We start from the raw sequence: 144179 nt of genomic DNA on the forward strand, positions 1-144179 counted from the left end.
TGCTCGGAGGCCCAGAAGTCAGGGTTTTACATCATAAACGAGCAGTTTTAAAACAGCATCTTGTCAGAAGCACGAATGTTTTCAAAATTACACCAACTTAGGACAGACTGGTTTGCTGCACACAGGAAAGGAGAGATCTAGATAATGATGAATAACAAGTTTCTTTGGGCATCATATGTATTTCCCAGCTTCACTCTAGAATACTGTCTATTCTAAAGTGAACAAATATACATACAGCTATATAAATACCACATACAGCTTTAATGGCCCAAAATTCTTATCATGATTTTCCCTAACCGTAAAAACAAGAAGACAAAAAGGAGGGGAAAGAAAAGAAATACCACAAATCTAATATCACCTATCTTAAACTGCAAATCAAATCACATATCAGGACTAGGCCCAACATTTCAAAATGGCCAGGCTTTTGGCTTATAAAAATTAAAGAGCCCATCTTCAGATATACTGGAGCAGCATAAGAAGCAGAAGTAAAATATGACCAGAACCACAGCAGAATCTAGGCAGCAGTGTTCTCTCTTCGCTGACTAAACACATGACTGTCTTCCTCTCAGTTGCTATTGGAGCAGCAGGGAGAGTATATCTGAACTGATTTGGTAAGGAGGCTTCTTTATTCCCATCTAATACCATCCACTTCCCTCACCTCTTCTCAATCCCTCTTTACCTTCGTGCACTCCCATTTTGACACATCAACCCAGAGACCCCTTTCTCTCACATCTCTCCATGGGTGGCAATGTCTGGTGCTACAGTGCATGTTTTGCTTGCCCTTTCACAAAACAATGACTCCACGAAAGAGAAGATGTGTCCTAAGATGTTGCTGTGTAGAGAGGCAAAAAGCTTGCACTAGGCTACACCACAGATCCACTCTTTCAAAAAGGGAAAAAAGGGACTGTGTGTAGCTTCCTTATCGAAGTAGAACAGGCTGGGCGATGTAGGTTAAGTGGAGTGAGGTTGCACAGAAGCTGAAAGCCAGAGTACCTCTAGGAGAAGCAGTGGTTTTAGAGCACAGATTACCGTCCAGCTGATGAGAAAATGTTGGTTTTGTGTCTCGTTAAACGCACTAATGACGCTAGATACTAATTAACCTAGCTGCTGCAGTAGACAATAGTGTTAATGTGTTTTCCGAATGAAGAACAGTGATTATTTGTGATTGCGATATTTTCAAAAAAAAAACAAAGAAAATAAAAATAAAAAGCTGCAAAGCTGAAGTGGAGGGAGTGATGGAAAGTGAGTGCCTCCGCATTTTAGAGTGCATCTGCGTCTCGCTCTTTAACCATGGTGCAGACATAGACGCCTATGAGCAAACACACCAGAATCGGAATCAGTCACTCTCACCATAAACGGCCCACTACACACACGCATACACATACACAAACACACAGACACAAACACGCAGATATTTTGTTTAGGAAAAAAAAAGGCTTCATTAATTACACAGAAATTCGATTAAAATAAAGAAAAGCAAAGATATTACTGTGAAATTTCAATGTGAAAACTAAGAAAAGGTGCCAACATAGTGTGCCTAGGAGCAGCTTCCTGTTTTAGTTTTTTCTTTGTTTTTGTTTTGGATTTTTATTTTTCAGTACTTGGAGCGTATTATTTCAAGGAGGCATTTGCATTTTTCTTTTGTTAATAACTGGGGAAAAAATGTGATAAGTACTGGAAGCAATATACGTAGTAGCATGTCGTCCTGTCTTGTCTTTTATTATGTCTGTGTAGGAGCTTTCGATTTACCTAGGTGTTTAGTAGGTTTGCGTATTTAATATTTTTAAGTTGTGAAGATGCTGCTATTGAATAAGTGACGTACTAAAATTTAAGATAAACATATCTGGTCAGTTCTTTAGCAAGATGTGCTAGTTCTAAGAGGTGTAATAAATGCTACATGATGAGATAATTGCTATGTTAAGCAGATTAAATAAACCTGTGCCAAAATAGATCTTTACAGATTCAGCAACTGTAAATGTATGATTTCAACACCATTAGGTAAAAGCAGAAATGCTTTTATAAATGAAAAAAAAATGTGAAAAGTGCCAAACAAACCACAGTTAAGATATAACTAACAGGGGTGAAAGTGAACAGACATAAATAGACATTAGTGCTATTAAGTTGGAAGTTTTCTAACCCCTCAAACTAAAACAAGAGGAAGGTATGAGGGAGTCATCTTGCTCACCAAACAAAAGCATATAGTGCCATGTGGCCATTAATGCTACATTAATGGGGCTAGAAGACTGCCGTAGACATAGGCTAGCATGGTTAGAGTTTAATAAGTTATCAGCATTCTTAATACAGCCTTTTCTAGTTCTGAAAATGTATTTTGTGAAGATAGATGTTATCTTTTTTGCACGTCTATATTGCATGATATCAAAGTGAAGCGTGGATTTAAAAAACTTCAAGAAACAAAAATCATACAAAAAAAATTAGGCAATGTTCGTTCATTTTGAGGACAAATCTTTGCATGCCAACATTTAAAGCATTGGGATTTAATTTACACATTCTAAGCTGTCTTTTAGTTCTGCTAAAGCCAAGGTGAGATGTTTTGTTGTCCATCTGCAGGAACCAAAATCATTCATACATAAAGTCGTAGTTTGTGCATTTATAAATTTATACGTTTCTGCTCTTTTTCGCCTGAGAGATGTAGTGTTTTAAGAGGAAAAAATGTCCATTTTGTTATTGCGATTTGTAAGACTAATTAATTCATAGCAAAAGTAGCCTAATCAAAATTGGGTGAATAATTTACTGTTTTTTTTTTTCTCACTAAAATCAAGGTCTTGTCCTTGAATGTGCCCACCACTGCATAAGTTTGCATATCACTCTTTCAGTCATGACTTTTAAAGCATGGTATGTTTTTGTATATTGTGTGCCAATACTAACATCATTTAGGCTACATAATGCCCTGTGCTTTCTTTAGCTTGTTACATCATAACTCTGAATTGGGCTCGATCCTATTCTTATAATGATATGCACTTTATTACACATTTGCAAAGATGGCCTAAATTGTAAATGACAGTGAATGAGTTGCAGAGTCTATCATTTGAGCCCTCTGTCACTGATATTCAGCTTTTGTGACTTGTATTCTCTTATGTCTCCCCAAACCCTAAAACCTGATCAGATCAGTAGATATTTTATATGACATGTCAGCAAATGCTAATCTCTGGCTATCCTTCACTTACAGTTTCCATTAATAAGTGGAGAATGTGCAAATGTTCTCAATTTGAGTATATCATCGAGGTGCCACAAAGAGAATGCTGATTTTGAGGTAGTGCTGTTAGACTGCATGAAAAGCATGAAAAATGTCCCAATCATCCAAGCTGTCCAGGAACAGCAAGATAGTTTCTGCAATTCACAGAAATTGGAGATGCACCTTGTTTAAAGTTTTTTGATAAAAATTTGAAAAAAAAAGAACAACAATGTTCCAAAAAAGAGGACAAGTACAAACCCATGATAGCTTTTTTTAGTTCCATGTCAACACATATAATCAAGTCATTGCACTGCGCACTGCCATGCTTAGTCTCAGACATTTTTTGTGGGAAAGTCTTCTTGCAGAGTTTGAATGAGGGTTTCTGTGTTCGTGCTCACATGCTTTTAGCAGCTTTTTGTGTGTGGACATGTCGTGGCTCTTCTCTGTCGGTGACAAGTTTGTCTCCATGTTACTGAGTTTGGCAGCTTTGTCACATGCAGTAGAGTGAAGATAAATGCAAACTTATGGTTTATCTGGTGTTAAGAAGGTCATTGCTTTTATGCGGGCAAATGGCTAGAGCAGTTGTGCGCTCTTCCAGCAGCCCACACGCCCCCAATCCAACCCAACCCCAATCCTTCCGGGCCCCCCACCATCAGGAAACAACCCTGGGGTCACTCTTAAGCTTGTACCCATCGAAGCACCAGCAACGTTAGAACACATTTGTCATATCACTGTTCTTTTCTCTCTTTTTGATTTACTTGTTCTTATTTGTATGACACTCTCTAACCTAGACCAAGTATAACAAAAAAAATCATTCATATGTATCCTGTTTACTCCCCCCTTTCCCCCTTTTGCACTTTTCACTGCCCCCCTTTTTCCAACCACTACCCACACTTCTGCCGAACCTCTCCCTCACACCCTCCCAGACTTTCTCCTGAGTGCCAAACAACAACAGTACCATTCCAAACTTTTTGAGTTCTCTTGTATGTTGGACATCCATCGGACGCACCCATGAAGCCAGCATGTTCCTCCATAACATGATGTCAGTCATGACGCCTCAACATTACCCAAAAAAGCAACCAATAAAAGCGAGACCTGGAATAACACGGTAAAAGGCTGGCTACCTCTCATAAACTGCTTTTCCTAATTCTCTGTCATCTCTTCAACCTCCAGGACATCACTGATTGTGTGCCATAATGTTGGGGGCACTTGTCACTCTCCTCACCCCCAAGTCTCTCCATTTGATTTTCGATGGGAAACATTAAAACAACAACAACAAAAAAAATCATTTCAATGACAGCTTTTTCTTTAACATAGAAACATGCTCAAAAAAGCTGAGGAGTGTAAACATCAGCTGCGCAGCCATCTTCTGTCTTCTGAACTTTGAACTTTTCACCCCTCATGAACTTTATTGACCTTCTTCCTCCCCTTCTGTGTTCATCAACTGTTTGGACTTAAAATCTCCATTCCATCTCCAACCTTTTTGAGACTGTGCAATTATAGTTGATATGATTGGATTTATTTCTTTTTGTTAAAATACACATTGGGGACAATTCTCAGAGTTAAAGAATAAAAACAAAACAAAAACAAAAAATATATAAACAAGCTCCAAACTGCTTCTCCACAACTTCATTTTTTCCTCTCATTGTAAATATTTTTGTCAGATTTTGTTGAACTGTAACCAGAAGCGTGTTCAACAGAATGGGGCTGGCAGCATAAAATCAGTTTTGCGGAGCATGCCAAAAGGCAGTGTTAGAACAGACAAATTATTAACGATGTGGCATTCAAGTTTGATGCTAATAGAACGTGCTAATGCAGCTCTATTTAAATAAATAACATGCATTTTTTATTTTGAAAGGGCTGCTTTGCACTAAATCCTAAACATTTTCCATAATGCATTCATATGCAGCAATATCACAGCCCTGTAAACTGGACATTATTCATAGCGATTGCTTTTCAAACAGTTAATGTCAGCACCAGTGCCCCGCTCCTTTTGCTGTATCACACGCTTGCTAAGATTAGTTTCACTTGTGGAGACAGCTGTACCTTTGTCACATTTAGCTAGTGTGCAAGTTATCATTTATCACAGGTGTTGTTCCAGATTGCTAGATAATTGCTTACCAATGTCATAACAAGTACGGTTCACATCAGTCCATATCAAAAACATGTTTCTCTCTTGAAACTCATCATGTTTTGTGTTACTAACATTAAGGTAGACTAGATTTCAAACCTGAATTGATGGTAGCTACTGAGGTCACTGTACATATCAGATGTGTTGAGTAAACTGTGTCCATTAGATGTCTTAGACTTTAGGGGCATCAGTTTACAGGTGTACTGTTTCTGCTGTGATTTAGAAACATTGGCCATTTCCATGAGTCATGATTAAGCTTTGTGCTCCACATCAAATGTTTCTATGCTGCCAGCTTTATTTTCTGATAACCCTTCATGAGCTTATTTATTTTCAAACTACTATACATTATTAATAAATGACAACAACTAGAAAAGGGGAATGACTGGAAAGATGAATTACTGTTTTGTTTTTAGTATTTTAGTGGTTTCTTTTAACACCATTCATTAACTGACTTAAAAGTATTGAATATTTAATGTAATTGTAGCATTGTGTTTGTAAAAAAATAGTGAGTTGTGTTTCTTGACTTGTGGATTACCAGTGAAGTCAGCAATTTAGTGCTAATATATATTAAGTCGTTTTTTAAGATTTTTTTTTCTTCCGACAGCAACAACGGTCATTATAAATGTTCATTTTAGCATCACCTGTCTTCTGTTGTCTTATTCTTCACCTCCCACTACACTCAATCTCATCAAGTAACACATTGCAAGTTTGTGCCTGAAACCATGTGCTCGATCTTGGAGGGACCATGATGCATGAGCGTGAGTGTGAGTATGAGAGAGAGAGTGTGAGAGAGAGAAAGAGAGAATGGATGCAGCTGCTGTGACAGGCTTGGGTGGGTGGTTGTTATGTCTTCTGTCCACAAAAGCTAAAACGTGTTGGGTTTCCATTTACCAATGGAACCTGCTGATGTTATAGCTGAAACCCATCATGTGAGCCTAGTTGATTTTTGGTCGTCCATAACCTCCCCTTTCCCAACCACTCTCCACCACTACCTTCCCCCTCCGAGTCATCCCCTGCCACGCTCTCCACACCATGTGATGTTCTCATTGATAACATACTACTTGACCAGATCCACCTTAACTCTGTCTCCATGCCTCCAGAGGAGGCGGTTGCCAGTCAACCTCTCTCCTCTCATGATTCGCCACCATCCTTTTATCGGCTGCCGGGGCCACGCCCAACCTGACAATTCTAAATAAAAAAAAAACAGTAAAAAAAAATTGTGTAAAAAAGAGAAAGTAAGATAAATACAGACCAGTGATTCTCAGGGTGTCTACTTGATCTACCTTACTTTTGTGATTTCGCAGAATCACAATCCAGCTCTCCCTCATACTTTTTAAGGAGCCCAAAGACAATTACGATGTATGATTGCTTATCAAGTCTTCGAAAAGAATGATATGCACCCATCTAAAGGAGCAAAGCAAAATGCTGTAATGTTTACAACCTTACCGAGACCAACGCTGTTGAAAGAATGTGTAGGAGTTTAAAAAAAGTTCTTTAATAATGAAAAATTCCAAAATGACTTCGTTTTAAATGATTATTTCTATGTGACATGGAGTAATGTGATAATGACGCATTTTTGAAACATTGCATGTTACTATTTTTTGCAATGACACATTTTTTGAAATGTTAGAATGGATGGTACAGTGTAAAGTTAGAGCTACATTTAGTTGCTAATAATAAAAAAAAACCATTGGTGTCAGTGTTTGTCACCTATCTTGAAGAAAGTTTCTGGACCATTGTCCAAAATATGTGATTGCTACTCTACTGTACAGATTTTGTTCATACAATATTTGTATATGGTGAAGGTGAAAATAAACAATGTAATATAATTATCAGTCTTAAGCTAGGGTGCGTCTAGTTATCAGAAGGCAGGACTGTGTCCTGTGAGTAAACCCCTAAAAGAGGTAAGTTAATTGATGAGAAAATCTTGAAAACTAGCATGGGAATCCATGGGGATGAACAACGGTACATGTAGGAGGACAAGGAATACAGTTTACAGTTTAGATCGTAAGTGCATAAAAATGTAATGCATGCAAAATACATAGGTTTACACAATGTTCTTTAAGACCATTAGTTTACTGGGAGACTCACCAGAAAATATATCCATTTTCTAAACCACCTTCAGTGTCCTCATAACCATACACATGAAGCACTGATTTTTCTATCAACGGTACACAGAATGTCTGAAGCTAACCTGAATGCTAAGGGGAAATATTACACATGCAGTAACATGTAAGTGATCCTCTTGATCATTTCCATCCACGTACTATTCTCGTGCACCAGTTCATCCAATCAGCAAAAGCCACCCTCACTGCCACAACATGTCTCCCCAGCCAACATGCAGCTCAAGCTCCTAGAAGGATCAATCTTATAGCCTTCAGTCAGTGAGCTTAAACCTGTCCTTGTTGGTTTCCAGCACTCTGACTGCAATGGAGACTCCAGGGAAATCAGCATTATAACATGACTTTAAACCTGTCTCACAAAGCCAATCATACACTAAAGAAGCACCTCCAGAGTTCAGACAAAGGTACTTTAAGAATACAGCACCTGAGGAATATATACTACATATTAAAAGGGAAAAGGAGGATTTATGGGGAGTTATGGTATGTTTAAGGATGGGCAGGCAGCTATGACGTTAAAATAGAGGAACAATCTAAAATGATGCTCTAGTAAACATCAAATTCACCAGGCCTATGAGTCGCATGAGTTGGGGGTTTTAAAATGTGTAATTATGTGATGTCTGTATCAATATCCATTAATACAGGCCAAGCTCTAAGCTCCCTCATCATCACGTAGAATAATTAGGTCATTCAAAAGACTCAAAATCCATCTCTCTGGACTGAAACTGGAGAGCCAGACTGGGGCGAGTTTGAGCTCCATTGTGTCTTATGTAGCCAATCTTACTAATTGTGCACCTTTTCCAGCTGTAGGCCACATTGATTTTCCCTATCCTTCTTCGCTCCTCCCTTTCTCCTTAGTCTCCATCTAAAGCCCAAAAGCTGTTGGAGAGAGTGCACTAGCTCTCCCTAAGCTGGTGTGCAAGGAGAGGGAAGGCAGCAAACAAGAATATGCTCTCAGCCCTCGTAAATCCCCAGAGCAGGAAAGCAGGCCTGTGGAACATGTGCAAAGATCTCCGCTCTCTAGTCCAACGCTGTTAAGAAGTAGAGCATTTTCACAGGAGTTCTTTTTCCTCCTCTGTGGGAAGAGTCTGCTTTTACTTTTATTCTGACCCTAGTTATCAAGAGACATAAAGTTCATAAACTAATCAACTTCTCTCATGAATTAAGTTGGTTATGTTAGTTAAAAATGGCACCTTACACTGTTTATTAAGTTTAGTAATAAAACTGCTCAATTTTGTGTAACACATTTGGAACGGAACAGAACAAAATCTCTTAAATTGATAGGGACAGTTCATTAATTTTGTTATGTAATGGATTCTGAAAAAATAGTATTAGTTCCACCTGCATGTTTAGTCTACTATGTAACTGCAACTACAGACTAAGTAGAACACAAGCACTTAATAGGAACTGTAAGTGGCTACTAGATTTTTATGACCAAAAATGATGCAATTTCAAAGGTGCAATAAATGTTTTACATTCTGAGCATTTTATATGCAATAGAAAAAAAAACATACAATTATTTGTTTGCAGTGTATAGACTGGTAGAATGCTGTTTTGAAGTCACAGAGTGTTTTATTTGATGCAATATGATGAGACCAAATCAGGTGATACAGATCATGGTCTATAAAGAAGAAAATGTCTTTGATCTCTTGGTTAGCAATAAGATGTTGAAAGCTATAATGTATAGCACAAGGCAGAACATTTCAAACAGAAGTAAAACTGAAAACAGGATTACTATTAAACCAAAATGTAACTCAGTATGTCTGTATGCCTGGGATCAAGTAGTTAAATAAAACTGTGAAGCAAACAGATGCTGTACAGTACGTTGAACAAATACGTACTACTCAAGTACATTATCTAATTTGAATGCCATACACATACATGGCTTTTACACGTTCAACTTTTCAGTACTTTTAATATTTAGTATTTTAAAAAGTGCAATTTAAACAGTAATTTTTTTACAAAAGTAGGTGAAAATGCAGTTAGAGATCCTTAACTGTGAAAACAATGCCAGACGATTATTATTATTATTAAATATCATTATGAACATTAGTATATATTTTATTACTATTACATGGTCATCATCAACTGCTTGTGCAAGATTTCTCAGTCTCCACACCAAGACTCCCAAAGGAAAGCACTGAAAAGTGGCTGGTATAGCTCATTCGAAGTATGCAAGTTAAGAAGACGTTAAATGGTCCAGATTTCAGTCCCACACTTTACTTTGAACATCTGCAACTCCTTGATATGCATCTGGTGAAAAAGTGATCTGTGTTTTGTAAGTTTTCATGTGTTAAAAGAAAGCCTGAGAAGTATCAACATTTTTCTCTGGACTGACCAAAATATCTATTTATTCATTATCATTAACTTAATCTAAAATTTTGCTCCAGTTTTCTCAATGACACAAGCAAATACTGAAAATGATTGTAATAGTTTTGTATGTTTTTTTGTTTCTTGCTGTTGTAATATTTCTAACAAATGACGCTGGCAAATTATACTAGTGATTATTCATAATATAAATTCAACTTTAAAAAATCAAAGAATGTTTTATGGTATGTACAAAAGAAGAAATAAATTAAGAACACTTGAAATTGCAATGCAAAGCTGTGATTTTAAAGCACTGTAGCGTGTACAGTGATTTCTTTTTATCAATTTTATGGTACATCTGATATGTTCTGCATTACTGCAGTTGTTCTTTTCTGTTCTTGAGCATATGCTTTAATAAATACAATTTTCTACAGCATACTGACAGAAACTAAGCACTTCTTGGAAAATGATTATGTCATACCATTTCCACATTACTCTAATGATTGACTGCTAAGCTTAGGAATATATTGCTATGATCAAAATCACACTGGCCTGGTCATCTGTAATTTTCCATCCTGTTCTATTTCTACAGCAATGACACGTGTGAGCTTTTTGCAGTGCAGTCTTACGATTAGTGATATAAACAAATAAATGGCAGTGGCTGAATGCGCTAGCACAGATTGCTGTGACTGCAGCCTCAAGCACTTAATTGGGTCACTGGCTGCTGGGGAATCCTCTCAAAAATAATCTTTATCCCCAACTGCAGGGTTTTTAAAAATGTAGCTTCTGGATAAACAAGCAGTGTAAGGGCAGTGAAAATGCTATTTAGGTGTATGGACATCACTGTATCAAACAATGTACTGTTATTGAGGAACTGCACATTAAACAGCTTATTGTACTGCATAAATATATGAAACAAAAGTATTTGTAAAAAAAAGTATTAACAATATACAATAATACTAATACTAACATGATTGTAAACAAATAAATTTTGTTTATATAAATAAATTTAAGCTACTTAATATTCAAAAACATACTGTACAGACTTCAGTCTATAATTGGATTATTAAAACAAATTTGTCTCTAATATGAAGCAGGCATTTCCTTACAAATACAACCCCAATTCCAATGAAGTTGGGACATTGTGTAAAACAGAAATAAAAACAGAATACGATGATTTGCAAATCCCTTTCAACTTATATTCAATTGAATACACTACAAATACAAGATATTTAATGTTGAAATGGATAAACTTTATTGTTTTTTGCAACTATTCTCTCATTTTGAATTTGATGCCTGCAACACGTTCCAAAGAAGTTGGGACGGGGCATGATTACCACTGTGTTACATCACCTTTCCTTTTAACAACACTCAATAAGCATTTGGGAACTGAGGACACTAATTGTTGAAGCTCTGTAGGTGGAATTCTTTCCCATTCTTGCTTGATGTACAACTTCAGTTGCTCAACAGTCCGGGGTCTCTGTTGTTGTATTTTGCACTTTATAATGCGCCACATGTTTTCAATGGGAGACAGGTCTGAACTGCAGGCAGGCCAGTCTAATGCCTGTATTCTTTTACTACGAAGCCACGCTGTTGTAACACGTGCAGAATGTGGCTTGGCATTATCTTGCTGAAATAAGCAGGGACGTCACTGAAAAAGACGTTGCTTGGATGGCAGCATATGTTGCTCCAAAACCTGTATGTACCTTTCAGCATTAATGCTGCCTTCACAGATGTGCAAGTTACCCATGCCATGGGCACTAACACACCCCCATACCATCAGAGATGCTGGCTTTTGAACTTTGCGCTGATAACAATCCGGACAGTCCTTTTCCTTTTTGGCCTGGAGTTACATGGCATCCATGATTTCCAAAAACAATTTGAAATGTGGACTCGTCAGACCACAGGACACTTTTCCACTTTGCGTCAGTCCATCTCAGATGAGCTTGGGCCCAGAGAAGCCGGCGGCATTTCTGGTGTTGTTGATATATGGCTTTCACTTTGTATGGCAGAGTTTTAACTTGCACTTGTATATGGAGCAACGAACTGTGTTCACTAACAATGGTTTTCTGAGCCCATGTGATAATATCTGCTACAGAATGATGTCGGTTTTTAATGCAGATCCACCTCAGGGATCAAGGGTCACGGGCATTCAATGTTGTTTTTCTGCCTTGCTGCTTACTTGCAGAGATTTCTCCAGATTCTCTGAATCTTTTGATGATATTATGGACTGTAGATGATGAAATCCCTAAATTCCTCGCAACTGCACATTGAGAAACGTTGTTCTTAAACTGTTGGACTATTTGCCCACTAAGTTGTGCACAAAATGGTGAAACTTGCCCCATCCTTGCTTGTGAACGACAGAGCCTTTCATGGATGCTCCCTTTATACCCAATCGTGACACTCACCTGTGGAATGTTCCAAACAGGTGTTTTTTTGAGCATTCCTCCACTTTCCCAGTCTTTTGTTGCCCCTGTCCCAACTTCTTTGGAACGTGTTGCAGGCATCAAATTCAAAATTAGTGAATATTTGCAAAAAACAACAAAGTTTATATTTGAACATTAAATATCTTGTCTTTGTAGTGTATTCAATTGAATATAGGTTGAAAGGGATTTGCAAATCATTGTATTCTGTTTTTATTTATGTTTTACACAACATCCCAACTTCACTGGAATTGGGGTTGAACTTTTTTAACTCTGTTTTTAACTGATGTTTTTCTTAGTGGGTCAAAGTGCAATGTTTTTGGTGAGCTGATGGCCATAAAAACAACAAATAGATAAATAAAAGTAGAAAAGTTTTAAATACACTTTAAAACTGTATTTTACAAGAGTGCAATATAGTCTGTTACCAAAATAAAAAAATAATGTAAAATATGTGTGCTCTCTCACTGGGTGAGGGGGTGGGGTTAGGATAACATTCTGGCTACTTAATACAAAAAAGGTCTGATTTTTTGTTAGACATTAACTGCAAACATACAACTTAATCCTTAAATTCTGTTTTTTAAATATTACTTGTATAATTATGTTACTTTTTATTGCTATTATTATTCCAGTATTACATGTAATTCTAAAAAAGCTGGAACAGTTATATATGTGAAGTCCAGCTAACAACAGAAAGCAGTGAACTGTAAATCCACTTAGACCTGTATTAAAAAAAACACAGTACCAGGACAAGACATGTAATGTTTTATCATATTCACTTTATTTAATTTATTTTAAAAAAGTTTTTGTAAATATGCACTCTAATGCGATCCAAAACCCCACCATGAAAAACAGGCACAGAAAATCGCATACCCTGCCCGAGGGAGGGTCACCGGGACCTATCCCTGAAGCCAGGCCTGCGGGTAGTGTTTCCCGGCGAGCGCCTGGTGGCTGGGCAGCCCACGTAACCCGGCTGGGCTCAGCCCGGAGAGGCAACGTGGGGAGACCATGTGGGCCCACCACCCACAAGGTCCAGCATGGGGGAGCGCTGCAGTGCTGCACAGGCAGTGGGAGATTGCAGAGGGGCCCTTGGCGGCCTAGGCCCTTGTGGCAGAAACTGGCTCTTGGCGCGTGGAATGTAACTTCACTGGGGGGAAGGAGCCGGAGCTTGTGCGGGAGGTTGAGAGGTACCAACTAGGTATAGTTGGGCTCACCTCCACCCACAGTGTCGGCTCTGGAACCAATCTCCTGGATAGGGGTTGGTCCCTCTCCTACTCAGGGGTTGCAAAGGGTGAGAGGCACCAGGCGGAAGTGGGGATACTCACGAGTCCCTGACTGGTGGCCGTGGAGTTGGAGTTTGTCCCGGTGGATGAGAGGGTCGAATTAAAATCGCAGAGAGGAAAACTCTGACTGTTGTGTGTACTTATGCACCAAACAACAGGTCAGAGTATTCGGCCTTCTTGGAGGGAGTGGGCGGGGTTCTGGAAAGGGTCCCGCCTACAGACTCCAAAGTCTTACTGAGGGACTTCAATGCTCACGTTGGCAATGACTGGGAGACCTGGAGAGGCATGAGTGGGAAGAACGGCATGCACGATCTAAACCTGAATGGTGAATTGTTATAGGACTTCTGTGCCAGGCATGGATTGTCCATAATGAACACCAAGTTCGAACACAAGGATGTTCATAAGTGTACATGGTACCAGAGCTCCTTGGGTCAGAGGTCAATGATCGACTTTGTTGTCATTTCATCTGACTTGGGACCATATGTTCTGGACACTCAGGTAAAGAGAGGTGCTGAGCTGTCAACTGATCACCATCTGGTGGTAAGTTGGATCAGATGGCAAGGAAAACTGATGTCCAGACCCGGTAGGCCCAAGCGAATAGTGAGGGTGTGACTATCGGAGGCCCCTGTTCAGAATGAATTTAACTCCCACCTCCGGGAGAGCTTTTCTCATGTCCCGGGGGAGGTAGGGGACATGGATTCTGAATGGACCCTGTTCAAAACCTCCACTGTGGAAGCTGCCAGGCATAGCTGTGGCCAAAAGCTTGTGGGTGCCTGTCGGGGCGGTAACCCAAGAACCCCCTGGTGGACACCAGTGGTGATGGAGGCCATCAAGCTGAAGAAAGAGGCCTTTAAGAACTAGATGGCCCAAAGGACTCTCTACTCAGCTAGGCGAAAAAGGTGGCAGCCGCAACGGTGGCAGAATCAAAATCCAGGGAGTGGGAGGAGTTTGGTGAAGCCATGGAAAAAGACTTTTGGTTGGCTTCAAGGAGGTTCTGGACAACTGTCTGGCAACTCAGGAGTGTTCAGGGTGGCTGCGCCCAAGCTGTATTCAGCAAGGGTGGAGAAACTCTGACTTCAAGTGAGGATATTGTCAGTCGGTGGAAGAAGCACTTTGAAGGACTCCTTAAAAAGGAAAGAAAGATAGACATGCCTCCCTCATGGGAGTCAGGGCCGAAGACCTCTGGCGTGTCAAGCTCCATTTTCCTGGTGGAGGTCACTGAGGTAGTTGGCAAGCTCTTCAGTAGCAAGGCACCGGGGGTGGATGAGATTTGTCCAGAGATGCTTAAGGCTCTGGATATTGTGGGGCTGTCGTGGCTGACATGCCTCTACAATATTGTGTGGCCCTCAGGAACAGTACCCTTGGACTGGCAGACTGGATTGGTGGTCCCCAATTTTAAAAAAGGGGACCGGATGTTGTGTCCCAACTATCGGGGCATCACACTGCTCAGCCTCCCTGGGAAAGTCTATGCCAAGGTGCTGGAAAGGAGACTTCGACCGATAGTTGAACCTCAGATTGAGGAGGAACAATGCAGATTCCGTCCCAGCCGAGGAACAAAGGACCAGCTTTTCACCCTCTCGCGGATTGTTGAGGGGGTATGGGAGTTTGTCAACCCAGTCTATATGTGAATTGTGGATTTGGAGAAGGCTTACAACCATGTTCCCTGAGATATCTTGTGGGAGGTCCTCCAGGAGTATGGGGTACCGGGGCTACTACTTCGGGCCATTCGATCTCTGTACTCTCAGAGTGAGAGCTGTGTTCGTATACTCAGCATTAAGTTGGACCCTTTCACTGTTAGCATTGGGCTCCGGGAGGGTTGTGCCCTGTCTCAACTCCTGTTTGTGATATTCATGGACAGCCTGTCAAGGTGTAGCCAAGGTCAGGAGGGCATTATGTGTGGAGAGTGGCGTCTGCTATTTGCAGACGATGTTATTCTTTTGGCTGAATCACATGGATGCTTCCAGCGCTCACTGGAGCAGTTTGCAGCTGTGTGAAGCGGTTGGTATGCGGATCAGCACCTCCAATGGAAAAGGATGGTATGCCCACTCCAGGTAAGGGGAAAGGACTTGCCCCAGGTGGAGGAGTTTAAGTATCTCGGGGTCTTGTTCACGAGTGATGGGAAGAGGATTCGTGAGATCGGCCGCAGGCTGGGACAGGCGGCAGGAGTAATATGGTCACTGTACTGGACTGTAGTGGTGAAGAGGGAGCTGAGCCATAAGGCAAAGCTCTCTGTTTACTGGTCGGTCTACATTCCGACCCTTACCTATGGTCATGAGCTGTGGGTAATGACCGAAAGAATGAGATTGCGAATACAAGCAGCAGAAATGAGCTTTCTTTGCAGGGTGGCGGGCTACACTCTATTCAATAGGGTGAGGAACTCTGCCATCCAGGAAGAGCATGGAGTAGAACTGCTACTGCTCCGCATTGAGAGGAGCCAGCTGAGGTGGTTTGGGCATCTGGTAGGGGTGTACCAGGCACGGCCTACCGGGATAAGTCCACGGGGTCATCCAAGTTGGCCTGGGAGCGGCTTGGGGTCCCTGAGAATGAGCTGGAGGAAGTTGCAGGGGACAGGGTCATCTGGGATTCTCTGCTCTCCCAACTGCTACCGCGACCCTATCTAGACTAAGTGGTTAACGACGACGATGATGATGATGATGACACTCATAGTGAAATTTATGCCTGCAACAATTTGAAATTTAAGCTTGCAACCTTTCTTTGCTGTTCATTTACGTGACATTACTTATTAGGATGTGCATCATTCACATTAATATCAGATTTGAGTCTCTTACCTAAATGAGTGTGAACCATCATGTTAGAGAGATCAGATCTGAGCAAACAATCGGATCTGAGCAATGAAGCTTTGGGAATCGTAAAAATCTGTCCATGAAAAGCAAGGCCAAAACAACCAAATTTCTGTGACCTTTGATCATTCGTCCCTCAGACGATACTGCATTAAAAACCAGCATGTTTCTGTGATGGATTTCACCACAATAGCTCATGAGTACTTAAACACATTGTTAACATAAATCAGCATTCACCACTAATCCCGCAGGTAAGACTGTACTGTGCACAGTGGAAGTCACATGTCAACAATGTCCAAAAATGCTGCTGACTTCTCTGGGCTTCAGCTTATCTGAAATGGACTGATGCACAATGGAAAACTATATTGTGGTCTGAAGAGTTAACTTTTCAGATTGTTTATGGAAATAATACTCATCATGTATGTACAAAACCCAGTGTCTTTCATGGCACGGAAGGTATTAGTAATTAACCTGCACATGTATGAAAGCACCATTAATGCTGCAAGGTATACACATATTTTGGAGCAACATACGCTGCCTTTTGAATGTATTCTTCAGGAACCTCTATACTTATTTCAACATGACAATGCCACAAAACATTCTGCACATGTTACAACAGCATGGCTGTGTAAATAAAGAGTGCAGACGCAAGACTGACCTGCCTGTCACTTATTGAAAATGTCTGGCCCAATATACGCAGCTGAAGACTTATATATCTGAATAATGACAAAGAAATTCCAGTTTTAAAACTGGATCAATTTGTGTCTTTAGTCTCCAAAGATTTAAGTGCATGCACATGGTGGTAAACATGCTTCTGTCCCAATTTCTTCTGAAAAAACAAACAAACATGTTTTTGTACTGTTTTCAATTTAATACAGGTCAAACAGAATGTACTAATCACTGCTTTCTGTTTTTACTGACATTTCACAAACTGCCACAAGTTTTTTTGGAACTGTGTTTGTATTATTCAAAATGTATTATTATAAATAATAAGCACAACAGCTGAGGAGCTATCCTGTGACAAAATACACATTAACACACTCGTGAACTGCTCTCAGTTCACAAACTGTCTTACAGTTAATATGCAACTGCAACAACACAGCAACAGTTTCAGCGTAATTGATAAGCATTTAAGAAGGATTAGACTCTCTAGAGGGGGTCTATCTCGATCTGTCTGAAGGAGAGCTTTGCTCACCTCCCCTGACTCATGCCCTCTTGTCATCCAGAGGCTGGACAGCTGTTGGGGGGAGAATGAGTGAAGACGGGTTTAATACTAAGGGGAAACATTTGACTTCTTAGCAGCACCACAAGAGAAATCCCAATGTCAAGTGACCTTTCTGAGAAGCTCCAACCAAGACCTCTGAAGATCATAGAAGGAAGAGTTTGTGGGATTCTGATGTCCTGAGGGAGGAGAAAACCCTTATTAAATCATCCTGGTGCAGAGATAAGCAGCTGAATGATCTGTGAGTGTGTCTGTGTGTGGCAACCATGAAAGTGGCACACAGACATATGTGCTGTTGTCTGAGGCCAGTCTAGCAGGTGGCATAAAACCAGCCAGGGTGACTGCCTGACCTTGACATTTGGTTGCCAATATAAACTGTCCACTCTCAATATAGTCAATAAATCTCATGAAAGGATATGATAGTGTGTGACTCTTTGCATATGACTGGCCTAAATTTAAGTCCTTACTATGTATTAAAATGCACATTTATGCACACGTCTACCAGTAAATTTAAAAAAAAAAAACATTAATTTTCTTTTATAAGTGATATATTTATGTGTGCTTGCAGTACTTCACAACATAAAATGGAAGCAATGGTTCATCCGAAACTCCGTCTTCATGTCTCGTTCCTTTAGCTGTTAAAGGGATACCCACCTCCCCCCACCCCCAAACACACACTCACTTTCTTTTAAATCAAAAGGAATCAACACTGCTTCTAATTAGCCTACTTTACCAACAACTCCATTTTCTTCACAATTTTAGCTGCAACGGCTAACACCTGAAGGTTAAATCCGACAATGTTAGAGTGAGGATATAAAAAGCTCTTCTGACCCATTTTCCACCAGCACATCCCTGATTATTTAGTCCAACCAGGAGTACGTGGAAGACATGGTGAAGACATCATTATTGAGCGTCAGGTAGACAGACAGAGAGAGGAGAAAAGAGTAGGAGAGAGAGAAAGGCTGTGACCCTCAGACAGATGGCCGCACAGCAGGCCTGGCAGAGTCCGAGCTGGCCTACCTCGATGGGTCACGCGGTCCATCTCTACCACAGTGAACCCTGGCCTTCGACAAAACGAGCCTCCGCTAGAAGACTTTCTGCTGGTCCGGCGTCTGGGCCAGCTACAGGGCCACATCAAAAGCAGGACTACTGAAACCAGCCACCAAACTCTACAGGGCCTACAGGGAACCATAGTTGTTGAAAATGTTTGCAAATGTTTTAGCAAAACCAAGGCCCACAGATGACCAAAACAATGACCAGACATTACCCTGGCTGTAACAACTGTGGCTATACTGCTATGTCTCTCAACTTACCTTTCTTTTTTTGTAATTTCTTGAAGATTCACAATTTTGAAATGACTGAAATAACATGACTGATGTTAGCTAGCTAGCTAATTCAGAATGTTAGAGCATTTTATACTGATTATGGTTTCATGTAGGGAAATAATTTTGTCACTGAGTATCAAATTAAAGCAATAAGCCATGCAGTACTGTGATTTTAAAAGGTATTCTTTAAGGGGTCAGGGGTATTCTTAAAGGGTCCATTATCCATGGCAAAATCACTGCTACACGTGGCCTCAATGGACTTGCTTTTATAAAATGATAACATTAAATACTCACATTTTCAATAAATCATTCCCTCCACCAAGAAATGTAATTGGTTTAGAGTGTGCTATTGTTACTAAGCAATTATGGACTGCTGAAGGAGGACAAGAGGTTTCTGTTGCCCCTCACTCTATACTGCAGTCATGTCATATTCAGTACATATTTAAATGTAAAGCTAACACTGAAAATTAATGTAGCAGCTGTTTAGATACAAACTATCTTTTAGCCTAAATAAGAAAGTTACTTGACTGCCTCCAAGTTCAAGCAAAACCATCTTCTTACCAAGGAAGTTTAGAGGTTTATGGTAAGGTGGCTAAACTTTTACTGAGGTTTGGGGGTCTAGGGAAAGGGACCCCTGGGAGAATAAAAAAAAATGGCTCTGAAATGCCAGTTCACTGTGATTTTTTTAGAGTAGTAATAGGCATAAAACGGATAAAAAATATATCATGTTTGGTGAAGTTCTCTCTTCACAGTTTATATTAGGCACAGACCTAATGACCCAAATGTTATCCATCCACTTACAAAGGCAAAGATCAAGCAACCATACTTAAGTCAAGCAATCCTACAAGTCTGAAATTTTATTCAAATAGAGACTATAGGTTAGTACCTGGTCTTTGTCTGACTTGCTCCTTCTGCCCCGCCAGTTTCTTTCTCTCTCTCCTTGCCTGTGTTTAATAAGATGATATTTATTTATTTACTACATTGTGATTTACAAGAACTTGGATTTAATGTCAATTTGCTCATTTTTTATTTGGAATGGCAAAAATCTCACCTTAGCTGCCGCCTTTTTTAAAGAAATTTTGGATTTCCACCCACAGGCTGAAGAACTGAGGGATATAAAACTGTGACCTGTGTGACCTTTTGACTGACATTAATGACATGAACACTACTGATATGTTTCAAATACTGAAGAGAAACATGAAAACGAATAATATATATCAATATCAGTGAATAATGTTCATGCTTACACAAAAAAAGTTGGCTTGTCAGCTACATAACTTTAGTGTTATCTAGCACAACCCCTTTACTGTAACTCACATAAACCTAAAGTTAGCTAGGTAGCGTTAGCCAGCTAACAAACAACCAAAACATTGATACATGGCCACTTATATTGACCAAAGCTTCACAAATTATAGGTAGGTACCTTCACACTGTAACTACTATTTCACCATATATATATATATATATATATATATATATATATATATATATATATATATATATATTGAATAAGGTCGTATGTTTATTTTAGTAACATTTTCGCCTAATTTCTGTCACACCTTCAGCGGTTCCTGAACTGTACCCCACAGCTCTGCCAGAAACCCTCTTCATGGTTGGGTATGAAAGGCAGTCATATTGACTTACAACCTACGTGCTCTAATTTGATTGTCGTTATACTTTTCCACAAGGATGAACAGTACAGACCATCTCCATTTATGTTAGCTATGTCAGGAAGAGACAGCGGCAGATGCACCTCCTACATTTTTGACTCTGTCAAAGTAAATCCCCTCTCCTTTTATTTGGTCTGCTTAAAAAAATAACAACGAAATAATATCAAATAATAAAACAAACCAAGACATATACTACCAAACTAGATAAACAGATGTAAAAACTTAAGGCACTTAACATTTTTTTAAACGTGGAGTTATTCTAACTTCGAAACAGAGCACCTAATCTGCTGGAAAATACAACAAAACCAGCATTATGTTGTGCTTTGGATGCTTGTATACTGTCAGCAGCATGACAATACTGGATCACCAGCTAATCCACCACCAGACTAGCACTAGACCAATATAACCCACCTTAAACCGCCATTGAACTGTGCTGTTTTTGTCTTTTCAGCAGGGTATAGTCGTGTCTAGATAGATTTTGTCATACCTAACTATGATGCATGTTGATTGTGGATCCGATTTAACCAAATACTTTTAACTTTTTAATTTACGGGGAACCTAGCTAAACATCTAAAGCCCGTATCCTAGCATAACGAGCATGGACACACTCATCGGTTTCCAGCATTTGATTTTTGATGGACAATTAATTATCAAAACTAAAATGATACAGCTAACTAACTTTCTTGGACTGAGTTCCTCAGAGCTAAGTTAGCTAATATCCCTAGATAATTTTCTTTGCTTGTGCTACAGTACAAGCTACACAGCGCTCTTCATGGGCTACATTTGCTATCTAGCAAACCAGCTAACATCTATGTTAGCTAAAAGTGCTATGCAAGATAATGAATGAGCAGACACAGAGCGAGGTCGCCATCACTCTTCCAGTCATTCACCTACATTGGTTCTCTTTTTATTCCTTTTTTTTTGTTCTAGATCAAACATGTTTTTTTTCTTGGTGTGTTTGGTAGTGTAGGATGTTTGTAGTCGTGGTGCAGCTGCCATTGTGTTATTTTCTCTCCCATGTTTCATTAGAACTCAATACATTTGCAGCTTCGCACGCACATAATTGCTTGGTGCAGCCGTAGAGACTGGATTCTCCTGTCCTGACCATCTCTTTTCTTGCCAGCTGTACGAATACGACGAGATTTTCAGCTATTATATAAAAAAAAACATGTTTTGACTTAAAAATCACTCCCACCTTTAAGCTGTGTTTTGGACTGTGCCTGGCAGGTATTACCATTAAATCCAAAGACTTGGACAGGTTCAGTATTGCTGTCTACAAAGACAGATACTAAGTTTTAGACTTCCCTGTATGTTTGCTTAACCATTAAAATACAATATTTGAGAGAGAATACAAGCGCAGGGTGATAAATGACAGGCAGCATCCGTGCACAGCTTCAACCTCCAAACACATTCAGGAAGGTGGGCAAAGCAACAATGGGGCAAAAAATGGCATTGTGGTTGTCATGGAGACTGGCTGAAAAGGGGCCGCTTTCATAACATATGTTGGACTTGACTTGTCTGTAAGCGCATAGCAACAGTAGCATCAGGCCCCCCCACCCCTCCCCCCTTTCACCTTCAACTGAATACTGCTCCGAGATGTGGAACATGAATAGCACAAAGTTGCTTTGAATTTACTTAAATTCAGGCCTAAACATGACATTAATCACAAAAAAATGACCAAATAAAGGAAGATTGTGAGGGATAAAAAAGTAAATTCATATTTACATGTTGGTGCAGTGGTCGGTTTGTTCTGTATCAGGTCCTGTAGAGGCAGCTCAGTGAGAGCTCTGTGAACAGGGGCAGGCTGGGTGCGCCATGTCAGGGCATTAGTATGCAATCAAGTTGCTGGTGCGGCGCACAAATGTGCTTGGTAAGGCGCCCCAATTCTTCACCCTTATTTTCGGTCGCCAACACTTAATGTGAAACCACCATGTCGTAGTAATCTTAAAACATGTCTATAACGTTACTGTGATAAAAACAGACCGTTATAGCGTAGACAGTGGGAAGGAGGAGGAAGAATGAGAGCGCGGTGCTGCTCTTCTTGAAAATGCTCAGTTGTTTAATTTATGATTTAGTGAAGGAACGCCTGCACATATCAATGCGTGCTGAATGCAATTCCATTGCCGTGGCGTTCCGTGGTCCTTGGCAAGTCCGCGTTGCCATGGAAACACCCCCCACCCCCCCGAATGCCGCAGGCCGATGAGAGAGAAGAGAGCTTTACAGCATACAGCAAGGAAGGATTGCTGCAGTGAAAGAGAGAAGAGGAGGGAGGAGGGGAACAGGAGAGGGAGGGATGGAGCATAAATGAGATTGGCTCTAAAAATTCATTACATACCCCCCTCTTCCCCCAAAACCTTATCATTTGCATCAGTTGGGGCGCAGGGGGCTCGAGCCTTCTACTCTGCAGTCTGGACACGTTGCTCCCAAACTTCAGACTGCATTCAATTATTTATCTGCCTTGCCAGACAGCAAGCGGTGCTCCAGCATCTCACACAGCGCCCATGAACACCAGCATCTCCCCCAAAAATCAAACCACATTATTGATGGAGCGCAGTGGGGAAAGAGTTGAGGACAAGCTGCTCTCTGATTCTGTTCAGTAGCCAACCTACTAACTTCTGTGTGGCTCCAGTTTCAGGCTTTGCAATCAGAGCTGACGACAAACGGTCTTTCTTCCACTAAAACATTAGGTAATAAGTTTAATTACCCCATAGGAGACAACAAAAGTATTAGTTGTGAATACCATGAGGTAATTTACTGATAAAGAACAACGCAATACACACACACATACATATATAGCGAGCCAGACAGACGGCAAAAGATGACAAAATAACGTAGATAACATCAGATATTACAATATAGTGTGTGAACTCGGTTCACTGTAAGCCTATAAAGCAGTTTCAGTGTAGCACAATGAGGCTTTTACTGCAGCTAATTACTTAATTTTATTCTCGAAGTAATCCACTTTCCTTACACATAGAATCAGCAGGTGTACGTATTACTGACCTCACCAATCACAGAAAGTGAGGTGATTTTTAATCACTGAAAAAGATTGTTGTGCTGAATAATATAGTATCAAATACTGAGTTCTAGCCATATGTAGGCAGAGGCTGTGAGCAAACGTATTAAACCAGCAGGCGTCAGAGATGCTCAGAGCTCATTAGAAAACATGGCCATACCTCAGTGCAGAACTTGCAGCAAACCTGGAGTATCCTGCCAGTGGAGGGAGCTGTGCGGGTGAGCACCATCGCCACCTAGCGGTGGACTCACAGCACTGCAGAAATGCAGAAGCAACGTTTGATTGATCAGGCTAATATCACGTCAGCCTCTGCCATTTTCACATATGCAGCCAGTACAATAAAAGACGACAATCAGATTGGTTTGAGCAACGGATATGTTTTATGATTTAAGCTGCTGGAAAAGTACATTAAAAAACTGAGCGTTCCCTCATGCCTTGTTAAAGAAAATGATCCAATACATTCAGCAACAATGTCTCTCTTTGTACAGGTCTGCATAACATGACCGCTGCAAAATCAACTTTGCTGACATACAAAAATTAAAAACAACGTCAGTAACACTATATGAACAAAACGTCTTCTTCCAGGATCAAGAGTATTAATAAGGAATTTATCCTCCTTTTGTTGCAGCAACAGCTTATAATTCTTCTGGTAAGGCCTTTACTAGATCTTGGAACATTGCTGTGAGAATGTGACTGCAGCCACAGAAACATTGCTTAGGTCAATTGCATGATTAGTTCTGGTTCACAGATATCACCCCAACTCAACCCAAAAGGTATCAGTTAGAGCTCCATCACTCCAACACTGTAGCTGAAGCTTAACGTTAGGCATGGTGATCTAAGGCTCATGTGCGGCTTCTCCAGAGTGTCCAATTTCATTGGCAGTTGTCGTCAGCAACTGTACCAGCAATGAGTGCACCATCAATAGGTGAACTGAATAATTAGAGGAAGTGTATAAAAACATCTGAACATATAGTGTACCATCACAGTATGTAATGACCCACATCAATTACTTTACTCATCCTGAGTTTTCTTCTTCTTCTTTTTCTTCTTCACTTGAATATCAACATCCCCATATGAAGTGTCCAAGGGTTCCTCTTTGGCAATTATACTGCCATCAAATGCCACCTCGCTCTGCCTGTCCCCTCTCTCTTTCTCTTTCTTTACTTTCTTTTTCTTCCTTCTCTCCACTGACCCATTTTCTTCCGTTGGCTCTGGAGTTTGTAGCTCACCAAAGTCATATGATATTTCCTCTTGCTTGATCTGTATCTCTTCAGTGTTCTGTTCTTTGCTGTGTTTCTCTTTTTTCTTCTTTTTCTTCTTCTTTCTCTGTTCTTCGTCCTCCACTGAATCTAGATTTGCTCGCTTTAAGGGTGAGAGTGAAGTTGAGGCAGTGTTCTCTGCTGTATGAGTGTGTGTGGAGCTGCCAAAAGGCTGGAAGCGTTGCCTGAGGCCTGGGGGGATAGATGGAGCTGGAGCTGCAGGAATGGCTATGGGGCCCTGGTTCTCACTGCAGTCCCCATAACACTCAGAGATACTGAGGACACCCGTAAAAGCTGTAGCAGAGAGAGACACATCCTGGTTTGTAGAGCTGGAGGTGAGAAGGTGGAGATCAGTCGGGCTAGTGCTGCTGCTGGCCAGAACACTGTAGATCTGAGGTGTCGTATCACCTGTAGACTGGGTCATCTCAAGGCCTGATAAGGACATTTTTAAACCTGCAAAGCTAAAAGAGACACAGTTCAATTACTCTCTGTAAAACAGATCAGTTTAGACAGCAATCAGCCTCAATAAAATCAATACAGCAATTATAAACCTCAGTAAATTCAATTAAACAGCTAAACAGTCAAGTATAGCTGAAGTGAGAGGTATTTGTCTGTGAAAACAATATAAATTTTTGTATTGTTATTGAAATATAGTGGAAATAAGTTAGCAAATGTTATCAATAAAATCTAGCATGCACTTCAGCACAATTATTTAATGTATTTAATAGTTTATAGCACTTAAATACTTAATGAACAAACTTTTGCAGAATAATTCTGCAAGCTAACTTCTCAGATTCAAAAATCTGTATACCTGCAGATTTGAAACGACATTTGTTAATGGTGATGTATCAAAGGTCAGAAGATGCTTTAGAGATGGGCAAACTTCATTATATGTTGATGGAAGATTACAATAAAACGAGAATTTTGTTGTTTTTAAATTAGATAACACAACACAATGAAGCAAACTTTCAGGAAGCAGGGCAGGAAGATGAGCATCCTTAATTTCAGTTAATTCCCTCTTAATCAATTAATCAAACAAACAAACTCTACTACTAACAACAACAACAACAACAAAATTTCATGTGCTTCCTATACTCACTGGTTTGGGTCGAACCGAGCTGGAGCTTTAATAAGCCACAGCTCCGTGTGGTCACTGCTGTCCAGGAGGGCACTTGCAGAGGATCTGTACTTATAAGGGACAAAGTCGGCAGGACACTGGTACTTCGAAGCTTAAAAAAAAAGTGACAAAGTCGGCGTTAGTTTCTAATTCAACTTTTCTCGTTCCACCTTAAACGGCGCAGCAGTTTCACTCCAATAGTACAGGCACGTCAGAATGCACCATTTAAGGTGGAACAGGAAAATTCGTATAAGAAGCTGACCTCAGCCTCGCAAAGAAGTGCCAAATAAACGAGAGACAACCACTCAAAACAAACAGGATGCCTTTATTAAAATATAAAGAAAAGCCCCAATGTCCCAACATTAACTGGTTAGTTAGTAACTTAGTACAAACGAAACAGCATTAGCTGTTAGCTTAGCCGGTACTCGCCTCTGTTGCTCTGTTCATGTGTTTTACTGCCTCCGTGTCTGTCGTCCTCGCTGTCGGACGAAGATACAGGACGCGACATGGTCACCCAGCAGCAGCCCTTTTCAGAATATTACAGCAGGTGAACTGTGAGGAGGTTTATTCAGAGCCTGCTCTCCCGGCTGCGCTCAGCATGCAGTGTACTCATGTGAAGCACGACAACAACCACGTGTGGGTCACAAACCGGAACTGCTTGCCGCTATTCCGACGGCTTCATTCATCGATATAAGCGTATGTACTGACAGCACAGTTGTTTTTAATTTTTGAACGCTTGAAAATGTTGAATATAATTTCCAAATGTCCGTTATAACCCAGGTTTCTTATTACCGCTGAATGTAATGCAGTTGTCTTGTTTAGGACACAAAAGCGCGTTATGTAACTAAGTCTCCACTAGATGGCGCACAAATGCAGTTCTTTGTTTTGACAATGTACGACTAGCGCTCAGTCTTAACGCACCTGGGGGTCCCCCCACGAGAATCTCTTGTGAAATAATAATAATAAAAAAGAATACAAATATTTTATAGCAATGATTCCTGTTAAAACGTAACGGCAAGCAAATAATTCAATGCCTTTACGAGAAATTGAAAAGCTAGAAAATATCCCACCGTGAAAAGGATTTGCAGGAATTTCTACAACATTCCTGCAAGAATCAGCTTGCTACAGGGTAATACACAAGTATTACAGGTTATTTAACACATGTACTGTAAAAGACGAAAGGATTATAGTTTGTTAAATACTTTATGCAGCTCTATAACTGTCTTATAGTTTCTTATAATACTACCATAGGTCTTTTAAAAAACTGCTAAACAATATCACAAAAAGTATGTTTTTATTGTTATGCACAAAAACTATAAGTTTGAATAAATTCTCAAAACTGCAGTACAGAATCACTTAAGATGTTAATGGATTTTGCATGAAATGTTCGTTCTAATGTTGTTACTTCACAGGCTACTCTCTTGTGTGACTATTTATTCTGAACTATATATAGGCTTACTGTATATACTAGACTAAACAAGATCCATATGGAGTATTAGATACAAGCGCTAGTTGGATGTCAATGTATGGGAACTGCTGACACAGCCGGGGCGGTTGGTAAAATAATAGTCTGTTTTGTAGAAAGGGAGAAGCACCACTCTGCTGCATCACGTAGATGGTATTCTCTTACCCTACAGTGTTTGTTTTCCCAAGTTCATCTCTGGTATGATACTGTGGGAAAACTGACCGTGCTGCATGTACAGTAGAACCATTATGTAATTTGAGAGAGAATTCTCAAAAACTCAGTGCCCTCTCTGTCAAGATCCATATATTCACATTTACAGAGGCTTCCTCCAGGCTGTATGGAATATTTCCGCAATGGTGGCGACAACAAAAACAAATGTGGAGAAGTCATATGAAGGGCTGAATAATGTATAGTTCAAAATGGCTTAAGATAAGTTGACTTACACGGGCCATTTTTCTTGGGTTTTGTTTGTTTATCTGAGGCCTACTCATGATGTTTGTGCAATTTCATATACCAAAATAAGTCACAATTCTTTTTAAACAACCTCTTTATTCCTTAGAATCAAACAGGCTGTGTGCTGCTGTTGCCTTAAGACATATATGTAAATGACCTCTGTGCTAATTGGCTGTCCTCCATTGTGCCTCATTCAAAAAGCAGTCCAGTATGGGACACTCCTTCAGTATGAATGGCCAGCCTAGTGTGCTATAAGCTGGATGAGTAGATGCATTGTAGTAATTGTAGAAATCCTCCTGACTAGTTCTTCTTTGCTAATCTTTAGAAACAATTGTTGACTTCACTGCACGCAGTGATCATCAGATTTTAAGTGTGATCTGTCTTATCAAGGTTCTGAACAGGGACACAGGAAGGTGTTGGGGTGCTGAAATTTAAAGCAACGTATATGTATTTAAACATATATGTTTAAATAATTTACATCAAACATTGTTAATATTGTTTTTAAAGTTTTTTTATCTTTAAAACAATATTAGACCATTTTATGGCTTAGAAATTGCCCACAAATCTTCTTGAACTTTCACTCTTAACACCTAAAACTGCTTGTGTTTTTACAAAATGCCCCAAATTGGCCAGCAGTTGGAGAGGCAAGTGATTTGGCTCACTGTAATATAAAAATTAGTTTTTCCTTAAATAGTGCATGGCTACCTGCATATATTGAATAAATTATATATATATATGAATAAAAATACAAACTCCACCCTAAAATAAGTGCACATAGGTCTTTACTAGGCTCAACTTTTACATATAGTTCCCTTTTTATTAAGATTAATTTTAGCAGCAAAACAATCCTGAAATCTGGTAAGGTTGCAGCCCCCTCAGCACCCCCTATTCCTGTACCCCTGGTTTCCCTGACTTGTTCTGTCCTGTGCTTGCATATTAGGACAGTATCTACAAAACTAAACTTTATGTTTGCAAATGTATAGGCAACTTGCTTAAAACATTACTATGTCATTTTTTGTTATGATTGAAAGAAGTAGTGAGGTGAAAAAAAACATGCTAAAATCTGGTGTTAATGCACTGCTCTTCTGAATCCCCCCAGAAAAATAATCATTTAAAAGTCAGAAGTGTCGAACAAATGGTAATTTCATCAGCTGGTTGGAGTCTAAAGCCAAAATCATTTTGATGTTACAAAACATTCTTCTGCCAATATGTGCAATTACACATTCTCACCCGAGAGGTCTCCAAATCTCTAAATCTTACATAGTGCAACTTTAAAATGAATCAGAAAAGAACATTAAGCCATACTTGTATGAAAGTAGGGAAGGGCTTGGGCTGACAAAGCCTGTTCTCTAAGACAGGTCTGAAAATAGGGAGGGGCTTGGATTGCTTAAGTTCATTCCAAATGCATGAATTCATCTTTCGTTGTTCCTCAACTCAAGCGTTGGAACACTTTCAGAGGTTATTTACAAAGGGGATGGGAACATGGGAAATGTAGCCACATTCTTCCTTCTTCCAGGCCCACAGAAGGCAAGTCAGCTGGGAGCGCACCCTTCTGCTGACCCAATGTCTCATACTGGACCCCCAGCAAACACCATGACATCAGCACTAAGCCAGACAAACCCCTGGGTGTGATTCCAGCACCTTCCTTTAACGCATCCTCAAAGCACTGTTCTCTAATTGGAAGTATGAAAGTGTAATTCATGTACAGTGGCCCTCACGGCCAAATAGCTAATGCTAAATTAACACCTACACGGTGCAGCTAGATATTAATACATACTGTGTGAATAAATTCAGCACTGAAGGTTTTGCTGTATAGACACTGTGCAGCACAGATTAATGCTATTCTGTTAAAATGGGTGAGCTTTACATTAATCATTTTTATGCATGTTGATTTTCACAGTCATTCTATAGACACAGAAGGGTCCATAAATAACTGGTTCTGTACTCCAGCACATTGCAATTAAAATGAATCAATTAAAGCACAGAAGGTCTGTTTTCATTTGAGAGTATATACATATATTTTCAAGGTGGACCATGTATGAAAAAAAGTTCAACTTGATAGTTATTATTTATTTCCAGTCCAGTGTGGCTGAATCTGACATGAAATAATAAGTCAAAACAACAAATACTCTGCTTACAGACAAAATACAGTCTCCGCTTTGTTTAGTCAATATCCTAAATTAAAATACAGAGAATTATAAAACAGAATTATTAATAAAAAAAGTTAAGAAGACAATTTAAAGGGCCTGTATAATGGAAAACTTCATTTTCATCACTTTTCTTAAAATAAGAGTTTTATATAGTACGTAAACATTGGCTATATCTTAAATTGCTCACAGCTCCCTATATAGTGTACTGCATAGGTCATGAGATTATGGCTTGTACACTAAGACTGACTGAATGTTAGATAGGAAGTTGTGGAGCTTATACCTGAATATAAGTGGCTTTATATAAGACATATAATGCACTATATGAGTGTAGAATCAGTTATGTAGAGTGTAGAAAGAGTAGCGAACTGTTTAAGATTCAGTAATTGTTAAAGTTTATAAATGTTAATTTCCTGGTACATACAGCTCCAAATACAGCCAGTTTTAACTGTTTTTGTGAAGTCACACAAACCACCACATGTACATATATCCATCGATTCTTTCTACAGCACTAAATAAAAATAAGGAGTTTCAGCCTGGACAGCTTTTTGTAAGAAGCACAATATATGGCTGCCAATCAGAACAGAGCTTATTTACATATACGGCATTTTGGCTGATGCTTTTATCCAGAGTGACTTACAATTGGATAATTTTACACAGGTAGGTGAAGGCAGTGTTAGGAGTCTTGCCCAAGGAGTCTTATTGGTATGGTGTAGGCAGAGAAGGCAGAGATCTTACCCACTACACTATACCACTGTCTCCAACTTAAAGGCACAATTCACAAAAACAGCCTGTTTTGCTCTAAAGCAAGGGGGTGTCCAGTCTCATCCACAAAGTGCCAGTGTGGCTGCAGACTTTTTAATTTGAGCGAAAACCTGGAGCCACACTAGCCCTTTGGAGCTCGGACACCCCTGTTCTAAGGGGTATAGAGAGGTTGAAAAATGTAAAAATGAAAGTTTTTTAGGTACATAAAACTACAACAATTTCATAAGTGGGGAAAAAAACTGTAAAAATGCAGGATACAGGCCTTTAAATTCAAAATGTTATTTGTGGAAAATTTTTCATAAAATTTTAATGTTTGCATTTGTCTCTGAAACAAATCTCATGTGCATTTATCTATAAGTCCTTAGACTTCTTAGACTCTTTTATCATTATGAAAAAATGCATATTCAAAGAACTGTGTCCAAACCTTTGACTGGTAGTGTACATTTGTATTTTCAGTCACTTTATAGGCTAGGCCATGAGAAAAACGTGGTATAAACATTTCAGACCAACTATCAGTTGTAAGCAGCTGTGACCCTCTTGCATAGCTCTTATTGCCCTGTGTTGAGAGCAGCTGATGACAGATTAGTAATAAGGTATGCATCTCAGGTTCCTGGCAGTCTATTGCTTATATTGTTTTAGGTTTACGATGCCTCATTGCAAGGACATAGTAAACACTTCAACAGTAGTTAGTTTCTCAGAAATATAACCGAAAATGAACCTGACACATGCTATAGTGTCATAGTTCAAACATAACTGGTACATTCTCATTCTCATATCTTAGCTGCAGTTTATTCCAGACTTTTCCTTTATCACAATACATATTATCAATTGTGATTCACTCCTGAAACTTACTACCTTCTGAAGGTTTACAGAAGTCGTGTGCTTTAACCACAATCTTATTTAACATACAGGAAGACAAGACCACCATCCAATCACATTGTGGATGAAAGCCCACTGCACTGGAAAAAAACGCCCAAAATACCAATGTAACCATTGTTTAACCATTGAGACTAATTATGGCTATAGTTCTTGGTTGGTGAAGCATAACAGAGCAAAGAAAAACATTTTCACACAGTGATGCATTTTCCCCAGATTACTGTATTACCACAAATACACTAAGTAGGAAACAGCTGTGTAGGTATAGTATTGTTTATTCAGTGCAGTAGAGCTCAACTCAACTTGGAGAATGAACAAAAATAGAGACAAAACTATTCCTCTTTTTATTCCTCTGACGTGGAACATAATGAATCACAGTCCATTTTCTCATTATGAATGCGCCGATGTGGATGCCATTCGCACTGCCTCATGTTCGGGTAGTGTGTTCTGTATAAAAGATGGCAATATGTGGGTTGTCTCTGGAATAAAGTCTTTGCTGGATTCTATGTGCAATAAACACAGAATGCATAGATTATATGAATAAATAAACACCAGTGTAATTATCGTGGCTGATTTATGTATGTGCTTTGAGTGGTATTTACATCATTCATTTAAACCATCAAAGTGATAACATCAGTCTGGGCCTAGTTTTTCAAAAGTAGGTTAGTGTACTTTTCATGTGTGCTATTATAGCGCTTTCAGAACATTCAGTACTTGAGAATTTTATGAGGATTCTTGTGCAATAACATATTTACGAATGCAGCCCTTCACTGAACTTCACTCCAATCAGAACTCATAGCAACTTGCAAGACAGTTTAGAAGACTGCAATAACAAAGATTTTCACTGTAACATCGCTGTTGAAATGAATGATATGTAGACTAAATTTAGCTTGCTGTCTGTAAGCAACCTCAGAGCTAATTACGGCATGGCCTTAGCACTGCTCTGGCTAAGAGAGCTTTAATGATTAACCAGCCAGGCTATGTCTTTGCAAAGTTTGCTCTGGCTTTTGTTGATGTCAAATGTGAAACCTCATGAACCACTGACAAAGAACAAAACTTTATAATAATAAAGATAATAAAACAGAGTGAACATGACATCAATAATTCATCAATACATTGTGCTCATTTTGACCTGGTCATGTTGTTTGACTGACACCTTGATCATTCTGATAAAACCTGTTTACTTGCTGCATCACTAATGGAAAACCATTTTCTGTTGAATGACATCTGTATCTGTTAACATCTGATTCTTCCTGTCGAAAGTGCAGCACAAAGTACATCATATGTAGCTATCTTTAGATGAGGGGCTTTTGACCTTGCTCCTTTCCAGGTCAATAGGTCAAATGTACTGAGCTGGCGTGACAACGTAAAGTCAAAATGGCAGGCTATTTTGTTTCAGCGAAGTGAAAGATGACTCACAGACCACAACCCTGAACAGCCAGGCGGTGTTTCCGAGGACAAGCGGGTCAGGAGTCAGCCTGGACACGCGCAAGTTGATTAGCCAGTAAAAGGCTAGAATTGGCCAGAGCTATAAATAGTACACTGAATGAGGTGAAAACATGCCACAAGGAGCTGTGTCCTTTTCCATCATCAGATAAGCACCGCTGCTGGATGATACCTCAAGACGACTATTGATGAATACTGCATAATGATGTGAGCCATGCTGACATGCTACTGGTAATATACAACCTTGAAGACAAATAACTTTGTAGACCCAGCCTTGTGATTAACCCCTGCACCTAATTTATACTACAAAAGTGGTCAATTCATTCTATTCATTTGTGTCCAGCTGGAATAACAGAATGACAGAGTGGTGGAAAAGATCCATGGCAATTAAGACAAAATTCCCAGTTCTGAAATAAAGAAATAATTACACATCTTTCCCCTTACCCAAAATGTTGCCAAGACGTGTCTTTGTGCTAGAGCTACTAAATAATGGGAGCTACAAGCTGGTTAGCATCATGCAAACTACATGCATAAAGACATTGTTAAGTAATCTCAAATAGACTTGCTTATGTGCTTTCTCTGCCACATGCTTCTAGCTATAGAAGAGTCAAGATTGCTGCCACTTCTGTGTTTCTCACCTGGCATCCTTTTGTAACAACATGTCATATGGTGTCGGAAACCACGTTCCCTTGAACCCAAACTGACTGCATTTGCAAATTCAGGTTTGACTGTGTAATACTGAACTACTGTTGTCTCATTTCCATCATTCAGATATGAAAAACAGTGTAACCTTGCAGTAGAACGAGGACACTAAAAGAATGGCTGATGTCATTTATTGGCATAACAGGGACGTTCAAATGAGTTTCAGACCTATAGCTGATGAAAGACATTCAGGATTTACAGTGGAGAGCTCCACAAAGGCATCTAAGAACAAATGTAAACATATGCAAAGTCTATTGTTTGAACAGATTTCCATTCTGGGTGCTTGTGGGTCACTGAACACACTTGACAAACTGCAAACAATAGAGTGACATATGTAGTTTAACACATGTTAATAACATACCCCTGGCCCTCAGATATCATGTACACTGGCTTCAGAAATATCACAGACTGTTTTATTACAGGTATCAACAATTCTGGGAATAGTCACACTTCCAAAACAGTTACTGCAAACCCCAAAACACTATCATTTTTGCAATCGCCACTACAATGCTCTGAATCCAAGACCTTTATCCTTTATTTCACAAGCAGAAGAAGTCAATCAGTACAACTCTGCTACAAAACTGCAATGCTTTGCAACATGTTCTTGGATCAAATTTAATGTGTACCAGCACACTACATGATACATACGCAGAAGTCAGAGACATTCGTTTAATCAATTTCTGGTCAAAACAGCCAAAAAGTTATTTTTCTGGAGATATTTTTGTGTAGATAAGACAAGATGATTGACATGTCTAAAGAAAGTCAATGGAAAATAAGTGAAAAAACAGGAGTTTACAAACCTGTAGTTTAAACAATGATACATATACAATGACAAATATACAGAGAAAATGCAGAGATACAGAAAATCAAGCTTCACTTGTTCTTCAGATCTGAAAAAAAAATCTTTTCTTTCCCTTCTTTCACTGTAAAAAGACAACACTATGAATCTGAAATGATGTATTGCTGTCAAGAAGTTGCTACTGAGAAAAGGAGAAGAAAGCTGCTGGTGTTCTCAGAACAATGGACTGTGTTTGAGAATACTTGGATTGTGAGAAACAGAAAATGCAACCAAATTCTGAGGCTGAAAGCAAGTCTCCTGAAAAGAATGGAAGCTGTAGTACTGGCAAAGAGTGGACATGGTAAATACTAAAATTCAGATATTATACTTAGCTGTTGAGGCTTCTGTGTAACTGACTGTTAAATATATGTTTAGATGCTTGTACTTGTGGCTGTTTTGACTGGAAATTAATTAAATGAACGATGGTATCTGACTTGCACAATATTTGCACATTACATATAGTGCCATTAACATAATATAAATCATTATTTGCCTCAGTCAAAGTTGGATTTAATTTGCTTTAACAATGGAAACCATCACAGACAAGGCATATTATCTTTCTTCAGTATGGAAAAATTATGATCACAGCTTTATAGGTTCAGTTTAAATTGCAGCCATCAGCTACAAATTCCAACACACAAAGTGTATGTAAAATAGTGATTGTACTTTTAACAGTTAACAATTAGATGACTTTCAAGATAAGTCTGTTTCATCTGACACATTAAGAAATTACTCAAGTTTTGCTAAAATCCAGTCCTGTTATGGAGTTTGCAGCATAAACTGTTTTAGAAAAATGAAACATTGTATCTAACCAGTCAGAAGTAATATTTCATGAAAAAAGTTACTAATTCATTAAAACGTCAGAGCCCTGCCATGATGGTCTTGCATCATTTTTGGCCATTTTGTATTTGTTTTGAGCTTCACGGTGGCATGAGCTACAAATAAATAAAGAAACATGCTTAAAACAAGTAATGAATCATCACAGTAGCAATAGTAAAGAAGGTTAAATCATTTTGGAGGGAGAAAACAGTATCATTTGCAAATTATCATCAACAACAGTATCAAACAAGGCATCCTGCATAACATTCAAACAGTAGAGTTTTACACCAACATTTTAAGACAGGCATTGCTGACGGAATCTGTGTGTGCAGAAAAACCTGAGACGCACAGTCCCTGAAGTTCACTTAGCAAAAGTGTGCCTACATCCGCATTGTGTCTGTTCATAAGTTCACTTTTTAACACTAAGTTTGGTCATTTGAAGGCACTCCTCTTTCAGCGCCTCAATGTCATTTTTATAGGAATTTGTCTTGACCTCTCCATAGAGGTCTGGCTTCTTGGTGGCCAAAGGTGTTTCCACAGTGATGGAACCTCCCATCAGTGTATCAGTGTTTTGACCGCGGTGGAAGAGGCCTACCAGGGCGGCCAGTGCACGGCTCACATCGTTGCGGGCTCCTTCATTGACAAAGCAGTAGAGGATTGGATCTGCTACACAGTTGAGGCTGGTGAGAGCAAGTGCTACGTGGTATGCGGCAAACAGTTTCTCCTCTACCCCACAGTCGCAGGGGTTACTGAAGAAGAGCACACTGCGCCACAGCAGTAGCACATGGTAGGGCGCAAAGCACAGCAGCACAATTAAGATGAGGCTGAGGGCCAGCCTCTTGATCTTGGCCTTCTCCTGCCGTTCAGTGGAGACATTTCCACGCACTGCCTTCAGGATGCCTCTATATGCTGCCAGCATACAGCACCAGGGAGCCAAGAAGCCCAGGAAGATTCGGTAAAGATTCATGCCTGCCACCCACTCCTGCATCGGATACTTCTCGAAACAAAAGGTGCGATTGAAACGGGCCTCAAAAAGCTCATCATGGAAGAGTGGGGCTGAGTTGGCCACCACTTCTATAAGCCAGACCAAGACGCTTACCAAAATGGCTGTCTTGACACGACGCACCTTGGCAAACTTGAGTGGATGGGCCACTGCCAAGTAGCGATCCACAGAAATGCAGCAGAGGAACGCGATGCTGACGTAGATGTTAGTGTAAAAGATGAAACCGAAGAGTTTGCAGGACCCTGGCCCATGGATCCAGTTATCATGCTGCAGGAAGTAGTCAATCCACAGTGGTAAAGTGGCTATGTACAGAAGATCGGCCACAGAGAGGTTGATCAAGTAGATGCCCAGCTCGTTTTTTTGCCTCACCTGCAAATAAGCGGCCCACAGAGCCATACAGTTGGTAGGGAAGCCAAGGATTATAACAATAATGTACAGCACTGGCTGGAAGAACTGGTCAATGTTTGAGTCAACATTGCAGGTGGTCAGTGTCACGTTACACATGATCTCTTCACTGTTTTTGAGACTTGATATAATAATCAAGAAATCAGTGAGCGCGCTAAAGTCCTAGGTCAGGCCATATTTTGGAGGAAAACTGAGTTTTGGTACAAAACAAAAACAGCATTACAATCCATAGAGACAGGAAATTCCACAAGATGCATTCCTTGCTGTTTTCAGAGTGTGACTGTGGCATAGAAAACACAGCCCATATCCATGCTGCTCAAGCATGGTGGGCTTAGGGCATCATATGTCTTTGGCACATTTCATGGCTGGTTCTTTAACCTTTCCACAAGAGATACGAAAGGTTGAAGCCAAACTAACAGTTATTCTAGCCTGCCCAGCCTCAATGCTGAAGGTGCTATTAATCCTTGAGAAAAAATCAGGAGTGATGAGTGGATTAAAGAGAGAAAAGGCCTGCTCCTTTAGCAGCATGTAGCAGCTGGGCTCCACAGCATGGCGTCCACCCTCCCTGCTTTCATTGAACACTGGTCTCTGATTTATTTTGGTTGGCTCCATCAGTGATGTCCATCTGGAAAGTGGAAAAGAGATGTTAGATAATGTTAGTTATTTGCCAGGTTAAATATCCTATTCCAGACATTTTTCATCCTTTTACAATGCGTGACACTTATTAAATTGAAATGGAGAGCTTATTGTGACCACATTACAGAGAGGTTTGTGTTGATGAACTCAAATGTTCTAACATAATATTATGTCAAAACGCACTGTCTGCGAAAATACGTTCTCAGGGCACCAGCTTGATGGCACTGTAGCACCAGAAAGTGTGATGGGCATAACTTATAATGCATTTTCTTAAAAGAGAGTGAACATTTACTCTGGAGAAGAAAGTCAGATATCCTAGACATGAAAACTTACGTTAATCCCTAATATTGTCTCTGATTCTGCCATTTAGGATATCCATTGTTCAGAAAAAAGCATTTACTAGTGGTGGTGGTAAAGCCAAGATTTATAAAATACACCATTAAAGGTTTCCTTGAAAAGGCTGGGAACCCCACAAAATCTGTCCCAACAATAATTGATTGTTGTTGCAGTGCTGTGACAGGCAGTCTTACAGTTATTGTGACTGTAGTACTGTACATAGGCTTCTCCTCTTCTGGCTCTTCAGTACCAATGCTTAAAGCCACTGACTGCTGTCAAAGATAATGTGAAATATTTTAAACAATATGAAGCTGTTAAAACTACTGTATGTGTCACGTAGCTATGTGGAGTGAAACCAAGCTCTCTATCTGTTTGCAACTGTTTGTATCTCCCTGGAGACAGACATAGGCCCAAATGGCCAAAAGCTGAGCAGAGAAGATAAAATGAAATGTTGGGTGTGCAGAATTAACAAATGGCTATGAACAAGGCACACCAAAACCAGCTTCATCACCCTGTGTCTCTATACACGCTCACATAAGCATGAGTTTCACTTGAACTATTCATTCATCACCCCAGCAAAAATAGCAGCATGCACAGACTGGACTATTTCCCAAAAATCAATTAAAAGCTTATTTTTAAACTACTCTGCCAAACAGGAGGATTACTGAATATAACTGTTTGTTCTTTTAATGCCACTGTATATCATATTTTATCGTGAGAGATTGTTAGCATTCATGAATTTGTCCACATACTATCTTTAAAACAATGAGACATTTCCAGAAAAAGGTGACTGTCTGGAGACTGTGCAGACTGTTTTTCGGTTTGTGTATGATGATGAAGATTTCTGATTTGAATTAGGCCATCATGGAGATTCAGTACTGTCCAAAATTCCATTTCAAACTCAGACTTAAACTGTAGGATTGAATGTTGTGTCAGCTCAGAATGTGAGATGAATAAACACTGTATGATGCAACAGCATCCACCTGAGTTCATACAAGAACACCTGAATGTGTTAAAAGAATGGGTTTACATTGTCTGCACTGGTCACAAATCTTAACCGTTAGAAGTCAAAAGTTTATTTTAGTTCTGCTATGCCATTCAAATTAAACTATGTAGTGACAGATTTCAGTATGTAGGGAGATACATAATAAGTGACATTTACATTCAGTTTATATTTTGTTTTGTCATGGTCAAGCCTGCACTTCCAACTTATTTTCAGTTTGTTTTGATGTCAAAAAGCGAGTTTTCTTTTCTGCAAAGCACAAATTGAAACTATAATATCTCCTCTTTAATGTTTTGACAGAAATGTGGTTTTGATTGAAAGTGTAAAAGCTGTACTTCCTACAATTTCTCTGCTTGCTTCAATGAGCTATGAGTGAGACCCCATGTGCACCACGTGCAGCTTTACATAGACAAAAATCTTATTATCAAAGGTTCAACAAGAGCACATGCACACATCATCAATAATGCCTGGTTTACAGATTACAGCTTCGGGCTAGTCATGTGCTAAAACACTAGACGTTATCAGTAAACATTTTATTATCACAATCAGTAAAAATAGCAAAACAAACAAGTTTGCCTGAATAGGCTTTGTGGCCACTGTGTGCTCCAGTGACATGCTATAGCTCACTGTGACTTTGTTAAGCCGCTATGAGTCAGATGCCACAAGTGGTGACAAATAGCACGCTTGCTTTTTGTGTTGAGAGACACTGAATAAACCTGACGATCACTACTACTATTGATCTCATTTACTGTATTCAAGCTTCTCTTGACATTACCACAGTCTACCTCATGTTGGCATGCTAGATCAATAGCAACATTTGGCTTAACATAGGTAGAATATACTTCACTTTGCTTCGATGGATTTTAAACTATAATGTATTTTCATTTAGGGAGCCAAAACAAAATCCAGAGTGGAAAATCTGTGATATGATCACAGTGTGTATTACCAAGAGAGAACACTGTCCAAACCAAAAGCTGCTAAAAAGCTGTCTGGTCCTGATCACTTCAGTAAAAGATCAAGATAAGGATCAAGGTTTTCAGGAGTTGGATGTGTGTCACACATGCTTCCAAACGAGAAGAGTACACAAGTGACTGAATACATCTGTGCAGAGTCATCAGTGTCCAACATCACATTTGATCTTGGTTGCAGATCTCATGTGCAAATTAAGCTCTCTATACTTAATGAGTTAATTTAAGTGGATGCAAAATAATATAAAGTAATCAAAAGTACTCCTGTTCTCAAGCACTGCATATTGCTTCACTGCATCACATTAGGACACCTACACTGTTATACCTATTATTTGTCTCAGATTCAAGAGCCCTAAGATCTAAAGAATTAGTATGTAACCTTGGTGTACTAAGGGACTTTGATCTTAGCTTTAGGAGTCGTGTAAAATCAGTTACTAAATCAGCTTTTTATCACCCTAAGGAAATCAACAAGATCAAAGATTTTCTGACTAAAGCAGAACTGGAGAAACTCAACCACACCTTTATATTTAGCAGAATCAATTACTGTAATCATCTCCTAACTGGACTCCCAAAAAAAGACAAACAGGTTCAGATGATTCAAAATACAGCTGCCAGAGTCACCCCCATTTTTAAACCCTTACACTGGCTAACAATCTGTTACAGAGTAGACTTTGAGATACTATTACTGGTCTATAAATCATTAGAAGCATTAGAAGAGCCCCAAAACTGGACACTTTAACATCCAGGCTCAAAATGTTCCTATTTGAGCAGATTTTAACTCTGTTAGTGTTTCTAGGTGCTTTTCCACTGTAATGGCCCTTTTTTATCCTAATCAGCTATTGACTTTTTAATTAGATTTTTTAACTATCCTAATTTAACTTCTGATTTGATTTTTAATTGAATGATTTTCTGTTTAAAATCTATTGTTTTAATCATGTTTTTGATTTCGATTCTTATTTAATTTTTTTAATAACTGTATTTCCTGGCTGTATTTTCTCATTTGTAAAGCACTTGAATGGCAACAGTGTATGAAAGGTGCTTTATAAATAAACGTGCCTTGCCTATATATTCTATGCTAAGCCTTAAATAGACTGCAGTTTCTGCTATGCTCACTGAAAAAAAAAATCATGAATTCTTTCTTTTGTGCAGTCACTGAAGACCATGTGGATGTACACAGCTGAGACTTAACATCAAAGTTATTATTCTAAGTCTTCTTTTTATCAAGCAGATTAAGATTGTTAAATTTTAACTTATCTACCCTATTTTGTGTCTGGTTGAGGAATTCCATGAACTCCTCTATCACAATAAAAAGAGTGTGTGAAAACACCTCAGCACTGGAAAGATCACTGGAGAGATGTCAACAGCTGGGAAGTGTAATATCAAAGAAGGCAAAAGGAAACTTATTCACTACAAGTGCACCAGGGCAGAGGATGCAGACAGGAAGGCCATGCATCTTGACACTATAAACAGGAAACTTTACATTTTTAAACAAAATGGCTCTTCCAGTTAAAAGAATAAGTTTAACAATGGTCAAATGACTGTATTCTCTGCAGGATATGTAAAGTTCAGAGTAAAAAAAACACGTTATAGGCCTGTTTACTAAAATCGAAAAGAAAAAATAAAATTTGCACTAGCCCACACACCTATAAGAGTGTTTTCATTCAGATTCAGATTCCTTTATTGATCCCAGGGGGAAATTGCAGTTGTTACAGTTCCAGCCATTATATAAAAATAAACACTTTACTAATAATTTAAGACAATATAGAGAATTTACAGTATGTACACCAGATTTAAGTACTTATGAATATAGTAAGGTGGCGGTGATTGTGGTAGTAATATGAAACATATTTTCTCAACCCAGTCCATGGAGACCCTCGGATAGTTATTTATTGTTCAGATGTACTGAAAGCAGGGATAGGATTACACAAAATCCTTATAGGAAATCTGCCACTCAGCAGCCCTCTTGGTAACACCCCCTGGAGTGACCTGTAAACTGAAAACAGAAGGTCACATGAGGGAGAGACTTTCCTACTTGCAACTTTACCAGAAAGCTGATTGGGTCTTTTTATTGAAAGGACTTTTCCTGTAAACAGACGCATGTTAAGCTTTACAAGCTTGCCTATTTAGTTTTCAACCAATTGACTGTCTTGTCCTCTTTTATAATATCTCTGTATAAGGTTGGGAAACACTAGCCTGTAATATTGCTAGACATGGCTTTGATTTTCTCCCCATTGCTCCCCATCCCATACATCTGAAATAAGATTATATATGCTCTTTCAACGGGCGGCACAGTGGCGTGGTGGGTAGTGCTATCGCCTCACAGCGAGGAGGGCCTGGGTTCGATTCCCCGGCCGGGCGGCCAGGGTCCTCTCTGTGTGGAGTTTGCATGTTCTCCCCGTGTCTGCGTGGGTGTTCTCCGGGTTCCTCCCACAGTCCAAAGACATGCAGTCAGGCCAATTGGACATGCTAAAATTGCCCCTAGGTGTGAATGACTGTCTGTGCCTGTCTGTGCCCTGCGATGGACTGGCGACCTGTCCAGGGTGTATCCTGCCTTCCGCCTGAAGACTGCTGGGATAGGCTCCAGCATCCCCCCGCGACCCTGACGGAGAAGCGGCTTAGAAAACGGATGGATGGATGGATGCTCTTTCAACATTTTATGATACTATTTTACAAGAAGAAAAAAATCACATGCAAATCAAGTCTGTAATATATCAATATATCAAAGTCTAAAATCATAGTGAGGAACTAAAAACAGTGAGTAACTTAAAACAATGGGGAACATATTGGACACACTCATAATACATGTTATTCGCATAGGAATTTAATTAACAGAGGAAGCTGCTGAGCACATAATCCAGGAACTGTGATTCAGTTCAAAACAATAGAGCCGAGAGTATGAAATACTAAGAAAGAAACCGATCAGCTTGGGATTCATTCTTCCTCATGCGTCAGCAGAAGAACTGAGAAACATCTAGGAAGGAAATATGCTAATATCCTCAGCAGGAATATTTTTACCTAGTACCTTATTCCAGGGATCAACTTCTATACAGAGACCTAGACACTGACATCAAAAATGGAGAAAATGATCACAGCAGCATGACATGCTATGAAATGCATATAAGAGCAGACAGTTAGAAAACAGAGAATAAATCAGAACCCGAATAACATGAATATGAATAACATAGCGTGCATGATTTTAGGATAAACCGGACTGATAAAGGGAAAGACCAAACCGATTAAACAACATTATGCGGAGGCCTTCACAAAAGAGTGAGGAGACCACTAAAGATGGACATTAAAGAGCCCAAATAAAACATCAAGCACTTGTGTTACATCTGAGTCAGCACTGCGCGGGGATAAAAAATGTTCACACTACACAAGGGGTGAAGAGGAAGACTGAAGAAGACTGAAGTCTGTATATGAGTGCTGGAGAAGAAGAATATGGAGATATGGGGCAACAGCAAACCTGGCCATCACTGTCTAGAATATAGTCTGCTAGGCTGCCAGAGGGGATTAGCTTACCTCATAACACAAAGGCTCTGCTGACTCTCAGCTAGTGCTTCAGCACAATGCATTTGCAGTGGCAACCCACCAATCTGCTTACCACACACTTTCCTATTTTGAAACCTCATTTTCCACGATCGTCCACCCTTTTGAATATATTTCTCAAATGTCAAAGGATACAAATTGGATGAATTTCACACAGGAACCCTAACATTGAGTCTAGGCTACAGTGTCTAACCACAGTACCTTAAAGAAAGTGCATAATTTGCATAATTTATTTTGAAAGGCCATATGCAAATATGGGTGGAGAGTGTACATGTAAAGTAAGCAGACATCAGGGCAGACAGTGGACTTTAGTAACCAAAACTCGGGGACGTATCTGCATCAGCTTATATGTACATGAAGAATACTGTATATCTGCATCGGCCCCCAGTTCTCATATCATGCCTAAAAAATACTGATGAAGTGACAACAAGCAATATAATTTTTAAATCAAATTACTTTCTATTACATACAACAATGATATTAAGTTGAAAGAAATGACATTTATTTTCATTAATATTTGTGTTATTGCCTCAAACCAAAATCAGATGTATTTTACTGTTTACATTGTAACAATGTACATAACTATATTCTCCAGTTGTAATGCCATCCTGTCTTTGACCACTGGAAGTTGAGTGAACTGAGGCCTTTGGGGATTATCTGGGTTTTGTAAAGGTGACTTTTTTGAGGCCAATTAGTTTCTACACACCTTTTCATTTAATACAATCTTAGCAGGTTTTTCTGGATTAGGCGTTACCAAAGATCAAGTTATCCAGTGGAATTAAATGATGGACTATGGACCCTTTAATGTATCCACCCATGTGTGTCATCTCCACTGTGCAGCCTACAGTCTTCTTGATGCACAAAGCAGTTCAGTTCAATTCTACATTGTAATTAATGTGCCTACTTTAAACATTAAAGGAAGCCTGCAATCAGTTTCTATGCAAATAAAACAAAACCTGTGTATCTCTTATCAACCTTGATGGAAGAAGAGCAGCCGTTACTGTGACATATTAAGATAACGTGCTGATGAACAGCATGAAGCATCTCCAAGTGTTGTTTCAAACCTAAAGATCAGGCTTAATAAAGAATGTTACTTCTAGCTTTATCAAACCTTCATCACATTTACAATTTAATTAGGGTCATCATCAAGAGTGTCAAACAAGGTTGTTGTTTCAATCAAGTCAGGCTCACTTTGTGAGATGCAGAATGTCAGCCTTGTTAAGTAAGGCCTAAGGTTTTTTGTGAACAAAAGGTCCTGCACTGCGTCAACTCAAATGAGCGATTGCTGAAAAAATAACAAAAAAGAAAAAGAGAAACACTACAGAGAGAGACTTGACCCACAGATGACCCCATCCATCAAGGCAATTACTCTGTTCTACACTGACACTGTGACAATAAGCTGTTTTTACATTATGAGAAGGAATACAAAAGCCACATAAATAAATGGCTCCGTGAAAAACAGAGTCTGAACAGTGCAGATGAAGGGCATGTTAAGGCCATGATGGAACTTTGAGCCAAAAATATTCCACAACATAATCCACATGAGCCAAAAATATTCCACAACATAATCTAAAATATTGAACTCCTTGCACTTCTAAAAGATGCATTTAAATGAGTGCTGGTTTACTTAGACATGTCATATTTCGCTTACTTCATTCCAGTGATTAGATGCTTGGCTGTTCTCCTGCCATATGGATTGTGTTGAGCCATTAACAGCTTTGTGTTTGTGACAGGCGTCCCTGTGGATCACGCTGCTAGGTCATTCTAAATAATGAGCGTAAACACAGCACTTCCCGACGATGCAACCTCTGAGCCTCTGCCCCCCCCTCAGCCTGGTGGGAAAGACCCCATGTTATCACATAAGCCCGACAACAATAAACATGCAGCCGGCATGAGCAGAGAGGAGCTGGCGGCTTTTTAATCAGTGAGAGCTGAGAGATGGACCTGTCCACTTCCCTCGAAGAGAGAGAGAGATGAGAAGGGAAGAATGAGAAAGCGTGAGGGAGAGAGGAAGAGAGAGAAAGATGAGAAGGGACAAGTGAGAATGAGCATGAGAGAAAGAGAGAGAGAGAGATGAGAAGGGAAGAATGAAAAAGCGCGAGGAAGAGAGGAAGAGAGAGAAAGATGAGAGGGGACAAGTGAGAATGAGCACAAGAGAGAGAGAGAGAGAGAGAGAGAGAGAGAGAGAGAAAGCTTGAGAGAGAGAGAGGTAGGGGAAGAGGGAGCGAGAGACGAGAAGGGAAGACAGAGAGAGAGTGAGGTAGGGGAAGAGAGAGAGAGAGAGTCAAAAAGGGAAGAGAAAGAAAAGGATAGAGGGAGAGAGAGAGTCAAGAAGGAAAGGGCGAGAAAGAGAGAGAGGGATATCAACAGGAAGATCAAACTAAAATAAGTGCCTGATTATTCTTTCGTTCATTAGGGCAGATCAAACATCAGACATGATGACTTTAGGGCAGGGATACTGTAGCCCAGTCTGGTGGGTCTTTGGTGAAAAGCTACAGGGTTAACTGAGGATTATTTTTGTAAAGTCTACCGTACAAAGGAAGGGCAAAAGGACGAACTGCACACTAGGTTAGACTCAACACAAGAACACCAAAGATTCAGGGTTACAACCAGCAAGAGAACATATTTCAGTGGAATGCTAAAAAAATAACAAAAATTGCTTTTGTATTGTTCTAGGTGAGCTATCAGATCTTAATCATTATTATTGGGTTATTGGAAACAAATGATGTTTAATTAATTTAGCATTAATAAAGCTACTATGTATTAATAGTGTTAATTATCCCATGTTTCCTGGGTAACTGTACTCTATATTAAAACAATATCTTACAAACCTGAAATAGCCTTGACTGAGCTGTTCTGTCCTATTTATAGACACAATCTGTTTTCTCAGGTAGGAAATTTTTAGAGATGCACAAATACCACCTTTTCCCTTTGATTACCTATATCTGATTCTTTAGTATTGGCTGATACTGAGTACTGATACCATTACTAGCTCTGTCTAACCTGCTAAGTCCTGATATTTACACAATTACATTTTAAAATATTTTATTGTCATAAAATGTATGTTCTGTGTCACAAATAGACATAAGATGCATAAGAAAACCTATGTTTATTTACTATATATTTTTAGTATTTACTGTTATAATTTTGTATTATTAACAAGAACAAAGTTTAACAACTTAAGCAAACTAAGCAAAAAAAAAAAAGTGCAACACAGAACTGAACAGTATACGGATAAACCTGTGTTGTTAAACATCAGTACCCAGCACCTTCTCTGGCTCAAACACAGAGCTAAATGCTGTTTCACCCCAAAATTTCTAAAGTAATTTTTCTCATACATGCGTCTTGTTCACTCGTGCTGCATCTATGAGCTTCAGTTCAGTTATTATTACTGTTGTTCATACTGTCAGTATCACCGACTTCCAGTGTTTTTTTCCTGGCTTGCTTCATGCTACAGGCCGCAAGACCCAGCTGCGTAGTGTAGACAGCTGACTGATGGCTAGTGGGCTGTTATGCTAAAGGCTAAATCGAGTTTGAAGGCTTTCATTACGCTGAGAGTCCGGTGGTTCCTTCCCCTCTCTGAATAACATTAACTCAGACTGTAAGTGACCACACAGTGGCAGATGAATGATTACTGAAAGAAGCAGCTCAGCCGTTTAGGTAAGCGGCTCTTTTAGCGTGTTCTTAACAGCAAAAACTGCCATTACTGATTCTGCCTAGAGCATTTTTACTGCAATGTGGTATTAAGTTCTGTCTACTGGCGCACATGTACAGGTCAGAAATTGCTTCGTGGTGTCATTGTATTCCCATCAACGATACCAACACTGCGTTTAAGTGCCAGTATAGAAAGCGACACTAGAAATTTGGTATATTGCATGTATTAATACAGTGATGGCTCTGATCCAGTCCAACAAGTTGCGTTTACCTTCTGAGCACCACGTTTATGAAAAATTGGAGTTAAGAGTGAAGCTATTTCATTAGTTTATAGATGGAGTGAGTTTATGTGTGATCCTTAGTTGAGGATTTCAGTTTCCCTTTCACAGATGTAGTTTAGCTCACAGTAGGCTATTAGTTTTTTATTTTGCTGTGGTTAGCACTCAGCAGCTTGCATTTAAGTGGCATGTTTGTAGAGCTGCTTCATGTTTTAGCTCTTTTAAACTAAATGGATAAATTGATTGATACTGTGTGGTATGTGATGTCTTATGTCACTTGTTCCTTTTTTTATTTACTGATATATTTATAGCAACCGACTCTCTAGAAGGCAGAGGTGTTAACCACTACACTATCCCAACCCCTACATCTATTTATTTAATAATCATTACTGTAGATTTTAGCACACATTTTAAGGTAAACATTGCATGGTATATATCGTGGTGCTTATATCGTGAAATATATCATACCATTACTGACAATACTCAGCCCTGAACTCCTACACATCACATTTTCTGTTCCGCTTGAAAGCACAAACCACAGTTACAAACGCCTGTTTCCTGTAAAGACTTCTGATGTGCTGAGCAGGTTAATATGCTAAATGAAATAGGTCGCTATATTGCTGAAAAGGGATTCTGTTTCTTTTTCTTTTTCCTTGAATCTGTGAACTTCAAGGCAAGATTATAGCCAGTAAGAGCTGACGTGCACCAAAGAGAAGACTGACCTGACAAGTTTGTGCGGAGCAGGCTAGTGACAGAGGGCGTGTTTGCGTGATGTCAGCCAGCATTTCTGGCAAATAATGATTTGGAGATTAGTGGAATCTGCCAGAAACAAACTGTGCAGAGTGTCCATTTAGAGAGCACACTGCCAGTCTGAGAAGCAGGAACATGCTTGAAGGTATTTTCCTGAAGAGGGGATATTGAGTTCTTTTCCATCAAAGTGGTCAGGAAGACTCTGAAATACAGTTCCTCCATGTTTGTTCAACATTCCAGAAGCAGTAATGCAGTTTTAAGCCTACAAAGGTCTAGTACCATACAACAGCTCTGACAAATACATGCATATCTAACAAATGTCAAATGTACTTTGCAAAACAACATTAAAACACAAACTTATTTTTCAGTTTTGCCCAAAATTTCTCTTTTGTATATAGACATAAAGATTTCCGAGAGGTAAAACAGGCCATACATGACTGTACTGCTAACATTACAGGAGATGTGTTTAACCTGTACTCAAACATTTGCATTGCAATGTAAAAGACCCACAAACATAACACTACTGTTTGAAATGAGAAGGCTAGAGCCAGCTTGGAGGAAAAACAAGTTCCTAGTGATGCTATCACCTAGAAATCCAGATCAAACCAAGCCCTAAGGTTTGTATTTTCATGTGGAGTTTAGCACTGTGGTGAAAACGATAAAACAGCCTCGGTCAGCATTAGTGGAACAGAAGGCATATCAGTAGCACTGGCCAACAACGCGCATTCTGAGCTAGTGCTACAGCATGATATGCTAAAGCACAATTAGGTGATATGATAAAGCATATTTTCTTTCCTCTCGTTGCATATCTAAAGTGACAGGTACGCACACTCCTGCACGGAAAGTGTTATTATGAAAAGTGCTGTCTTGCACCTGTGCACTGTAATAAACTTGATCCTTCTGAATTTGTTGTTTCGCAGGACTGACAGTGAAAATTCCAGACATAGCGATGATATCATTTGTTCATAGCTTCTGCAGGACATGTTGGTCACATGTGGCACACACTGCAGTAAGGGTCACTGAAGCTTTATACACAGGCAAGCAAGCTCTTGAATTGCATGAGTGGAAGTCAAGAGCTCACCACCAGCCTGCAGTTTAAAATAAACCCAACATATCTCATTAAATTTTGAAGGTTTTTGTATAACTTCAGTCAGTAAACTATCCTCAAATGTTTACATGGATTTTCTCCAAATCCTCTGTGTGAAATGTAACCTCATTATGATAAAATAAAAGTTCACATAAACAGGGAGCTGTAAACACATAACTTCATGTATCTAAATCATCAACATCAAGAAGGTGGCTTCTTCTAAATACATAATTATTTATGTGAATGCAAAACTGTTTACATAATTCTTTTTGTCAATATATCATTTGCTTCACATTTTGTGCCTCAGTGTATGTTTCTGTTTGTTTGTATTTCATTTAACAAAACAATTTGTGATTTTATTTCAGTTATCCATTAATAACTTCTATTATCTCTTAAGTATTGGTATATATATCTGTGGTTTTCATTTTGTTTTTCACTAAAATAAAAAGTTACAGTGTTCCAGTGGGGACCACTGCAGTAACTGTTTCATGCCCATAAATAATCACATTAAAAACTGAACCTGGTTTGCTGAAGGCCACACTAGCCAAGACAGCAGAACCTAAATCTAAACAAAGCCTTGAGTAGTGGTCTAAACAGATACTGATTTGATATTTTTACTAATACCTGGTATCGGGTTGGTGCCAATCACCAATGTCTAATACATTTTCATAATGGCAAAGACATGGTAGGGTTTGTGCACAGAATACTAATACAAAGTATGTAGTTAAAACCCTGTCAAGTTGGCTGTTTTCTTTCTCATATATTATACATACATATTAATATACATTTTCAAGCACTTAACCAAACGTGACAAACCCAACTGTTGCTTAAACTGCTATAATTGAAACCTGCTGTGAGTTTTAAGCAGCTAGGACTGTCCCTCCTTACATGGCTTTTATTGCCCTGTGTTGAAAGCACACGATGACAACTTATGAATAATCAAAGGCCTCAGTTTTCCAGTCTATCAGCACTGGCCTGTTGAAATGACAAGTCCATGTAAAGATGTTGTGCATCACATTCCAGATTATGGATTATGATAACTAACAGCATATAGAAAATGCTCCCTGATAGTGTCATCAGGTATATCTAATTTTCCATTCATCAGCTATTCTCATCTCATGTAATGCCACATATATCTACATTACATTTCTGCTCTGACTTTACCAGTGAGTCTGCATGGAACTACAAAGACATAAGGCCATGTTTTAAAACATGACAGAGAAACTATGACTGACTTTGACACAGAACTGTTCTGGTGTAAAGAGTATGCACCTTAAATGGCCAGGGCCCACCAGCACACCCAAAGCTTTATTACACACTTCTATTACCTCAGAATACCTCAGCCAGTTTGCGTTAAAGTCCCTGTAGTTACTGAATAATAAGCTTTAATATGTAATAAGCCTTGGATTTTTAAGGGGTTAAGTGAATTCCACAGCGTAATCATAACTGACAAAAAGGACATACGCCCTTATTCTCAGACTCTTAAAGATCAGTTATGTAATCACACTAACCTGTCCAGCAGGACACAACAACAGAGTTGTATTTACAGCACCAAGCTAATTTCAATAATACTAGTGAGCTATTACTAATGGGGTTGTCATGATACATCCCTATCAGAGCTTTGACATCAACACATCTATGCTTTACCAAAACCAAACATATCTGAACTTTTAAACGTTGGTTGATCATTCATTAATACCACATTTATTGTACCTAACATCTTAATATAGACGAGAATACTACACTGCTATCATGCCTGTCCAAAAACCCACCTCTATGATATGGTGGACATTTTAGGATATCCTCACACCACAGCATCCGGTGTCATACTGAAAAACAGTCTTGGTCTCAGGAAAGAAAAACATGAGTAAATACATGTCTCAGCCCTTGTTCATCAGGCAAAGCGGCTTTAGAAATGTAGTCAATAGGCTAAGCTAAGCAGCTACAAACTCTCAAATTGTAAAGTCTGTGTGAGATAAAATAATTACTGTCCTGAGGCCTGATGATGTACTGCAAGATTCTCCCTTTTCTTAGCTGATGAGATTAAATTCTCCTCTATTATTTAGCAGTTCATCATTCCATTTTTGTTTTGTAAAGCTCCAGTACTGTATGCAGAAAAGGATGCTCCCACCTCCATACTTTACTGTCAGTGTGGTATTTGGATCATATCCACAACCTTTCTCCAAACACGACGAGCTGAATTATTGGCAAAAAATTCGATTTTGTTTCATCTGTACCTGAGCACAAAACAGCTGTGATTTGTCTAAATGCTAAAGGAAATAATTGCGGTTTGGCTTTCAGGCTATCCTGACTAGGTTTTTATTTGTTTAGCCTACATCAAAGTACTGATGGTTCTAAAAGATGTTATTGACTTGGTTATCACATGCCATAGGAAAACATTTTTTTTTTTAATTATCTCCTTAATACTGTTGTATCTCCCAGACAGCATTGGGATCAGATGGAAAGACAAAGCAGCCTTTTTCTTAAGTCTCCTGCTGCTCAGATGTTGCTCTTGAGCAAAAGAGCCCAGTAATATCACGTCTCCTCTCGGGTTTTAGTAGAGATCTCAATGAAGTCACATATTGTGCTCAGATTTGACAAAATGCTAACACTTATCTTCATCTGCAATTAAACTCTGATCTCTCCTTTCTCTTTCCTGTATCTTTTCTGTCTAATGCTATTTCTCACTGTAAGTTATTACAGGGTTCATAACGTTAGTCCAACAGTCTTGTGCAAAAGTGCACCAAATCGAATGCTTGAATTACAGTCAAATGAAATAAAAAAATAAAAACTCATTAAACTCTACATTTATCAGCTGCCCAACTTACTCTGCACGTTACAGAACAGATAACAGCTGCATCAACAACAGCGATAAATATTACTGTAATTGTCCTTCGGCAGTAACCGCTTTTAAATATAATGTGTTGACTCTGATCAAGCGATGGCAGAGAGGTTTTCACTTGTCCAAAATGTCATTACTGCTGATGTGGACGCTGGTCTGGTCAAACAGCAGAAGCTTTTAAAATGTGAACATTAAGCAACTGAAAGGGAACTAATTCAATTGGGCCACAATCTACTCAACATGATGGATGAGCAGGTAGCAGAACAGGACCCAGACAAATCTTTCACTCTGTATCACCTTACATCACCCTCGTCACTCATAAACCTAGAGACACAAATTTGCTACATCAGTATAAATCAAGCCAAAGACCATCTTTTTAATCATGCAACACTGAGGATGGCATTTCACTGTAACCAAGCACATTATTTTTAGAGCAATGCACGTGATGCAAACAGCCTGGCAGAGTGAGTGAAGGTTTCAGTTCTCATTTCATACAATACAAGACACAGCAGTTAACAGTTAGACTTCAGTGATCAATGTACTGAGTCATACAGTCCCTGTAGGACTGGAAATCTAAATTACAACGGTTCACTTACAGCTGTGATATATACTGAAAGTGTCAACATGAAAGTTTTATAAAATGGGTAGCTCCAGTGGTTGTGTAGCACCCATAGCCTACATCTAACACACCATATTGCTAGGTGAAATATTGGGTGTTTATTGTAATTGACACTGATAATAAATAACAAAGATTACGCAATATACAATTTATTGAACGCTGTTCATATTGCATTTTAACTTATGTAAAATCACTGGAATACACAGACTCTAATGGCTTACTGCTTTATACTAAATGTGTGTATATAACATAGTTTATTATATAAACTGTCTGGCCTCATGCTGTATTGCAATTGCTCTATATCATCATTAAGCAGATTTTGGCTGTGATTTGGCGTGACGTGATTGGCCAGCTTATTATTTTATTTCGGTTGGTGTGTTGCAATTTTATGATGTATATAAATAATGTGAGGCAGGTAAGTACTCTTGTGATGTATTCGAAGGCTGCTGCTACACAGACACCAAAATGTCATAGCATAATTATGCATGACTCATTGTGTAAATGGCCTGTTGATTCTTCCTTTCGATGCAGCAGTTGATTCTTGTTGTATAAATACAAATATAACTTCCTATTAAAGAGCAAATAATATTACTGTCATTACACTGTCTAAGAGAAAGTGCTGGAAATAGTTCTAGTGTGTTTTACGTGTTAGCCTTTAAAGAGTGAGCTTTGGATATTAAAGAAAAATGACCAAACCTGGCCATGCGCCAAGTGTAAAAAGTGTACTAAAATGTCTAAAGTGTACTAAACGCTGTTATTTATAACAGCACTCAGAAGCGCTGTCATTTATAAGGAAAAACATTCTGTGGAAATAGCTCCCCATTATGTCTGTATATAGATAGTCAATTGTTTATTAAAGAAATCTGAAAAAAAAGAGCTCTTTGTTTTACACACTGCAAACTCTTCATCAGCATGCTATTAATGTTTTTCATTCTTTCAAACTTACAGCTAATTTAGTTTCATCTGATCATGAATAAAGTTCACTCATCCTCTATATTAATCACAGTGTAAATATGACATTTAGGACATGATTTAGCTAATAAACAGTGTGTTGCATCTTTAAATGCTGTCCAAATAGCAGGCTGACCCCAGCAGGCCAACGGAGCAGGACCTGTTGTGCTCTCTTGGCACAAACACAAGGCAGGTATTTAATACAGGCCTAGCAGGCTACCTGTTTCACGCTCCGGTGGAGAGGCGGCAGCGTGTCTCTAGAAAGCCCAGGGCAGGCGTCCTGCAGGGAGAATTAATGATTTCAATAAAAGTGCCACATTTTCCACTCAAATCCCTGGTCGAGAGTTTTATTGGCAAGGCTTAATGCAGATCAAACCGCCCTGCTGTGCTGGACATGTGCTCAAATGCCTGGTACTTTTTCTATGAGCTGATGCCAGAATAGCTATCAGTGATATGATATGGATGTGGAGGACAGACGCTGTTGAGTGTGTCTTAAAAAAAAGGAAGAGAATATTTTCTCCTTACTATGGAAAAACAGATTTAATATCTGACTCAGGTGCACTAGTGACACACTTCTGGTTCCTCAGAAACACCTGCACACATGTAAGGTGATGACTGTAGTCTGTTTCATCTTCTTAAGTGTTCACATGCTTAACTTGGCAGTTCTACTGTATACAGCTGGAGGACTGCAGAGGGACACCACCTCCACAAACAGCAGCAAGATGTTGAAGAGCAGCAACGACCTGCAGCGAAAATAATTCAAAGCAAAGCATGACTAAGTCATATGATGAGAAGAAACTGGATAGGGCCACAATGGGCCACAGAAAAGAAAAAAATCACAGATGAAAGGCCTGTTACCTGCACTGTCAGTGAGAAATTGCTCTTAGAATGGAGTTTCGAATACTGAGGAAACTCAGGTGTCTGGCCAGAGGTAACCTTATACATTATTCACAACATACCGTCGCATCTGAAAGATCAACCTCCTCCTTGCAGACTAGTGAGTGTGTTTGTCTTTCTATACTGTAAGGCCACATGGTCTTACAGAGACAGCGCAATGCACAATATTTCACTACATTATGTTGGGCCTAATAGAAAAATGTAATTTGAAAAAAAAAATTGGAAAAGAATTTTGAAAATAACTCTAACCTGTTCACTACTGTTTCAAAGAACTATTATAATTCTGTTTAACGTTACGTTCAAGATTCAAGATTCAAGAGTTTTATTGTCATGTGCACAGCAGAACAGGCAGTTGTACTGTACAATGAAATTCTTACTTTGCAGTTCCTCCATTCACCATATATACTCTTAAGAGAAAAAAAAAGAAAAGAAAATATAAGAATAACTAAAAAACCATAGTAAAAGGTAAAAGCAAAAAGCGTACAGTATGTGCAAAGTTGAAATAAAATTAAAGTTACACGTGCAAATGTGCAAATAAGTGTAGCAGCTGCTCATAAAGTGCATCAAGTGACAAGTGAGTGTTTAGGTAACAGTGGTTAAAGGAAAAGTTCCACGTGAAACCATTTTTACACACTTTCTCCTTCAAAATAAAACTTTAGTTTTGCACTGAAGTTATAAGGTTAATACAACTGAAGTCCATAGTACTGAGAAAAGATTTATAGTAAAACAGACTTAGATTCGTTTTTTGGCTACATTAGCTTTGCAGCTTGAGTGCAAAACCAACCTTTGTTTAAAATAGGAAATTGTGTAAATATGGTTTTTGGTGAAGCAGTCCTTTAAGGTCCGGCTTTATGTCAAGGTCAGATAAGAGCTAAGTTTAGAGATAAAGGTGAGATACGTTACAATTCAGGTCCTAAAAAGAAAACCAAGTGTGACTGTGCATATGAGAGTAAAGGAGGGGGAGAGAGACAGTCAGAGAGAGAGAGGAAGAGAGAGAGAGACAGACAGACAGACAGACAGACATAGAGAGAGAGAGAGATAAAGCAAAAGAGAGGGTGAGAGAGAGACAAACAAACAAAGAGAGAGGTGAACATGAGAGAGGAGAGAGAGAAGGAGAGAGAGAGAGGAGAGAGAAAGAGAGAGAGAGGGAGAAAGACAAACGAGAGAGAGAAAGGGAGAGAGACAGCAGGAAAGAAAGATAGACAAAGCAAGATATGGGTAACAGAAAATGAAAGACAGATAGGGAAAGAGAGAGAGAGGGAGAGCAAGAAAAAGAAGTGAGAGAGGGAAAAAGACAGAGCGACTACATGAGTGTGGGACAGTAAGAAAGAGAGAAAGTGTGAGGCAGAGAGACAGTAAGTGACAGACAGAGAGCGAAAGAGACACTGTGATAGAAATAGATAGAGTAAGTGAGAGAGAATGAGAGAAAGAGATAACGACAGACAGAGATAAAGGCAGTGAGAGCGGTTTTTAATTCTCAGATCAGTCTGGGAAAATGAAACAGGTGTAACATCCACAAGTGCAGTTATCCAAATGCTCTGATGGTGTAAACCAAAATCATTTATCAAGTGAAAAGGGAATCTAAACACTGAATTATATAATCCACTTAACATACACTGAAACAGTGTTTTTAGCCACCTGGACAGAGTTAGTTTTAAATGGCTGTGCCAGTTTTAATCATTCATCATCGAGCAAGGAAATCCTGTTCTTAAGGGCAGAATTTCCTGTGCCGAATACAGCATAGCTTGTAGGTGTATAATTTGGGGAATTTAGAATGAAAAGGTCTTGTGACCCCAATCTTTGCCGTGTTTAACAAGATTCATGGAGCTTTAAGAAGTATTTTTTGTTTTTCACACATTCTAATCAGTCCAAGTCCCATCATGATCTAAGCTGGCTCACTTCACACTTCATTTTTGTAAGATGTCATCATGGCCACTGTGTCAACTTCACTAGAAAGCCTTTATCGCAGAGACCAAGAGGGACTGCAGATTACACCCAACACAGAGCATGCTAAGTTAGAGAGAGGAATACAGAGACAGACATACAACTGTCTGCATTATCTTCTAGCATCATTAATAGTGAGCGATTTTCTTATGAAGTTAGTGAACACGGAGAGAACAGAGAAATATTCAGCTCTGCATATCCAGCCACTTGGAACGTCAACTGTACTTCTCTCATAGATAATTACACATTACTGCAAAGCGAATGGGACAGCAAATGTCCCCCATGCCAGCTATATTACTGTGCAGAATTATTTTAATTTTAAATATATTTGTTGCACCTACAAATTTTTAAAAAACATTGAACAATTATAATGGAAATAAATGTTATTTTTAAGTGACCTTTTATTTTTAACTGATTGTGGAGCATTTGGTTGGACCCCCTTTTGCCACCAGAACGGCCTTAATTCTTCATGGCATACTTTCAACAAGGTGTTGGAAACATTCCTCGAGATTTTGGGATTTTGGTTGGTTATTTGAGTAACCGCTGCCTTTCTATCATCTCAAACCAGTCTGCCCGTTCTTCTCTGACCTCTCACATCAACAAGGCATTTTCATCCACACAACTGCACCTAACTGGATATTTTCTCTTTCAGACCATTCTCTGTAAAACCTAGAGATGGTTGTGCGTGAAATTCCCAGTAGATCAGCAGTTTCTGAAATACTCAGACCAGCTCATCTGGCACCAACAACCATGTCATGTTCAAAGTCACTTAAATCACCTTTCTTCCCCATCTTGATGCTCGGTCTGCACTTCAGCAAGTTGTCTTGACCACCTCTACATGTCTAAATGCATTGAGTTGCGGCCATGTGATTGGCTGATCAGCTATTCATGTTAACAAGCAATTGAACAGTACCTACATAAAGTGGCCGGTGAGTGTAGACTTCAATGCTGTAACTAATGATCCAATCAACAAATGTAACTTCCAAAAACAATTTAACCTATTAAACTTCAACTATCCAGACATGTACTCCTCACTTCTACTTAAGAACAGCTTCACCAGCTTGCTCTGATTTCCATGTAATTACTGAATAATTAGCCTCAGGATGTAATAAAAGTCACAGGGTTTAAGAAGTTCAGCAGGAGTAAAAAGGCATCAGGTCAAAAAAGAAAAAAAAACTACTAAGTTCCCTAAGACTGCAGCAGGACTTCTAAGTATATCCAGCATCTATCAGCACAGGAACTGAAGTTTGTTATACACTATTCTTCTCTTTTTGGCATCGTTTTGGTCTAAAAAAAAGTGCTAAAGCTGGAATGTGAGCGGTGTGAGAAAAAGCAAAGCAGCCCAAGTGCTGAACCAACAAAACGTAGCGATTCCAGTAAACACTAGAAAAAGGAATTACAAGCTCAAGTGAGGCTGAATAAAAAAGCAGATTCTTTACAAATATACTCGAGTAGAAGTAAATGTGTCATCATTTGAAAACCGTACCAATCTATCACAACTTTAATTAAGCTCATATGTCTGAGTATCTTTACCAGCCACCTCGGTACACTCCACAGTGAACAGCACTGCTACAGACCTTCACTAGCTACTTACTTGGTGAATGGTCAAACAGGCCACAATAATACAATAATACTTTACACCTTTTTGCTGTAAATAGTTTGAGCAACAAAACAGGTTCTGTGTGCATGGCTCAAACTACAAATTACCTGCTGGTATGAGCTTATTGGTAAGTTTTATAAAAATACCTTACAGTGCCTCCATCCTGCTGTGGTAAAGAGTTTTTCCCTCACACAACTTGGTGTACAAAACAGACATTACCCTGCCGTAACACCCTCATTAAGCAGGCGGGTGGCGCTGGAGGAGACATGCCATTGGCCCTCAAGGCGATTACTCTGCTCTCCTCGTCACGCTTTTAATGTCCACTCTTATCTCACATCCCCAAGTGGGCAATTACTGCTCGCTCAACGCGACTGATTAAACGTCTGAGGGCTTTTCTCATAAAGCCTGAGCGAAAGGGCCCATATCAGACATGCATGTGGGGAAATCAGCCTCAAGAACCATGGCCCCACTCAAAAAGATTACCGGGCATGCAGAACTGAGGAGGGCATGATTCAGTGACGTGCCATGAAAACAAAGTCAGTGGCCCATTAGATCATGGAAGGGAGGGAAAATGCACCCGTCTCAGAGTCACATGCAGAGCCAAACAGTGTCTGAGATTCAAGCTGTGGTTTTCAGTTAAAAAAGACTAAAAACTGAAAAGGCCCTCTGTGCTTTCAGGAATATTTCATCTGTTTGCCAAAAATGCCTCCTAAACATCATTATTTATTCCTGAACAGCTTCCCTGAGAACAGTTACTACTAAAGGTATAATGGTGTACACATAATCAAAGTCAGGATTCAATTTTTGACATTTTGCATGCTTAAAATGTTGTATTTTTAAATTAACTTGAAATGTTGTACATTACTGTATACTGTATGTTATTTTGCATAGACTGCAAACCATCATATCCTAGTGCAAAATAGCGATCTTTTGAAACAATGCAGCTGAGCTATAAACAATGCAAATGTGTATAAGGTGCACCTGGATGCCTTGACTACAGTTTGGATCAATGACATGATTTACATGAAAGACAGTTAATGATGGAGCTTAAGAAAAGAGAGAGGGGCATTACAGATAGCAAGAGGACAGTGGGCCACCACTGGCTTTGCCATCAGTGGGCCAAAGGTGGCCCAATATCCTCTTGCTATCTGGAATACTTGCTTTTTGCTCAGCATTTTCTGGGAAGGCCCCTGGTGGTTAAATAGAGTGTTAGACAAAGCGCCAGTTTTCTATCATTCATTTTCCACTCATAGTCCAGTTTAACTTTTTTCTTTGTTATCCTTTGTAATTTATTTTAGCAAAGAATATCACCAACAATATCAAAAATACAGCCGATTATGCAGCTGAAAGCAATCTAGCAACAAAACTTCCAACAAAATCGGTCTTTTTTTTCTCAATTGTTTACGATGTTTATCTTAGTTCGTTTTCAAAAATAAAAGGCTCTGTGGCTGAGTCAATCGTCTGGGTGGTCTGAGGGTAGACCAACGGTGGTGTACAGTCAGAGGTGTGCCAGCCTTATCAAGCAAGCAGACAGACATTTGCTTGCTCTCTGGGACTGTTTCAAAGCTTCACTCTTGCAATACTATAATGCAGCCGTTGACCCCTTAGTTATGCATACATTACCATTTGTCAGACTACTCTGCCTCTTTTTTCACAAAAAATGAAAAATTCTGAATCTATGTTAATATAATGAAGCAGTTTTAAAGCTAATCTTCATCTACTTTGGACTCAGAGGTCGACCTAAAACAAAAGTATCTGGTAACTACAGTATGGAAATAAAGTGTCTCATGTAGAATAGTAACAGATGACCTATTGTCACAGCTACAGTCGAAAGAGGAATTCTTCGGGGAGAACAAACAAAATGACCAAAACCACAGCGATACTGAACACACTTTACAGGTTGAGGGCAACACTCGTTCTTTCGAGCTCGAGCTGTTTCACATATGTGAAGACATACAGCCCAGAGGAACGTTAAAATCAGACCTTTTTCAGGTGTATTCTCATGTTTCAGCAGACTTCAGTACACGAGGCTGGCTCGACACAAGCCAGAGGACACGGCTGTCTATCCAAGGTAACGTGAGGTAAAAGTTCAAAACGTTCATTTTACGTTTAGCTGTGTAGCGTTTGCCTGAAAGCTTAAGATGTAAAAGTCCTCTGTAGTGTAAAGAATGAAACCAGGCACCACTAACAGTGAAACAGCTCACCTCCTGAAGCTGAAGCGCCGAGGCGTCCTCACAGCCTCACAGCTCGCAGCACAGAGAGAGACCCGCTCACAGTTCAGCAGTTTAACGGCTGTTCTGAAGGAAGTTGCTCACTTTTTAGGAGAACGTTCTCTGAGGCACATCCGAGACTGCAGCGGGTTCGTATCATCCGGCGGTGTGACTCCGTATTTCCCCAAGAGGAGAGAGAGTGAGCGGCGCGCCAGTTTGCAAACGGAACTTACTCTCTCTCTCTCTCTCTCTCTCTCTCTCTCTCTCTCACACACACACACACACACACACACACGCGATGGCGCTAATACACACAGTTGTTGGCGATCTCGACCAGTGGTCTTTGTGTTATATATTTACACCACATGTGAACTACTCACAAGTACTCACGTGTCTGTGGGTGATTTTCACTATCAGGGGGGAACTAACGAACATGTAAAAATAAAATACACAAGTAAACACAAGTGTCTGTCGGTTACAGATTAATAACTTAAAACATTCATAAACTAAAGCACTTAGACAGCAGTATCTTAAGCACCCTTTGCCTTGAAATATGATCACTAACATACTTCATCTTATTGCACTAATGTGTGGCTCTACATCTCACGTCAGAAACAGCTTTTGACATGGGTCATCTATTATAGGTTATGAAAAATATACATCTAAAGTGCAATTCACTGTACAGAACCTTGGCTTCTATATAGAACCATTTCATGTTTGAATGGTTCTTTGCATGATAAAAAGCCCCCAAAGGGTTTTGCTTTTATTACAAAGGAGCTTAATATTGTAACCGCTATTTCAAGCATTGTAACAGTTAAAGAACTCTCTTTGGTGCTATATAGAACCATTTAATGCATAAATGGTTCTTTGCATGGAGAAATGATTCTTCAGGTTGATGGACAATGTGTTGTGTTTAGCAAAGAATCCTTGACGAATAATCTTTTTTAAGAGTGTAGATCATAGGAAGAAGAAAAATAAGTTTTCTCTTTTTTGTTGCTAAAATGAAAATGTGTTCACATATGAAAAAACGTGTGATGACTTTTAGACACAATTTTTGAACACCTCACATGTGAAATATTAGTTATTTTTTGTAAGGGATGGTTTAATGCATCTTTTCATTGTTGAAATATGATATAAAAAAAACACTTTAAGAGTAACAAGGGTTAAAAGGCATCTCAGTCGTGGAATCACCCATATAATTTGACATAATTTGAAAATGCCTGTTGCCCTTTACATTGTTCATAAATTTCATGATGATTGTACTGAAACAAAAGGCCCAAAATGACTTGGAAAAAAATCTGGTTCCATTGACTTACAATAAAAGTAAAGTAGGTTTAGTTTATTCCTTCTACTGTAAAGTTAACACATGGAGATGCAAGGCTTTCGTCAGACAGCAGTGATATATATTATGTTCTGTCTCATGTTAACTAGACCACATATGCTATACGTACTGTACTAATAAATATATTGCTAATGGAATTGTACTGTTTTCTACCTTTAGAGTGCCTTAGGATGATTTTATGATCCTTCTGTGATTTGAGCTCAAAATTCTGCTCAAGACTAATACACATATCTAAATCTGATTTGAGGAAATGAACGTGTGTTGTCAGTTAATTTGGGTTGAAATATGTTTTAAAAATATAATTTTCTCAGGTTCTTGGGGTACTGTATATAAAAAACACACTCTTTTTAATATTCTGGAACCAAAACACTGACATACTGTATGTGTGTTGAATCAGGAGCAGGGAAAATTAAAATGTGAAAATGTGGACTGGCAAATACGATTCACACCAAGAAAGATGAATAAATTAACAATGGGCCTTTAAGATTCTGGGGCCTGTGAAGTTCAGCTTGCTGCTCCAGACAGGTTCCTTAAAAACCCGAGTCTACCAGTCACTTGAGGTTTGCTGGTGTAGCTTTTCACTTTGCGAAATAATGAAGACAAGTTACCATCATACAAGCTCACATGCTCACACAATATTCTTGCATAATAGGCCTATGTTGACTTATTTTTGCATTCAGAAATCAGCGGCATAAAGTCCTTTTCAGTTTATCTTCATTTCACTTGAATCACTTAATTATTTTCAGCAACACATAATACTGATATCTTTATTCTTCAGTAAAGCTCTATATTCTTTATTCCACATGTATTAATCAACAGTATTAATCAGATTTTTTGCATTCAGAGCTCTTTACCGACTGCCTGAACAGCATGACCCCGTCCTCCTCCTTCACTGTTTTGAGTAACTGCTCTGAAATCCCTGATTGTGTTTTTCTAAGTACACTACAGCACTTACATGTGCAGCGCAGTGCAACAAATGATTCTCCCCAGGGGCTAACAAGGCCATTAGCGTGAGTTAAACCATGCACACCTCTCACTCTACTACACCCTTCTCCTTCAGTAAATATCATTAAAAGATAGCACCATATTCAGAAAACAGCTCAGTAGGTGAAATAAAACGATTGCAATATCCTGAGCAATAAGCAAGGAGTCACAGGCTGTGGTGTTTTTATGGTACATACAGAATGATTCTTGAGGATAATGCCTTTTAGATGCCTCATATGCCTAAGAAAAACACACCATAAAAAGATTTGTGATTTTTAAAAAAAAGTTAGAGTCTGAGCTGCCTGCAATTTTTAAAATTCTGACAATAAGTTGATAGGGAACAAAACACACATTCTCGTTATGTTAACTTGCCAATGAAAAATTCACTTGTCTCAAAATTTCAAGGCAGCCCAAACCCTAACTTTTTAAAGTTAAAACAACATTTTTTTCAGTGTAGCACTGAACCTACACAGGTTCTCAGCTTCACTGCATTTTCAAGGGCCTAGACGTTCGTGTTTAATCTATCTAAGACCTTGAGATGTGGATGACTGAAGGCCCAGGCTAGAGTTATTTCTAAAATAATTTTCATATCTTAACTGATACTTGTTTGAGTATGGCCACTTGAAATTACTTTGAAAATGGAACACCGCTGTTTGTGTTTACATAATGTGAAAAGTCCAACTAAAGACACCAATATTGACATATAAACAACTGGCACTTTTGTCAGCCTTGATGAAGTCCCAAATTTATCAGTACTTACTAAACAGTTACATGTTAGTCTTTCATTACTTTATCTTATACATTTAGCAAACATTACAAGAAACTTTATTAGTCCAAATATGCCTGTCATTGCCTATTATCCATAATGAACGCCTGCATTCATTGCAGACACCATTGCTGAAGAAGACTCATTCCCCCTGGCTATTAGAATTATGAGAGGCCAACGCTTTGCCAGGCAAACCTGTGGCTGTGATAAATGGAATGTGTCAAATGTACTGCACAAACAAGCATGATAAACAGAGCCAATCGAATCTCCAGGGAGATAAGATCAACAGAATTAGCATTGGCTGGAGAAAGAAGGAGCACAGCAAGCCACAAAAGTCATCGTCGTGCAACGCCTGTAATTGTTCCTTTTAAGTGTTGGCAATTGAGAAATTCTTTCCGGAACGCGTTCCACCATTGCTCTATTATTTCTTCAGAATGTCATGTTTTAACAGCTTACTGGCAGTATGTTCATACATGTTTTCACATTCAAGGTAAATGTTCAGAGTTTTATAAGCTTCTATATAGCATTGTTTGTTTTTGTTGTGGCTCAGATGCAGAAATAAGTGATTAAGTGATACTTTTTTGATCCTACAACCGGGGAAATTCCACCTCCGCATTTAACCCATCCGTGAAGTGAAACACCACATACACACTAATGAACACACACACTAGGGGGCCGTGAGCACACACTTGCCCGGAGCGGTGGGCAGCCCTATCCACGGCGCCCGGGGAGCAGTTGGGGGTTAGGTGTCTTGCTCAAGGACACCTCAGTCATGGACTGTCGGCCCTGGGGATCAAACCAGCAGTTGATCTTAGACCACATCATGTGTTGTCTCAGTCCATTTGTTATAAAATAGATGGAAATAGATTTAGCTAGAAGACAGCATGAGAAAGAAATGCATTGAAAAAAGCTGTTGAGTTAGAAAGTGCTTGTTTAGATATCTATTGGATGACGTCAGGTTCAGGTTGAGGGGAAATGTTTGGGTCATTTACTTAGCCATTTTAGCAAAGTTAATGGGTCAGCGTTTCAGTTATTTCTCTATAGGATGCATTTTTAGTTCCCTTAAGAACTTTTCACTGGATGGTTCTTTAAGCAACTAATGAAATGGTTCTTCAGGTTCTACCATGGCATCACTCCAGAGAACACTTTGTGGCACCTTCATTTTTAAAGGAGAAGTCCACCAATTTCTTTTATAATTTCTGCCTATTTGTGTCTATTGTGTCTATGTGTCTGTTATCAACATTCTACATGAAAACTCAGAAGGCACATATAGGTTCACCTGGCATTTCAGAAAGTAAATAAAATGGCTCTATTTGTATTGTACATCATTGCACATATTTATGTTGTGAGCCTTGATTCCTTTGAGTATGACCTTGCCCTGTGATGGATTGGCGACCTGTCCAGGGTGTATCCTGCCTTCCGCCCAATGACTGCTGGGATAGGCTCCAGCACCCCCCGTGACCCTGAGGGAGAAGTGGCTTAGAAAATGTCTGTGCCTTGGTTCCTGTCCCCACCACTGTAAAGAAATTTGAGTCTGTAAGTTCCTCTGTAAAAAACAGCTTCATATCAAAACACTCTGATTAACTTTGTTTACATTGTAAAGACTGAATTTTGCAGAAATATTGAAAAATCCCCTTTAAAAGGACAGCTTTGTACTCTCAAACTGAATTCTTCACACACACAGGTCAGCAGTCACAGTTGTGGTCAATAGGAGGAAGGCAGAGACATGTGAGCCAGCTCTAAAGTGGACAGTTCCTGTCCTACTCCCTTGATTTATGCACTCATTTATTCTTGATTTACTCACCAACCCTCAGCTCTTCTCTCACCTTGAGAGTGAAATTCAATCCCTATGAAACTCGCACAACCTGATATCCATCAGTACTGATGTTCTGCCCCAGAGCATCAGCTCAAAAATCCAATTATGCCATTATCTGTGCTAGTGCCAGGCCCATAAAGTATCAGAGAAGCTCATAAGAGGGGAACCTGTCCATAATTTACGTAGAACCAGTATGGGGTAGATTTGCATTTTCAGCTGGAGATTGATCCATAGGTTCTTCAGATGAGGTGAAAGGAGCACCATTATCAGCTCATCTTCTGTGGCTCTCATAAATCAGTTTCTATTTGCACTGGGTAGCCACTGGGGAGATGGGGACTTAATATATGTAGAAGAGCGGTCTGAGCATAACACAGATTTGTGTGAAGATAGAGTTTAGCAATGTGTTTACACTCTCTTGGAGACCCTGGACATACTTCCTTTCCTCCTTGACGCTGGCTCGCGCTCTCAGCGGACGGCTTTGCTTATTTTCTGTTCTGTCACCTCGTCTCTGAGGGGCTGACTTGGAACCGCAGCTTCAGGATCAGATGAGGCCAGAACGTCATGTTACATATTGGAGTCTAAAAGGCTAAAAAGACAGAATTAACAAACATAGAATTTTTTCAGATCAGATTATTAGAATTTAGCTAAAGAATTCAGGAATGGGCTACAGTAACTGTGCATGTCACTAATACGAAGAGGTATTGGGAATGGAAGTATTGGGAATATGTATTCAGAAAACAGATTCAGTCCAAGTTACATTTTGTAAAGGCAATATTTAGATTGCATTTATTTTTATACTTTAGGAGAATTCTTTCAAAATACTAACTAAGTTTATAAAACATACAAATAAAAAAATTCCTTTGATACTTGTTTGATTATGAACTATCACCTCTAGCGATGAATTCTAAGGAGGACCTCAATTAATTCTTTGCAAAAACTAAAGTTCCTGCTAAAGCCTGAGTAGTTTTAAGGTCCTGAGTCAGCTACTAATCTCAGCATTACTGAGCTCTACTAGAGTCTGAGTAGACTGATAGATAAATGTGATGATCAGTTCTTCATCCTGGTGTTACTGTACTCTTTTGAGGGATGATTGAACTAATAATCGTCTTAGTAGTGGACATGGTTGTGAGTGATAAGTTGAGCATCAGTGTTGCTCTGTACAGCTCAGAAGACTTGAGAAGACTTCAAATTTTCCTTTGAACCTCATTTAAATGCTAAATGTTTCAAGAAATGTATTACCGAATAATTACATGAAGAAAACTGCTGAGTAACAGTGAAGAACAGTGTGAATTAAGTAAAAAGAAAAAGATTTTTCCCGGTGCCTTATCAAAATGTTTTGGGAATTTATTCTGAGTACCTTCTTTTACAACCCCAATTCCAATGAAGTTGGGATGTTGTGTAAAACATAAATAAAAACAGAATACGATGATTTGCAAATCCTTTTCAACCTATATTCAATTGAATACACTACAAGGACAAGATATTTAATGTTCAAATGGATAAACTTTATAGGTTTTTTGCAAATATTCACTCATTTTGAATTTGAGGTCTGCAACACATTCCAGAGAAGTTAGGACAGGGGGAACAAAAGACTGGGAAAGTTGAGGAATGCTCAAAAAAAACATCTGTTTGGAACATTCCACAGGTGAACAGGTTAATTGGAAACAGGTGAGTGTCATGATTGGGTATAAAGGGAGCATCCCTGAAAGGCTCAGTTGTTCACAAGCAAGGATGGGGCGAGGTTCACCACTTTGTGAATAACTGCGTGAGCCAATACTCCAACAGTTTAAGAACAACATTTCTCAACGTGCAATTGAAAGGAATTTATGGATTTCATCATCTACAGTCTATAATATCATCGAAAGATTCAGAGAATCTGGAGAAATCTCTGCAAGTAAGCGGCATTGAACAGTGAATGCCTGTGACCTTCGATCCCTCAGGCGGCACTGCATTAAAAACCAACATCATTCTGTAATGGATATTACCACATGGGCTCAGGAACACTCAGAAAACCATTGTCAGTGAACACAGTTCGTCGCTCCATCTACAAGTGCAAGTTAAAACTCTGCCATGCAAAGCGAAAGCCATATATCAACAACACCCAGAAACGCGGCCAGCTTCTCTGGGCCCAAGCTCATCTGAGATGGACTGACGCAAAGTGGAAAAGTGTCCTGTGGTCTGACGAGTCCACATTTCAAATTGTTTTTGGAAATCATGGACGTCGTGTCCTCCTGGCCAAAGAGGAAAAGGACTGTCCAGATTGTTATCAGCGCAAAATTCAAAAGCCAGCATCTCTGATGGTATGGGGGTGTGTTAGTGCCCATGGCACGGGTAACTTGCACATCTGTGAAGGCACCATTAAGGTACATACAAGGTTTTGGAGCAACATATGCTGCCATCCAAGCAGCGTCTTTTTCAGGGACGTCCTGCTTATTTCATCAAGACAATGCCAAGCCACATTCTGCACATGTTACAACAGCGTGGCTTTGTAATAAAAGAGTACGGGTACTAGACTGGCCTGTCTGCAGTCCAGACTTGTCTCCCGTTGAAAATGTGTGGCACCTTATGAAGTGCAAAATACGACAACGAAGACCCCGGACTGTTGAGCAACTGAAGTTGTACATCAAGCAAGAATGGGAAAGAATTCCACCTACAAAGCTTCAACGTCAAGCTTCAAGCTTCAAAGCTTCAATTAGTGTCCTCAGTTCCCAAATGCTTATTGAGTGTTGTTAAAAGGAAAGGTGATGTAACACAATGGTAAACATGCCCCTGTCCCAACTTCTTTGGAATGTGTTGCAGGCAACAAATTCAAAATGAGTCAATGTTTGCAAAAAACAATAAAGTTTATCTGTTTGAACATTAAATGTCTTGTCTTTGTAGTGTATTCAACTGAATATTGGTTGAAAAGGATTTTCAAATCATCGTATTCTGTTTTTATTTATGTTTTACACAACATCCCAACTTCATTGGAATTGGGGTTGTATGTAATACGTTACTGAATATATTTAGGACAGTGTGGTTAGTAGTAAGCCATCATCACATTTTCAAAGTATTTTGCCCAACCATGAATATACCCCACATAATATATCCCAATTTATATTACTATGTTGTATCACCACATAAACGGTAAAAGTTTGGCTAACACAGTTTGGGCAAGGGGTTAAACTACCAATACACTATTAATCAAAGTGGAAAGTTATACTATGCTAAATTATGTTGTATTATGATGTCACATATTTTAAGATATTAATATCATATCTTGCAATGTAATATATCTCAGTAATATCCCCATAATATAATCAGTAGTCTGAGTGTTGCATTACATATAAGAGAAATTTCAATGATAAGAAAAATACATAATTAAATATATAAGATGTAAACAAAGTAATTTAGAGTGCCTTGATGTAAAATGTTCCATTCTAGAGAAACTTACCAAGTCAGAATTGTTTACAGCGGTGGTGATAGGAACCAGACGCCTGAACATTTTTAATGTCTCTAAAAGTTCCCTGACAGAAACATGCCAACTGCTGTTATTATGTAAAATGGTTATGAATATGATGCTTGATCCTGAGACACTGCTTTATGATAGCTCTGAAATAAGGCTTTGGTCTAAAACATATATTTTTATATACATTAATGGCAGGGAAATACATGCAGGCAAAATATTACACAAAGAAACCCTTTTTTCAGATTTACCACTATTATTTTACACATACAGAGGCTGAAGACACTACAGCTTCAGGATCAGATGAGGCTGGAGCAGTCTATATGCTGGCGTCTGGAAAGCTAAAAAGGCAGAATTAAGAAGGAAACACAGAATTCAGTCCAGTATTAGTGTGAATGTATGAAAGAAAGAACTGCAATGTATGTCACTATTACAGCTTACAAAGTACTCTCTCAATATACAGTAATGTTCTATATCTTAAACAGCAGTTGGCATGTTTATACTGCATGTTTTGTGCTTTATGACTTTATGTGCGTTGTAGACTTCTCTTCTGACCATCTCGGATCATCTCTGACTGAGAGGATGTCAAATACTCCTGTTAGCCCTATAAACAAAAGAAGAGCACAGAAAGCCCCTATCTGTGCTGATTTGGCAGCTGCATCAATATTTGGGCAGCATTTATTCACAGCATCATTTCTCAGAAAAGAAGTGTTTATGAAGAAGTGGCTTCAGAGCTTGACCAATCCCACATCCCAGCTTAGCTCAGCTCAGTCCAGGTGTTTCACAGAACTCTACAGCAGACCAGTGAAATATGACTGCACTGGGTCCATTACGGATGAGATTACATTAGTTCCCTTTTAGTGTGAGTGCTGCTGAATCAAATGTCAATCACAGTAATGCATAAAAACACAAGCGTAAGGTGAAGCCTTTATTTGTCATAGTTAGGAAATCTGAGATTGTTTGAAGAGTGAAGTCTTTTGCCAAATAAAATCCTGCATTAGCACTTCATGAAGTAAAGAACTGCTGATTCTCGTCATTAAACAGTTCTCTTCATCAATAAGAAGAAAAAGAGATTACTGCTCTGGATGGTGTTCAGAAATCTTGAGCAAAACCTGTTTTAAAAGGTTTTGCTTTGCTACTTGAGTTCTGGTTCTAACTTTGTTCTGCTTCAGCATTATTGGCTATTTCTCCTTACAAAGGCTACAGAAACACAGTACACCAACTATCAAAATGAATCTCTAATCTACAAGACGGCTTGCAGCTCTGTTTACTTTGTTTTAAAAGAGAATGTGCACAAGGAAGAAAAAACAAATGAGGAACATGATTAGGGAGATGGCTCTTCCCTTTGTGTGATTCAGTAGCAGGTCTATTTTAAGATGCTTTCACCATTAATCTTTCCGTAAAAACCCTTTCACAAGTGGCTGATCCCATCAGCTCCATTTAGCCAATTCTGTTTATCATTATGATGATATATTTGATGAAAAAGAAGTGGCAAAAAAGGGTTTTTTCATTTCCCAAAAAGCATGTGTGATTGGTTTCTTGAGTGAGGAGCTGGAGCACATTAACGCTCCCACACAGTAGAGCTTCGAGGCACCATATACTGCACTGTTGCTCAGCAACCAATTACCTAAGATATGCACTTCCGCTCTGCAGATTAAGGGCACTACACTGCTACCTCCTCCTTAGTGTTTGTACTGATTGTTGCTTTTTCGGGTCTTGATGACTGCTGGGTTGTGCTCTATGAATGTGCTCAGTGAATTTGCCTTGTAGCTTCATTTATTGATATGCATTTTGAAGGCCATGTCAATTTACGACTGACTAGTAATGTGAAATAGTTTTTCAGACAATTGAGCACTCAAATGTAAAATGTAAACTAATGTTTTGTTGATTTTTTAAGTGAAAAGAAGTTAACACGTCCTCTTGAACATGACATTTGTCTGCTAATTTTAGTGCATGGTTTCTAATAATTTGCTGGGTTTAACATACTAAAAAAAAACAACATAAAATGTAAAATTTAGCACAACTTTATGATTTATTTTTTCCCAGTATGTTTAATTCAGCAAATAAACAGTAATTGTGTATGACATTGTGCAGTAGTATGTTTTCTGCAGTGGATGTGTTCACTCATTTTCATGTGAAAATCAACAAGGCATGTAATTTGATCAGAGAGCCCAAACTTTTGCAGTTGCCTGTAAATGACTGAAACAGTTGCTTATTCAAGGAAATCTGGCCTCTATACCCATTTCAAACCATACATTCTAAAAAAAAAAAAAAAAAGGTCAAAAAGTGTTCTTTGGAGTGCTACCACAGAACCATGTTTTTTTCCAGAACCTTCTGTTTCTTTAAGGAATCACTTTTGGAAATCAGTGTGAGTGTAACACCCTTTTAACTCCTTAAACCCCTATCAAGGCATATTATATCCCAAGACAATATTTAGTAAATACACAGTCTACAATGAATCTGTCTGTTATTCTTTTATAGGAATCCATAGACCTGCTGGCAGATTCCGGCCTTTAAAGGGATGATTCATTCTACCAATGTGGGCAATTTTAAAGCAATGAAAATGAGCTCAAAATAAGACTAAGATGAAATTTGATGCCTGCGTATTCTTTGTTCTGTTCATAAATGAACTGGAAAAATCTATAGTTCTTTTTTTTTTTGTGATGTTGTGCATGAACTGTCATTTTTAATGTAAATTCATTATTTTGATTCTTGTTTTTCAGATTAAATAGTAAAATTTTAATGTTAAAATTATTTCATTTTTTTGTAATAAATCTTGTCCAAACTTTGTCAGTGGTGTTACAGAAACATAAAATGTCATTAAAAAAATAAACAAAAACAGGAAGGTCTTTTTGAATTACTTCTTGCATAGATACCTCAAAGAAAAAACCTGACTTTGAGAAGTCCATGGTTTGTGAACTCCTTTGCTATATTTTTGATAAATCTGGCTAAAATACTAAAACCTTCATGTGTTGAAAAATGTTGTGCCAGTGGTATGACTTATAAACGCTTATAAAATAGCAACCTGGATGGAATATTTGCCATTTTCTATGTACAATGTGACAGTGGGCTCTATTTATAAAAATGTAATTTTGTCAGTGGTGTGACAGTCAGTGGTATTACTGATGTTCAGTATAACAGATTACATTTCACATTTCACACAATTACATGTGCAGTATGTACATTAATGAACCTCCACAAAATGTAAAGGTTCAAAGCAAAGAGGCATTTCAAAATTTTTTTATATGTAAATCAGCTTTTTTATGTTCCCAAAAGCATGTATTTTTAATGAAATAAAGTTACAGCACCAATTACTCTGACTAAATATTCTGTATAACTGCTCAGAACACACCGAGTATGGGAAGAAAAAAATGTGGTTGGCATTTGACTGACCTTCGCATGGCTTGATTCTGTGCCAGAGCCACTTAACATTAAGTGCGAGGGAAGGAAAGAGGGAAAGGAAGATCCTTGTGGTTTCCAACTTTCCACATTGTTAAAAAGGAATTCTCCAGCCTTCACAGGACTCTGAAAAATTTAGGGATTTATTTATGGCTTCCAGCCTGTTGAGACGAACATAGCTGAGACAACTTGAATGAAACGTGCAGAAGCGAAAATATGAAGGTGTGTTACTGTAAACTCTAGTACAATATACACACTATTAGGACAATATTTTGGACACCCATATAAAAACAGCAGGAAAGGAATCTTGAGTGGAAAACTAAGGACGGCTGTTTGTTGTTCAGGCTTACCTTATGACCTTTCCGGCTGCCTTAATGTGTTGGCTGTAAATACAGGAGATGTTGCTCAAAAAGCCTCAATAAGAAGTGGGCCAGGCCCAAGCTACAGTGGGGGGGGCTAGCTGTTTATAGTAGCTGTTTTGGTTTATGGGAGTGAGGATACCATGTGCCATGTACACTGCACCATAAAAAACAATTGAAAATGATTATAGTTTTTATATTCTTTGATAGCTTTTTATGGCATTGCATGAGTGTCAATGTACCCACTAGACTTCCACATCCTGTTGCATTTCTTGAATCCCTCATCCAGCAAAGCATAGGTCAGTGCAGAAATGTACCATTGAAAGCAGAATAGCGTGAGTACAGTAGAAACTTTATTAACAAAATGAAGGCAAAGCACAGCTTAAGTGCACTACTAGATATTTATGAAGAGCTAGGTGCCACAACATCATCATGTACATTCTAAATCACGTATCCACACAGTGACTGCATAATATATAATTCCTTACGGGCTTTCGCAACACAAACAGCAGTTGAAACTCTTTAAATAGGCTTAAATAGATCAAACAATTAGGACATGACTCTTCTCTCCCAGTGCAGTTCCCTCAGTGGCGCATTAGCATGATGAACAATACATTTCATGCAAGGGGCTGCTAATAAGTATTGATCTAGGACCAGTCTCCCCACTTTCACTTATTAAAAAAAGGAAAGAAAAAAGGGAAAAAAAAGACTGGTCCCAGACCAGCACGTAAGGTTATTTGCTTTATAATAAATGGTGGTACAGTAGACTACAGACTGACAAGACAATATGGGTGCAGGGTAGGCACAGCAGTTTTGCCCTCTATTGGGCAGGAGGATACAGCAAATAAGTAGCAGGGCTGCTTAGGCATAACTAGGCAAGTGCCCACTGAAGGATGCTGGTGTCCTTCCCTCCAGTGGAGATGAGGTGACTATCATCATGGAGAAAGGCAACGTTGGTCACATGGCTGCTGTGTCCACCATATACATGACTAGGTGCCTGGTAGCATGGGGAGAAAGCAGATTTTACAGACTGAATTAAATTTCTACAACATGTGTTAATGTGTTTGCACAGATGAGTACAGGAAGCTCACCCTCGGCTGAGAACAGGGGTTAGAGAACAAGTGCACTTTGCCGAAATCATCGCCCGTGGCCAGTACGCCACGGTCATTTGACCTGCAAACAGCATTGATGTCTGTGCCATCAGCACCGTCTGGCCAGATGCCTAGCAACATGAGATAAAGAAAAATATTTTCACAACATAAGACTCTTAGCTTAAGCTCAACTGCAATTTTACAGGATTTAATGAGTCCATATCATGGAAAAAAAAACTGAAATAAAAGTGCAGTCTGCAACATTGTTAAAAAAACAGCTAATTTGAACGGTTCTTGTGATGTCACAAAAGTAATGAATTTACACAGACATCTCTTCAGCCTACAGCAGGTTAGCTGTGCCCACTTGCACTGAAGGTATAAGAAGTGTTTGACTGGACTGCTTTTTAAAAGACAAAATAAATGGCAGACAATCAGTACAGAGATAACTGAGGTAATAGCACAAAAACGAACTGATTAATTCTAAGGAATAAAGAAGGGCTGGAAAATAGATATGAATTATGACCTTTTTGGTACATAAAACCGAAGTACAGAACAGAACTACACATAACATTCATGCTTGTCGATCCATTTTTACACCCTTAGATTATAATACTTTGATTGCTGAGTGACTGTGCTGAAATCTGACTCACCAAAGACATTAAAACTCAGCACACAAGTGGAAGTAGCCCACTCCAGGTTGCGCACTGTGTCTGCACTCGTAATATGTTTCCCATTTGAGGCCTCCCCTTTTGAACAGAGACCATGCAGGTTAGAAAATGAAAGCTAATCTCCATGAACTGTTATGAAGACCCCAAGGTGACAAAGCGACTCACAGAACAAGATCTCATAATCTCCTGAGTTGGTGACAATATACTGGCTGTTGGTGGACCAGTCCAAGTGTGTGACAAAACTGGAATGTCCCTGGATGGGCAGACAGACAGCAGTGAGTATAAAATAGGTGGGTAAGGTGCCATATAATATTGGAGAGACCATTTTGATTTGTTCAATGGGTCAGCAGATTTTTAAAAATGACTTACAGTACATTTGCCAACGCGGCTGTATTTTCTCCCATCCTCAGACACAGCATAGATGTAAACAAAGTTGTCATGAGAACCCACAGCTAGGTATGCTCCATCTATGAGAAAGAGTACTGGAATTGAATACAAAATACACTCTGACCAGTGCATGCTGTTAGTGCTGATGCAAAATGGCAATTTGCTTATTTTAATCACTTTGTTTATATGCACTGATTGAAGAAGTCTTTGTGCAAGAAGATTTTATTGAATGGGCAAACTAAAAACCAAGTTCTTAAGTCTGTATACTTGGAGAGTACTTGACGATGGAGATGATTTCATTGCCATCGGTATGCATAGAAATAAGGTCCCTGGTGTCAGTGTCCAGCACCAACCACCTACAGGATGTACAAAGATTAAGTAAGCAATTAAGTAAGATGACCACATAACATTACATGAATAAACTAATCTAAAAAATTATAATTGCATTTATACTAATAACTAAAAAGTAATGTAAATCAGACATTGATAGGAAGGTCATAACAAAGGGCTTCTATTTTTTTTTTTTTGGGGATAGAAGTACTTCATGATCATACTTTTTGTTTTGACCACATGTTATAACCCCCATGTTCAGTCATACCTTCCAGTCATGGTGCCCACAGCAAGCACAGTGCCGCTAGGGTGGAAGCCAGCAGAACGGCCAGGGTCCTGGAGGCCAGAGAATATCAACAATGAATTGGTAAATATAGCAAGCAACAGCTATGGTGACAACACACTTCATAAGAAGGTAAACTCATGGAGCTAGTTCACCAAAGGGATATATCTCTCCAAAATCTAAGTAGTAGAAAGGCCTCTGACCGCCACTAAGGCTCCCTGTATTTTATTTCTTTGTACAAGTACAAACCTCGATGACCTTGCTCCACAGAGGTTGGTGGGAGTTGGTGTCCCACAGGTGGACCTGCTTGTCTTGGCCATAGGTCACAAACTGTTCAATGCTGGGGTGCACATCCAGTCCCCACAGCTCATCTGTGTGCCCCTTCAGAGAGCACAAAGAATACTTCATTTAATAGGCTTTTATACAGAATGAGTATGCTTTAAAGATTGTTTAACAACATTCTTTAATTTCAACTATACCTGAACAATGGGTGTGAGAGTACCAGAGAAAGAGCCTTGCAGAATGGCATTTCTGGTTGTTCCCACAAACAGCTCCTCTTGTTTTCCCTCTGCTAAAGTGCGGACAGGCCCAAAAGCCTCAGGAACCTGGACAAGAGCAGAAAAATTTACATCCAGTTTTTTTACACATTGATTAAACTGGTAATAGGATCAATACTATAATCATTCAATTAACTTTGTTTTGACTTTTCACAACTTCTGCATTATATATTCATTAAGATAAGATAAAGTAATATAGGGTGGCTTGATATGAAATGTGTAAATCAAAATTATTCACAGCAGTGGTGACAGGAACCAGATGTCTGAAGTGTTTAATGCCTCTAAAAGCTACATCATAGAAAGTTATTATATGAAAGGTTACTAGTATGAAATATTGGCAGAGACATTATTTTATGAAACTTTTAAGATAAGCTTTTGGCTTCCATTTTTTTTGTCACCACTGTAAAAAAAACACAAATTCAATAAATTTCTCTACAATAAACCATTTCACATCAAACCTGTCTGAATGGCTTTGTATACATCTCAAGAACTGATTTGTGAAGAAATTTCCCTTTAAGTTACTAAAGTATGAATTTATTGTACTCCAGCACCACTGCTGTGTCTGATCCACTGGTACCAGCACAACATACAATAACATGCCACCATCACATCAGTGTTATTGCAGTGCTGAGAATGATCCACCACCCAAATAATACCTGCTCTGCGGTGGTCCTGTAGGTGTCCTGATCAATGGAGAACAGGGTAAAAGAGGACTAATAAAGTAGGCAAGGCAACAGACAGACTACAGTCTGTAATTGCAGAACTATGAAGTGTACCTATATGGTAAGTGGAGCTGATAAAATGGACAATGAACACAGAAACAAAGAGATAGTTTTGATTAAGTGGCCGGTTAGTGTATATAACCTAACATTGAATTATACATTTACTTCAAGCATTAATATTTGTACAATATATGTAGGGTTTGCACAAAGACTCAAAATATTGCTCGAATTGTAAAAAATGAACCAAATGAAGAGGATAAGATGCCCTTCCAAAGGTGTTCAGTTTTGCTTTAGGAAATAGTATGGTTTCATCACATGTCTGGTCTTAAATGTTGTAAATGACATTCACGGATACAATTAACAAAGGTTAAATGCACAAGGAGGACTACTAATGTCAAATTAAACCTGCCATCCTCTAAATTTTAGTCACACTCGCATCTACATCTGGTTTTCTCTAATTTTGAACACTCTTTTTAAAGAGACACTATGTTATAAAACAACAAAGGTGATCCTGACACTCTGATTACTATAAAGGGTTTGTAGAGAAATTGCCCCTGTTACATTTATAGACAAAGCACTAGATACAATGTCCAGTAGTTGGCAGGATGATGACATATGTTGGAGGGCTCGAATAGATTTTTTACACTAGGATTGTTTTGAGACAGTGAAAAACTTTACTTTTGGTTTAGGAAGGGACAAGAAAGCCCTTGGAATCTACAAGCTTTTGTCTTCAGCAATTAATATTTAGATTTAATAATTTATTATAAAGCACAATTATAAAAGAAGACATTTTAGAACACCAAGAAATTAAGACTAAAGCAATTTCTATGTTCATTAAACTATATTAAATAAATTACATAAAACTGACGTCACTAAGCGCACCCACAAAAAAACCTTTAGAGCACAAGATTTTTGGCATGAACAAAGTGCATAAACAAGAGAAATGCATTTGTTGGAACACATGTTCGCTGTTTACTTTCACTTGATAGAAACAATAAAGACTTGATTTATCTTAGACATCCTCTCTAAATACACTGATGGAACATATTTTTATTCACATTTATCTTGAACATATTTGGTCATTTGATAAGAATAAGGCTGGATCATCCACAGTAGACAGTTGTCTGCTGTAAAGGAAGTTCTCTGTTATGAAAATACACAAATTAATGTTGTGTTACACCCATACCTCCACCTCGCTCTGCTTATGGTATTCATGGTCCCACAGCACCACCTTGCGGTCTTTTCCTCCTCCAGATACCAGCCTACCATCCTTCAGCACGCACACGGAGAAGATCCCACCTTCATGAGCTCCTGCCACCACCTGGCTGATTCTGTTACCACCTGTCCATCAAACACCACCATCAAAATCACAGATCATGCTAAAATAAGGTGACCAGTAATACCATTTGAGAATAAAATCTGATTTGTTTTGCAATTGTCTTGTTTTCTTCTATGAACTGAAGATTTTAATGACTGCTCAGCAGGTCACACTTTGAAAAACAAAAAAATGTATTGAAATACATGCAAATATTTTTTTACTAATTATGTATTATCCAACAGAGACAACACAAAGGATCTTAAGGGCCATGTACTTAAACCCTCCCGTAATCCCTCTCAAGACTGTGGCAAAGCATAACGCCAATTAAGTCATTAACTTTGAGGTTGACATTGGTGTTGCTGGTGGGCTGATATCCAGTGGCAAACCATGACTATTACAGCTAGCCCCTTAATTAGTGAAAACCCCACCAAAAATGATAAAAAACAAAACAATACTATGATTATATACATTGATTCTAATAGTGTGTCAATGTGCAAATCACATGAATATTTTTGAGCTGTTCAAGAATAAATACAGATATCTGAAGCTTATAAAAGACATGTTTGGGCACTAACATTAATATTTTATACAATGTTTTACAATGACTCAGTAAAGAGCCTTTGCGCAGAGGTGCAGCTGCTGTTTTCCTTTTACTAACAAATGACTGAAACTAGGTTGAACTATGGTTCGTATTCACAGTCAGTGCTATATCATATATAAGACTTCTAAAAGGCAAGACTTATTAATTACTATATCAAGCATTGCAAGTTTTAAAAACAAGCATGATGATTCTATTAAACAAAAAACTTTGCACACATTATTTTTTTTTATTTCACAGAAATCATTATGCATTCTCTGAAGGCCTGGAAGGCCCTGAGAGTTCCCTACTGCTGATATTCCAATAAGGAGGAGTCAGTTTATAGGAAAGAATTTGACCTAACTGTTGTCACGATGTAAACAAGTTGAAGAAAAATCAGATAGATCATGCCACCCCTACTTACATCATCTGGTTTACAGATGAGAGAATCAAAATTTTTAAGCACCCAAGGGTTTACATCTTGCAATTTGCATTTGTCAAACACTCCTCCCCAAGTGAATAAGTCAAAACAGTACATCTACTGAGACAAGCTGATCAGTCTTCCCTTTCACTGCTTGTACAGAGTCATGGCAGAAAGCATAATCAGCATTACAAGAATAGATCAACAAAATATCAAGTTAAACAATTAAACCAAAAAGCAGTCAAAACATATTTTGTCCATATAGATAACAGTATGTCATGCAAGTCTATGAGCAAGTCTATAAGATTACGTAACAACTTGATGTAGATTGAGTCACGAGTGTGATGATTAAGACAGGAAGGTTGCACAATGCTATTTAGTGGAGTACAAGTTTTTTTATATTACTTGTTAGCTACATTAGCCTTGGAGGTCCAGCGAACATATAAAAACTTTGGACACCAAACATGTCTTGGCTTATCAACTTGGTATAAGGGCAAAATTATGTAACTTTGACTTCTCGCCAAGATATTTCAATATTGCATAGCAAGGCAACAACTCTATACAAGCAAAAACGTCCCACTCATTCCCAACAACTACAAAAAATTCTGCAAAAAGAGGGTGTGCAGTATGATCAGGAATCATGCACGCCAGTCAAAACCACTGTCTGTCAAAAAACAGTTTCCAACCACAAGCCCTCAGACTTCACAACCCATCTTTCTACACCATAACCACCATATGCATTGGTATTAGTTTCTGTTTGCTGTAACTGTGTGTTACTGTTTTGTGCATATTTATATTTAAAATCTTAGCCACAGTATTTTCTTGTTCAAAATTTTTCTCAGTATTATCCTTGGTACTGTAAATTTACTGTTTATTGCCCCTCTGTATTGTCTGTTACTATTTAATTGGTGTCCATGACTCATGTACCACTCTAACAGGGGAAACACAACATAATTTCAGTGGTATGCTTTTGTGCAGTGGATAAGACAATAACATGGACTCTTAAAAGAGTGTATATTGCATTGCTGTTCTCAGATGTGTACAATGGCTTTAACAAAAGTAAAAAAAAAATATGTAGAAATTCTTTTGACATGCAGAGACACACTGATTCCCAACCTTTAGCCCAAATGTAGATGTTTCCACTGGAGTCCCCTGTTATTGCATCACCATTCTCAGCAAAGGCAATACACAAAACATACTTGGGTTTCTCGTGTTTCTGAAAAAATAAACCAAAAGTTTCAATAACAGAACAAAATTGAAAATTCTAAATGCATAATATACAAACTATGAGTGCAACACACATCCATGTTCCTGGCAAATAAACATGATTTTGAACATTTATAAGTATTCTCACTGTCAATTTCTCCTGAAGGAAAACACTTTCAAAGACCAAGATCCCTACAAACCTCAAACAGTCCCTGCCGCTTGGTCAGAGTGTTCCCTTCTATAGTCCAGAAATTGAGGTGAGACTTTCCACAGGTGACAATCAAGTTGGCTTCCATGGGGTGGAAGACAGCCCCCAGTACAGAATCATTTGAGCACTACATGGCGAAAAACAGCACAAGACATTTTCTGAACTTTCAATCAGAAGATGATTTTATAAGACATTCCATTTAATAAAGGTGCAGTCTCTTAATACAAACTCAGTAAAGAAGCACTCTTCTGTTTTCTTATATGTAGTACCTTCACATTAAGCAAACTACTTTACAATCCAATTCTGTTTGTCTAGTTAAATGGACCAAAGAGCCATAAATGCACTGGTACTTCTGCTCTAATGAACACTGCATAAAGGCTACTTTTGCTAAACACTGCTTGTGTATGCAGGGGAAATGGTATGTCAAGACATGCTCACCACAGACCAGACCACTCTGTGCAAGAAAGCAGCAGCCACTTTGCATTCATTATATTCTTTATCTGCCAACTTATAGTTGATGTGTTTTTCCCCCATTCTTCTTTCATGTTAGCACTAACCACTAACCACTAATGTTTTAGGTTTAATGCATTTGACAGATGAGGGTGCACAACTCTATTCTACTCTCACTTTTCACTGAAAGGTTGTCAGTCAGATGATCTCACCTTAACATCAGCAAGTTGCTTCTCTTTCTGCCAGTCCCAAACAGACAGGATGTGGTCATTTGCATCATCAACTGCACACAGATGGGTGCCACCATTCTGGAGGTGTGGAGAAATATGCCACTATTTATCCATTCATTCATTTATTCATTCCTAAACAGAAGTGTGGTATCAATTTAGAAATGTTAGAATTTATTATTATAGTAAATGAAAATCGGGTACATATTTATTAATTTAACTATTTATCAATATCCTTTTTATTAATATTCAGGAGGTCAAAAGTAACCTAACATTTTGGTCAAAATAAACTCTTCACCTCTTAAAAAACATTAAATATTCACAATTTTACAAATATTTCACAACTGAGTAAATAGTTCTTCTAGTCACATGTGCATATGTACCAAACTAATCAAACCAAAACAAATTGTGGAGAAATTACCAAGGCTATTTTCAAATAGCCTTGTTGTTTATTTGCATTGTTTTTGTCTATATTCTCTTACTGTGCAGTTTATGTTACATTTGTGTATTCAATTCATTTTTCCATTGTATTTTTCTATTTTACTGGGGTCCACTTAGGACATTTGTGTGGCTTTATGCACCAAGTTTTTGTTGCTTCATGTGATCTATTGTTCCATGATTATTTTCCAACCTCTCTTTATCTCCCAGAATTAAACAGGCTGTTTTTGTTACTGTGCATTTTAGACAGATTCTTTTCAATGATCTCTGTACTGACTGGTTGCCTTGTTTTGTATCTCATTTAAAAAGCAGTCTAGACTTCAAAGTGAATAGAAATGGCGAACGTGTGCTATAGGCTGAATAAGTGTATATATGTAAATGGACTGGTTTTCAAGATCTCACAAAAATAAAGAGATTAAAAACTGTTTCTGTTGCTTAATTTCCACTTAGGGATTGAATCAATTGTGGAGTTAATTGTACATTTAAAACATTATCAATGTTTATATACTACATCAGTTTAAATTAAGCAAGGAAAATTTGGTTATTTCATGATGCACGCTTCCTGAAGGACCCTTATTAAAACTGAATTGTTGAAAGTGGAGATATTTGCATGCCTATTACTAAAGGATTTTCTAATTTTATTCTATTTGTGAACCTCTTACATACATTCTTGTGTATAATTGAAGTTATATTTACAATTAGATTAACAACTCACTTGCAAATTCATCTGAAACTAGTCCTTTAAATACAACATACCGATTTGGAGAAGGCCACACAGGTGACAGCACGGTCAAACACACCCATTCCAATCACATGCAGTGTGTTCAGGCTGACAGAGTCCCATACACGAACATGCGGAGCCAACAGCTTTTGGAGAGAATCCAAGAGAAAATAAGCATTAAACAGTTCCATTCCAACCTCCATCAAGGACAAAAGCGATTAAGTACAACGAAGATTTACATCCAAGGTTTTTTTTAAAGAAATAAATTCTGAGAGCACAAAAAGCACTGCTTCAAGCAATACAGTGTAAACACAAGCCTTACCTTTCCATCTTTGGATGTTCCAGCAACTTGTCCTGTCGCTATGGTGACCATGTCTGGATGCACAGCCAAACTACAAAGAGAACATTTTGGTGGTCTGTTAAGATTTCTCATTCCTTTCTCATTTCTCATTCCAGAGCACACAAACATTTTTCAGTCTAGTCACCCAATGCAATAGATAAACACATGTTGACTTTAATGTTATTTAATCAACTTTTAAATAAATGTACAAACAAGCTAGCAATGGAATTTCCACAAACAGCAAGAGAGGTCTAGAAAAAAAACTGCAAGGTTTGTACACTTGATGTTAAAATGTAAACTACAGAAAATAGAGTAAAGTAGTTTCTAAGCAAATATAGCTCATCTGTTGCAGTGTGGACTTCAAAGACACATGTAGTGCACGACCAGATAAGGTGCATCATGCTTTAATAAGAAGACAAGCCTAAGATTTGCATTAAATAATCCTATCAAGGTGGTCGAAGACAAAAGACAAAGTATTTGATAAACAGTCGTAGCTTCTGTGCAGGCTTATTTGAATATAATATTGAAACGGCTTATCTAGAAGATAGGAGTCTATTGTATGGTGTCATGAGTAATAGGGGAAAAAGCAGCACTGACTCTTGTGAATGCAAATTAGGTCACAAACCAGCTTCACTTCCTTCCTGTTATTCCTGTGCACGGATAACAGTTGTGGATTAAAAAGTGAAGCTTAGATGATCAAGTGCTGTGATAAAAGTAGAGCACTTGTACGCCTTGAATCAGTGATAATGGCAAGCTTAATTTACATAGGGTACAGAAGAAAATCCATGATCTATGACTTAAAGCAATATTTCTTAATAAATAAATCAATAAATCAAACTGACAGTTTTCCATCTACCAAACGTGACCAATAAGTATCAGAGGTTTTCTTCTTTACTTTTGCACAGGAACTTTGAGGCTAATGTAGATACACAGTAATGGAAACCTATACCCTAGAAATTATGATCATGCAAACTGCATACCTAGTTCAACACAATTGCCTCAAACCTCATAAAGTGGTTAAGTATCTTCAATTAGACTTGCTTATGTAGTTTTGACACTGTATGTTATTTATAAAAACAAAGAAAAGAAACAAAGAAAATCACATTGCAAAGCTGAACACCCTAGTAAAGTACCTTAAAGCATTTTTTAAAAGTCCATTTCATAGACCACAGTGTCAGAAATCACAGAAGCATGTCTGTTTGAGATTACTTTATATAGTTGTATGCAAAAGTTTGGGCATCCCAGTCAAATTACATGTTTTGTTGGTTTTTTACATCCTATAAAATAACATCCTCTCACACAACATAATTATTGGCAGGTGCAAAATTACGGCACAATTTATATTTATGTTGAAATTTTTTCCAACGTGTTAAACTCAGCAAATATATATGAATTGTGTACCACATGGCAGAAAAACACCATATTTAAGTTTGAAAGTTTCCTTAGAAAATCAACAAAACATGTAATAAGGCCTGGGCTGTATAAATCTTTGCATACTACTATAATTCAATATGGCTTGAGATAACCATGTGAAGATTTAAGAATGGATTTTGCACAGTGCTAAATGGTGTGCACCCTCATTCTTTGTTATTTGGTTTGTCTGCATTTTAGTTACCCTGACAAGTCCCACTACAAAACACAGATGTTTACCACTTGACATCATCATTGTGGCCCAGGTAGTGTCTCTGCTGCTGCTCCTCCACATTATACAGCACCACCACAGAGGCATTGAAGTAGACAATCTCTCCAGTGGGTAGCAGGTAGAGGTTAGAGCGGCAGTCTCGACCCCTGTAGCCATACCTGACAGACTGAGTTAAAGTAAATAGGGCCAAAATGTTGGTAGAAATAAAGTGTGAAACATAAGATACTTAAAACATTAAATCTGCTTGCACATACGATTCTACTAAACCTACTGCAGCAGTGTTGGGGATGCACATAAAATAGGTAGCAACAGCTTGAAATGACATGGTATACCCACTATAGAGGACATAGCTTTGTAACATGAGTCATAGTGCAACATGTTTCAAGGATACACCCACTGAAGCTTCAGCTTGCGCTCAGGCAGTGCCACCTTGTGGTCAAGGCTGTAGCTGTCTCTCCGCTGGTCTGGAACATGCATGGTGACTGGACGGCCACGTAGAAACATCCTCACATAGCCATCCTCTGTTTAGCAAACATAAATTGCTTTGGATAACTTTTGTTTTCCTCAGTGACATTCAAGTCAAAATGCCAGACCTCATATATCTAACTGAATATTCACATTCAACAAAAATATTTTATAAACTAGAAAAACAAAGTCTAATTCTCAGGGTAATAATAGTCCATTACCCTACAAGCCATTCTCATTCAGGGCATTATGTCAAACCATAATGGTTTTCATTTGCATCCTTTGCAATAAAGTCAACAAATCAAGCCAGCCTAATTTCCATGGAGCCCCTCCCGTTCTCCTGGGCCTGGGTTTACCCTTCACCATGATCAAATAAAATCGTGTTCTGGGAAGAGAGGAGCCCAGTAATGGGCTAATTAAGAATGTATACTGCTTCTAACCAAGGGCTATTGTTTATTTTTTCCCCTGACTGAACACCCTCTGCTCTTAACAAAATAAAAAGATGCCACAAAATGCTCCTTAAGCAATGCCATAGAAGAACCATTTTAGTAAATGAGATGTGAGTGTGAAGATTTAAAGGACTATACTATACACAACCTTTACCCTAAGCATTATGCTGAGGTACTTTAAATGCTTCACATTGACATCTCATTAAGTAACAAGATTTACTTAAGTACCAACAACTAAAAGGTTCTTTAGTGAATCAAAAACAGCTTTTTTTGGCACTGAGCAGAGAATCCTTTTTGGCACCTGGTAATTTATTCTTTGTAGATGTTTGAATTAGCAGTAAAAGACTGAAAACAAAACATGACATTTTCTTAGAATAAAATGTAAAAAAAAAAAATAAAGCTATAGATGATAAGGCTTTATCTTTACTGAAAAAAACTAATATTATGCATTATGAATTATGAATATTATGAATATTTTCCTCCTCACTAGCTTTGTGATGAGAGAGGCTGTACTATGGGTTTAACACCAGTGCTTCTGAATACTATTGTTGTTTGTGTATGGTGTTGGTGCAGCAGTGTCAATATATGAAAAAGCTGAGAGCTAGGACTTGTCTGACAACCACCAGCGTACAGATTCAAGGTCAAACCAAATTCCCACTGTGCATAGACTTACCAACATTGAGGGTGCACTCTTTGGATTTACTGAAAGAAAACAAAAAAGATTTCAATTTGTATGTACATCACACATCATAGTCAGAGGTGGTTAGTAATTAGTTACATTTTGACAGAACCGTACTTTTCTGAATATTTTCAAATGATGATACTTTTATTTAGACTTAAGTATATTTATGAGGAAAGTAAGCTACATTTTACACTGTATCTCTTTACATTAAGCTCTTTTATGCATTTAATTTCTTTCTTTTTTGTTGGCTCTCCATCGGGACTGCATTTCTGTTTGCACTACCATTATATTTTCAAGAAAAAGCATCACAAAAAGTGTAGAAAAGATTGGAACAAATTTCAAAAACACACACACACACACACACACACACACAGACACAGACACACACACACACACACACACACACACACACACACACACACACACACATATTTATTTTATTTGAGCAGAGGTTTATGCTACTCTACCCACTTCAGATATTTACTATATATTACAAAAGAATATCACAGTATCATTAAGCAGACCTGTAAAGAGTAGGAAAGTTGAGTTAGACCATCTTTTACTTGTCAAAGGTGTTTTTGCAGGAGGTTAAATAATTCAGCAAGCTCATCCTTTATTGCTGAGCCTGCCTAACTCCATTCATAAAGCACTAATGTGTTGAACAGCTGAATACATGCCAAGGCAGGACAAAGGGAAAGAGCTTAGCGAAAAACTGCCTATAACTTTCACATACAAAATGTACATCAATATATACTGGTCTATGAGGAAAATCAATTGTAATAGTACAAAATTCATTTGGAAGACTGTCTTGCATGGACAGAAAGAAAGATAGACCCTCAGTAAGACACCTGTCTATAGTCACAGCCTATTATTATTTTGTGTGCATGTGTATGTGCTAGGAGGTCAGTTCAATGACTCACAAACTGTGTCCCTCTATGTCAGTGAAAAAGTAATAAGGATGTCAGTTTGATTGCCAGGCTGCTCCATCACAGCAGAAATAGATGGTACCCGCTGTGTCAGCACTCAGCAAAATAATTTAAAGACACTGCACATAACACATTCAGAGGCTTCCACTTATATCTGTCATATCTGTCAAATTATACATTAGCAAATGTAACTTATTTTTAAGAAAAACAGAAAATGAATTTATTATGGGTGTAAGGGAAGATATGCCTGTAGCAAGGCTGTGGGTGATCAAACAGAATCTGCCTTACAATGGGGTAACTGTAGCCCTTTCCAAAATTAGGACAGTTGGCCTGGAATTATGTAAACCATAGAAAGCCTTCAATTAAGGCAAAGCTTCAATCAGAAAGGACCACAAAGGAGTGAGCATACCTCCCACAGTTCATTCAGTATAATGTATGCCTGCAAACATACTTTACAATACAGTATTTTGCTTTGATATAAATGAATTGTAAAAAACAAAGAAGTCTCAAATTTCATTCAAATTTCAAAGCAGACGAAAAAACCGAGGTAGTGAGGAAGTGAGCCTTGTGACTAGCACAGTTTCTAAAGTCAACACAAAGAGCACAAATATCCTGCTCTAATGGACTTGATCTCAGTAGGAAATGTAAGCAGTATACTATGCATGCTGTCTTAGAGTGATCAGATATATCGCCGTGATCTGGTGTCATACTCTACTGTAATGGCTTAAAGGACAATACAGTTCTATATGGCATCTTATATGGAATAACTGAAAAAACACTGATATAACATTGGAGCATAAGCTAATAGATAAAATAAAAATGTTGATAAATAATATCTGTCTCCTAGCTGAAAAAAAAAAGAAAATATCTGGATACTGAAATTAACCTAACATGATTCAATTCAACCTCACACTAGGTTTACTCCTTCTTGCAATGAATCTAATTTGCAGCCAGCAAGCTGCTGTAGGGAGTCAATACGCTTAATGCATGTGGCTAAGCGGGGGTGGAGGGTGGGGGGCAATCAATGGTTAATCAGAACAGAATGCCAATTCAGCAGTCCACTGAGGCGTCCACTGGGCATTGCATGCAACAAGATTTCTGCATCTGTCTGTCATTACTTTAAGCAAGAAAACAAAACCAGATGGTAACATGCACTTCTTTGTATAATTCATGCATAATTATTTAAGGCTGTGAATGAAAAAAGTCAAAGCAGCCAAGTGACATCTCAACCACAAGAAGGGTCTTCAGAACCACAATGAGGAAAGGGAAGGACTGAATTTTCTAAAGTACTGATGGTAGAAGTTTTGAATGCATAAACAAACACAGGAAACATCTACATTTAAATTCTGTAAATTATTTGTCTATTATATGATTTGCTTATAAAATGGAGTCAAATGTACATTACTTTTGCTCAGAATAAGGTATGGTAATTGGATCAAAAAATGAGGACTCTGTTACTGAAAATTTATGATAACATGTAGCAACATATACTTAAAGTAAGCAAAAATGGCTTTACAAATCCTCACAGTAGCTTTAAAAGAGGCAAATCATTCTATATCAGTTTTCATTTCCTAAATCCCATCGGCACAAAATGATAAATTAAACAGTTAACTCTCTTTGAAAATGCATGGACTGGGCTTAGAGTGTTATAGTTGTGAGGTATACCATTTGTTGTTTGTTCACAAAAGTCTTAAAGTCTTACATTTAGAGAGCTTGCAGAGCTACCTCACATTTCTATGGTAACCCTCATGTATTTGGGAACAATGTACCAACAGCCTTAACCTAATTTAACAGCACATACCAAAACTGGAAAAATCTACCAAAAGGCACTCATTTGAGAGCAAACAGAACCTGAAATACTGAGATCAGAATCAGAATCAAAACAGGAAGAGTTTACCTGGGCGATTTCTTCATGGTGCTTTTTCCTTTTATGTTATGAACGGTGCTCGCTGGACTTTGCAAACAGAGACCGACAGGCAACAGAGAAGTTCCTTGTTTGAGAGAACTTAAGCCCTGTACGAGTGTGACTCTATTCAGCCAATGGAAACACACTTCCTCACCCTGCATGACTGCCCCTTTCTAAGTGAACACACCCACCTATGTTTCTGTGCAGTAACATGATGAGCTTGCCACTGGTGCTGGCCAAGCCTCTGCACACAGATTCCATGTGTTATTCAATGCTTTATCTCAGTGCATCATATACCTGAATTATAGTAGATGCTGTTCAAACAATCTGCAGCTGTTCAGTGATAATATCTGTCTGATGTAGTAGTTAACTCTTTCTGTGACTAGCTGGTAAAAGGTGGAGGTGGTTTGTGAAACCTGATCTTCATACAAGGTTTTCTGTTACCAAACAACAAACCGCTCCAACTTTTATTCTCCACCTTAGAGTGAATATGATACAACAGGAACAACTGCTGAAGACTTACACACATGAAAACAGTTGTATCCTTTGGACAGAAAAACTATATATATATATATATATATACATATAATGTTCAGGGGCACTAGAGTTCAAACTAGTAATAAGACTAAGTATTTAGACTTATAATAAGACTAAGTACCACTGAGGTCTGAGTGCTTCTGCAATATCTATATCTATCTATATGTCTTTTCACTGTATACAAACATACTCTGTACAGCTGTTTAGGGGTGGAACATTTAAAATATATCATGATATATGTTATGATCCTTGAAGACATTTTTATGATGCACAATATATATTATTATCCTTTGATTGCTTGGAACAGACACAATACACTAGGTCGGTGATATCTAAAGAAATCAGACAATTTTAGTTTAGCATTTTTTATTACTCACTTATTCCACCTCTTGTTTTGAAATGTGAGTGCTCTGGTGCTCTGGAACTGCTGGTATGGGTTCTTGGCTGGTTCTTCTCTTTAAATGAATACTAAATAGCAGTGATTTGCTTGCTAACGGTTCCCTTGTGTAAATGCTTCAGACTGCTAAACGACTGCAAGTCAGTAAATTCCTAAGCCACATCTATGTGCTTCTCATTTTAAAGAAAACAAAGTGGTGCTCTGGAATTCAGCTATAGACAGATGTGAGGAAACTATAAAGTAGTGTGCCATAATGTTACAACTCATTTGAAGATCTGGACACTTAAGCTGTACAGAAACTACTAAGAATTTTCCTCACACAGTATGCCACAAACAGTGGAAACTACTACAGCCTAATGGCTTATTAATGCCCAAGATAATACACTGTTGTAACTGTATAAGAGAATTAACCAATAATTGTTGTTATTATTTAAGCTGTTTAAAATAAAATTTGTCCTCACTTTTTTTTTCATCACAGCAAGTTCCTTTTTTCATCACACCTGCCTGACTGCATTGTGCCAACTGTAAAGTTTGGTAGAGGAGGGATAATGCTATGGGGTTGTTTTTCAGGGGTGGGTCTAGGTCTTGTAGTTCCAGGGTGCTTCAGCATACAAAGACATTTTGGAGAATTGTAGGCTTGCAACAGTTTTCTGTTCCAGCATGACTGTGCCCCAGTGCAAAAAAAATCAATGTCCATAAAGGCATGGCTGGTTGGGTTTGGAAGAATTTGACTGGCCCACACAGAGCCTTGGCCTCAACCCCATCGAACACCTTTAGATTGAACTACAACAGAGATTGCGAGACCTCACAAATTACTGTCTGACCTCATAAATGCTCTTCTGGATGAATGGGCAAAACCTCCCACGGACACTCCAAAATCTTGTAGAAAGCTTCCCAGAAGAAGTTCCATATTATTTCATATGGATTTAGAATGGGATGTCATAAAGGCTGCTCTGGGTATAATGTGTAGGTGTCCCAACACTTTGTCCATATAGAGTACTACCGTTGTATTTTATTTCTAACTGCATGTTTTTCTGAGGCATATGGCATCATCTGTGTATCAGAGTTGGACTGAACCAGCCAGTGAGAAGGACATAAAGCAAATTTAATGACATGCTGGACAGCTACGTCTCACTTCAGCTCTGGGTTCATGTGAAGAGACAGTGGTGCAGGGTATACTTTTATCTGTCTTGACTTGTACAAGCAGTAACATACTGCATTTGAGTCAGCAGTGCGGTTCAGCAAATAGGAAAACTGAGTATGCACTCTTGTCATCACAATACTATGTCTCTTTTGTGAGGGGTAAAACTTTCAGAGAAGTGAGGTCTCAGATAAACCCTCCCTAACACTCTTGTTTATATTAGGCAAGGATAGATATTAGTATTATGTTTGTCTATTTCCATTCTTGAAAAGAACATGTTAGATTACACAATCAAGCACAGAAAATCAAACCAAAAATGTTAACACTGCCCACAAATCACTGGTTTATCCACACTTGACTTTCACCTGTTTTGTCTTCTTCTGCGTACTTTCTATAATGTTGAGATCAAAGAGCAAGAATATTGTTCACTTGTTCATCAAATCCATTTTAGTTTAGTTTTTTTTTTAGTTGTGAGATTGCAAACAATAGATACATTTGCCTTAAATTTCTGTGGGGAACATTTATTCCAGGGTAAGCTGCAGCATCCCCCAGTACCCCTTTAGTGCAGCCAGTGCCCAATATTAATGTTGAAGTGGAATCCCACAGATTTGGTGAATGTTTTGTTCTCTGGGGACTGTTTTGTCACCTGGCATGTACATCCCTGCCCGGAGGTGTTAAAATATATTTTAAGCCAAAACTTTATCTCATAATTATCATAAAATTTGCACTGGTCTGATCTTAACTGATCATGAAGCTGTAATGTTGTCAGGGTTTGTATATGTAATGCTAATTAGGGTAAAATAGTGCTAAATCTGAAAAAATAAGTTTTCTTTATGCACATGTGTGTATTGTAAAAAATATTTTAGACTAAAACTTTACCTTAGAGCTATCAGAAAAGAATGTCTCAGGGACCAGGCTGCATATTCATTTCATGTAACATCTAAACAGTGTAATTATGCTCAAATAAAAACAAAAATCAATAGAATTCCCCTTTAAAGTTGTGGATTCAATCAACTGAAGTGAACTGAATGTTGCATACATTCTGTCACATTCATTACATTACTGGCATTTGGCTGACGCTCTTATCCAGAGCGACTTACAATCTGATCATTTTACACAGGTAGGCGAAGGGAGTGTTAGGAGTCTTGACCAAGGACTCTTATTGGTATGGTGTAGGGTGCTTGTCCAAGCCGGGGACTGAACACCCGTCTAGAGCGTAGACGGTAGAGGTGTTACCCACTACACTATCCAACCACTACACATGTCACATTCATGATAGCAGCCATAAGTAACAAAAAGAGAAACATAATCATGTGTTATAGGAAGTGAAGTGTGGGCTGAGTATGTGATTACCTGTCTCTTTTCCCACAGGTAGAGCTGCTGGTTGAGGTGGTTCTGCTGCACGAGTCTGCCATCTCTCTTCTGGCTGTGGATAGACGCTCTGTGGACATACTTTTCCTGACAGATGAGCGGAGAGAACAGAGGCATGACATGAGAAAGAGCACATATATAATTTAAATTAAGTTGTAAGAGCATTAGTTAAGCATATGAAAGACAGAAACACTGACAGAAAAAACATGGGGAGCATGGGTTAAACACATTGTAGTCTCAGGCTGCAGCATGTTACAACTCATTAAGCTGTCATAGAAATTTTAGTTTATAAAAGTTGGAAACATCTTATTGGTTTGTAAATAATTTGCTGCATAAATGTATGTTTTCATTTTAAATGAAAGGGGACACTAGTGCTTTTATTTGAATAGAAAACCACAGATCCAGCAGGTTCAACAGCTCTCAGTAGGCCTAAAGGCAGATCTGGCACATTCACAGCTTTTATTACTCGGTACTGCCATCCTACGGCCATAAGGAGGAACACAGTAGTAATGTAGTACAGCATCACCACCAATTATTTTTGTACAATATAATAATAATAATAATAATAATAATAATAATAATAATAATAATAATAATAATAATAATAATAATAATAATAATAACAACAACAACAATAATAATAATAATAATAATAATAATAATAATAATAATAATAATAATAATAATAAAAATAATTGGTCAAGGGCGGCACGGTGGCGTGGTGGGTAGTGCTGTTGCCTCACAGCGAGGAGGGCCTGGGTTCGATTCCCCGGCCGGGCGGCCAGGGTCCTCTCTGTGTGGAGTTTGTATGTTCTCCCCGTGTCTGCGTGGGTTTCCTCCGGGTTCTCCGGTTTCCTCCCACAGTCCAAAGACATGCAGTCAGGCCAATTGGATGTGCTAAGTTGCCCCTAGGTGTGAGTGTGTGAGTGACTGTCTGTGTCTGTCTGTCTGCCCTGCGATGGACTGGCGACCTGTCCAGGGTGTATCCTGCCTTTCGCCCGAAGACTGCTGGGATAGGCTCCAGCATCCCCCCGCGACCCTGACGGAGAAGCGGCTTAGAAAATGGATGGATAATTGGTCAAATTACATATTTTGCTGATTTTCTAAAATGTGTGTCTGTACATTTATACAGGCAGAAGTTGCGTTTTATTGTTTTTTTTCCAATGTATTAAATTCAACAAATAAACAGTGAATTAAAATTTGCAGAAGGGTGTTCTCTGTAGAGTATGTCTTAACTTATTTTTACTTAGAAATCAACAAACCATGCAATTTAACTATTCTATTCTGTATTACGCTAAATATATAGAATATTGGGTACTTTCCATTGATAAATGTCTGTCTCATTAAACCTGTGAAATAATACTTTTTTGTAAATTTTTCCAATGCTTTTTAAGTTTTTTTTTTATTCAGTTAAAGTAGTTTTTTTAAGATTTAGATTTGTTTTAGTCTATAGACGGAGCCTTATTTTAGACACACACCTGCGACATCACTGTCCCTCATGGCCACATGGTGAGCAGTTAGATCTCCTTGTTTTGAAGTTAATGTGTCCTCAAATCAGAAAATCAGTGTGACACCTTAAGAATTGAAATAAACAACGCATTAGGTAAAGCTTTCTCTTATAAAGCTCCGCAACTTTGGAATAATCTCCCTATTAATATACGGGACTCAGACACACTCTCAGTCTTTAAATCCAGACTCAAAACATTTCTTTTTGAACAAGCTTTTAGATAAATTTATCATAGCGGTTCTCTCTAGCTGTAGCCTGCAGCTATTCTACTATTGTCCAGTGCACACAAACTTAGTCTGTACTGTTGGTCTCCCTTTAACGATTTCTCTTACAGCTCACACACCAAACACAAACCCTGTTCTAATCATTATCTTTCTCTTTTTCCCCTCATGTCCTGAGCTGCTGTCTGGAGGTGTCCATCCAGGGTCCCTGTGCTTTTTCACAGGCGTGCCCCGCTCTTCAGCAAAGTATAAAACCATTCTAACCTCTTTTTCTTCCCTCCCACTCCGTTCTCTCTCTCTATCTCTCTCACATGTGTCGAGATGCCCCGTTGGCCTGTCTGGAGGTGCCCCATTCGTGGTTCCAGCGTTCCAGCCATCTTCTTGCACTCTCTTTGTACTGTTGTTCTTGTTTCTGTTCTGTTTCTTCTGTGCGGGTCGACCCACGGGGGTTGGGTTCCTCGGACTGAGCCTTGGTCCCTTCTAAGGTTTCTTCCTCTTAAAGGGAGTTTTTCCTTACCACTGTAGTCACCACAAAATTGGCTTCACTGTGGTGATGCTCATAAGAGGCGTGGACCTGTTTTTCTGTAAAGCTGCTTTGTGACAACCTTGTTGTAAAAAGCGCTATATAAATAAACTTGAATTGAATTGAATTGAATTGTCACTATCGAAATACATATTTTATGCAGCTAAACAGAACTTTTTTTGTGTTTTAATAAAAACATGATTATTTTATGCATGTAAACTGTTCAAAGGTGTTTTTGCTAGTCATGTACTGCCTAGTATTTTCGAATTCTGTTGATTCTGAAAATTAGCTTAAACAGTCACTAATGAAACATCTTGAAGGTTTTAGTAGTTTTATGAATGGTAGTGACAAAATTAAACATTCAAACATTTGTTTTAATAAAACATAAAAATAGAATATAAAATATAAAAATATTTATAAACAAATAATCTCTTCTAGATTACTTTGTAAATAAGAGGGCAACATGCAAAAATGTTAACAACACCATGGCATAATTGTTGTATGCACATTTTGCAAGTAATGGCACAAAATGAAACACTATACTGCAAATTATTTTTATTTCAGGCCATTATAACAGAATCCTTACCTCTTGATGGACATTATCACTTCCTTTTTAGGAGAGGAGGGTGATGATGGGTAGCCCCCCAACCTTTTCTGTTGGACATAGCCATTGGTTAAAGGCTTGGAAGGTAGAGCTTGCAGAATCTGACGAACTAAAAGCGGAACAGGGAAACTCAGGTGAGTTAAACAAATGAAGCACATCTATGCTAATTTGTCTTTTTCCGTTTTGCATTTAACAGTTAGAGATAACAAGATAAAAAGCAGTCCTTAAACATGCCAAAAAGAAAAGTATAGACAAAAACTTGCTGTTACTGAGCTTCATAAAAATGACTGTCAATATCTGGTGTAAGATACATGATTATTGCTGTCAGTGTGCACTGGCAACAGACTGGACTTTGCCACACCTAAAGCTCAGTTGAGATGACAGAGAGTAAAGTTGTGGTGATAAGGCTCTAACCTTTGGTGGGTGCACCTTTCCTGCTGTGGGTCTGTGTGAGCTCCTCACAGCAGCCCAGTCTGCGCAATGCATCTGCTAGAGCAGCTTTTAGCAGCTGGATCTCATCCTCCTGCAGCTGGACCCTCTGCTCCAGATGAGAGAGTCGGTCATCCATCTCCATCCCACTGCCCGCAGACAGGTTATCATCTGAGAGAGAGGGAGAGAGAGAGAGAGAGATATACAGAGAGAGAGAGAGAAGCAATTTCATTTAACCAAAAAACAACCTGTGTTGAACAAAAGTGGAGGAAACTTCTGTTGAGTGTATGTGTGTGTGTGTGTGTGTGTGTGTGTGTGTGTGTGTGAGACAATCTAGGTCAGGATTTGTAAACAACTGTGGAGATTATTTGGAGATTGAATGCTTAAATATGAGACAAATCAAATGGCAACATGGTAAATGTCTTGTTTATGCAAAAAAGAATCACTTTTTCACTTCTACATATGGACCACAGATCCAGAAAACAATACCAATAAACATTCATCAGTCTCTCTGACACTGACTACAAGTAAAAATGTGTGTGTTACTTCAGCATTTAGTACTTTTTTACATACTTGTTTTTACTACCTTTTCTTTATTTTCCCTGTTGTTTTTTCCGCAGGGCTACATTTTAAATGCTTGAAATGTGCTATATAAATCAAATACATTAGTGATAAATGGTGCAAATGATACAATAAATAAAGGGATTGTAATGGGCTAAAAACATTCACTTTATCAGAGGCCTACTGGAAGCCAACACTAGTTTGCAACAATGGTGAATCAGAAACAACAGCAATGCTGATTCATTCAACACAACAGGCTGGCTCAAAAAAAAAACCAAACAAAACAAAGCACAGCCCCTATTCAGCACAGCAATTAACAGTTCCCTTCTATATCATGGCACACTTTTGAAAAGAAAAAAAAACAAAAGCAAACAAAAACAAAGCAAAACAAACAAACAAAAAAAAACAACTGACATCTTTCTATTGACAGAGTGAACACAGCGCTCGCTTGTTTGTGATTTACACCCAAGGGCAATGCCCTGAGCTGCAGGCGGTGTATCTATCTATGCATATATAATAAACCTCTCTTCAGTGTCTGCACCTGCTATCTCATGAAGATCACAACTGTAAACCAGCTTCAGCAGGTGGCAAGCATGGCAACTGAAAGAATAAAAGTGGAAGATGGGATACAAGGTGAGAGAAGGGAGGGGAGGGGTGGGTCAGTGAAGAGGAAATGGTGATGCAGGAGGATGAAAGAGGTCGAGAGGAAACTGGAGGCTAGCGGTGAGCGAGCTTGCTGAAATATTCATTGAGAGGCAACTCCAATCCACTTTGCTTTCTCCTCCTACCTGCCATTTCAGTCTGTCAGTCAGTCAGTCAATGTGACAGCCGGTGGGCTCTACTCCGCTCCAGCTTTCTCCCCAGGGGCTTTGTGGGGGTGCCCAGCAGCAGCTTCTCCCTTCCCTTACTCCTTCTGCTTGGTTGATTCTTGATTCTGTGCCTGGACCTCCGTCCACTCCTTTCACTCCTGCCCCCTCCCCCTCCCCCCAATCCTGTCTGTGCCGTCTGCAAAGGGGAGTGCAGGGTGTAACAGGACGCTACTCTTTGCAGCCGTCCGCCGTGCAGCAGGGCTATATCACTGCCGCTGGCCAAGACAGAGAGGCTTGGCTAGAATCCAAACCTGCCTGATGCAGTGGCCAGGCACTACCAGGAAGTGCACTGATCAGCAGTCCACATCCATACAGCATCCTGCCGAAGAACCGCCAAGCTCCATTTATTGATACTAGAGGATGGGTTTTTTTCCATTTCATTGTAAAGAAGGATTATGAAGACATTTACATGATGCAGAATATGAATCATGATGTGTATTTTTTCTGAGGTTTCTATGACAAAATGTACTAGTAGCATAAAACAGTAAGGTCACCTACTTAAAAAGGCTATGAAAAACTACAAGTACAGTGTTTTTTTAAATTAAGTGTATGAAAGTAATAAATTATTTACACAAGAGGAACAAATTTTTAAAAATTGGCAAAAGATGAAGTAAGTAAAACAATGTAATGGTATTATAGGCTGATATGCAATCAGCTGCTTGTTATTATACACCTTATGCAGTTATGAGGAATGTAACAATATAATATTTTGTAACATATTGTAGTGTACTGTTGCACTGTGACTAACTTGTTAGCTTGTGGCTAATGCATTAGCTTGGTACTATCATATTAGCTCCTGGACAGAAAGTTAGATCAGGTACTATCGTCATCATATCTTTAACAGTATAATGTTAAATTTGCATTGAGAAATAAACATCTAGCATGAGTGATGCTAACACGTAAAGGCATATGATGTGGTCCAAAAATCTTTGGTGAAATCTGATCTGACTTTAAATTTCTATTTAGGCTTTATAGGGAGATGTGCAGCAGCACATGGACACCATATTTTCAGTAATGTCTTTCAATTTTATAAAACAATAAAACATGAATTTCCAAAACTGTTAAAAAAATAATTAAAAGACACTGCCTAACAATCTCCTAACAACCTTCTAAACTGTGCAAGATCTGGTAGACTATTAAACTGTGCTCTGAAAAATCCACAAGTGTCTCTGTCCAGTCTTCCACTGTGAGAAGACAACTCAGTGCTATGTGTGTGAAAGGATGTGTAGCTGTCAAGAAAAGAAAATAGAAGAAAGAAATCAAACAATGAGGTTGCTGATGTTCTCAGAGTCCAGACCTCAACATCACCGAGTGTGTTTGAGATATTTGGCTCGTGAGAAGCAAAAAATACAATCAACTTCTACGACTGAACTTTTGAGGTGTGGAAAAATATCCCTGCAGATTTCTTTGAAAAACTGAAAGCAAGTCTTCTGAAAACAATGAAAGCTGTAATAAAAGCAACATGTGAACACGCAAAATACTGAAAAATTAGATATTACGTTTAGTTGTTTAGGCGTCTGTAATAATACTGTTAAATATGTTTTCCCTCACACCAAAAGCTGAATAACAGCTAATAGCCATTTGGACTGGAAATGAAATAAATGAAGGGTGGGCTCTAATCTTTGCACAGTACTGTACTTCAGTAAAATCCTATGAAAAAATCTGTGAGAAATGAATAGTATGTATTTTTTTAACATATGCCTTGCTAATAAGTACAAAACTGCCAGACGCAGTGCAGCACTTACACACTTGCATCACATTAGTTTCATGTTATGCTGTTAAATCCAACCATCCATCTGTCATTCAACCAAACCATCTGTCACAGTGACCCAATACTGCAACACGGCTCTAAATCGTCAAAGAGTTTAACAGAAACCCACAGCCAGTCTGTTCATGTTTGCAGTATACTTGCAATTTGTCTTTTCTACATTTCTCAAGATTAAAAATGAGCTAAAATGAACCAAATTTACTGGGGGGTTACACTTTTGGCCAGACTGATGCCTAGACATGGCAACAAAAGCCATGAAGCCATGTAATAAAGCCATGTTCTGTAACAGAGCTCAGTTGAGATATTTTTGGTTGCAAACTGCGTGTCATCCCACATACTGCAAAAACCTAAATTTGGACAAATGTATATAAATGCTGCCTTACAAAAACTAACAAATACCAAAATAATTCAAATAATTGTTGCCTCCACAGACTTGTGGACAGATTTGTGGACTTGCGAAGGTTAGAGTATGGCAACAATATCTGTCAAAATATTTCAGGGTTACATTCTACATGCTTCTACATCATTCTCTCTGTCTCGCATACAGCAGTGTTGAATCTAGTAGTAAAAGATCTAGTCTAGTGCTACTTAATATGTCTTTATTTCAATGTTGGCCTATGCAGGCTAAAGTTGATTATTTTTTATCATTTAAAAATAATGTCAGTAAAGGTATAACAGGAATAATATTTATAGTGTTTATAGTGGTACTGTCTTAAGCAGCCCTGGTTCACAGAAAATAGCGTTTTCACCATTAACCACCATTTACCCCAAACACTGTCAACTGACCAATTAATAATAGAAGTCTATATCAAACAAAGTTGTTCTTTGTGACACAGACTTCTAGTCTATTAGCCTCGCAGCCCCGGGGCGAAACTAAAGAAGTAAGACTCAGGCACCAAACATGTCTAGGACGACTGACCACTTTTGGGGTGAGGAATGTTTGTGCCAATTCTAATTTTCGGTGAACCATTCCTTTACTACACGCAAGTACTATGTATACCAACCACGCTAGGGGGAAGCGACAGCTCCAAGGCCTACGCCATATACATACTACAAGCCAAGTCACCATCTGGTAATTACCTCACCATTTTATCTCACAGTGACGGTTCTACTCGCCAAAAACACAGACAGTGACTTCCAAGAATCACATCACTTTGGTTGGAACAGCAAATAAGACTTTCGTTTTTTAGCCCACTGCTTATCAGCAGCTCATCACACAGAAGCTCGATAACATGGAATTATGTTTCGTGGGATGACGCCACTTACATTCAGCCTATGCAAACATAGCCGTAATATAAACAAATTAGCTAGCTAGGTGTGTTAGCTATAGAACAGAACAACGTCTACTGTTGCGTTTGGCAATAAAATATTAAAGTGTGGCTTCGTTGTGTATTATACTAACATTAAAAAAATTGTATCATGTTATATTAGGCTTCATACTCATCAGCTAACGTTTATTTACTGCTAACAAAGCCAGGCCACTGCACCTTCAGCCAGACTTACCGTTGTAATAGCGGAGCAGGAGGGAGCTCGTATCACACAGGTTGCCACACGACGCTATTCTTTCCGACATCTTTCTCTTCTAAAAAAAAAAAAAACGACAAAATGTCGACAAAGTCCCTACCTCACAAATACTGAATGTCTTGGTTCCGAGACGACTGTCACTTTCCCAACATCTGAGGAGGGGTAGAGGAGAAAGCCTCGACACCTTTCCCGGCTGCTACCTGGCTCGGCGTTGCCATGGTAACCACCTCAGCGCCGAGTGCTGAGAGCGTCATTACTTTTTCTTTCACACCCGAATTCAGACAAACCCCGCCCTTTGTGCGATATAATTGGTTAGAAATGAGTCGCTCCTGCGGCTCGGATTGGCTATTGCTTTGTAGTCGTAAACAGTCCGCCAATCCTAGGGGAGATTTGTCCGAATGCGGATGGGGGGAAAATAACGTTGTGTGCTATGATGAAATACGAGAACACTTTTCCTCATGCGCTCACTGAACAGCATTTTCCACTAAATAATTCCCTTATTTCAGACATGGATGAGCTCAAAATATTATATAATTTACTCTGGTTCTGAGGAAATTGTGCATCATACAACTGAACACCAGGTGGCAGTGTCGCCCTTGCTAATGCTAAACAATTCTCGCACGCTACAAAATTACACGTCTCTGAGGGAGCGTGGCTATTAATGCTGACTGAATAATCTCTTTAATTTGATATAATTAATTCGATTGATTAGATGGCCTTAATAGACTACATCAGCTAAATGAAACCACACCAAGCTGACTAATGAAAAATAATGAAGGAAAAAAAGACTGTAGGGAAGTTTGAGCGAGATGGCAGATGGATACTCTATAGCCTATTCACATCAACATCAGATGGCAAAAGCTATTAACTTGTACTGCTAATGTCATTTTAGAGTTTCAGAGTGCATCTGGACACCTGGGCAAAGCTCATTTTCACAGATTGCCTGATACACATCCAGGCTGGAAGAAGGCCAGCAGCTCCAGACCTCACTGAGAGTTCATGCTCTGTTTTCTGCTTTGTTCTCATTGGCATCCAGCTGTGCTAAGAATGTGGAAATCTCATTGCTTTCAATTAATATGCAGCAATGTGTGCCCTTTCATTCAAAATAATACCCATCACTGTGTGCACATGTCTGTGGCTGCCAGGGAAGTTTATCAAACAGTATGCATTTCTTCAATTCTGTAATCTGTATCAAAAGGTGTTTGTAAAGGAAACAAAATGTTAGTCATGCAAAAATGTGAAGGGCCCAGCTGAACTGTAAACAGTTCAGAGCACTCTTTCAAATGTTTTGGGAAAGTGGAAAACACTAGTGTGTGTCAAGCAATGGAATGCTTTATGAAAAGCCATTTTTAACTAAAGCCCGAGTTCCTCAGCTCTGCTGTCCAATACTTTTAAACATTACATACTATGTGAATTTTAAGTGGCAGAAAATTCATAACAGGCTTGAGTGCATTACACCAGCTCTAGATGTTAGCGTGTTAATCACATTTAATGCAGTCTGTCTCTTTATTTATGCGTTTATGTAGAGGGGCAGAGGGGTATAAATAGGATGCTCACTGGCGGTTTGGAGAATTAGGGGTAACGCACACAACAAAGTGAACTTACCAATAAAGTTATGTGTGTTTCTTTATCTATAATGTGAGGTGAGGCTTTCATGTTAAAGGGCCCATACCATAATTATTTCTCGCATTTTATTTTGTTGTTAGCACCACATCTAATATTTGTATGGGTTTATGTATCAAAACAGTCAAAATTAATTTCTCCATGACCATTTTCCAAGCTTTTTAATATCTTAGAAGGAAACAGACTGTTTTTGTTGCTGGGCTTTTAAGACTGATATGTGTTAATGAACTCTGTTCTGATCGGATGCCCTGTATTGGGCCTCAATCAAAAAGCAGTCTGGGCTGAAGCAGTCCTTATAACTTCTGCAAGAAAAGGTGGAGCTAAACTGCTGTAGTTAATATATGTAAAGTTGGTGTCCATGACATCACAAAAACTGTTTAAAACAGTCTGTACTTGCAGTTTAGTGTTCTTATGTGAACTGTATGAAACAGGGAGTGAATTGTATATTTAGTTTCGTTTAATTTTTACATGCAATTTTAAACTTATTGTAAAAAATGATGAAAATTTGGTTTTCCATAATATGGTTATTTAATTTGCACTGTTTAATTCTCTTTGCTGGGTAACATTCTTATTGTGTACAATCTGAGAAATAAAGGTATGGAACTGTCACTGAGGCAGTTCCCCTCATCACTGGGGTGGTCCCCTCAAGGATATGTCTCAGTACCTTTAGTCAGGGAGCATAGCTGTGCCACGGTTGAGGTGAGGAGGCGGGATGCAAATGTAAATTGCTTTTATTGAATTTAGAGCTAATAGAGTCCAGAGTTGCAGAGGTTTGAATAACAGACAAGTTCATGACAAAAACAAAACCAAACTACAAAATGTACAAAAACAATAGAAAATGAAACATCAACAGAGTAACATCCACAAGTACATTCACAATGCAGGACAGAGTCTGAACAAACACAAGGGTATAAATACACAGAGGGGAAACAAGAAACACCTGGGACTAATGAGGGGCAGAGCACAGACAGGTGGAACAGATAACAAGAGGGCAGGGCCAGGGAGGAGATACAGAACAACATCAAAAGCACATTGTACAAGAAAACAAAAAGGCACATGGCTACAACAGAGGGGAAGAAACAGACACTCAGAGGGACAAAAGGAGTATCCATGACAGCCATAATCCTTTGAAATGATATTTCTAAGTTATATTGACTCCACACACCCATCTCATCTTCAGGTTTTTATACTTTATTGTTCTGTTAAAATATTTGAAAAATAAATTATGAAAAGGTGAAAGCATGTACTTTTTACATAGAAAAAACTTATTTAAGGTTCAAAATTATAGCTTAAAATGATTGTTGTACCTTTGAAGATAATTTACACTGTTTGTACCTTGATGAACAAAAATGTACCATACGTACATTTGCACAGTACATTTTTTTCTAACTTTGTCTGTACTGTAAAGTCATGCTACATAGAGGTCACTTATTTTACAGCTTAATATCATTCTCACAGACATTCATGTAATTGTTTTCGATAGCTAGAAGCTATAAACGGAGTCTTTTTTAATGTGGAAACTGTATTTGTGTGATATACTGCAAAACAAAAACTGCTGAGACAGCTGTGGACTTTTAAATAATTCATTTGACAATGTACACATTAGCTATTTTTGTGTGGCCTGCTTACTGCCCACCGTAGTGTGCTCTCTTCCAATAAGGCCAGGCTGTGAGGCCCCATTCATTGCTTGATTTGAAACATCCATTGTGCACTTTTTGTTTTTGTTTGTTTTCTCTTTTCCATCATTTTCCTGTGAGAGAAGAGGCTGAACAAAGTGGATGGGATCATTAGACCATGCCACTGGTGGCCACACGTTGCAAAATCTGACTTGATTGATTAACTCAACTTTTAGAATGCTCTGTTGTGCATCAGGCTTTATGAACTGAGAGCAATTACTCCAATTGTAACTTGTGCCAGGACACCAGCCTTTAAGAGAGGCTGATTTGTGTCATACAAGCATTGAGCTTGTGGTTTTGTAGTCGAATTAACCAGCAATTTTTGTGGATTGATTACACTATCATGATCTTACATTTTGTTTCAATATCACTGTTACAAATGAAATTTATTTAAATTAATTGTTATGAATAGATCACCATGTCAAAGTGTTAGACCGGCCTCATTAATATGAAGATGCTATTTGGAATAGAATATGAGGATGCCTAATTGGGATAGGAAACAGCATGCCTAATTGGTATCGAATATAAGCCGCTTCTGTACTTCTCTAATTTACTGAAAGAAGAGACATCATTATTTTATCATAAATCATTTTTGGAGTTTTGTAGTGTTGCTTTTACTGAAGGGTTCTGTTGCAATGAATAAAAATGCTGATTTCTCTTCTGAAGCCAATTTTAATTGTGACTTAGAAGATATACATCAAATCATGTACATTATAACTAGGAGAATGCCAGTACAAAATTGCCACATTATCTGTGTATAAGAGGGTGCATCTTTGTATCTCCATTCTAAAAACTATTACGAATAAATGATCTCCTGCAGTGCAGTAAAAAAGCAGTCTAGGTTTTGTTTGTTGGTACTGTTGCTGAAGGCCCACCTTTCTCTGGAGCTGGCTAGTTAGCACAGCTAAAATTGACATATGCCACTTGACCGATTTTTGACCTTTTTCAACTCCGAGTGCCTGGAACGCTCCACGCAAAAGACAGCCACACAGAAACCATACAAACACAAGATGCGCAGTTTACAACGTTTGCCATTGAAAACAAGCACTGTGCAAAAGAACAGTGTTCACCCCCATGTCATACCACATCAGAAGCCACATAAACAAGTCTATTACTTAACTTACTTACCAACTTGACCCAATTTGATTTGAGTCATGCAGTTTGCATGATGTTAATAGGTGGGTATACGTCATCATGAGGCCTACATGTTAGCTACATCAGCCTTGTAATTCCAGTGCAAAACTAAGAGGACCATGTTTTGACTCACTGACTGCATTTAAGGTAAGGAGATTTTTTTTGCCTGAAAAACCACTTTAAAGGACAGATTAAGTCCCACACCCACATGCTTTTCTGCACTTGGCATTTACTCCATATTATACTGCTTCATGGACTCTGCATGTGGCCAGCCTACAACCATTTTCTCTTCACTCCTCAGTTCCTCTCTAGCTGTGATTCAGACATGTTTCTGATAAAATTGCATACCTTGTCCCTGATCCAGCTCCACTCAAGCATACTTGATGTCTCATTTACACACCAAGTTCTTCACCACACGACACATAAGTGCTCCAGACGGAAACCTCTTATGTGATGTAATAAAACATAAGAAGCAACTGTAAATGATTTGGAATGCATACCGGTGGCTTCTGTTCACTTGTGGGACTTGCTTGTTTCCTCCTATTGAAATGCCTAGCAGCTTGTGGGTGCCTGCACAGTACTTTTACTGTATTACTCTCTTAAGGTAAAGATCAGAAACCATGTAAAGAGTGAAGCTCAGGAAACTGTAGAAAAAGCTACAGAAAGTGCTTTTGTTGTTGGTACAATAAAGTATATCATAGGAATATAAGTGACATGATGCACAAACACATATACTGTATTGGCAAAAGTATGTGGACATCCAAACATATGTGCATGTTGAAAATCTAATTCCAAAACCATGGGGCATTAATGTGGAATTTGTCTCAGCCATGTTCTTTCATTTAATATTTGACCATTTGTTAATGGAACTTACTTTGCGCATAGGGGCAATGTGATACTGAAACACAATAAAATAGTTGGAAGCACACATGCTATAACATTAAGGTTTCCCTTCACTGAAACTAAGAGGCCTAGCCCAAATAATGCATAACAGCTCCAGATAATTTTTCCTCTTCCACCAAACTTTGCAGCTGGCATTAGAGATTATATTCTCCAGAACGCCAGCAGCCATGACTCATCAGTCCAAGGAACATACTTCCACAGCTCCAGAGTTCACTGAGGATGTGCTTTGCATTACTCCAGCTAACACTTGCCATTGTATGTGGTTATCTTAGGCCTGTGCATATCCTCCTGATTCACAATTCTTATGCTGTGATTGCTCCCAGAATTAATTAGGAATTTAGTAGTGAGTGTTGCAATTGAGGACAGATGAATTTTAGGTGCTACATGCTTCAGTGCTTGGTGGTCCTATTCTGCAGGCTTCAGCCCTTTCTTATGAATGACTGATTCTTCTTTTACTACATTCTTGCCTTAAAGAAAGTGGCTGTGTGTTTAAGACTCCTGCAGAGTAAGTGATGACGAGGAAGAATGACTATCATTGTCAGAATAACAACTGTCATAGTCAGAGCGAGGTGTAGTAGACTTTGGGTTGAATGGATAATAGGATGTCTGGGTGGCTCACACTTGATAGAACACGCTTCACTGTGGAATCCAGCTTCAATGCTGATCCTTGCTGTTTGTGCCTTTCCACTCAAAGCTGTCTTGGTGCATGTTGTAGTGTAGGATTAAATTTGAATGATAGTTTCTTCTATTGAAACTGCAGTGCTTTGACATAGGAATCACAAGCACAACTGGTTACTTTGGCCAGGTAAGACCAACAGCACAAAGCAAACACAGGGGTATAAATACACTGAGAACAAACAAGAAACACCTTGAAGTGATAACAAGAAGGTGGGACTACAGAGAGGTATGCAGATGCAGGTATGAGAGAGAACAAGGTGGCAATACAAGGGGGGAGTGTCAAACTGCTTCACACGAGGGGCAGGAGTCAAGTGCAAGTTTAATTCCTGATGCAAGGTAGGTAATAACAAGCAGGGGGTCAGAAATCCAAAAAAGCAGGCCACAGAAAGCAGACAAATCCAAAGAGGGCAAATCCAAAAGAGTAGTCAAAAACAAACCAAGAGGAAAGGTCAAAACACCAGAAAACCAAATCATAAACATAAACACTCAGAATTGTAGAAAAAACAAACAAGACTTCACAATGAGCACCTGCAAACACAGGGTATATATACACAAGAAGGCAGATAAAAGAGGTCAAAGGATCAAGAAATGCCTAGTATTCGTGAGACGGTGACCTCCGGTGGTGGGGAGGAGAATGGCAGGCAGCAGATGTGATGAGGAGACAGAAACCAAACAACAAGAGCACATGGCTAAGGACAGATGACAGATAACTGAGCACAGAAACAGGACATAAACAGACCAGGGAAACCATGCCAGGAAGGACACAGAAACACATTGCTAATCTGATGGTGACAGTTTTGGTGGTCTACCAGGTCTTTCACAGTCTCATTTTCTGTATATTGTTAATTTTTTTTTTGCTTTGGACAGCTCTCTTTTCTCTTTCCCTTTCCTTATACATGTGGATTATCTCATACCTAATCTCCTCAGAAATATCTCTTGAAAAAAATACATCTTAATTAATGGCTGTTTTGACTGGCAGTTAATTAAATGAACGATGGACTTTGACTTTTGTAGAGCTCTGTAAATTGAAGGGTTTTAGTATAAATAAAAGACCATAGGACATGATGGAGTTAGAAATAAGGGAACTTTATAAGGCTTACCTTTTCAATTTTCAGTGTAGGTATGTTCCAGCTTGGGGTAGGAGGAGTAGAAAACATCACGTATTCACTATTTAACACATAAATCACTGTGATTTGGTGTATTTGCTTAAAACACAAAGCAATTACAAAAATAATTTGATTATTTGCAGAAACATATTCAAAAAGATCATTAAATGAATTAATTAGTAATACACTGATGATGGACAATTAGTTGTGATCCATCATTTAAGCGAATGCAGTTCCACTGTTACATATCCCAAGGTTTGGGGGCTGTATACCCCTCTAGTCACTCCTCTCCATTGAGCATAGAGATCTTAGAGTCATGTGTAGCATTTATGGAGCATCCCATTCGATTAGCAGCACTTTTATAGATATTCTATATATTATTAATTCAGTATTTATTGGATATTTTTAGACATATAATTTATTTCCCAGCTTTGTGCTCAGGTAATGGTCTGCTGAAGTATCTTTTTATTTTATTTTATTTTATTTTAATCTTCTTCTTCTTCTTCTTCTTCTTCTTCTTCTTCTTCTTTTCGGCTGCTCCCTTTAGGGGTCGCCACAGCGGATCATCTGCCTCCATCTTGCCCTATCCACTGCCTCCTATACTTTTACACCAACCATCTCCATGTCCACCTTCACTACATCCATAAACCTTCTCTGAGGTCTACCTCTTCTCCTTCTACCCGGCAGCTCCATCTCCAACATTCTTTGACCAATATATCCACTATTCCTCCTCAACACATGTCCAAACCATCTCAACCTGTCCTCTCTGGCTTTATCTCAAAACTGCTCCACCTTCACTGTCCCTCTGATCTGCTCATCTTCTAATCTCCATCCTTGTCACTCCCAACGAAAATCTCAGCATCTTCATCTCCGCCACCTCCAGCTCAGCCTCCTGTCTTTTAGACAGAGCCACAGTCTCCAAACCATACATCATAGCAGGACGCAATACTGTCTTGTAAACCTTCCCTTTCACACTTGCTATCCTTCTGTCACACATCAGCCCTGACACCCGTCTCCACCCACTCCATCCTGCCTGCACCCTCTTCTTCACCCCTTTTTTCACTGTCCATTGCTCTAGATGGTTGACCCAAGATATTTGAAGTCATCCACCTTTACGACCTCTACTCCTTGCATCTTCACCTTTCCACCTGCCTCCCTCTCATTCACACACATGTATTCCGACTTGTCTCTACTGACCTGCATTCCTCTCCTCTCCAGTGCAAACCTCCACCTCTCCAGATTCTCTTCCACCTGCCCTCTACTCTCACCACAGATTACAATGTCATCTGCAAACATCATGGTCCATGGAGCCTCCTAGCCTGACCTCATCTGTCAACCTTTCCATCACCATTGCAAACAAGAAGGGGCTCAATGCTGATCCCTGATGTAACCCTACCTTCACCTTGAAACCATTTGTCACTCCAACTGCACACCTCACCACTGTCTCACTATCCTCATACATGTTCTGCACCACCCTAACATACTTTTCAGCTACACCTGACTCCTTATACTGTACCACAGTTCCTCTCTTGGCACCCTATCATGTGCCTTCTCTAGATCCACAAAGACACAATGTAGCTCCTTCTGACCTTCCCTGTACTTCTCTACCAACACTCTCAATGCAAAAATTGCATATGTGGTACTCTTTCTGGGCATGAAACCAAACTGCTGCTCACTGATCTGGACCTCTTGCCTTAGCCTTGCTTCAACAACTCTTTCCCATACCTTCATGGTGTGGCTCATCAACTTTATACCTCTGTAGTTACTGCAGCTCTGCACATCACCCTTGTTCTTAAAAATGGGGACCAGTACACTGCTTCTCCACTCATCAGGCATCCTCTCACTCTCCAGGATTTTGTTAAACAACCTGGTTAAAAAGTCCACTGCCTTCTCTCCTAAACATCTCCATACCTCCACAGGTATGTCATCTGGACCAACTGCCTTTCCATTCTTTACCCTTTTCCTCATTCATTAGTTCTTCAAAGTACTCCTTCCATCTACTCAACACTCTCTGTTCACTCACTAGTACACTTCCCTCTCTATCCTTTATCAGCCTCACCTGCTGTATGTCCTTTCTAGCTCTATCTTTCTGTTTAGCCAAACGATACAAGTCCTTTACTCCTTCTTTACTGTCCAGTCTCTCATACAGCTCATTATAGGCCTGAGCCTTTGCCTTTGCCACCATTCTTTTCGCTATGTGACTAGCCTCACAGTACTCCTGCCTACTTCCTTCATCTCTCTGCTTATCCCACTTTTTCTTAGCTGCCTTCTTCTTCTGAATACTCTCATGGACTTCCTCATTCCACCACCAACTTTCCTTGTCTTCTTTCCTCTGACCAGGCGAAACACCCAACACATTTTTGCCAGTTTCTTTCACCACCTTAGCTGTAGTTTCCCAGTCCTCAGGTAGCTCCTCACTGCCCCCAAGGGGCTGTTGCAATTTTTCGCTGAACTGCCTGCAACCATCCTCCTCCTTCAGCTTCCACCATCTAATCTTATGCTCTGTCTTCACTCTCTTCCTCTTCTTTGTTTCTAATCTCATTCTACAGACAACCACCCTATGCTGCCTTGCTACACGTTCCCCTGGTACCACTTTACAATCTCCAATCTCCTTTAGGTGGCATCTCCTGCTAAGGATATAATCCACCTGTGTGCACCTCCCTCCACTCTTGTATGTCACCCTGTGTTCTTCCCTCTTCTGAAAATACGTGTTCACCACAGCCAATTCCATTCTCTTTGCAAAATCTACAACCATCTGACCTTCCACATTTCTGTCTTTCACACCATACATACCCAGCACCTCTTCATCCCCTCTGTTCCCTTCACCAACATGTCCATTGAAGTCTGCACCAATCACTAATCTCTCCTTTCTAGGGACATCTACCACTTCATCCATCTTACTCCAAAATTCCTCTTTCTCCTCTAACTGACAACCAACCTGTGGTGCATATGAACTGACCACATTCAAAATCACACCATCAACCTCCAACTTCAGGCTCATGATCCTGTCTGACACTCTTTACATCCAGAACACTTTTCACAAGCTGTTCCTTTAGGATTATCCCTACTCCAGTTCTCTTCCTCTCTACACCATGATAGAACAGTTTGAATCCACCTCCAATGTTCCTGGCCTTGCTTCCTTTCCATCTGGTCTCCTGGACACACAGAATATCTACCTTCCTTCTCTCCATCATGTCTGCAAGCTCTCTGCCTTTACCAGTCATTGTCCCTATGTTCAGAGTCCCTACACTAACCTCCACACTCCTGCTTTTCCTTCTCTCTCGCTGCCTTCTAACCCACCTTCCTCCTCTCCTCTTTGATGGTCTTTGACCTACAGTAGTCCAATTTTCACCGGCACCTTGCTGGTCAACAGCACCGGAGGCGGTCGTTGTTAAGCCGGGCCTTGACCGATCCGGTATGGCAATCATATTTGTGATCCGCATGATAGTTTTGGCACAAGTTTTACGCCGGATGCCCTTCCTGACACAACCCTCACCATTTATCCGGGCTTGGGACCGGCACCAGAAGTACACAAAGTACACCCTTAATGGCTGGTTTATTTTATTTAATTTTAATTTTTTTATTATTTACTCATTTATTATTATTTGTCAAACATTATTTCATTATATTTCTCATTCTGCAAAATTAAAATATCAGCCAGGCATATCAGGCTTATATAATACTGTTCAGTATTTTAAACATTCCATGGCTCCCTGCCAGTGTTATTTTGAGTACTGAACCTCTTCCCACTGCAGTTTCCATGCTGTCAGAATACTGTTTAACTATTCAGCTGTGCAGAATAACCGGTTTTTCCATTCGGTTTAATGCTATACATGCACCAATTTAAAAAATTTTCTGCATAATTCAATTGTTAAGGTGTAAACAAAGTAATTGAGAGTAGCTTGAAATGAAATGTGCCATCCTAGAGAAACCTATTGAGTTGGAACTGTTCACAGTAGGAACCAGACATGTGGAAAGTGTATTGTTTCTAAAAGATACATTGCATAGAGCTATTACATTGCTTTATGACAGATTTGCTCATTTATATATATATTTTGAACATATATTTTTCATATCTCTTGTGGCAGAGAGATACATGCCCACAAAGAACATAGTACCTGAGACATAAACACTGCTTTACTATTATCAATATTACATACAAAACCTCAGAAGGCACTCTGGTGGTTCTGCATAGTAAATAAAATGGCTATATTTACATTGTAGACGTTTCTCTACAGTGCACCATTTCACACCAAAACAGTCTGAACAAGTGTATTTTCATCTCAATTTTGAAAAATTTGTCAGTTGAACTTCACTACAGACACTATCTCTAGAAAATTATGTTTGTACAAAAGTTGCTATGATTTGTCTGTAGTTTTCAGTACTCAATAGTTCATAAACTCTCTTGCAAATAAAAGATTTATATGAGACAGGTCCATTTTGGAGACGACATGTAATTGTTTGCTTGTGGAAGGTTTCCATTACCATTTCTGCACTCTAAAATAATGATTTCAGCCTAGCATTCCATATCACCCAGTGTAGTTCTATTAAAATGCCTTATTTTACTTGCCAGAAGTTTGTTTGTTGGACTATGATTATATGGTGAAAGGAATGGCGATCACTAAGGAAATGACCAGTGTGGAAAGGAGGACATGACATGCATTACATACTTTACGCAAAATCTTTTTTTCAAGAAGCTCACAAAATTCGCAGTGGGTTTTCAAATGCATATTGAGCAGATACTGATATCAGTAGCACTGGGTCAAAATGTTGAGTGTTGCAATGCAGTGTTACCAGAGTCAATGAAAAGCCTATAGCCACTTCCATATCACAACATACTGCTAATGGTTACTTAACCAGACCGAGTACAGCTGGCGTGGCTTAATCTGTGCTCTGAATGTCTTATTCCAGCAATGCGATTATCTTTGTTTTGACATATGTAAAGTGAGAGCAGAGGCCAGTAAGGTGGTTATAAATTTGGCACAAGTGGTTTTAAAGTGAAAAACAGGACACTGTTGTGTGTGGCCTGTCAAGGCATAGCTTCAGATGAAGAGCATTAGTAGTTCTTTCCTGGAATTCAAACTGAAGCAGCAATGATTTTGTTTTTACAACAATATACTGGTGAGTTAACCAGCCATGTTTTATAACCACTCTTTTTGTTTCTGCTAGGAATATAATGCTGATGGTTGTGAAATTGTTTAATGTAAGTTGAGGTGCATTGGATAACATTAGCTAAGATAATTCTCAGTTTTCTGCACATTTGTTTGATTTGTCTTGTGTCTGAATATCCATATGAATATTCCTGGTATGAACACTGAGATGAAGGATTTACCTCACCATTATTATCCAATGTAATGTAATCTAATCTAATGTAGAAATGTTTGGGTTATTTTGAAATTAAACTCTTCTACCTTGTCCTGTGCTCAAACCTGTCACTGCCTTAATATGATTTCCTGGGACTCTGGCATTTTAAAAATAACACAGAAATGGACTCCATGTTTTCATCTGCAGCTCTGACCTCTTTCGTATTATGCTTAGGTGAGTATCCGCAGGCTATTTCACTCAGTAATTCCAAAATCGCTGACCACCGAATAGGACTGGAAGGGTAACAATAATAAAAAAATGAATTGATGATTCAAAGCAATCAAGTGGTCTCTGGCTCTTTCCCTGCTTCTTGATGCATGCCTGTGCAATTAATATTTGGTTTGTGGAAAGCTTTTACCCACATTATTTAAATACATTTATTAAAAATATTTATATACTTGTTCTGCCATCTTCTCTTCTGACAATCTTGAGCCATAACAACTATGTGGTCTACGTCCAATCCACACACTACCAGTGGAGTCTTTGGTAGGTCCTGGGACCTGTGAATAAAGGTGTTTTGCCATTTCCAACAAATATTAAGCATAGCACTCTGCTAGCGTTTAAAGAATGGATAATGAACAGGGTGTTGAGCCAAAATTGCTTGTACTTGTCATGCAGGCATATGCAATTTCTGTTGTTTCTCTTTAATTAATTACTCTTAATATCAAATCAAATATATAATTTGAACATATGAATATATGAAAATATTGTCACTGTCTAAAGAAAAATACATACATTTTCAGGAAAACATGCATTATTTGCTTCCCATTTAAGTTAAGTCCATTCATCATTACATTTTCATACAGCGTAAGTCAGGGCTGTTGTGTTCAAATGATGTAGAAAAATATAAATCGAATGATTCGAATCAAAAAATGGGTGTGCATGTTTTCTTTGGAAAGCAATATATTTATGTTTATAGTTTTGAAAAAGTCACATATACTTAGATGTGAAGTGTCTAAAAACATCATCTTCACAAGTAAATACATGACCATATGTGACACCATGCCTGAAACAGTACATATTCACTTGTTTTCACATGTGATAACTTGCTTTTTCATGCAATCACTATTCTTCATGGTCATACATTTTTAGATGTATTTGAAAAATGACATATGAGGAGTTTAAAACCACATAACCTATTCCAATGTGAAATGTTCTCCTGTAGGGAGAAATTTTGTTCATTTTTATACTACACAAGTAAGTCATATTGTATCCCAAAACATATTTACAAGTCTGCAAACCTTAATAAAGACCTGGATGTGAGCAGGTTGAGAAAAGTTTTGAGGATGTATTTACAGAAATGGTTTCGATGTCTATTGACTTTTAGTGTTTATAAAGCCAAGTTAGTTAAAAATTTGGACAACAAACATGTCTTACCAGATTGATTACATGTGGGGTAAGTGGAAAGTGTGTAAATGTGATTTGTCAATGAACCATTTCTTTAATTGATAAATGTAAGGCAGACTGTCAGTGATAGACATGCATACACATTGAGCATGGAAACCATATGGGCTGAATTCTGCACAGATGACTAAACTGAATGGGGTTTGCATGGATCACAGCTTGTTGTAACCATTATGTTGTTTTAGAAAGCAGCTTGCTCGCTCACCAGGTAAAGCCATGCAGGATGGAACAGATGGAGCTGTTCTGAGTATCCAGTTGAAGCTGCTTCTTCCAGTCTAACACTATACCCAGCACTAACACCAAGAGAATGGAATGCGCATTGCTCACATGAACCCTGTGAACTGAAGAAACCTGTCAAGCATGAAAAGGGAATGGCAGGGGTGATCCATGTGCTGTTGGTGGTTAAACAGTAATTGTGTAATTACGAAAAAAAACTGGCATTAATAAGGCCTACATAGAAATGTAGACCTTTCAAACTGGTAAATGACACAGCTCCATCTAAATCAAAATGCTTGCAATGCTGTCTTCAGACCGGGCAGTGACAGTGGAGTCCCCGTGGCTGTGTAAAACTCATTAACATGAGTTGTTTCACAGCTGCTAACATAGACAGGGGCAAAACATCACATCCATAATACAATCTGATATCTATCGTGAGCTCATAGGCCTTCACTTGACCTTAGCCACATTAGGTTTTAATGACCTAATGCAATGATTTATGGAAATAGCAAAGAATCATCATTCTTCATTATATGCATCAGTAATTGGGAGCAACAATAAAGCATTAGCATTTTCTCACAGTTCATCTTCTCCAGGAAAATGTAGAGCATAAGGATCATTAGTCCACATGGCTGGGTTCACAAAACAAACTGGGATTTGGAAAGGATTAGATATTGGAAGATTCATTGCTTATGCAGACAGCTCAGACACTGACACATTCCACAAATAGATGGATGGAGATGCTTGGCATTGGTTTATTCCATTCTAGACACATTTCCAGTCACCCACAAGACACACCCTGAATGCTAGTTAACAGAGAATTGATTTCAAAAACCAATAGAGGGTTTTAACATGAGTGTGTGGGTAACATGAGACAGCACGGCCTGTCCAGCACATTTTGAGTCTTGCCTGGACATGACTGGTTACATGTAACCAAACTTGAAATGGCTTTTCTCTTCTTTTTGAAGTTGGAAGATTGATTCCAGTGAGGTAAATTGTGCAGCCCAGACGATACCATGTGATAAAAATCGAGCTCTAATATTGTTCTAAACACCCACTCTTCACTTCCCAATAACAACAATCCTCTATGAACTGTGTGGCCAAGAGGGGTTACACTCTAGATAAACAGTGAGGTGTTTATTTGTTATGGTGAACTCTTGCTAATTGGGGTTGAGACAGATACTCTATCAGGATCAGGAAGTGGCCTTAGAATTTGGCCCTTTGTGGTTCCACATAGTAACAGTCACGTACAGCCAAGGCTTTTCCAGGATGAAGTGTGATGTGCTGTCTTAGTGATACTGAACTGAAGGAGGGCTTGCACAGTTGAACTAATTTTAGCCTTAAAGCTGTAAGATTTTTTTTTTAAATTGAGAGGACCATTACTGTGTCAAGAGAAAAAAACTATGGTGCGTGTCTGCTGCTGTGAGTCGCCCTATAAAGCCTGAAATAACAGTTTAAAAGTCAAAGGTTTATTTTTCATTTTTACAGGAGTTTTTTGGACCCTGTCATACATCTTTATGTATTAACGTCACCTACACAATTTCAAAAACACAATCTGGCTCAATGTTTAAATTTCAAATGCAAAATCAACGTTATACAGATGATGATGACAATAGTAGATAATTCACTTATATAATCATAAAACACGTCCTACACACGTTTTGACTGAGTTCTCATTGAATACCTTCTCAACATGCTTGCCATCATCAGATTCATCCTCTTGGGGAAAGAGTCTGAAACACAACCAGTGTTATGAAATGGTCTTCTGCATGTTGTGTACTGTTACACATTTTCACCAAATCACTACAACGTACATGGTGTACACTGTTAGAAATACTATGCGGGTACATTTTTGGTTCATCAAGGTACAAACAATTTAAATGTACCATCAAAAGTACAACAGTACAATTTTAAAGCCCAACTGTGTACCTTAAATAGATTTTCCCTGCAGAAAAGTAAGTATTTAAACATTTTCATAATCTAATGTCTTAAAACAGAACAGTAAAAAAAAAAAAAAAAAAAAAAAAAAAAATATATATATATATATATATATATATATATATATATATATATATATATATATATTTCAGTGGATTATAGTAGAATTATGTTCCTGGATGAAAACTACTGATATATACCCTTGATACCCTTGGTACCACCCAACTGACAGGAGGGGTACTCTCCCAGTGAGAGTTTCATACCTATTTTTCTGAGAGTGTAGATTTATGTATTGGGGCCTCATAAGTACTTTTACAAACCCTATTGTGAAATTAACATATGGCCATTCTGTGCAGGCCCGCCCATGCACAGACATATTCAAGGAGAAAAATGGGCAATATTTTTTCCCAGGGTTGCCAAAAATACAACCTGACCAAGTATAATTACTACTCACCAGGCTAATTACTATGAACAAACAAGTTATAATCTGTTTTAGGAGCTCCAACAACATGGTATTATCCCTGTTTTAAAATAAGAAAAAAATGTTTAGTTATTAGTACCTCATACTACCATTTGTTTTAGATGTAGTGAAAAATTAACCACATTATGGAATTATCATCAACCCCAAAATAGAGTACCAGTATAAATTTAAAGCTGCTTATTCCTGATATAAGCACATATTTTTAAACTACTTATTTATGAGGATATGAATGGTTCTCTATAGTAGGAATAACAACAGTATTAGAGCAGCTCTTCACAGAGAACCATTCAAATGCTGAGTACTGAGTGATTTAGACAGGTAAGGAGTGGATAATGTGTGGTTCAGTTCAATTACAATTTGCACAATTATTTAACAGTGTAGCTGGACTATGCTGTTGTAGCTAAATAAATACGCAAGTTGCAAATGACAATGTTGAATTTACCACAATGCTAAAGTCACAGCCAATCCTAGCTGTGACTTTTCATTTACATGCAAATTAATTTATTTGAAATGAATAATGCTCTCTAAATTTAGATATTTTGTGTTTTGCTTTACAATTTCTCATTAGAATAAAAGAGAAAACATTATTTTAAGCTAGCAACCCAGAATAGGTGAAAAATATATGAAAAACTACATTTGAAGGCAGAGCATACCGGTCATTTGGTTAGACATTTACATGAGTATTTTTTTAAACAGAGACACTGACCAACAGAGTAACAGTAACGTCAAGTGACACTGCTCACTGAATCACTGCTTGGCCTATTTTAGCCATAGTGTCTCTGAGTATCATCTGAAATACTGTGCTATATTATATAACAGAGATCTGTCATCTTTTTACTGTAATTGTCATTTGATATATTTCTGTAGTTTGCTCTTTGTATCACCAGAGTGCTAGCTTTACAGAATTCTTAAATGTCAAAGCAAGTTAAGGTAAAGAAATTTTATTCCAAGTCCTTTTAGAGAATTTCTGTTGGTCCATTTATCATTACATTTTCACATGATGTAAAGGTTAGCTGCCATGTTTAAATTAAATAAAAATGTGAAAATACATGTTTTTTGGCTACAGTATAATATTATAAGTGATATTGCCTAGAAACAAGCAAGGTGAAACATTGGACTAAAATATTATAGAGCACTGCTATTTAACTCTTGGAGTTTTGTAGTGTGAGTCTCTTTGCATACAATTGCATAGTTGCTACGCAATAATTACATAATATTTACATTCATATGTTTTTTTATTTACTTTTATATATTAACAAGTTAAAGTATGCAATTTCAGCTTTGTTTGGTTTGTTTTGAAGACAATAATTTAAAATGAAATCTGAATGTAGCCTAAGGCAAAGTGACTGTCCCAATGGACATGTCTGAATTGCATAGGCTGAGAAATTCTCTAGACTGGCACATTCACAAGTCATTCCTCACCTTATTAATAAGACCACTAATTCCAGTCACATGAGAGGAGGCTGGATGTGAAGCATAGTAATTGAGACAGCTTTTGGTGTTGTGGGTGATGGAAAATGTCTGTAATCAGTCTCTGTTAAGGAGAGTGCACTTTCAGTCTGTGGATGCAGATTGAACCTAAGCATGCTCCTATACAATGGCAATGTTCAAAAACATTGAAAAAGAAACATTGTAATTTGAGCTAGCATCTTGACAACTGTGAAATTCTCCATAGCACTATCACAGTGCTCTCTGGCTGACATTGTTTTTGATAGGCCCTTGCAACGCCTGAATGGACATAGAACTGAAAATGTTCATAGAATTCAAGCCCAGCATTATGTAAAGGGTCATTAGAGGTTTTCAACCCTGATTTGTTTCAACACTTTAGGGATAATCAGTGTAAGCATAGTAAACAAACACTATTATAAGCTAACCTCCACTGACCCCATCAACAGACTGTGAGGAATTAAAATGTCACAGATTTCCTCATGTGGGAAGCATTAATGATTTGTCATGTCAGCTGCTCTGTCTGTTTCCTCAGGGCAGTTCCATTTCTCATTTTCATACAAAAGATGAGCTGTCCTGGTGCCTTAAGCCATATCTGTGACATGTACTCTACAAGTCAAAAGTTTGGGTGCACCTGCTTTGTAGAAGGGCTTTCTTATTGGTACTGTTTTCCACATCTTAGAAAAGTAGGAAAATTATGACATAACAGTTAAGGAATTAGGGAGAAACAAAACAAAGTCCAAAAAAATCTAGAAAGTCCTAATAAGTGCCCCCATGCCCTCACACAGCTTATGTAGGTTTAATACAGAAAATATACAGTACTGTGCAAAAGTCAGAGACCACATCTCATCTACTTAATATCTAGTCAAAACAGCCATTAAGTACAGGTTATACATGTCCAGGAGATATTTATGAGGAGATGAGATATAAGACAATCCACCTGCATAAGAAAGCAAAAATTCAAAGGCAAACAAGTAAAAAAAAGGCAAAAAAGATAAATAATTCTTAAAACTTTTATCATTGAGAGACAGGACAAAATCAAGCACCAGTCTTGCTTCACATCTGAAAAATACACAGGTGTTTCTGTCATTCTTTCTACTGTGAGAAGATGACTCAATACTATGGAGTTGTAAGGATGTGCAGCTGTCAAGAAACTGTTACTGAGAAAGGGAAATATATAAAACAAAAAGATCAAAGAAGCTGCTGGTGTTCTCTAGACAATGGCCTATCCATCCCAGGATCCAGGCTGTAACAACACTGAATGCATTTTGTATTACTTGCATCATGAGAATCAGAAAACGCAATCAACTTCTAAGATTGAGCTTTGGAGATGTGGAAAAATCTGCAGCTATTTTTCATAGCTATTTTTACTGCACACATATCAGGCATAACATTATGACCACCTCCTTTTTTTTCTACACTCATTTTCCATTGTATCAGGTCCACTTTGTAGTTCTAGAATTAGTGTCCACTCTATTAGACATTCCTACCTTGTCAGTCCACCTTGTAGATGTAAAGTCAGAGTCGATCTCAGAGATCTCAGAGCTCATCTGCTGCTGCACAGTTTGTGTTCATCATCCTCTAGTCCTTCATCGAGGTCACAGGATGCTGTCCAGAGGATGCTGTTGGCTGGATATTTTTGGTTGGTGGACTATTCTCAGTCCAGCAGTGGCACTGAGGTGTTTAAAAACTCCAGCAGCACTGCTGTGTCTGATTCACTCAGACCAGCGCAACACACACCACCACCACATCAGTGTTATTGCAGTGCTGAGAATGATCCACCACCCAAATAGTACCTGCTCTGTGAAGGTCCATGGGTATGTAGAGAAACAGATGGACTGCAGTCTGTAATTGTAGAATTACAAAGTGCACCTATATAGTAAGTGGACCTGATAAAATGGACAATAAGTGTAGAAACAAGGAAGTGGTCATAATGTTATGCCTGAACAGTATATATGTGCCTAATACAGATACCCTTGTGCCTAAATCATTTTTATATCCCCATTCCCACAATAATTGCCGTGCTTCTAATGATAATGTTTACACTAATAGAAATCCCTAATTATGTGTGATAATTGTGCTTGACAGGTAACCTCACGTTTACTTCCTTGCTGAATGGCTATGAAAAGATCCCTTCTAATATTTTAAGAACCTTTGGATTGACAAGCTCTTACATATTCTTTTGAGGGAAATCCCTCAAACAACTTAATGGAGTTAGCTGTGCAATTGCAAAACATGCAATAAGGCCCTTGGTATTCAGCTGTGTTTACAAATATCTGAGGCTATTAATCTCATAAAGCCCAAAGCAATCAGGCTTTGGATCAGTCGCTCCAGACACAGCCATTATATAAGCAAGAAATGTTTGGATCAGAATCAAGGCTATCGCTTCAGCTGTCTTAAAGACATGGGTTGACAAATAAATGGTTCTAATCAATAATGGTTATCCCATGCTTGTACAAGGATGTGTATGTATGCCTCAGTCTGGAGCTACATGGAGAAGATACACAGTTCCTGTTTGTTTTCACTGTCACATTTCATCCAAACTCTTACTAGAGTTGAATTGACAACTATGAATACAGAGCACTGGCCAGCAAGCAACAGTTGCTTGGTTAGGTTTGCGTACAGTTGCTTTGGGGAATGTATGTTAGTATCAGGTCAATTTCACTTGACTTCTCATCATTGTTTTGGACGATAATTAAAAAAGAACCTACTTGATGCAATCTCCCTTTCCTCCAGATCATTCTCTGTGGCATTCAACACTTTCTAAATGGATTTAATGGGTGTGTGACCATGGAAATTCAACTGGTCATAACACAGGAAACAAGGGGCCACACCATTTCACCTTGTTTTATTACTAAAAGCCACTATGCACAAATCTTGCTGCTAATTTAATATCCAATGATTTTCAGGAACAGATTCTCCATCTTTTCCACTTATTTTATCTAATTGACTTCTACTCCATATAACTTTAGTTTTGAATATCTGTAGTGGTTTGTGGTTAGTTGCTCTGTCACTTCCAGTAGAAACTGTAAGTGAAAGAAGATTCCACCTGTCTCCATCCTCAGCTCCATCTTCAACCCCAGCAACAGCCTGCTGCCTATGGTGAAATCTCCCACCTTGCTGAAGTGTTTAGATTCTCCAGTATTAAGCCACTGTTGCATCTTTAATGCACTGGTAAAAATTGCTGTACATTAAGAGCCAGTTTTCAAAAGTATTATCCTATTATACACAAAAAACAGCTTTTTTTTACTGTAAAATGAATTGCAGCTGTAAATGTACAAATGTTCTTTTTGCAGTATCATCATGTTTTACTTAAAAACAGTAAAACTTGTAAAAATAATGCACTACAGGATTCACATGACATGAAGTTAGCGTAGCAGTAGCTTATAGCAATGCCTAGTGATTTTCATCCACCTTCCTGTTTTACGCTTTTTTTACAGTGTTTGAGAAGTAGAACTGGTAGGTTTATATTTATGGACAAACTGACCTGATCCTCATTGTTTCACAAGCAAATAATGTGTTGAGTTCCAGCCTTCTACTGAAATCCTTATGTGGCAGCTGAATGTCTGTTATCTCTTTCAATTAGTCAGGGTAGCAGTGTAGTGAAAATACTGCCTCTGCATTGTATTTGAAACAAAAAAAAACAGAATCTATCTATCTATCTATCTATCTATCTATCTATCTATCTATCTATCTATCTATCTATCTATCTATCTATCTATCTATCTATCTATCTATCTATGTGGCAAAAAGTTTTGTTATTTTGCCAGTTTGCCAAGTATATATTTAGTCATTCAGTTTTAAGACCTTTCTTATGGTATTTTTTCAATTTTCACATTTTCATTTCACCAGTTATTATACCATAGGCTGAGTTTATGATTCATAACTGATCCTTATAAAGATCATTTATCTGTTCATGATCTGTTAACACCATGAAATAGAAGTAAGTTGCAATACAGGAGTAGCATATTTTCTTTGAGGACATTTGTGAGAAAGTTTAGAACTTTTGTAATGTATTCTCACAGTGTCATTTTGTATAGCATCTTCATGTGATATTCACTTTATTGAGTTCATTCTTCATGCTGTGGCTTACCAAACTCCCCCCTTTATGAACTTCATAAAGCTTTGATGAGAAGAGATTTCACTGACTGCAGATTTAGAGTAGGCTGCTTTTGTTTGGCTCCCATGCTGGTCTTGGTGCTGATAACTCCACTCTTGAAAGAAAATCTCCACAGAGGTCTGAAACAACCCACTAACAGCACATTTCAGCATTGTAGTAATGTGCTGTGGGCTAGAATCCACTTCTCATTGAAATATGGTGTATTCTGGTGCTGTATGATATTCATATTAGCTGTGAATTTCTGCTGTTGAAAACAAATGTCAAGTTTATGCACTGCGAAGAATCTCCAGTTATTCTGACAAGCAGACATGACAGAGTCTGGCACTGTACAGATGAACCAAGAGGAATGGAGATAATGAAATGAGACGATCTGGGCTATGGGGTGATTTCTGCTGTAAAGGCTGCTTAACAAATGAATTTATCTAACGATTTTGTGTAATAATGTGTGCACACATTTTCATGAACTGACTCATTACATGACCATGCCATACACTGTTAGAAATAAAGGTCCTATGCAGGTACATTTTCATTCCTCAAGGGACAAGCGATGGAAATGTTCCCTCAAATGTACAACAGTGATTTTATGGTCCAATTTTGTACACTAAGTTTTTTCCAAGTGAAAAGTATGTATTTGTACATTTTTCATAATCTAATTTTTAAAAACAGAACAATAAAATGAAAATCTGCAGAGAAGACAGGGTGTGTGGAGTCAGTACAAATTAGAAAATATAATTTCAATGGATTATGATACAATTATGTTCCCTGACTAAAGGTACTAAGATGTACCCTTGAGGGTATCACCCCAATGACCCAGTGACAAGAGGTTTAGGTTACCCCCTAGTGAGAGTTTCAAACCCTAATTCAGTAGAACATGCTCTGGACAATGGATGTTATTTTCTTCATGAAATTTGAAAACATCATATATTCACTCCATGATTCTAACAGAAAATCATCAAAAATATGGGAAGCCCTTCTTAGAATAAATAAACATTCGATTTCTCTGCCAATGAACGAATGCCCTCCTTATTTTTTTCATTTAAAATTTTTTTTTTGCAATCCCATCTGACTTCCTTGCTCTACTGTTCAAAAGTATAGAATTGCTTTTCAAAAGTTTGGAATTAATGTGTTCAATCATGTTTAACCAAGTTGGTTGCAGGTAAATGTATAATAGATTTATATGTTGATACTGTAGGCTATAATTCACAGGTTTAAAGTAATTAGTAGGACATCAGGGAACTGTAAATAAAAATGAAGAAATGTTACCGGAATGATGGACAGAGCTGTAGAAAATTATATTCTGGCTGAAAAGGTTGTAAAAATGTAAATAGTAAGAATATTAATATCCAGAATTTATCATGGTAGAGATGAAATCTCAAGGCAGAAGAAAATGAAGGTATATAGAAAATGACAGTATATTATTAATTATGTATTATTATAAATTACAACATACTATTAAATAATGCCATTTATTACATTCTTGTTCATTCAATAGAATTCTTCAAATATTAAATAAAAAATATCAAAAAATCTTTAACAATTTACATTGTTAACAAATATGCATTTTATTAGTTGTTATTGCTTATAAAATAAAATAAAAAAACGCATATGGTAATGTTCCAAACTTTTGAATACATATCTCTATCTCTTTGTCATCACTGTCAGAACGAAACCCAGAATAGAAACTTTCAGGAGAAAGAAAAAAACATTCTGAACTCTAACGCGGAGCGAGGTAGCGGACGCATGCGCAACATTTATTGAGGGCAAATCCAAAATCAGGGTCGTCACGGTCCAAGGTCATTGAGCCAACATGAACCGGCCGAGTGCAGACATGACGAGTAGCACAAACAGGCAAACAGTTCAAACAAAGACCAACACATTAGACAAATACCGATACATGAAACAAAGACCGGCAAACACTAAGGGCAAACACAGGGCTTAAATAACAAAGGGTAACGAGGGACAGGTGAAAACAATGATGGGCGGAGACTTGAAACGAGGGGGCCAGACTAGAAAAACCAAAACAACAACACACATGGACTAAACCAAAACACTAACACATGGACAGGACTGGGAGGGGCCAATCGTGACAAACTCATAATGGAAGATCATTTTTATCAGTGCATTTATCATCACATTTTCATGACATGTTAAGAGAAACTGAGATTCACAAATGATGTAAACAAACAAACAAACAAACAACTAAGTTGAACATATTGTCTTGACAGAGATTATATGTTCTTATACTTATAATATAAATTTATATTATAACTTATATAAATAATAAATATATAAATATTATATCTTAATATATAAGCTTAAAAAACATAAAAAGGTGGATAGGTTTTTTTCAGCATTAATATAATAACTGTCACTGTTTGATGGAATATATGTGTAGGGATGAGCGATAAACCCTCAATCCTACAGAAAAGGAGAAGATTTATGAGGCTCAATTTCATTTCAAACCTGGCAGGAACTGTTTCTTGAGACATGTGCTCTTGAGTCGCAAGACCACACAATCTGATGTGAATAATTATTGCGGTCTGACAATCTGTTTCATGGTTGAGCAAGAACCTCTAACACCACTTTCTCCAAGACTATTACATATTATTTCTTGGGTGTCGCCCACAATAATGGCATAATATAACTGATTGAATTTGGAACATTGCTCTTGCGGTCAAATAAATTCTTCCATACTCAAGGCATGACAGCGGTCACTCTGAGGAAGGCACAATCTTGTAAAGAATTTCCACAGACAGCTTAGCTGAACTTAAAATAGTTCCCCAAAGCTCAGTGGGAATATAATTTTCCATATCAGCTTTTTACACTACCTTAGCTTTTAGGCAAATCCTCTTTGGTTACTTGGAGAAGTAGTTTCTTTATTTTTAAATTTTTAAAAATTTTATAGATTCTTAATTTCATCACTGTCATATCAAGAACACATTACTTTTATCTTAAAACACTAGCTGCCCTTTACATTGTATGCAATTCATGACGAATAGACCAATAAAATGGTCTTTTGTTATTAAAAGGTTACATTAACTTACATCAGAACCTCCACATTTTCAAAATGTGTAATTAAATCACTAGGACTAAAACAAAGTGAGTTTGAGTGTGAACTGTGCTGCTCTAAAACAGTGGTCAGTTGGAGGTGTGAAAGCTTCCTCATGGGAAGTTATTACACAACATTGTTGTGAATTCACTGCCTTCCCCCTTGGACATTTTTACACTCATTTTAAGAGAAGATATTTCCCCATTATGTGTTTGGGTGGTCCCCTTTTCAGTACCATTAGTCAGGGAACATAATTGCTTTCATAATTTACTGCAGTCATGTTTTTTTAAGTTCGATTGACTCCAAACTCCCTGTCTCATCTCCAACCCTTTTAGTTTATTGTTCTGTTTTAAAGAATAAGGTTCCAAAAGCATGCACATGTGTACCTTTTCCTTGGGAAATATGAAAGGTACATAATTGGACCTTACGATCATTGCTGTACCTTTGAGGTTACATTTACATCATTTGTACCATGATGAATGAAAAATGTACCAGCACAGTACGTGTTTTCTGACAGTGTCAGGCAAAATAGTCCCCAAAGAAAGTCTATTTCTTCGAATGTATCACTGTTTTATTATTGTCAACATTACACATTTAAAAAGGCGTATTTGAAGACACAGGTAGGTTCCCTTGTCATTTTGGATAAAGAATAAAATGTCTATATTTGTGCTGTAGACACCACAACCTCCTCATGGTTCCTATCACCACCTCAGAGAAGAAAATCAAGTCTCTACCATGCACCACTTCACATCAAACCATTGACTTTGTTTGCATCTCAACAGCTGAATTAAACAGAACGTGTTTTCTTCCTTTTCTGCCATCAGTTTTTAATGTCTTGAAATGTTCAACTTTGCTCCAATTTGTCAGCAAATACTTTTTTCCCCTTTTGACATTTGTAATTGTTTTAATTGATCTTAGATAATCAGACAATACAATGGGATATAAAGAGAAATGAGAATCTTCAAGCTTAACTGGAGCACTAGTTTTAAAACAGAGGACCAACACTAGTCTTTATGAACAAAAATGATCCTATAAAAGTCATAGGAGTGAACAGTGCCGCCAGGTTTGTGCAGTTGAGCATCTTTATTAGTGTCTGAGACAAAGAACAGATGATGCATTATGTGATAGCTTGGGATGTCATTCTTATTCAGATATTTACAGTTGCTCATGTGGTGTCTTCATGAGTAAGTAGACAATGTTAGGACTAAGTGAGGTTTTCTGCATGTTATGTGTAATGATGACCACTGTATATTGATTTGGGGCAATGAAGACTGCCTTGCTCTCCCCAGGATAAGATGCCTTGCTGTGGATGAGGAGAGGTTGTTTTGCAAGATAAAACAGAGTGGAACTGATGTGTTTAAAAGTGAAGAGTCATGAAAAAGATCCTTGCAGCTGTACACTTCCTGGGACACCAGATACTTCCTAGGAGACTTTAAAGAGTTATTATTATCCTCTCTAAGCTCTGTTCAATTTCAGTTTTGTCGTTGCAAGGTATTAGATGTGCTTCACTGTTATTCTGAGCTAGTTCTTGAGGTCTTGTGTTTCCTAGTCTCCTTGTTCATAGTTTGTTGTCTACTCATTTTCCTTGGATTACCGGATTTGCCAACCATGTTGTTGCCTGACGAAGTTTTGACTCCCATCTTGGGTTTTGACAAAATTAATCAGATTTGCCCTAATAAATCTAAATTGAGTTTGTTCCTTGTTCTTAAGTTTAATAAATTCTGTATTTAGGTGTTAGAAAGGGTTCTTTTTATGCTTTCAGCCAGAGAAGAGAAGCCTGTGGTAAGATGTTTAGATAGCCAAGTAGCTACCTCACTAACTTTAGTCATTAGCTTGTTGGCCTCCTCATGTAATGAGCCATTTTTGTTATTTAAGTATTTTCACCAATTCATTGCTCCCTTTTTTATCCACCCTAAATTTTATCAATGTTTTCCATCTGTTCGCTTCCCAGCCCTCCATTCTTCCATAAACTGATATTACTGTTCCATAAATATAGTTAACTGTAGTTGCACTGTTTATTTTCATTTAGTTCATTATTGAGCTATTTATTTATGCATTTATTTTGAGCTGAAAATACATGTTGAAATGTGTTAAATGCAAAAGTGTGGGATCACCTGATCAAACTACATGTTTTGTGCATTTTCTAAGTAAAAGCACCTCCTCTATAGTAAACATTTGACTTTTTCTTTGCTGAATTAAAAATATTGGGAAAACTGTGAAAAAGTTTGAAATTAAAACATTCCTGCACATTTTATTCTTTATGCTTGATGATGTGTTAACTTAAATTCATTATTAACAAAACATTTTTACTGAGGGTGTTTTTGATGTTAATTACCTATTTTTTGTACTCCTTTAACATTGTTTACAATTAATTGCTAACACCCTGAAATTGAGCTATAGCATGGTGGCCAAGGTCATCCAGCGGTTTTGTAGGACAGGTTCCACTCCAAACAGGCCTTGCCAGGGTCGACCAAAGACATTGAGTCCATGTGTTCAGCATCATATCCAGAAATTGGCTTCAGAAAAACACTCCTCTCTTAAAGCAACCATGCAGATGCCATATCAGCTGAATCATTGCTTAGCAAAAGGTCAAATGCATGGACCTCCTGATGACGACATGGACAGTTCTAACCTTGGGCATTAACAGTGACACAGGTGAGATTCAAACCTGAAGCACTGATAGTATAGACTACCATGAAAGCCAAATTGTAGTGACTCTCTGTGTGTTGGTTCATTCCATCGATTCAACACACTGTAATCCTGTACACACCCATTTTAATCTCTGAAGCATTTGCTAATTAGCTGATGAGTTCATTGAGCTTTGTTAGAGTGCAGGTGTAAGGACTAAGGACTGATATTGGGAAACACGAGTTTATTGGATTTTTCCACTAGCTTATTGGATTCAAGGAGACTTTTCCCTAGAAGTCCTACACATTCTTCCGGATAATTTTATACCAGCTTCAGCTCCACCCTGGGACTGCCAGATACACTCTACCAAAGAGCTCTTTGGAGCAATACCATAGAAGAACCACTTTTGGTTCCTAAAAAATGAACTTTCAATGATTTTGAACCATTGTTGCAAATGGTATGTGGGAGTATGTAACATCTACATAAAATCAATTCTATGTCAATTTAAGCTTTTTCCAAGAACTGTATGTCCAAGCCGAGAATCATTTAAGCACCACTGTTTTTACACTGCATTCCTTGTTGATAGACTCATCAGGGCTGATAGTGCTCAGCTTCTCAACAGTATTCGAGCACTATTGAGCTGTATTGCTGGTTCCTGTGTGTTCTCTTTCTCCTTGCTCCAGCGTTCCTGTATTTTATGACCTTGCTTGCCTTAAATTAAACCTGACACTCTCTGTACTTTAACCTCATTGCCACTGTTTCATTTCAGATCTATTGTGCTGGAAGTAAAATAACAAAAACTGTGTCATTGTCTAGTTACTTGTGGGCAGCGTTGTATGTTCACGTGTCACCTTAAAACTGGGCTTCATGAAAATGGATTGACTCATGATTTTCTGTCACTTGATTTTGTTGTTGGCTGTTAGTAATAAATAAATGTTATATATCCAGACAAAGAGCAGTGAAAATGACTGAAGATGATTCTTTCCCATAGGTCATTTGAGGAAACTTAATTATAGCTTTTTTACAGTACAGGCAGACACCATTAAGCTTCAGTAAATCAGGATGTGTGGATTTCATGGGTCAGTATTCAGACATTGGTTCAACTTCAAAAATCTGCTGTCCCCCTGTGTCTATCTCTCTCTCTGTCTCTCTCACTCTGTCTCTCTTTCACCCATCTGCCCAAGTTTCTTGCAAATCTCTTGCCCTTGTCTGCTCATGTTACCTTGCCCTGACCATGGCTCTGGAAAGGGGAACAACAGGACATTGAATATATTTTCCTCTATCATGACATATCCCTCTCTAGGCAAAGAAAAATGATGCTCATGAAATTATGTTTCTGTCCATATGTCCATGACAATGATTCTTCCTCTGGCACATTAACAGCAATAGCAAATGAATCTAGACATTTGTGCAGAGCTTTTAGCTGCTGCATAGGATTACATACAGTATTATAATATAAATGTCTGCCACTCTGATGAGGGCAGTAACCCTGAACTAACCGTAACCTTCATTCATTCCATTCGCATACCATTATTTCTATATACAATGAGGTTATCTATTCATGTTTAAAGGAAGGGGCACTTTGGTCTCAGCTTCATTGATTTGACAGAATTCACAGACTTATATTGTTCTTTTTTTCATATTTTTCACTAGAATACCCAGCATGCACTATGCAAATCATCACTAGTGTCATAGTAGAGTAGAGTAGAGACTACTCCGATGCTGCTGTAGAATCCCAGTAAGTATGTTTACAACAGATGTAGCGATGGTTACATTCTTCATTTTTGGCCAGAATGTCCTTCAAATCACAATACCTCCTGGTGTTCAGGGGGCCTCATGTTGGCTGGCTACTAACTTACTTTCCACTGTGGCGTTAATGCTAGCTTCAGCAGAATGTTTGATTTAATAGTTCTTCCTCTGAAAATGCTCTTTTCGAGTTTGAACTTTTGGGAAATTTGGCATGTTTTCAGATTTACAGTGTGCTGTGGCATAATGTAAAGCTTTTCAGAAGTATCACAGTTACAGTTGCTAGGCTATAAAGGACCTATTGGATGAACGAATTAGCAACAGCGCCACCCTAAAGCAGACCAGTGCTACATCACTAGTAAATTAACAATACTGAAGACAGAATCTCACTGAATTTGCATTTGAACATCAATTTTGCTTTAATATACTGTATATGGTGATTATAAATTTATTTTCACTGACCCCTCCCCCAGAAAATAATTTTGAGACGTTCAGACGACCCAAGACCCCCCCAGAAAGAATAAAATAAAGTTATAAAACTTCAAAGGCAAAATCTTTTAGATCCTGGTGTTCATTTTCTCTGGGGAACACTGTAAGTCATGTTTGGCAATGACTCACACAGTGCTACACCCCTGCCTGGTAAGGTGGGGCCCTTAAGCACTGCCTGGTTGATGAAGCCATCCATCCATCCATCCATTTTCCAAGCCGCTTCTCCGTCAGGGTCACGGGGGGTGCTGGAGCCTATCCCAGCAGTCTTCGGGCGGAAGGCAGGATACACCCTGGACAGGTCGCCAGTCCATCGCAGGGCAGTTGATGAAGCCCTATTTCTAATTTACTAAAAGGTCAAAGGGTCAGTTTTGACTCACCCATGTTATTGTGCTCCTTCTAAATATAGTCCAGATTCTATTCCTATTTATGTTTGTCTTTTTCATGTTAAAGGCAGAAAAGAGTATAAAAGCTTCAGCCCTTTGTGGTATCTATATTCATTATGGTTCCTTAAATTTTTAATAAGATTAATTATAGGAAAAAATAAAAAAGGGATATGATTTCTAATACTTTGCTGATACTGTGCTGTTCTGAGCAAAAATCTGGATATGAAAGAGTGAAGCAACAAAACAGGTAAGGTATTCATTGTAACTGGCCTTTCTGGAGCCTACTGGATCATTTATTATGGTTAGAGGTAGTGAATAAAGTAGACACAAAGGCCATCTAGGCCACAATACGGTCTGTTTTTATTATATACAACAAAGTGGTAGAACAGGTCCTCTGGTTTGGTGAATACCTTTACACCACTTTGCTTCTCCTTTAGGTACATTCAAAAAGGTGAAACATTGTATTTTGTCATGTCAAGTGATTTCACACAAATGTGTTAAGTAGAAGATGCTTGATTAAGTAATGTGCAATTTATAAATTCAAGTAAAGTGATTAGAGTAAATTATAATGAACTGGGCTGATTATTTTTGTTTTACCCCAAAGTGAAATGTTGTGTTTACTTAAAATGTCATGTCATGTGGTTCTACACAATGGTGTTAAGTAGCTTTTAGATGCTTGAAAGAGTAATAAGTATTCAGCCAATTCAAGTTAACCATAGACTTCCAATAAACATAGAGTTCTAATACACTGGAATGGTAATTTAACTGTATAACTCCAACATTCAACTTAATATCATTATGTTCTACTAAATAACAAAGAACATTACGTTAATAAAAAAGTTATGACTGATAGAATTACATTAGAATTACATTCAGCTACATGGTAACTTGCACTTACAGCCAATAACAATGGCAGTTAACTATGGAGAATAAATTAAATTCACACACAGTGGAAGGCAATCCAGGACAAAAATAAACAACATGAAGGGAGTGAGTAAAACAAGTAAAACAATATGCAAATAGTTAAAGCCGGGAGCCAATGGGAAAAATTACATTGACCAAGAACACTTGTGACAACTCAATTTCACTGAAACAACTGACTTGAATCTACTTGGCATTTTGTTACACACTTCTATTACCTCTTCTATTAATAACATCTCAGTCAGTTTACACTGAAGCCCATGTAGTTACTGAATAATAAGCCTTAGTATGTAATAAGCCTGTGATTTTAAGGGGTTAAAACCACCAAAAGAGCAGTTTAATAGTCTGAGTGTAGGAGATCCCTAATACAGTTGCTAACAACAGGTCAGGGCTGAAATTGTCCTCTTGCAGCTTAGCATCACGTGTAGGCTTGGCAGAGCTGGTCCTGAATCAGAGGCACCCCTTGAAACAGTAAGCATGTCAGAACACTGATAGAGAGTGAAAGCATTATTGTAGATGGGAAAGGTACAATAGGCATGTTTCTTTATGGCCAGTTGCGCAAAGTTCCAATATTAAACACTGCAACATCAACAAAGGCTGTTGAACAAAGAGGAGTGGTGATAAAGTTCCAGTGCACTAAGTTGGATCAGGTGATTACAGAAGCACTGGCAGGGTCCCTGGACCACAGCTGAGCCTTCTGATTTTCAATATACATGCAAACAGTCATAGCTAAAAGGTTGCCATTATTATTTCCTTCATCTTCAAAAGAAATGGTAAAGCTTTGAGGTTTAGATTGTTTTTTCTTCTCTTTTTGTTCATGACGTGGCCAGGTTGTTCTGTTTCAGCCACTTGCTCACCCATCACTCATTAGAGATAACCACACCCTAACACTATTTCCTGCATCAACAAACAGACTTGAACTTAATAATCTAGGTGATACAAAGTAGTGAAGACCTACATGAAAACTTTTTTAAAAAAATATTAGCTGCATTAAATATTATTTGTATTACCACATCTGGAATATTTACAAACAATGAATATTAACAAACAATGAAATAGTTCATAATAATAATTAAGTATGTGATGTTAAAAGCCTCATGCAAAACACAAATTCCTCAAATTTACCAAAAACATAAAAATGATGAGATTCATTCATATCAGTATCAATTAATTCATGTTGGCCGTTCACATGATGTTCATGTTGACCATTGTGGACCTGTTTTGCTGTTAGCTAACATCACTGCAGTAACATTATCAGACGCAGTGTATCCAGCATTACTGGCCCAGTTTTGTAGTGCGACTAGCAGCAATTTTAGAATTAATTCATTGAAAGCAGGATTATTTGTTGATACTCAGTAGCATCACTGAACACGATTTGCTACTTTAATCAAAACAAATAAATAAGAAAGAAAAATAACAATAAATAAATAAATAAACAAACCTGTTTCCTCAGTGCTGAGACTGTAGTGACGTCAGTGCAGTAAGAATGTTTGAAACATTGTAAAAATGCATCTCTAATATGCCACTCGGTCTCTTCATGGGCCGGGGTGGGGGGGGGGGGGCGCGGGGGGTCTATCATCAGCTGTCTAGGGGACAACTGTGAGTGATCAAGACTAGGCATCTGGGCGCATCTGTATTCCTGTATTGTGTATAACTCGTGATAACTTTTAATCTTTATTTTAATAAAATGTCCATATATTTGAGTTAAATCAAATTGTGTAGTGTGTGATTACAGCTTCATACATTTTTTTTTCTTTTTATTAAATCTTTGCATAATTAATGTGCAGCCAGGGGAAGAAAATAAATAAAAAGGTAAAAGGAGCAATAAAATGAACCGATACAGAGAAATATCAATAAAATGAACAAGACAAAGACGACACAACATTATATAACAGATTATCTACACGGGGGCGATTCATCTTCTGTACCCTTAAGACACAAGAACAGTCACTCACTCACTCGTTCATTACGTCCGTTTTCCAGGTGACCCAGTCGCGCGTGAATGTGTGCGCTGCTGCTGCTGCTGCTGCTCTCTCTCTCTCTCTCTCTCTCTCTCTCTCTCAGAGGCAGTTTGTGCTGAGCGGGAGGCAGGACGTCTCTACTTCTCTCCTCTGCTGTGGGTTACTTTTGAATTTCGCAGCTCTTTCCCGCATAAATCTGTGAATATTTCGAGACTTGACCGGAGCCGAGTTCTGCTTCAGATAAGGGGACCTAATGCGCGAACACAGGAGATTACATTCAATTTTACAGCCCACCTTCTGATTCTCCACCCGGTAAGATGCTGGATTTATGCTAATGTCTGTGGGATTTGTCGAGTGGTCTGGCTTGTTCTCTATGATCAATAGTCTTCGAGATTAATGAGCTGTTTTTACATTAAATTTAGCTAAAACTGACTGTCTGGAGGGTGCACTTGCGTCTTTGCGAGCTTATTTCTGTTTATTATTACAGTAATATTAAGTTCAAGGTGACTGGTAGTTACAAGCAGCTATAATGTGTTATAGACACTCAGTAATACGACATATCATATTCATGAGAGCAGAAAGTTTGTATGGCTTCTCTGATGCAGTAGCTGGCAGGATAGATACTAAAGCAGGCAGCACTCCACACAACACACAGAAAAGTAACTAATTTAAGCATAAATTATGCTTTAATAGCATTACTTTTAGAACAGAATATTGCTATAGAAGAATGTTGAATTGGTCCAGAATACCTCTTTATCTGCATGCTAATTTACCTTATCTACTGTTTAGACAAAGAGCTAAATGAAATTTTGTAAAGCGGTGTCACCGTGTACCATCATAACCAAGGGTCATTCTGTCTCACTTCATGGTTTCTCTTGCATGCCGCTGGCACAGAACAGAAGAACAGCACCTCATTTTCCTTTGGACTCAAAGCAGCCTGTTAACAACTCAGTGCTTTCTGTTTCGCTTGGTGTTCTGCCCTGCAAAACTTTGTTAGACAGCAGATATGTAAGTCTGGAACCCCTGAAATCCCTTTAGGAAGGAAACATGACACACGGTTCTGTACACAGCAATATTCCTAGTGAACAGACACCAACGATGCTGAATATATACCTACAGTCCATGAAGATCCAGTTGCACTCTTAAAAATGAAGGTACCATAAAGGGTTCTTCAATGTAAATGGATCACTGTTGGTTCCTTAAAGTACCTTTCAGTGGGTGGTTCTTTAAAGAAGCAATTTTTCCAAATGAGGTGTGTGAGTTTTATGAACCTTTTTAAGATTGAAGATTAAGATTTCTTCCACACGTTTTTTCAAGGATTCTTTAGTAAAGAAAAATGTTAGATATAGAACCATTACCACTCAAAGAACCTTTTGCATGATTAAAAGGTCTTTTGCATTGTGAAAGGGTTCTTGTGATTGATGGAGAATATGCTGCAGATGGTTCTATATAGCACTTTTTGGGTTCTTCTATTGTAATGAGCTTGATGTTGTAAGCATGGTAGAACCCTTTTTTGTGCTGTATAGAACCCTTTTTTTTTTTAAAAAGGTGCAATACTGAATCATCTACAGCACATTATCCATCAAGCTGAAGAATCATTTCATGAACCCAACAGTGGCCTGTTGAAGGTTTTCTTTGAACCAATATTTTAAATCAAAAACCATGTAGGAATGTGGTTCAGCCTTAGGGATGATTTTTTTTTTTTTTAATTTTTGATATCAATATCAAAAATATGTTGACTTTGATACTGATTTAAGGATGATACATTGTTTGATTCCTTGATTTGAATTCCAAACCAAAAGTGGCTGTGACTTCAGGATTGAGTGTGAGGTGCCAGAACTTACACAGAGACCATAATTACTGACTAGATTGTAATCAAAAGAGAATTCCAGAAGCACTGATGTTAATGTGTTAGATGGTTGACCACCACTCAACAATTTAGGCCACACATGCTCATTGGCCCACTAATGTTCATAAGACTGACCGCTTAGAAATTGAATTTGGTATTGAATGAAAATTAACATTTCAATACTCTACTTAAGTAATTTGGTCAGTACCATAAAAGTATTGGATTTCAATACTGAGCTCTACTCAGCACTGGGGACTTTACTGTGTAGGAGACTCGAAAAAGCTTTGGAGAGGGAAGCAGTGCACAACAGGACACTTCACTTTCAGCCCTCATCTTGAGCAGAAAGGAAATACATCATCTAGTTCGAAACCAGGTTAATCATAAACATACTTCATACATTGCCTTCTCTGGCCAAATGATTGATGAGTTATGCCTTGTCTAACTGTTGTTTTCATTCTCCTGTTTAAATATATCTTTGTTATTAGCCTGAAGCTAATTTGTTTGCATGTCTGTTGCTTTTGTCCATGAGACTCCAGAAAGAAATGTGTGATGATCCATTGATGAAATAAAAATATATAAATCTGTACACTGAGAATTCTTCAAAACAGTAAGATTCATGCTTTTCAATGGCTCAGTAGTCCTTTCGTACTTTAAAGAGCTGAATATGAGAGAGAATATGAAGAGAAAATAAATAGCCAGTGTAGTTATTAAGTTAGTGCCAGGATACTTAAAATGTCATGGCTTTGGCATTATACATACACAAAAAGAGAGAGATGACTGAAAGACAAGTGAATGGAAGCTGTTTTGCTGCATGTGGTGCGGAAAGTGACAGGTTTTTGTGGGCTCTCTAATTTCAGTGTTATTTAGGACATGCTCACCAACTTCCAAATTGTTACTCTTTTTACAAGTTGACCAATTTATTGTCATAAAATTGCTAATGTATGTATTTGTCTGCTTCCTGAGAGCTTTAACTGCAGTGGAAACTAATTTGTAGTAACATTTTATTGTTCATGGGCATCAGTAAAGGTTTATGGATAAGGGGGCTTAGTGTGTATTAGGCGAGTCTGGGGGCAGTGTCCCCAGGAGAATTTTTTAATGGCCCCAAAATGCCTGTTCATTGTAAATTTTTAAAGTAGCAACAGACAAAAAAAATGGATATTGGGTGAAGCTGGCACACAATAGAGCTGTCATTCTAGTTTGTATTAAGTACAGAGCAAGTGTGACTTAAACATTGTGTCTGTCGACTTACAACAGGCACAGATCAAGCACAGGTACTGAAGTCAAGCAATGCTCTCTCCTCTCTCCATGATGAGCTGCAATGTTCTTATTCAAATACACAGATTATAGATCTGTTCAGTCTCAGTTAGTACAACCAGAAAGACTGTGATTTTGCTCTGTAAGCATGTCATAGTGACACGTACTGTATTTTTCAGTTAAGCGCATTTAAATTCAGTATTCATTTTTATTGAAAGCTATACCACATAATTATCTCTCTTGCTTTCTTCTTGATCACTCACTTCCACCAGATCTACACCATCAGTCCTGTTAACTTCTTTCTTTCCCTCTCCTCACGTGTGTTAGTAATACATTATTTTTATTAAACTCTCATTAACAAGAGCTCAAGGAAATAATAAAAGATCAAGTTTTTCTAGCTTGTTTTTTTTTTTATTTCCATCCACAGGTTGAGGAACTGAGGGATATAAATAGCGTTGGTCACACTGTTATGATCAACATTATATGACCTTTTTAGTGACATTATTTATGCTGTAAATAACAAATACTGGTGTTATGTTTCCAAAAACTGAAAATATAAAACCAAACAATATAAAGGTCATTTCTATCTCTTTCACTTGTTCTTTAGATTCTTAAAACAGCTGGCATGTTAACTGGCTATTACCATACATTCACACTAGCAAGCAACAAAGTTGTCCAGTCATTCCTTATGGGAGTACACAATTTGTAGCCACGATTTTGTGACTAGCACCAAGCAATACAGGGCAACGAGCGATAAAGCCAACATATCTTAAACAAAACAATACATATATATTACATATGTTTACAATTTCTTGTCAGAAGCTGGACAGCTGGACCCACAGGAGACAAACATCAGACAAAGATTAGCGACTTGTCACTTTCTAGTGTGAATGTAGGGTAAGTGTTAACCTAACCTCTATTGCCTCATATAAATACAAAGTTAGCTAGCTAAGGGAGTGACAACCCGGTAGACGGCTTTACTGACCATAATTTGGTCTCATTACTCTGTGTTACATAATAGTTTTGAACTAGGTCTACTATTTATTTTAGTGAGCTTTTAGCCACATTCCTGTCTTCAGCTTTAGTGGTTAGGCATTAGTCATCAGACATTAGTGGAGGGCATTTTCTAGGTCTTTAATAGTAGCTGGACCTAAGAGTCAACAGTGAGTGGTGGCGTGGCAGAAATGGTGCTTCCTGAAAAGACCTTAAACCCAAACTGCAGTCCTCTGACAGTTGAGGTTCAGTTCATTTTCTGATTTGCTTCCCTTTGTGACTTGATGACGATTATCAGAGAGTGAACGAGTAAACTGAAAACAGTAGGAAAACAAAGATGTGTTTACTTTCCATTTAGAACAAGGTACATTCACATTTTTCCTGCCACCACTGAAAAGGTCCTGCACAAAAATGTTGGTCTTCTCTCCTTGGAAACCCACAGTGACAAGTGATCTAATGGTTCTAAATTTAAATTGTCACAGTTTTGTAAGACAAAGCAGCAGACATGCCTGATAAAGGAATGTTTTGGTCTAATCCTCTATCGAAGGAATAACAAGGCTTAGCCCAACTAAGAATGGCAGCAGTAATTATAGAGAAATGGTCACCGAAATGTATCATTTAGGGCATTTCGGCTGGCTTCACAGCAACAGATTACCCGTTAAATTAAATTCATTGTTTGCTTTCTGCGATGCAAGATGTTAAGGAGCCCATATCCTTTGTAATGAGTTTTATATGTCCAAAACTGTTGCAATTCATTTTATATTTCCATTTTACAACTTCTCTTTAGACATAGAATAAAACTGCCTGTTATTGTTACTGCTGAAATGTGTTAAGACTGAAATATGTGAATGACCCTGCTTTAATTGGCTGCCCTGTATGATGCTTCATTCATAGAGCTGTCAAAGCTGGAACAGTCGTTATCACTTCAGCCAGGGTGGGTGGGCCTAAACTGCTATAGGCTTAACAAACAGAATATATGTAAAAAAAAAATTCTATGACATTGCAAAAACAGGCTTTTTTTGATGCTTAATTTTCACATGTGGACTGTATGGACTAGCAAGTGAACGGTTAATTTTAAAACTTTAGCGCTTACATACTAGACCAAACTCTCATTTAAAAAACATTAAGGAAAATACATTTTTCCAAGATAAGTGCCCTTTAATGTATTTTAGTGTTAATGTTAACTAGTTGCATTCTGACTGCAGCACTTTTCATTTCAGACCATTGTTAACGACTGACTAATTAGACAGGCAGTCCAGAGTGTTATGTATTAATTAAAGGGTCTGAAGCTTCACTTACAGGTGACCTTGAACCCCCTGACTTTATGGAATACATATAGTGTTATTAATAGAGAAGGCTGCACTCCTGTGAAGGCTCAGTGCAGCTAACACTGTAAGAAGAGATAGATTCTCAAGCCATAATGGTGATGTTACCAGAGAAACGTTCTGAAGGAGAATCAAGATGCCTTCTTACTTGCTAATGGTTCTCTTTCAAAGCTCCATTTCCTCAGTTTGTTTGTTTCTTTCACTAGAGCAAAGGGCCTTTCTCTGAGCCATTATTTCTTCTACTTTAATGATTTATTCTCAGTGTTTGTGTTTCAGCTTACCATCTTGGTGAATTAATGCTTGCCTTAAACTTTGACCACCAGGTGTTCTTAATTTAATTATTTTTCATGTAACTCTTGTAATCTTGCCTGTTCTGTTCTCTCACTCTTAGTTAATCTCAACATTAGACAAAGTGTTGTGATAAATGCTTGTATTGATTATGTGAAGGTAAGTAATGTAACATAATCTAATTTTATAATGCAGTCTGCTTTTTTCTTTTTAAGAATGAGCTAGTGGCTATTGTTCTTTTGTTGGGCAGCATCTGCCATACTTTTAAATTGTCTCCAAATATTTTCCTGAGGGGATCTCAAGCTGCCTTATTTCAAAATCAAAAATAATCAAAAAGTTTTGTTTGCTTGCATGATCACCAAATATGTGAACACACTGCACAGTTTTCTAGCCAGCATTCAAAAAATGTCAATCCATCTATCTGACAATTGCTAATAACAAAATTTGCTGTTAACAAGAAGCCACAACATCGGTTCTGGCTATCTAAAGCATGGCATAAGTTTAGATAATAACGATTCAAATCTGAGGAAATTAAGTCGAGCAACTGCCATTGAAGGGACAGAAAGGCAAAGTTGAACAACAAAGTTGTTCTGTGTTCTGCAGTCTGATCAACTAACTTAATATTAGCTTAGTGACAGGCTACAGACCCTGTGGCAAATATCACAGGACAGGTTTGATTCTGACTAACTGGTGTAAATGACAAAAATTAAGTTCTGAGTGAGCAAAGTTGAGTGACTGGTTGGAGTGATTGCAGTGACAGAAAGCCAAAATATAACCCCTTCTGTGGTGTTTGTGTCTGTAATGTTTTGGCTAAGTTAATGAAAGTTTAGCTAGCACTCCAGATGTGCCAAACAGCATAGCACATGTTTACTTCCAGCTAACTGATACTCTTTTAGAGGACTCTTTTGAGAGTGCAAAGAATGGTGCAAGAGTGAAAGCTGAAATTGAACGTGTTCATTGTTTTTTCCTGGCTCTGATTGTTCTCCTCTTTCTCACCTATTGGTGAGCTTTCACACCAGCAATCTGTGAGCCGCTTTAGAATATAAATGGGTGAAACGTTTATTTGGCTGTTCAGATGTGGAGTAGAAATTTGAGACATCATAATATTGAAATACTATAATAATTTTTAAATACTGTACTATATTACTGTTATGCAATATATTCATACAGTCCTTGAATGTAAATACACTCTGTACAGCAAAAAATGTCCTATCACAGCTTTTAATGACTGTTTCTAGTGCAAAAGGAGTCTCTTACTCCTTCAGCACCATTTGGCTCACTGGCACAACAGTATACCACAAGGTCAGGTATTTATACCAACCTTACTCTTAATTTTCTACATTATAAACAAAATCTTATGTAGCATATCTTTAACCTTTGAGTGATTCTCAGGATTTTTTCACCTAAATGACCTCAGACTGACTCTCAGACCTTTGTCTGAAAATTCTTGGGCTTCATTCCGAGAGATCCACAACATAGCTGTCTTGGACTGGTGGTCTTGTTGCAGATGTGGCTGAGAGATACAAGGAAGGAATTTTAAACAAGCTGCTTCTAACACATTAAATGTAGCACAGAGTGAAGTCTGTTCTCTCTCTGTTTAAAATGTAACAAACATGTCCACTGTACATCTAGATTTTTTGAGGAGGGAGCTACAGTCACCTATCAAATACTTTGATTAGGAAAGTTGAAAAAGTATTAAAACTCAGTAATTAATTATTTTTTTGTTTTATTGGTAGGCTATTAAGTCTGAATAGCATCAGTGTTTATTTCAGTGAGTTATTTTGTACTATAATATAGAGAATGGTTTTAAATTTAAGTATTTTGTATAATTTCTGTGAACTGTTTTGCTTTTAAATCAACCTTGTAGAGTTCTTATAGAGTACCCAGTTTTGTTAATCAGGTTAATTAAATTAGGCTGGCAGTAGGAACAACAGTGAGATGGCAGAAATGAAGCATGCCTTCATGAGGTATGCAGCATGATGGGACCAGCAAACGGGTGAGTGGTGCAACAACAAACTCAGCTTCACTGCAACAGGACAAGTCATTATCAATGTAGAATGACGCAAATGAGATTGGCTGACAGTACTGGCCATGGTCATGTGCTGTTGACCAGAATGAATGTTTCTGACCCATTGGGGCTGAAAATGATGTTTTATGGGGTCAAAGCTAGGGCTGTCATTGTATTTCTACCATTATCATGATATGAGTTTCCCAACATTAAGGGCTGCGGTGACAGAATTGATCAAATTACCTCACACATGCAGCGTGAAAGTGAGATAATTAGATTGGTGTAAACATGTTAGAAATGATAGAATAATCCCAAAACTGTTCATATTCACTGGACTACTACGTGGAGAGTGAGTAACTTAACCATTCAACTGTTCTTCTAGCCAATTGACTATTTTCACTCTCAGTATTGTGTGGGAAATGCATATATATATATATATATATATATGCAAAATAATAATAATAATAATATCCATTGGTCAATTGATGTCCAATTTTATCCACAAAGGGTCAGTGAGGTCTTCATTCCAAATTCATCAGGCAGGAGCACTTTTGATTCCACTTGTTTTAGCGGTTGTTCTCAGTCTTTACTAACTCATCATGTGAGCTTCTGCTTTGTTGGAATGAAAAACTGCAGCCAGTCTGGTCCTTCACAGATAAGATTGGATTGGACACTCCTGTTTTAGTCTGAAGCACCTCATGGAGCTCACTCTCATTTTGTAGGTTACAAAGTCTCAAAGGGGTCATAATTAGCAATTATTAGTCAAATAATTAGTCAAATAGCTGTGTATACTTCATAAGACTAGTGCTTCGCACAATAGTGAATGGTGCTTTGTCTGTATTCTGCTTAAAGGAGAGGTTAGATTCCTATTTATAAAGCAAAAAAGGCTGTATTTGTTGCACATCCAGTCACAGGCACACTTTTTTAATAACAATTTTTCACTACTTAAGTCTTCATTAAGATATTCAACAGTCATACTGAACACTAGATGTTTAGACCAAGTTTTATAGAGCAGTAGTTCTCAATTATGTATTGAGAGCAGGTGTTGGAGCTAGTTATTTACCAAAAGTAATGTAAAGCATCGAGTTTAAAACCATCCATCCATCCAACCATCCATTTTCTAAGCCGCTTCTCTGTCAGGGTCGCGGGGGGGTGCTGGAGCCTATCCCAGCAATCATCGGGCGGAAGGCAGGATACACCCTGGACAGGTCGCCAGTCCATCGCAGGGCAGACAGACACAGACACGGACAGTCACTCACACACTCACACCTAGGGGCAATGTAGCATGTCCAATTGGCCTGACTGCATGTCTTTGGACTGTGGGAGGAAACCGGAGAACCCAGAACGCAGACACGGGGAGAACATGCACACTCCACACAGAGAGGACCCTGGTTTAAAACCAATTAAAGGTTTTTCCAAGAGCTGTATGCCTAAACCAAAAACCATATCATGGAAAATTCTAATTTCCTCACTTTTTTAAATGAAAAAGTTACTGTAGTATGTAAACACTGGTAAAGTTTAAAACTATTCACTGCCCAGTCCACATACTGAAGTGGCAAAAACTCAATTTGAATGAACTGTTTTTGTGATGTCATAAAAACCGATGCATTTTCATGTATTTACATCTTCTTCTTCTTCTTTCGGCTGCTCCCTTTAGGGGTCGCCACAGCGGATCATCTGCCTCCATCTTGTCCTATCCATTGCCTCCTCTACTTTCACACCAACCATCTCCATGTCCACCTTCACTACATCCATAAACCTTCTCTGAGGTCTACCTCTTCTCCTTCTACCCGGCAGCTCCATCTCCAACATTCTTTGACCAATATATCCACTATTCCTCCTCAACACATGTCCAAACCATCTCAACCTGGCCTCTCTGGCTTTATCTCCAAACTGCTCCACCTTCACTGTCCCTCTGATCTGCTCATTTCTAATCTTGTTCATCCTTGTCACTCCCAACGAAAATCTCAGCATCTTCATCTCCGCCACCTCCAGCTCAGCCTCCTGTCTTTTAGACAGAGCCACGGTCTCCAAACCATACATCATAGCAGGACGCACTACTGTCTTGTAAACCTTCCCTTTCACTCTTGCTGCTATCCTTCTGTCCATTGCTCTGGATGGTTGACCCAAGATATTTGAAGTCATCCACCTTTACGACCTCTACTCCTTGCATCTTCACCTTTCCACCTGCCTCCCTCTCATTCACACACATGTATTCCGTCTTATCTCTACTGACCTTCTCCTCTCCTCTCCAGTGCAAACCTCTACCTCTCCAGATTCTCTTCCACCTGCTCTCTACTCTCACCACAGATTACAATGTCATTTTCATGTATTTACATCTATTCAGCCTATAACAATTTCACTCTGCCCATTCATGCTGAAGTCATTAGAAGTGTTTCAGACTGTATTGCTTTTTGAATAAGGCAAAATACAGAGCAGTCAACCAGATAATATAGGTTGCAATATGGTCACATGAAAATGCATCATGATTGCATTTGGTACATAAAACCACACAAATGTCATAAGAAGAAAAATGTAGGTAAATGTATGAAGGGGTCACTCCAGCCAAAATGTAATAATGTAGCCATGGCTACATCTGTTGTAAATCTACTTACTTGCGTCCTATGACAGTGCTTCAGTAGTCTCTAGACTGAGGTTCTCCAGAAACAAGGAACCCCCTTTCTGATGATAGATGTTGAAGGTGGAAGGAACCTTTAAACATCTGCATCTGCTTTGAGGTTGATTTTTTTTTTCTACAGAAGTGATTTTTTAATAGGCTAGTGAATGCAGAAAGTGGGCCGACAAGTAGCCTTACTGCTAGGTAGCTGAAAATCTAGCAGCTGTCTTCAAATCATAATTACAATGGAGAGAACTGATTACTAAAATGATTCAAATGACTAACTAAAATCTAACAGTAAGGCTGCTACCTGACTATCTAGATACCTTACCTCAATTGGCTTCTCTTCTGTGGCTGGAAGGCTAAAAACTTGTCCCTGGTGTTCATTTTGTGCTGTTTTCTTTATGAATATTTTCCCATTACTAATGGATGCTAAAGCCCAAATGGGACGTGGTCCATCTGGCATGTTCCTGATCTGCCTAGTTCCCAGTCTGCCCTTGCACCTGAGTGATACATGGCACCTCGTCTGGTAGAGCTCAAGTTTCAGGTGGTTATGTAAGCAGGCTTAAAGCCTCAGCTAATCTTCTTGCTAATATAGTTCGCTGTCAAGAGGCTGCATAGTGTTACAGTTATCACTGACGCAGACAGTTAGCTCGGCAGGAGCTCCTAAGTGGTAGACATCCATGGCCCAGCAGTGATCTGATTACCTCCACAGATTCTGTCTTCTGCAGTCTATAATTTCAAAGCAAAGATGCTGTCACTTCTGCAATGTCATTTTTTCCCCAGAGGTTTAGAATAGGAGTTTGAGTGAGTTCTTATTTTTAGATCTTACTTCACTCTCTCCTGTGTGGTTTGGCCACATCAGTGGCTCGTGTGCATCACCAAAATATTTTCC

The 144179-nt window shown here is 38.4% G+C and overlaps 4 protein-coding genes and 1 long non-coding RNA gene across 10 annotated transcripts in view; 1 reads left to right on the forward strand and 4 right to left on the reverse strand.

Moving 5' to 3' along the window:
* Window positions 1-18173: 18173 nt before the first annotated feature.
* LOC119265797 lies at window positions 18174-19748 on the reverse strand. Its single transcript, XR_005131738.1, has 2 exons — window positions 19689-19748; window positions 18174-18655 (listed from the first exon to the last, which is right to left on the reverse strand). It is a non-coding gene; the product is annotated as an uncharacterized LOC119265797 (long non-coding RNA).
* A 4097-nt stretch (window positions 19749-23845) lies between these two features.
* polr1g (RNA polymerase I subunit G) lies at window positions 23846-26517 on the reverse strand. Its single transcript, XM_017719219.2, has 3 exons — window positions 26294-26517; window positions 25847-25976; window positions 23846-25208 (listed from the first exon to the last, which is right to left on the reverse strand). Exons 1-3 carry the CDS (start codon window positions 26370-26372, stop codon window positions 24500-24502), a joined length of 918 nt encoding a protein of 305 aa, XP_017574708.1. The 5' UTR covers window positions 26373-26517; the 3' UTR covers window positions 23846-24499.
* Window positions 26518-33832: 7315 nt separating this feature from the next.
* Window positions 33833-60340, reverse strand: gpr4 (G protein-coupled receptor 4). 3 transcript variants are annotated; one of them, XM_037546442.1, is made up of 2 exons: window positions 60213-60340; window positions 33833-37408 (listed from the first exon to the last, which is right to left on the reverse strand). In XM_037546442.1, exon 2 carries the CDS (start codon window positions 36880-36882, stop codon window positions 35785-35787), a length of 1098 nt encoding a protein of 365 aa, XP_037402339.1. In that variant the 5' UTR covers window positions 36883-37408; window positions 60213-60340; the 3' UTR covers window positions 33833-35784. The 3 variants fall into 3 exon arrangements, with proteins under 3 accessions (XP_037402339.1, XP_017574675.1, XP_017574676.1); XM_017719186.2 differs by having other exon boundaries at window positions 60102-60340; XM_017719187.2 differs by lacking the exon at window positions 60213-60340 and adding an exon at window positions 58044-58077.
* Window positions 60341-72549: 12209 nt separating this feature from the next.
* eml2 (EMAP like 2) lies at window positions 72550-99921 on the reverse strand. Of its 4 annotated transcripts, none has more exons than XM_017719185.2 (22): window positions 99785-99921; window positions 94948-95133; window positions 94516-94642; window positions 91661-91765; window positions 85392-85420; window positions 84196-84325; window positions 83813-83962; window positions 82145-82214; window positions 81858-81968; window positions 80649-80744; window positions 79979-80113; window positions 79689-79788; window positions 77443-77597; window positions 75457-75582; window positions 75227-75358; window positions 74963-75030; window positions 74632-74720; window positions 74347-74444; window positions 74143-74230; window positions 73960-74055; window positions 73310-73440; window positions 72550-73215 (listed from the first exon to the last, which is right to left on the reverse strand). In XM_017719185.2, exons 2-22 carry the CDS (start codon window positions 95105-95107, stop codon window positions 73090-73092), a joined length of 2322 nt encoding a protein of 773 aa, XP_017574674.1. In that variant the 5' UTR covers window positions 95108-95133; window positions 99785-99921; the 3' UTR covers window positions 72550-73089. The 4 variants fall into 4 exon arrangements, with proteins under 4 accessions (XP_017574674.1, XP_017574671.1, XP_017574672.1 ...); XM_017719182.2 differs by having other exon boundaries at window positions 99664-99800; XM_017719183.2 differs by lacking the exon at window positions 99785-99921 and adding an exon at window positions 96312-96450.
* A 33124-nt stretch (window positions 99922-133045) lies between these two features.
* The window catches only part of gipr (gastric inhibitory polypeptide receptor), a 32742-nt gene continuing 21608 nt past the window's right edge, over window positions 133046-144179 (forward strand). The window contains exon 1 of the mRNA XM_017719181.2: window positions 133046-133262. The gene's annotated coding sequence lies outside the window, so the exon portion shown is untranslated. The remainder of the gene's footprint in view (window positions 133263-144179) is intronic.

This window comes from Pygocentrus nattereri, chromosome 17 (genome assembly GCF_015220715.1).
Source record: "Pygocentrus nattereri isolate fPygNat1 chromosome 17, fPygNat1.pri, whole genome shotgun sequence".
In the NCBI taxonomy this organism is placed as follows: domain Eukaryota; kingdom Metazoa; phylum Chordata; class Actinopteri; order Characiformes; family Serrasalmidae; genus Pygocentrus; species Pygocentrus nattereri.

Excerpts from the sequence above, each read along its gene's own strand:
- gpr4 (XM_037546442.1), bottom strand. The coding sequence starts at position 36,882 with ATGTGTAACGTGACACTGACCACCTGCAATGTTGACTCAAACATTGAC.
- polr1g (XM_017719219.2), bottom strand. The coding sequence starts at position 26,372 with ATGTCGCGTCCTGTATCTTCGTCCGACAGCGAGGACGACAGACACGGA. Across the intron at positions 25,977-26,293 it reads ACATGAACAGAGCAACAGAG|CTTCGAAGTACCAGTGTCCT; the intron begins GCGAGTACCGGC and ends TTTTTTTTTAAG. Across the intron at positions 25,209-25,846 it reads GCTCGGTTCGACCCAAACCA|CTTTGCAGGTTTAAAAATGT; the intron begins GTGAGTATAGGA and ends TGTCTCTTTTAG.
- eml2 (XM_017719182.2), bottom strand. The coding sequence starts at position 99,733 with ATGTCGGAAAGAATAGCGTCGTGTGGCAACCTGTGTGATACGAGCTCC. Across the intron at positions 83,963-84,195 it reads AAGCTGAAGCTTCAGTGGGT|GTATGGCTACAGGGGTCGAG; the intron begins GTATCCTTGAAA and ends TCAGTCTGTCAG. Across the intron at positions 74,231-74,346 it reads GCCGCGTTGGCAAATGTACT|GGACATTCCAGTTTTGTCAC; the intron begins GTAAGTCATTTT and ends CTGCCCATCCAG.